The 144,179-nt window shown below is 39.0% G+C and overlaps 1 protein-coding gene across 1 annotated transcript; it reads right to left on the reverse strand.

Annotated features, from left to right (window-relative positions):
• Positions 1 to 7,630: 7,630 nt before the first annotated feature.
• LOC149154095 (DHHC-type zinc finger family protein) lies at positions 7,631 to 81,142 on the reverse strand. The gene is made up of 7 exons (XM_089438030.1): positions 80,402 to 81,142; positions 55,445 to 55,537; positions 55,078 to 55,179; positions 54,884 to 54,961; positions 54,589 to 54,687; positions 54,368 to 54,463; positions 7,631 to 8,197 (listed from the first exon to the last, which is right to left on the reverse strand). The coding sequence occupies exons 1-7, from the start codon at positions 80,669 to 80,671 to the stop codon at positions 8,087 to 8,089; spliced, it is 849 nt and encodes a 282-aa protein (XP_089294156.1). The 5' UTR covers positions 80,672 to 81,142; the 3' UTR covers positions 7,631 to 8,086.
• Between the last annotated feature and the right edge of the window lie 63,037 nt (positions 81,143 to 144,179).

Genomic DNA, 144,179 nt, shown 5'->3' on the forward strand with positions numbered 1-144,179 from the left:
AGGAATATCATAGATAAAGTGCGTACATACTCGCAGGTACACCATGTAAAAGGTGCGGACCCTAGTTCACGCACTTTCATGCAGTGAAAAAGTATTCTCACGTGGGAATCCAATGATGGACCATAGTATTTAGCCCGACGTATTTGATCCTATGGTTTGGTCAGTGGTATTGTTTTATATTATTATTATTATTATTGAGCCCCATGTTTTTGGGCCCCTTGTATTGGTTATCTATGGTATTGACTCATGGTTTTAGCAAGAGCTTGCCTATATAAAGCAAAGGAGATCATTTGGCTAGACACTTGTGAAATTAGAAGATCTTAAGAGAAGCTAGATCTGAAATTCTTGTAATCGGTTTGTGAGAAAGAGTTGAATCAATATCAAGGAGAAACATGAGAATTACAAGTCGGATCTACTAATGGGTTGATATCTCCTCGGCGCATGATCAGATCTGTAGATCTGATAGTCTAGGTTATCCTTGAAGTCTGAAAATTGTCTATACCTGCCGGACCGCAAGTGCAGTGAAAGAAAAGTGCGGAGATACGCAGGCGCAGAAGCGTTGCAGATACGCAGGCGCAGAAGCGCTGCAGGTGCGCAGGTTCGCAGGCCCAGAATTGCAGAAGATGCGGAGGGGCGCAGGCATTCCATTGGACACAGAGCGGAGGTGCGCAGGAAGTCCATGAGACACAGTGCGTGGGTGCGCAGGAAAGCAGTTGGAAACAGTGCGGATGTACGCAGGTGTTCTATGGGTGAAGCTGCGGACTTTTCATGAAATCTATTTAGCTGCCCCTGTTTATTATTGTTGTGATCTGGGTTTTGAAGTGATGTCTGGTATTATGTTCTGATAACAGCAGTGATTGATTGAATGATTATGATTAGCTTCAGTATTGATAGATGAATGGATCAGGTTCATAATGACTTATCCTTATATGATCTGGTGGACTAGATCTGGTTGATAACTCTCATTGTATATGTATTGATCTGGTGATTGGGTGATTTAGAAGGTTGTTTGATTATGAGCTTCATGTTGTTGTTGGGTCCAGTATGAAAATTGGATGAAATGTAGCCTTTCAGATTATGTGTTGTGCTTTAGTGTATCCAGTCTGAAAATTGATGAAACGTGGTACCTGGAGGAGAGAAGATTGTAGGTCAGCACCTACGTACTAGTATCTAAGCTAGTACAAGAGCTAAAGGAAATCTTTGGAGCATTGTAGCAGGTAGCAGCCTGCGTACTAGTAAATGGATCAGCTAGTACAAGAGCAAAGGGGGTTGTAGCTCCCGTACTGGTATAAGACTGCACCAGTACAAAATATTGTAAAAGGATTTTCTTATTAAGAAGAAGATTGAGATGACTTGCAACAGGTGGTTTTCTCCCGCATTGGGTTTCCACCTTATATCATGGTGTTCATGTGTGTGCCTTATGTGTGATGATCTACTCTATGTTACTGCATCTGTTAACTAATAATATGGTTGATAATGTTCTAATGCACTCATTGAAGATCAATTAACTTAATCATAAGAAGTTGTGGAAGTAGAATATATGAATCTGATTATGGAAGTGAAAAAGTTTTATTAATGTCATAATACTGATTCACCCCCCCTCTCAGTATTATTCCCAACAGTTAGAAGGTTGGATGCAATATATACAACAACATATGATTTTGGAGGGAAGATCACCTGAACTTCTAGCGCATGATGGGATCAGTCTCAACAAACTTGAGCAACGGCAACAACAGGAAGAAATCCTGTGGAAACAAAAATTCATGGTCCAATGGCTTAAGGACAAGGAGAGGAACTCCAAATTCTTCGATAATTCCATGTTGTAGAGGCGTCATAATAATAGGAACTTCTCTATTCAGGGAGCAAATGGTGATAGGAAAATATTACATTATGAAATAGGGGATGAATTGATAGGTTATTATCAAGGTATTATCACTGAGCCCTCTACTCGAAAAATTCATCCATCAATTCAGTTCTTCAATACATTCCTAAGCTTATTAGCATGGATCATAATGTAGCCCTTATGAGACCTATAACATCTCAGGAAGTGGAAATGGTGGTTTCAAATTTGCCTACGAACAAGGCCCCAGGGCCCGACGACTTTACCTTTGATTTCTTTAAGGCATGTTGGGAATTCCTTGGTTCAGAGATTCCTTGGAACCCTCAATGTTGTTTCCTTATTCATCTGTTGTTCAACAGCCTAAGTATCCTACAACTAACGCATATTCACCGCCCCCATCCTCCTTTCTTAAGCTAAGTTTTGATGGAGCTTCTAAGGGAAACCCTGGCAATGCTAGGTATGGAGGGATCTTTCGAGATGATAAATCACAAACATTGCACATCTTTGTGTGGTCTTGTGGAGTGACCACAAATGATTTAGCAGAATTCTTGACGGTCGAAAAAGGTTTAGAAATAGTAGTTAGAGAAGGTTTCTGATTGATTCATATTCACGACGATTCAAGATTAGTAATTCAATGCATTCACAAATTGTTCAGTGGGCAACCCACGCATAACACTGTTCGTCGTTGGCATTTACAGGATGTAGTCTCCAACAATAATCTTTTACCAAGGTTTCACTACATTATTCTCCAGCACACTCATCGGGAAGGAAACAGGGTGGCGAACACCTTGGCCAATTGGGGAAGTCGGGAGCAACACCTTGCAGTGGATGATACTTGGTCAGTTTTGTCCTCTAGGGATGATGTTCAAGGCATTTAACAATGTGTGGAACAAGATGGGTCCACGTGGGAAGCTGGAGTCCCCGATGGGGGTGTTATTTAACAGCGAAAGATTGACAGAAGGCAAGATTGACATGCCAAGGTTGAGAGTGGAGCGGGGTTCGGAAAACATAGACCATAGTGCCATACCTAACCCCTGGCTCCTCTGTGATATTGCGTGGCAAATGTCTCGCTCCCAAGTTGGGGGCCTATTACTTGGGTCTCATTGTTATAAATGCGAGCAAGTGGTAGAGTTTATGATGGAGTATGATATAACATTTTGCATCAGCGATTTATCACATAACAACAAATATGGTTTGGCTCTTGTTGGAATAATTGGTTGAGCTCCCAGGGGCTCCTGACATTCAAATTTGTGAGCTCATTGATGACCGCATGATTTCTAGGAGGTTTGGCATTTTTGGAAAGTGTGTCAAACATGAAAAATGTCCTTCCCTCAACCTTGCAAAACTTGGTAGTATCTTTCAAGCGCAGGACTTAGCATTGCCAACTTCCCCTTATAACAGCATGGGGGTCTTCTGTAAGTGGAGAAACTATTACGTATGTAGGGGTGGTGATGACAGCTTCACCAAGCCGTGTGGCTCTTGGTATATAACCTCACCTATACTTCATTTCAGTAGAAGGTGTGTTTCCTTATTGTTATCATCTGGTTCTTACATTTTATTTTGTTGTCACATACTTTGCCTCTTGGGCCTCTATTTCTTATTCTCAATGTTTTTGGGAGGATCAATGGTTTTCATTCTCTTGCTCCACAATACATGAATTGGTCCATCCTTTGAATTGGTGGCAGCTTTTCCCACCTCATTGCTTCAAGGCTCAGACCCAATAGGGAGATCTTGTAATTGTCTGGTCTTGGTTTGTGGGGTATGGTAACCAAGCACGTTCTCTATCTGGTTTTAATAGGGCGATCTGGCCTCCTAACCTAATACACCCAAGTCATTATGTCTTGCTTCCTGTGTGTTTTTCTCAAGTTCCAGTTTCTTTGCTCATAGAGCTTGTGGAGGTGTCGAAGTTCTCGGGTCCTCTCTTGTTTCAACCGAGGTGGACATTTGGGTGGTCAATTTTCCCCTCCACTCCTTACATCTTTGTGGATGATACCTTTGTAATTGGGTTTATTGCCTCCCTTATTAATGTCAATCCCTTGTTTGGTTAACATTGTCTTATGGCCATTTCTCTAGTTTGTATTACTATTGTCCCTTTACTCTTATGGCTCCTCACCAGAGAATGCCAAGACGCAGAGGTGGAATGACAGGCTCGTCTTCCTCACGTCAGCGACTCTTTGGGTGGGAGTTTGTGGTGAATTACTTTGACTCCATCCCTCCAAAAGTAAGGAAGGAGATTCTCCTCCTTGAGTCAAAAGAATTCGGTGAAAGGTCTTATTTTTCTGATTCATAGGTTGTTGGAGATAGCCTCAAATGGATCCCAAATCCGGGGAGATTCGGGAAGCATCGACTTCATTTTCTACATTTCATAACATCGCACTAGCAGATGGAGACCTTGCTTTGGATGGTTCTTCGGGACAAGCAGGTAGACAACTACAAATTGTTTGCAGGTCAGGAGGATATTAAAAGGATTCTTCGAAACATCTAGTTCAGCCTTGATGACATTGGGACCAGATTAGCAAGGGTGGAGAAATTTGTAGTATTTGACTCGAAGACTGAGTTAGTAGATTATTATCCGGTTATTATCTCAAATTAAAGTTTTTTTAATGGGTCTTGCAGTTGCTATTCCTGAATGGACATTGGCACAAAGGCATGACCTTTTTGGTGTTAGCTTGGTTTTCTCTCCACACCTTCGAAGGTCTTTAGTTTGTTTCAAAGCCTCACATTCACCATTGCCTTTAATTGAAAAGGCAACAATTGTATCTCACTTTTGTTCAAGGCTCAGGGGAATAGTTCCTTCGTCTGCAATCTACTTCGCTCATTTTCTTGTCATCAACACTAGCTCTGTAATGCTTCAAGGCACTGGTGGATATAGCTAACAGATAAGGCAATTTTGCTTTGTGCTTGTGTTTATGTTTAGTATCTTATTGTCTAGACAGTAATTTGATGGGTTTTGTGTAACACCTGATTGAGGCACTAGCCTCCTCAGTGAGTCTTTTGGTCAAGGGAACAGGAACTGCTATCAATGTAATACTCTTTCTTATTAATAGAAATCACTTGCAAAAGCTTACAAAAAAAAGGTAAGTTTCACCTTGGCTAAGATTCACTTTAAGACATTTGTTAGTTTGTTATTTTAGATGTTCTTTGTTTATAAGTTCAATCACTACAAAAGAAAAATATATTTAGTTATTTATTCAATTTAATGTCATGTTTACAATTTGATGGCTTTGTTAATCTATTTGTACATTGTTAGAAAAATTATGCATGGTAAGAAATTAACCAGTGTAAACATAGTAGCGCATGTTTGAGAGCTTAGTCAATGGTGGCTTGTTGGATTGGTGAAAGCGAGTATTTAATATAATCCCCACAAGGAATCAATTATACAAAGTTACATGCTACCACTAATACTCACACTCATGAATTCACACCAACCAACTCCACAACAATTGGGACTAGGTACAAACCTTGACAACTTTGATGAAAAAAATCCCCCACTCGTAGTTGCTTCTATAGAGGTACCCCAATTGAATGGTACCCATGGTTCCTCCATTATACTAATCTAAGCATGTTAGCCTCATCATCATAAGAGGAGGCCAATGCCCAAAAACAATATTTGGGAGCTTCCAACAATATAATGCCTATTAGCTATATCCTGCTATGCAACAAGTATCTTGAAGCATTAACCACATGCCCACTATTTTGTGCTAAGTTCCTAATAGGACAATTGGTTCCCTCTTTATAGTATATCCCGTGTTCTTTCTTCACCATGATCATTTTTTGGGCTTATTTACAAATCTTTGTCTGAGGGTATTCTTACCCTATTATTAGTAACTGGGATAAAACCAAAAACTAGTTTACACAATTTATACATCATCATGTCCTCAGACTGCTTTATCGTGCTAGGTTTACTAATATCTCATGTTCTTATCAAACTCCTGACAACAACAAAAATTGACTGGAACAAGATGACTTACCCATCAAACCTCACTGTCCTTGTAGGAATCTCGAACCATGCAAAATCTCCAAAGGTATTTGTCTATTTGATGTTATGAAATTCAATTCTGCCTTTAAAACTATAATTATTTTACACGATCTAGAAACTGAAGCGATGTTGTGATCTGGCTTTAATAGCGAATTTTGACATGAAACATTTTCATGATGAAAACAACTCACTTTTTCTCCAATTGATGAATAGATAATGCAGAACCTAATTTAGCCACGTACATTAAAGTGAAACTCCCATAGGAGCACACACAGTAATGACAGGAAGAGATTCTTTATTCCCACAATAACATGGTCATTTTTTCTGACCTACAATAGAGCCCATATTGCCTCCTCTGAGCTGAATATCGATAACAATAAGTAGAGTTTCTAGTTGCAAACACATGCAACTTGCTCGATACTAAAATATCTAGATGGTCAACGCATCGAAGGCTACACAAATTACAGAGACGCAGCAAAAGAAATTTGCGATAAGATACCCACTGCCATTGCGAAGTTACTTTTAAAAACAGTTATTCCTCTGAGTTCTTGGCATTAAAAACACATATTCAAGTTTCAACAGTTGCCTTGATTCTGTCGTTATGCATGGGATCCATGAATAATTTCTTTCACAATGCATAACACCATAAAACTGGACTCCTTTGCACATTGGTAGTATTAGATGTAGGCCAATAAATGACAAGGTACACTCATTATTTGGTATGCGTATTATTATAGATTTCTTCGCCACAACTAGGTAGGCAAATATTAAGCACCATGTAGTAAGCCAATCACCATGCACTAAGCCAATCATTGACTTACTGCATGGTGCTTAATATTTTCCATCTAGTTATTTGTTTTTCTGTTCCTTGAATCAGATCATTAACTCTGCTGGATCTTTATTTCTTTAACCAATAACAAGATGGGCAATAGAAGTCTAATTCTTAGAACTAATTTCATACTTATGTTGAGAAGTGAAGCTCAAATGCCAAAATCTTTAATTCATCCTAAGATACTGAATTGATGGGTTTTGAACTGTTCAACTCTTAATTCCAACTTGTTTACCAAGAACTATTGGGGAGCATTTTTCATCACGGAAGAGATATCCTGCAAAACAGAAATAGTAGCTTTAACCGAGGTGAAGAAAGGAAACACCCAGAGAAATGACAATATAGAATCTCAAGATGAAATTCCATTTGATGAAATGCTTATATGGCAATTTATAAAAATAAGAATGGTAAGATTAAGAGAATACGAATTTAAAAAAAAAATCGAAGCATAGATGAAATGTCGGAAGCACTGCACTTCAGTTAATGATATTAAACTATTGCTTTAAAGTCGAAGAAAAACAATGCATCCAAATTTCAAAATAGGAGCAGCAATTTTTCTCTAAAGATCATGCCTTTGACAAGATGGAAAAGTTCTTCAATGACTCAGACATGTCATTGCTCAACATAAATACCCCGTATTCTTCTATATGATATTTTTTATTTTATTCCTAGTTTCTTATTGTAGGTGACATCTATATATTGCTTTACACCACTCAGTAAAAGTACAGAAAATCTAGAATGGTACCAATTGGTGTAGTTACGCAAGCACCGGAGTAGCAAATCTAAGCCTGTGATATCATATTTTTTTAACATAAGTTGTAAATTTTAAGATAAAAGGGTTATTTGATGGAACACTTACATGATGATAATTAAATGGTAATTTCAAAAGAACAAACGTTAACCTCAACACCAATGACTAAATTGGAGCTCATGGATAGTTTACTTCCAATGCAGCCCTAGAATGAATCTAGATTCCATACTGTACTAGTTTAAAACTGCAAGATTTCAATTCAACCACAAAGACAGTTACATGACAAAAAGCTGTTCCTTGTAACTTTCTAAAGCCTGTTATAACAGTAATAATTTGTTTGACAATATGATGATGAATCTGCAGCAAACTACCCTCAGATCACCAACTGCTACCAACAGGAAAACATTTCCCTATTTTGTAATGTGGATGCTTTTGAGGCTTTAGAAGGCGGCTGATGCATAATATATTATCAACAAAGTCCATAGCAATGATGAGCTTTACCAGAGGCTTTTGAATGGCCATTTGATTATCTGCACACCCCACAGAACTAGATTGTGTTGAAAATGCTATCATAAGAATCCAAAATTGAAGACGAGAAGCAAGATGTCCTATTGCTCTTGAACAAATCCATCTGGAGGCAATTTAACGGCCATTTCATAAATTTTGAACTGCTGCCAGTGCCCAAGCTCAAGGTTGTTCATGAAGGAGGTTATCATAATAAGTTTGAAATCGAAGGCCAGAACCAATATGTTCTATTGCTGTTGGGCAAATCCATGTAGCCAGATTTGGTCCCAATACCTGTGAAAGAAAAAAATTATAAGAACAACTAAATTAAGTAAACATTTCAGTTCCACCCCGAGGGCAAATTTGATCTTCAGAGAAATCCTTTCAATGCATACCATTAAGATGATATAAGAAACTGTAGAAAAATAAATATATCAAACTAAATAAAAGAGAAATATTCAGGTTCTGTAAAATTACTATAAATGGGCATAAAGATCTGTTAAAAGATATGGTTTCCACACATTCTTGAGACCAAAAATGGAAAATAAACTTTCTACAATATTTTTCCTGTTATATTGAGATCTTAAAATTCAGTTCAAGATGTTGCATATGTCATATGTATTATAAAAGAAATTTGAACAATTGAAGCAGGGAAATGCAAGAGAGGGTTTTCAATGGGAGTTTTCAGCAAGTTGAATGAGAATCTATATATGCCTCACATGTCGACAGTTCAAACTTCAAACTAGTGGATGGATAACCGATGCTTTAAAGCATTCGTGTAGGAGGATTTGTAATCAAACTATGATGAAGTTTAACTCAACATGTGATTGTGAGTTATTTGCTGCACTTCTTAAGTTCTAACTGTTGGAAAATTGATAGTGGCAGCTATTAATCTTATTTTCCTTAACCTTGATATTTGCTTGTGAATTTTATTTATCTTCTTTAGTTCTTTAGTTAGATATTTTCATCAAACAATATCAAGAACAATAACAGCAACAATAGGAGACACAGATATTAAGCTCTTAGCTAGGGCAAAACCCCTCCAAGGGGAAAACCCAGAAACTCTTCTCTTCTTAGAATCTGCTTCAAATGAGATATAAAGACCCAAACCCTAGACCAAGTCCTCCTAGTACCAAGTCAGCCCTTCAAATCCTTCCTTGATTCTACACCAAACTGCTACACGCTGCAACTTCGACCTATCAGCTTCAACACTGCTACTCACCTTGCAACTTCAACCCTGCAATTTTGTTCTTGCATCTTCCTCATAAAGCATAACCTAGCCTCCTCCTGAGACCTTCTTAGAGAAATACAACTCTTCCCAAGGTCAATGAGGTCTAGACAAAGTATCCTTCCTTCCAACTACAAGATGTTGCACTTCGTCCATCTGCAACTCGGTCCTACAATTTTGGCCTCTTCCTGCAGCCCAGAAACCCTAGAATTTCGCAAGTGTGAGACACATAGAGCCCAAAAACAAGAAAATTTTGTCCTTCTGTCTCTTCCTTTGGCTTTTGCTCTCCTTTCCTACTTCTCCCAGCTACAGATTGAGCTTCTTTTGATATTGAACTTGTGTAGTGAGTGTGTCCAAATGAGGTTGAACTGCTTTTTTATATAGCCTTCTCAAGGGGTCGAATTCCCTCCTTTATGCCGACTTGTACTTTGGAGCTTCTAGTTTTTCTAGACTCAAAAATAATTATTTTTACAAATATATTTTTCTCAGAAGGATCTTATAAACGCGATATTGACTCCTTTGACTCAAGAAAATAAATCCTAAGACCTAACAAACCCTATAAGCACGAAGAACATGCTTTTACCTAGAAGACTGTCAATAATGAGCATGAAACCCATGCTTTAAAAATAGTAACTTTTCGTTTTTCTTTTTTTGTTTGTTACATAGGATACGTATTGAAATGAGTACAACAACAATTATGAACACTAAAACTAGTTACATTTTCAGCACTCCCTCTTAACTAGGAAGGTATTCATAATTGTACAACCAGGGCAACATCATATCTCAGACTGAAGAGTTCTCATAAGAGTCGGATTGATAAGCCAGATTGTAAGCATCATCATCATGACCAATACTGTCTTTGAGGCATAACTAGACAAGCTCTACTTTAATTAAGAGTGTTATGTTTGGAGGCTTTAAGTGTGATAATGGACTACCTCTACAAGGTACATACCCCATCTGGATGTTTACAAGGTATCTCCTTTTAGGACTATTCTTATCTTGGATCTCCAATCCTGAGTCCTCAAAGAATATCAGTCCTCTTCGACCACTCTTCTCTTGGATACCTGTCACATCCTCAAAGAGTGTCGGTACCTTTCCTTTCTTGGATGTTTTATCCTCAAGGAAACCACATATGCTTATCCAATCCTCTATCATTCTCTCTTCATCACCTGAAGAGGAGAATGCACATGTGATGTCCAACATCACTCCCTCTCAACCAAAGAGGACATCCATATTCTCCTTTAATCTTGAGAATAGAACCTTGCTCCTATACAAGGGACTCATTTATCCCTCAAGAACAGAGGAGATATAGACTTCCTTTCTATTTGGGAAGTCATCATCACAAGCCTTACAACTTGTCTTCATAAGAGTATCAACTACCAGTTCTTCATAGTTGCCTGGCTCCCTCTTTCCTCTGCATCATCGAGCTTTCTTTCTTTCAAAGTATCATGGAGCCACTTTTTCTCTTTAATCTTGTGACAGGTTTCAAGTCACCTTTCTTGCTCATCACTTTCATCTTCAACATGAAGGCATTGCACGAAGCCTTCCTAAACTTAAAGCTAATCATAGCTTCCTCTTGAAAGTGATCTTCCTTTGACCTTCAGGTTATCTTCTCGTACGACTACCATCCAATTCCAAGATGAACATATCTTGACTTCATAGTTGCCAAGTACCAGATATTGAGCTTCCCTCAATATTCTTCATACATTCCATCCATACAATTGAACTTGCCTCAACTGTCATCATGTATCCCTGCAACATCTTTCCAGGTAGCAAAATAATATGTTAACCAGATAACCAACAATAATGAAAATCAAACTTACCATGATGACCTCATTCCATTAACATCCTCATGGTCCATCTCCATATGAATCTTCCTTCATGCATCAGAGTGCCCAAGGATAGAACTTGATTACCAAGTTACATCTTTTCTTTTGGAGACTATACTGGAGATTATACATATATTCTACAGAAGGTCTTAACTTCTTTACACATCCTTAAGTAAGTCAAATCCTATTCCTTTCAAGCATCATATATCCATATACCTAAGTATATTTTATGACCAACTTTCTTTCCACAAGATTCTACACATATGAATCTTATCCAAAGTTTTTATATCCAACATGCATTCCTATGCTTTCATTTGATCATCTAGCCATCCATATATCTCACGAAGAGCCTGCATCCTGACCCATTGGATTCTTCCATCCCTTTACCAATATTGATTCCACATTACATGGAATGTCTACTAACCTTTCTCATAGTGCTTCTTTCAAGAACCTTTTATGGTTCTTCCAGGATCATGATGATCCACCAAAGCAAGATGACTTCTTCTAACATAATGTTAGATAGTGCTTGAATGATCAATACGCAAAATAGTCTATCTATCCATCTATCTAAATGATCTCTACAAAGCAACTTAATTGTGTAAATTCTATACATACTACTATCATATGCTTCTTTTTATGATGCTATGCAAAACATGCTATCCTAAAAGAAAGATTAGTCTTCATAAAGAACCTGACAGTCAGTGAATCTTTTTTGGTACTAAAGATCCTTCACTTCTTCCTTCTTTGCCTTCTTCTCAGGTTCTCCCACTGCTTCGGCTACATGAGCTTCACTCCTTTCCTTTCTCTTTTTATTTTGATGGTTTGCATAGTCCTTTTTAAAGTGTCCAACCACATTGTGCTTGAAGCATTGAACCTTGGACATTTATTTCTTCTTGGACTTACCAAACTTTCCTTTCTTTAGCTTCTTGACTCGGACTAGAAAGGCTTGAGATTGCTCATCTACTCCAATATCATCCTTGACCTTGATCCTTGATTCTTCCAATATGCACTGCATCCACAACTCATCAAAGGGAGTTGAATCCTTCTTGGAGTAGATGCTTGTTGCAAAGTTGCTCCATTCTGGTGGCAATGCATTTAGTACATGTATGGTTACTTCAGAATCAGTATTTGATTCCCTAAGTCCTTGCAAATGGTCTCTTAGTTGAGAGACTCTCATGAGAAAGGATGCCACATCCTCATCCTTTGATTTCTTCATTCTATACAACTTGTTCCTCAACGACATCTTTTGTCCTGTTGTACTTACCAAGTACAAATTCACTAGCTTGTCATACATAGCCTTGGAAGTCTTCAAATTTGCAATGAATGGAACAAGAGAATCTTTAATGGATTCCACTATGATCCTTTGTGCCCTTACTTCCCCTTTCTTGTATTTTTCTAGTTCTTGTGTCTTATCTTTCTCAGGTTCAGTAATTTCCCTAGTAACATATTCCATTACTTCTTGTTCTGTGAGTATCAAGTCAATTCTTTTCTTCCATGCTAGATAGTTTGATTCCCCAATGAGCTTATTGCTCTCTTTGCAGAAAGAAACCCATATGACTTGAACATTCAAACATGATGCAATAATATGATACTTACTTGATGACCAAGATTCTCCTTGATGATGTTTTCAACCTTCGTGATGCCTTCACGATCCTTGAAGAGTCTTCAACAATGTTTTTGAAAGATGTTTCATGAGATTCTTCCAACAACAGCTTCCAAGATCCTTGATGCCTTCTTCAAAGATGCTTTCCAAATAGATCTTCTTTCAAGAGAGATCAACACCCTTCTTGTACTTTTTCCTTTGATGTAGTCTTGATCTTCTTTAGTAGAAACCCTACTTCTAGGTCTTTTACTAATGAGTCTTCAATCCTTCTCGAAGTCTTCTTCTTTAATCTTTTCTTGAGAGTTTCCTTTTCCCTTCCCCTTGACAAGTAACTCCTTCTAGTGTCCTTCCAGTTGCCTTCCTTGTTCACCTTAGCTCTGATACCATGTTGGAAAATTGATAGTGGTTGTTATATGGAAAATTCATTTCTACAAACAAAAATGAACTCCCTAGATCTAGTGGTATGATCTAGAACAATAGAGGGAAAAAAGATCTAAGTTTTCCTTAGAGAGATTAGAATATGGAAAAGAGACCTACCTGGAATCTGTAGTAAGTCCTCCTCTTCTCTTCGCTTGTAAGCTCCAATCCTAGCTCCACACGCTATAAATGGAACCTGCAACAATGACTAAAACAAGAAAAGGAACTACAATATCCACATAACATAATCCAATATCTCTATTCAATGAATCAACATGGCATTGAAATACATAAGCATCAACATGACACAAGTATAGGAAAACATAGTGTTTTTTGTATTAATAAATAAAGGAGAGAGTTACAACCATATATAGAAGTTGACTTTGTAGATGTCTCCCCAATTGTCTTTTCCTTCCTTGCCACAAAGCAAACCTTCACATTCAACCCTAATGCAAATGGATGATGATTCCTTAAGCTCAAAGCAGTAGCATGAGGGCACTAGCAATCTCCAAAAGCCAACCCAGACTCCATGGGAGGCAGTAAATTTATAGGGTGAACATGGTAATTTAGGATTTACCAATCTTGGCATGAGATCCACTTACGCAGGAGGATAGGCTCAAGGGATAAGAGATAAGATCACTAGAGTAGGATCAAATAGGAACTCAAGATCTCTATCTATAGTAAATGGTTAAAACCATCTTAGAAGCTTCTGGAAGGAGAAGATTGAAAATATTTTCTAATTTTCCCGAAATTTTAGAATCAGCGCACCTGCAAAATGGAGCAACCTATGATGATCAACGTTGGTGCTCAGGTATGCAACTTGCACCTAATGCTGGCGGACAAGTATGCAGAGTGTGCTAGGCCTAAAATCATGATTTTTTAGCAGGTAGAACCAAAAACTCAAACTTTTTGGAGAATTGATGCTTAGGGGTTTGCAAAGGGATTATGACAAAGTGTTCAAGGATGTTGATTGATCCGGTTTTCAGGCCTTTTGTGTTGATGTGACAAAATGCCCTGTAATAGTGGCAATTATTAATCTTATTTTCCTTTAACCTTGATATTTGTTTGTGAAGCTTATTTATCTTCTTTAGTTCTTTAGTTGCATCTTTTCATCAAACAATATCAAGAACAATAACAACAACAATAGGAGACATAGATATTAGGATCTCAGCGAGGGAAAAACCTCTCCAAGGGGAAAACCAGGAAACTCTTCTCTTCTTAGAATCGGCTTCAAATGAGATACAAAGACCCAAACCCTAGACCAGTCCTTCTCTTAGTACCAAGTCAGCGCTTCTTCAAATCCTTCCTTGATTCTGCACCAAATTGCTACACACTGCAACTTCAACTTGTCAACTTCGACACTGCTACTCAACCTGCAACTTCGACTTGTCAGCTTCGACACTGCTACTCAACTTGCAACTTCGACCTTGCAATTTTGGTCTTGCAGCTTCCTCAAAAACCCTAATCCAGCCTCCTCCTGAGACCTTCCTAAAGAAAGAAAACTCTTCCCAAGGTCAACGAGGTCTAGACAGAGTATCCTTCCTTCCAATTACAAGATATTGCACTTCATCCTACTGCAACTCGGTCCTACAATTTCAGCCTCTTCCTGCAGCCCAAAAGCCCTATAATTTTGCACGTGTGAGATAGATAGAGCCCAAAAACAAGAAAATTTTGTCCTTCCTTCTCTTCCTTGGCTTCCGCTCCCCTTTCCTGCTTCTCCCAGCTACAGATCAAACTTCTACTTTTGATATCGAACTTGTGTAGTGAGTGTGTCCAAATGAAGTCAAACTACTTCTTTATATAGCCTTCTCAAGGAGTCGAATTCCCTCCTTTAGGCCGACTTGATGTTCCCAAGGCCAACTTATACTTTGGAACTTCCAAGACTTTCTAGTCTCAAATAATTCTTTTTACAAATATATTTTTCCCGAAAGGGTCTTATAAACATGATGTTGACTCCTTTGAATCAAGACAATAAATCATAAGACCTAACAAACCCTAGAAGCACAAAGAACATGCCTTTACCTAGAAGACCATCAATAATGAGCATGAAACCCATGCTTTAATAATAATAACTTTTTCTTTTTCTTTTCTTGTTTGTTACGTAGGATACCTATTGAAATGAGTACAACAACAATTATGAAGACCGAAACTAGTTACATTTTCAACACTAACAGCAGTCAAACAGCAAAAGAATAACATAATTTCATGCATCATATAGTCATGAAATGGGGGTTGGAACAAAAATAATATCATTCATATAATATCTATAGTCAAATTTGTATCCCAAGTAGTGACTGGCTGCATTCACCTATAACGAGTTGTGTCAGACAACTGCTACCAGCAGGATGAGCAAGTTGTCAGGTCAATAAGTTAGATGACCTGTCAACATGAATAATATGAGGTATGGATGGTTGAAACCAAATTAGCTATGCTGTCATTTGGATGGAAACCACTGAATCTATCTTGTATTAAGAGATAGTTATTACCATTGAAACTCAACAGTAGATTCAATTTTGTTGAATTTTTGTAGCTATGGCCGGTCTTCATAATTAATATTTTTAGCCCTTGATGTATTTGTAATGATAAATATAAAGCATGTTCTTCATGCTATTGTCAAAAGAGAAATTTTAAGGCATGTTCTTCATGTCCTTTTCAAAAGAGAAAATTTGAATTTTGAAATTGAATTTTTGGCTCCAAACAAGCCAAGTCAGCCCTCCTCCTAGTCAAATCAACCCCAGTAAAAGGGGACCCATTCGGCTAGCCAGAAATATATATATAAGGCACTCGACCTCCTCTCCTTGGCACAATTTGATAATCATACAAGCAAGTATTTTTCTGTTCATCAAGCGAAGGAGACAAGGAAGAAAGGAGGACAAAGTTGACCAGAAGAAGAAGCTCTCTCTCTCTCTCTCTCTCTCTCTCTCTCTCTCTTCATTAGCCTTTAGCCTTCACACTTGCGGTATTCTCTCTGCTGTTGTTCTCGCACATGTGGATCATAAGGACAGAATTTCTGAGGTATGTCAGAGCAGCAGAACCGAGATTTTTGGGTGCAGCAGCAGGCCAAATTTATGCCCTAGCAGGTCAGATCAGGCCAAGGTTATTGGGCAGCTGTTTGAATTGACTAGGAGGAAGTTGGACCAGGTTTGACCAAATCTACTTTGCTGATCAGTTTGATCTAGTGATTGACCAGGAGATCTAGGTGTGTCTCTTGTTGAACTGAAGAATTTCTCTACGGAAAAGGTTGTTGGGTTTTCCCCCATGTGGGTTTCCTTAGGGTAGATGTTTCTGTTCTTGTATGGTTGTCTCTTTATGATCCTACTGGAATTTAGTTTCCACTGTTGAGTTCTTTTGTGTAATTGCTTTATGATGAATATCAATGCAAGATAAGAAAAACTAAATAAATCACAATAAGTAATTATTAGTTTAGAAGATCCTATGAAAAAATCAACAAATTTACTCTGGCATATTCATACTACCAAGTTTCCAAATTGGCAATTTGGATTTCTATATGGCCATGCTAGTACACTATGTAGTATGGTTAGAAGGTATGCCCAATTATGGGTCATGGTGGTTAGATCCTCCATAACGTCTAATGACCTAGGCCATTGACTGAAGTAGATAAAAAGTCGAAAAATAAATTAAACACTAACACTAAAGTTTAAACATCAATCTTCTCATTTCTATTGACTCTCATGATTGTAAGCCACCAATATTTACTGCTACACAGAATTTCATAGATTTCTACCATTTCCTGTACAATTTTTCTTCTGCAAATCATCAGAAGAGCTCTTAACATACAGTTTGGCAGATTCTCCATGGCATCTTAGAGATTATGATTTGGATAATCACGGTTTTACATTGATTCATATGGCCACCAGTAGATATTCGAATTTTCTAAATTTTCAGGAATTTCGCCAAACCAGGTAGGGTTTTAACTTTTAAGCAATTTGACGAAAGGTGTTCGCCCTTGTTTGCTTACAACATTACTGCTAGACCCACCACAGAACTCTAGTGTAAGTATTTCTCTTCAAAATTTTCTTCTTTAATGGCCAGCAGATCATGCCCTTGTTTGCTTAAGTCCTCTCTCTCTCTCTCTCTCTCTCTCTGTGCTGTCTTTATTTGGAACTGATCTCTCTCTCTCGGTCTTCATTTGTACTCTCTCTCTCAGTCTTCATTTGTACTCTCTCTCTCTCTTGTGGACTAACTGGAGTTTCATGTTATTCTTAGGGCATTTTGAAGTCTAGGGTTAGGGTTTATTCCTTGGAGGTTTGAGATTAGGGTTTTGTGATAAAATCCCTAGAGTATATTTGGTGAAGAAAGAGGAGAAGAGAATATCATATATATGGTGAAGAAAGAGAAGCAAACATCTTTCCTCGGAGGACATGTCGGAGTGATACTTGCATGTTGGAGCTCCTTGATTGAGCTAGGGTTTTTCTTTGTTTTCCCTAGCTACGGTTTTCAAGAGCTAGTGGCCTTCACTAGCCTTGGGAGAAGGCTTTGGTATGTGCATGAACTTCATCTTGAGCATACTAACAATGTTTTCAGCTGTCTAAAACTTGTGCAATTTCCATAATTGATTTTCAGCCATTTATGTTCTTCATGTATTGTTATTTACAGCTATATATGTCTCATTGATTTAATATAAGTAAAAGGGCAATTTTGTTGAGTGATTTGACATCATCATTGAAGAATTTAAAGGTTGTTCTGCAGCTGTTATATCTGTTGTTTTTCTTCTGTTATATCTGCTGTAAATAATTGTCAGATATGGTTTATGCTTAATAAGTTGCCCTTGAGGGCTGAAACTTATCTACACAATTTGGTATATTTTCTCTTTGGATTACCTAGAAGGCTGGGCTGTTACATAGTGGAAATTTGTATCTTTTCCACTGATGTTTGGTAAGCTATTTCATAACAGCCCTAAGGCTAAAATTCACAGGGTTACAATCAGGGAAACCTCTTATCGAAGAGATAAAAAATTTGGATTGCATTAAGGTGTGAATTCTGAGGAAATTTCAACATGGTATCAGAGCCTGTAATCGTTGAGATCATCGATCTAAAAATTGCCAAAAAATCAGCAGCATCATGATTTTCAGCGATGCCAAAACAACAAAAATGTTGGCCTGATCAAATTGTGTTTTTTTTTTTTAAATAAAAAATAAAAATTGTCAAGTTTTGAGCCCCTCAAGATAATTTGCAGCTGTTAGGAAATGAGAGGGAAGGTGTTTACCATCAAAAACATCTAAAATCTTAGGAGGGCCAAACCATTGTTCTCATTGCCATCAAAAACAATTTTATTGGAGCAGGCAACAAGGTCATTTCATAAATAATTTTAACAATGTACTTGATTGCATTCCAAGACTTACCCTAATGTTTATATGGATTTTATTATCCAGTATCCTTTCTAAGTCATGGATTTGTTTCTTGTCAATTCGTAGACAGCTTTTGAGGCCCCTGAAGGTAACAATCCGATAGCACTGGATTTGGAGAGTAAGGGAAATGGTTATGTATGGGCTAATGGGAAGAGTTTAGGGAGGTCACCCTACCTTGCACCCAAGACTGGTTGTAATGTTTTATGTCATTATCAAGGAGGTCACAATCAAAATAAATTTGGAAGGAACCATGGAAAACCTACACAACATTGGTGAGTTCCTTACTCCTCTCCTTTTCTGTGTACATGTCAATTTTTCTAAAACTACTAAATCATTTCTGCATTTTTTTGAGAAAAGGCTACACCTATTATACAAAAAATAAATATAAACAGACAGAAAAGGCAGACACCCCGTGTGTTAGAGCTGTGAAGAAAAAGCCACACTATTGAGGGTTTACAAATTTTTATTATACCTTTACTTTGTTAACAGATATCATACATCATGATTTTCCTCGATGCCAAAACACAAACAAAAAGGTTAGCCTGAAAAATTGTGATATTTTGAAAAGAAAAAAGAAAAAAATTGGCAAGCTAATTTTGAGCCTCTTTAAGATAATTTGCAGCTGTTACGAAATGAGAAGGAAGGTGTTTACCATTAAAAACAACTAATCTTCGGGGGGGTGGGGGGGCGATAAACCATTTTTCTTGACATCAAAAACAATTTTATTGGACCATGGATCAAGGTCATTGCAGACATAATTTTAACAATGTACTTGATTGCATTCCAAGACTTACCCTACTTGTTTATATGGACTTTATTTAACAGAATCCTTTCTAAGTCATGGATTTGTTTCTTGTCAATCCGTAGACAGTTTTTGATACCCCAGAAAGTAACAATCCTATAGCACTGGATTTGGAGGGTATGGGAAAGAGTAATGTTTGGATTAATGGGAAGAGTTTAGGGAGGTACTGGCCACCCTACCTTGCACCAAAAACTGGTTGTAATATTGTCTGTGATTATCAAGGAGCTCACAATCAAAATAAATTTGTAAGCAACTGTGGAAAACCTACACAACATTGGTGAGTCCCTTACTCCTCTCTTTTGATGTGTGCAAATCAAATTTTCTAAAACTACTAAGTCATTTCTGCGTTTTTTTGAGAAAAGACCATAAATTATACAAAAAACAATGTGTACAGACAGAGAAGCAATTATCTTGTTCCAGACACCCTGCATGTTACATCTGTGAAGTAAAAGCCACAATATTGATGGTTTATAATTTTTTGTTATATCTTTACTTTGTTAACAGATATCATTTAATTTTCTTCAACAATTATTATTCACGATGTTATTCAATATGTGTATTTCAAGTCATTATGCCCTTGAAATGTCAACACTTTATTCTCAAACCTCTATATAATTTTATTTCCCTTTATTCCAAAACAGTTGGTGCACCAAGATGACACTATGAATGTCTATAAGGTGAAGTCAGTTGAATGAAAAAGTAAAATAACATTTATGTACTATCTTGTTTATTACTAGAAATCTTATAAATTCTTGAATAAACTAGGTATATAGTTTCTCAACAGCCATTCAAAAGGAAATAGGAGTCAGAAATCATATAGTCAAGGCAGGCTAACAACAAGGGTTTATAAAATAACAGGGTGTGTTGTAGCAAGATGACTAGCAAAAAGTGACATTTCTTCTATATGTATGTGTAGCATTCGGTGCAATGAGGACTCAGACTTTGATTGGAGGGTAGGATTGGAGTTATTGATCTAGGAAATGTTGAAACATGGATATATTCTAGAACACCACCTACATCAAAGAAAACCTTAGAGACAACTTCAATTATTGTCTTACACACTTTAACTAATTGCCACCTTCACCTTTTGCAACATTACTATTCAATAGTAAGACACCAAAACAATAAAATATATGTATACGTTCATCCTCATGGATCTAGGGTTTAGACTGCAACTGCTTTGTGTTTATATTCATGACATGGCTCAAATACTCCCCATGTAAGCCTTGAGAACCACAAAGGGCTTCTGAACATAGTAAGAGGGCACTCTTTTCCAATTAATCAACTATAGACTATACAACTACCTAGACTCCTCTCCTCTCAATCATCTTATACAAATACCAAGTGGTACACCATGGTTTTGACTCGTGATGATGAGACATATTTATATATTTGATGTCATTTTGTATTGGTTGTCCACTTTTGAGTCCTTGATTGGACAACTATCAAAATTCAATATTCAGTATCAACTTTAATTTATCATTTTTTATTTCGCATCCATCACATCATTTGTATCAGTATTTTCCATAGTTTTGAGCCAATGTGTTTATTTGATATTATTGTGGTTTATATTGAAACAAATGAATTTGTACTTTTTAATGCTTGTAGCAGTTTGTCAATTTTCTCCCATTTTTTCATTGATGTGGTTGAGAAGTTATAGTTCAAACCATTGTCAATTTTTCCAACAATGGCTAAGATCACTTTAGAATAGGAGGAAGGTTGTATTTTAGTCAAAGATTACTTAGTAAAGGTACTTGACGTTGTTTAAGGTTGGGTGTAAAACCCTAGATTGCTTGGGAAAAGCATTTGAACCCCATAAAGGATTTTATCTACTTCAATGTTGTTGATTTGTGCATTTTATACTTGTGGAGGATGTGTAAGGTGACTCTCTATCTTAGAGTGAGATAGGTTAGATGGAGCTTCCAACTTCGTTCCGTGGAAGCTCAAGCTTTAGATTCTTATGGAGGAGGTTGATCTTTGGGAGCATGTTGAGGAGATTCCAAAACCTACAGATCTAGGAAAATTGGTCATTTATCAAAAGAAGAAAGCCAAAGTGAAGAGAACCATTCTTGATACTGGGAAGGATCAATTCATCTCTCACATTTTAGATAAGAAGACTGTTGAGAAATCTAAGGGCATAGTGATAGGAGATTTTCTCTTTCTATGATCACTGCTTGTGATGTCCTTTTACTTATTTTAATTTGATTTTTCTTCAACTTGATTATTATTGTGTTCTTCTCATCAAATAGCTACCAAAACATAAAGAAAAATGAGACAAGAGAGCACAAGATATAGGCGATCAGCCAGGGCCAAAACCTCTCCCAACGAGAGGAAAACCCATAGAAATTCTTCTTCTTATAGAATCTTCAATTGACAAACTCCAAGACCTAGACCCTTGACCAAAAACTTCTCCAAGACCAAGTCAAACTTGCCTCAAGTCAAAGTTAACCTCTTCTTGATTCAACTACAACCTCTTCAACTTTCAACCTTCAACCTTGCAATACTTGTCTGAAATTCTCGGCCACCTTAACTGCAATTCTCGGCCTCCTGTAATCGACTGTACATGTCACACATGTGCCAAGTTTGAGGATATTAGAGACTTCTTTCCTTCACTTGGGCAGGCTTCCTTTCTTAGACTATTCGGCTTGCTTTTTCCAAACTTCTTTGATCCTTGATTCACCTTCTTGACCTGACTGTGATTTCATCCCTCTGTGGCTGAAAGTGTGCCCTATTTACAGTTCACACATGTGAGGAATGAGCCCAAAAACAAACCTGGAAGACTACGATTTTATTCCTTCTTTTATCCTCTTTTTCTTCACTTGATGTGAGACCCTTTCTTGTCTTAATGATCAAACTTCTGTGATGATAATTGATGATCCTAGAATGAGGTCGAGTCCTCCTATATATACACTCCTCATCCATGTTTTTAGGCCGACTTGAAACTGTCTCTAGGCCGACTTGATGCTTTTGAAAAGGCTGACTTGTTCTTTGCATTATGACTTGGTCTTTGAGAGTTCTTTGACTTGCCTTTGACTCAAATAAATTCTTCTTACAATATGTAACATGCCCAAATGGATCTTTTATACATGACAATGACTTTAATGACTTGTAGACTCAATGGCAAGCCCTAAGAGCTCACAATGGGAGCTTAACCTAAAAATAAATTTCCTTGAGCATGAAACCCATGCCTCAAGATCAACAATAATAATAAAAAAAATCTCATTACATAAAAACATGATTACATATGTCATTATGAAGACCGAACCTAGTTACATATTTCAACAAAGACAAGTAAGATGCTCCAATTGAGTTATTCCAAACCTCCAGTGCTTCTCAATAGATGCTCTTGTGAAACCAGCTTTAAGCCATTAACATGAGCAATATAGATATTATGGTGAGTTATTTGACCAAGATCATTGAACTAAAAGATTATTTCGTCACCATTGGAACATAGGTGGAGGATCAGGAGTTGGTGTCCATTGCCTTAAAAGAACTCGCTCCTTCATGGATGTCCTTTCTTTAGGGTGTTTGTGCTCAAGACAATATATCAAATTTTCTGAAGCTTTAGGTTCAACCTGTGGAAGAAGAAATCATATTGGAGTCTTGTTTGCAACAACATGTTGAAGTATATGTTATTAATCTCATCAAGAAGATGAAGGGTACCAAGAAAGGCTTCAAGGAGAGTACAAATAAAGGGAAGGACTTGAGTAAGGTGATGTGTTTATGAGATGGGGCATTATGTCAACCAATGTCCACTAAAGAAGAAGGGAAAGGGTGTGAAACAAGATCCCATTGGAATTGTAGCAGGTTTAGAGGAGATTAACTCATTGTTTGATACTACCTTTTCCACAACTTCTTATTTGACTTCTAAGTTCTAACACCCTATCTAGCATTGGATGGTATGGTGTATCATGTAGCATCGAGACATATAACAAATGACAGGGCTTTGTCCAACATGATTTAGAGGCAAGCAGGGCATTAGTATGGAGCTTGGTGATTATGCCACTTATCATGTGAGAGAAATTGGATCCATTTCTTTTCAGATCCCTTTAGGTGATATTCTTGAGCCAAGTGATATTTTATTTGTTCCAAGTTTGAGGAAGAACCTTTTTTCAATGTCATGTACGACATGATGTGCAACAAAGAGTTTCCTTTGAGGGGTGGAAAAACACCATCAATGATTATAGTTTACCCAGTCTAAGGACTTTGGCTAGAGGGGTGAGAGAGTGTGACCTTTACAAGTTACTTGTTAACCTAGTGGCACATGTACATTCTAGTGAGAGGCTATATGAGTTTTCTAGTTTTGAGGAGGCTCGAGAGCATATAGGAACATCCAGATCTTAAATGAGGGAGAATATACCTCCTAGGAGATATGTTTGTCATATTGCATTGGTTTCTTCCATCCATGAGCCTTCCAATAGTTCAAAGATGGAGAATGTTGTTGAGATTGATTCCAAGTTTGCGGTTGATGGGAGTATTCTAGAGTATAGGGATTGGGCTGATGGATTCACTCAAACGAAGGGAGTTTCCATGGATTCTCTCAAATAGAGGGAGTTGATGATGTTACTCTCTCTTCCAAATTCCCTCTGGATGAGGATCTTCACCTAGTTCAAGTTGACATTTCAGTGGCTACAGGATTTGAGGTACATGAGAGAGATTCCCATGTTGACAGGTGGATGATGGCCTTGCATAGGTTGTTGCCTATACCATGAGCAAAGTATTCCAGGACTAAGGAGTTCTCTTGGGCAAATTTCTATCTTTGTGACTTTGATAGATGTGATCCACTTGTCTTGGTCTTGCATAGATTTATGATTATCTTTACAAGATGTCATGGACAACTCATGTGTGGTGTTCGTTGATTTAAGTTACTTCGAAAGTGTTTACACCGTGACTGGGAATGCATCATAAGTTTTGGGCCCAAGTTGGATGTTCAACCCCTAGATGGTCCAAGGCTAAGTCACATGGTTCAGGTTCAAGCAGTGTTTTAAAATTCGGCCGAGTCGATTTGAAATCGACCAAGCCGACCGAGCCAGACCCCTGCCCGGGTTGGCTTGGTACAAAAATCGATTCAAAGACCGGTTTGTTACCGAACCGACTGAGCCTGTCACCGACTCGGTTGGTTCAGTAATAGATCAGTCGGCTGGACCGAGTCAGACTTAAATCAGCCAACCCAGTCAAACCCGGTCAACAACGAAATTTGGAGGGAAAGCGGGCTCCAAACTTGGTTATTTTTTTGTTTTAGGTTTTTTGCTTGTCCATCTAACCTTTCCCAAGCCTATTAAAGCTACCTAACCCCCTCATTGCGCCTGTTAGTGCGACTGCTACAGTGTCAGTTGGAGATCGTGATGAGGAGGAGCCATGGGTTTCCCTGTCTGACTCTGATTCAGAGTCTGAGCCAGATGATGTTGGCTTCTCTAGCAGTAGCCAGTAGTGACTAGTGATGTTTTACTTTTGTTGTAGAGGTCATTTAGAGCCTCCTTGTTTATGTGTTTTTGTTCTGATCTCTATATCATGTATGTATTGGACAGTGCATTGGGTGCCATTTTGATATAATGGATACATTCATGAGCCTAATTTCATCATATGTTGTCTTCTCTCTATATTCTAATGCTTTGTGTTTGGAAACATGAATGAAAATCTTTAAAATTATGTTTTTCATTAAAAAAAAAAGATATTTAATGTATTTTTAAAAACGACCGAGTCATTGAAATCAAACCGGCCGAGTCGATACGAAGTCGAAGCCGGAGTCGACCCTCGGCCAATTCCGAACCCAAGTCAGAGTTTTAAAACATTGGGTTCAAGTTCATGTTTGTTGACAAAGGGAGTGTTAGCTTTGAAGTTACTTTGAAAGTGTTTACACCATAATTGGGAATGCATCATGAATTTTGGGCACATGGTGTGTGTTAAACCTATGGATTGTCTGAGGCTAAGTCACATGGTTTAGGTTCAAGTTTGTGTTCATCAACGATGTGATCTAAATCAAATTCAAATTTTCAGATGTGATTTAGGTTCACCATTGAGTTTGTCCATATATATATATCTTAATAATTTATAAAATTACAAAATATGGGCAGCTTGAAATGCGGTTCGTGGACAGTATCCTATAGGGGAGTCATCTTGGGTCGTAGTGGCTCACAACAATAATCACAATTTACAACAAGTACGGAGGAGTCACTATGGTCTGTTGTGATTTGTAGTAGAAAATCACGATTCACAATTGGTATGGAGGAGTCGACATGGCTTGTCACTAGTGGCTTGCAAGTGTGGACTTGGAATTGTCATCAAGTTTGTCGCAGCACTAAGCAAAGTGAGTAGCAAGTTACTTTGAAAGTGTTTACACCATAATTGGGAATGCTTCATGAGTTTTGGGTACATGGTGTGTGTTCAACCTATGGATGGTCTGAGGCTAAGTCACATGGTTTGGGTTCAAGTTCGTGTTCATCAACGATGTAATCTAGATCAAATTCAAATTTTTACATGAGATTTAGGTTCACCATTGAGTTTCTTCATATATATATATATATATATATATATTGAAAGCTTAATAATTTATAAAACTACAAAATATGGGCAACTTGAAATGCGGTTCGTGGACAATAGCCTATAGGGGAGTCATCTTGGGTCATAGTGGCTCACAACAACAATCACAATTTACAACAAGTATGGAGGAGTCACTATGGTTTGTTGTGATTTGCAGTAGCAAATCACGATTCACAATCGCTATGGAGGAGTCGATGTGGCTCATCACTAGTGGCTTGCAAGTATGGACTTGGAATCATCATCAGGCTTGTCGTGGCACAAAGTGAGTAGCAAGTCGCAAAAAGATGAAGACACAACTATCTCTAGCAAGTAAGTTGAAGCAATGTGGATATGGCGAACAAGTGTTGAGCCTCCCAAGAAATTAGGTAAAACCATGTATATTATATATAAATATAGATATATAGATAAAATTTACTGATAGGCTTTATAATAATCTATAAAAATACAAAATATGGATGTGGTTCGTGGATGGTTGCCTGTAAGGGAGTCATCATGGGTTGTAGTGGTTCACAACAATAAATCACAATTCACGACAAGTATGGAGGAGTCGCTATGGTATGTTGTGATTTGCAGTAGCAAATCATGATTCGCAGCCAGGATAGAGGAATCGAAATGGCCCGTCGCTAGTGGCCTACAAGTATGGACTTGGAGTCGTCGTCGGGCTTGTCACAACACTCAACAAAGTGAGTAGAAAGTCACACAACCAACAATCATTGTCTTAGATGAAGTCGCAAATACCCGTAGCAAGTTGAGGTGACGTGGATATAGTGAACAAGTGTCTAACCTCCACGTGAAATTAGATTAGAACCTCCATGAACTAAGGTTGAACCTCAATGAGTCTCTAATTTTCTTTGGAATTCACCCAACAGTGAAATTTGACGAACCCTATGACTATGGTCCAAGATGGATTGACACATGGGAGATGGTCCATGATGGATTTGCACAATGGAGACAACTTGCTCATTGATTGCTTGACCTCAAGTGGGTGTTGACTTGGCAGTCTTCCTTGGAGTGTTGGAGTTCTCTAACTTGCTTGGTGGACACCCTTCATTATAGACATGTGGAGAGAGCCCCACTCACTTGTAGAACATCCTACTTAAGAGGAGGAGCATTCTGTATCATGGACGAGGGCATTAGGCCATAGATACCATGGTATGTTGAGAAATCTAGGGCAATTAGATTAGGGTGATTCTCTTACTTTGATAATTGCTTGTGATATTCTTTTACTTAACTTGATGTGCTTGCAGTTAGCTTCTTCTATTACTTGATTATTATTGTGTTATTGTCATCAAACAACTACCAAACTATGAAGATCAATGAGACAAGAGGACACAAAATATAGGCTGCTAGTCAAGGCAAAAACCTCTCCTCTTGAGAGGAAAACCCACAAGAATTCTTCTCTTCTTATAGAATTTTCTAATGATGAATTCCAAGACCTAAGGCCCTTGACAAAGACCCCTCCAAGACCAAGTCAACCTCTTCTTGATGAGCTTGTTCTTCACAGATTCAACCCAAGTCAAACTACTTCAATTCCTCAGATTTCGGCCTCACTTCAAATTCTTGACTTCTGCTTCAGGTCTACAATTTTCAGCCCTCCTACAATCTCTGTAGTTTCGCACGTGTGATTGATTTTAGTGTAGATTTGAGTCCTCTCTTCGCTAGATTTGCTCTTCTCTTCTTAGATTTTCGGCTTGCAGACTTGATTCCTTTTAAGATAAAACTTGGCTTCTTTAGGTGATTGTAATTCGATCCTTGCAGCAACAAAAATGATGCCCTAACTTTGCACGTGTGAAATGATGTAGCCCTAAAAAAAGTCCTTGGACACTTCACTCTTACTTCCTTTATTTCTCCTCTTCTTTGCCCAAGCTCCCTCTTAACTAGGGACTTGTCTACAACAGCAGCTATCTGCACTTTGGTGGAGATCATGGTACTATCAGCTGCTTGTAGAACTTCTCCTTTTTGCATCATCATGTCATGGATGAACTTCAACTTCATCATGGAGCCATCATCTTTCATGACTTCTTAGTAGGGTATCGGTCATCTTCTCCATCACTTTCCTTCATCGAAACATAATGTTGAACCAATAGTCATGTCATCCTTCTCTTCATCGAAAAGTGACCTTCTTGTCATCATCTGGCTATCCTTTATATTGCTACCTTTTCCAAGTCATGTTTCTTTCAGGATCTTCCATCCAATCTTAGTTGTAGATGAACTTCTACAACCCTCTTTCGGTAGCCCTGTTACAACCCAACCAGATGCTTTCTTTCAAAAATCAAAAATGAACATCAAATCAACATTACCTCTTTATGATGGCCCTTTGTCATGACATCTGCTTCTTGCAACATCAACATCCTTTCGCATACTATATGAATCCATCTCCAAGACATACATTACCAAGGTTCTCCTTCTCCAACATACATATTAGGGTCTTCATACCTTCTCCATGGAGATGTCATAGCTAATCCTTCTTGTTATCGGATGTTGATCACTTATCTTATGTGACTATAAATACATCTTTCACGAACTCTTATTTCATCTTCTTCTCATATTGCTTCCTCAGGGTCTTTTATACATAGTTCCTTCATCAGAGGAACCATGGTTTCCAACCACATCATCTTCTTTATGAGGTCATTTAATATTGATTTCATCTTGTCAATATATAGAAGAGTTCAAGGCACATTGTATTCATACCTTCATGTATCATTTATAAGGAAGAGTCCCTTCTTCTTCAATCATGCTCATGAGATAGAGTATTCAACCATTCTATCTGCAACTATATGATGACATGACTTTATCTATCTATTACCAAATATATACATACCTCTTCCTTCATGTGGTCATCTAAACTTCCTTTGGTAGCTTCCTTTCCTTACTTGAAGATGAAAAATGCTTCAACCAACTTGACATGTTGCACATCTTTGTCATCATACCATCATCCTTCTAAATTGTGGATCCCACACAAGGTGGAAGGTAGACTGTTTGCAAGACAATTGCTTCTTCTAAGTAGAGGTGAACCTTTTTAACAAAGATTCCAATGGAGGATCTTGATTATTCTCATTCTGCAAATGCTTCTTTCTAGTGATGATGATGTGCGACAACCTCTTATCTTCCTATCTTGCTAGATGACTTACTTCAATCATTCAAATTGTTACTTCGTTTATCCTTTTATGCTTCCAATGAAGATGCCATGAGCTACTTCCTTTCTATCATGTACTATGACTGCTTCAACCATATAGACTTCTACTTCGGTTATCCTTCCATGCCGCTATGAAGATGTCGTCTCAATCTCTACTACTTGTGATGCTTTCGATAATGATTGTTATCTTCCACAAACTGAAAAGAACTAAAAGTATGATGTTATCTTAGTCATAGTAGAGGTCTTTCACTTCCTCCTCCTTTGTCTTCTTTTCTGGTTCTTCTACTTCTTCGGTGACATGGGCTTCATTTCTTTCCTTTCTCTTCTTGTTGTCCTTCTTGAGTTTAGGACAATTCCTTTTGAAATGCCCATATTCATTACATTCATAACATTGAATCTTAGACATGTCGATTTTCTTTTGAAATCTTTTTCGAGACTTCCCTTTCTTCCTTGCCATAGTTGCATATGCTTGAGTTTGTTCACTTGATCCAACGTCGTTCTTTGCCTTCAATCTGGTTTCTTCAATTTTGCATAATGACCATAGATCATTGAATGGGGTAGTTTCCTTCTTTCCATTAGATACTTGATACAAAGTTGCCCCATTCATTTGGTAGTGCATTGAGCATAATGGTGGTCATTTCTCACTCAGACTGAGACATTACTTCTCCTAGTTCTTGTAGTTGATCTCTTATTTGAGATACCCTCATAAGGTATGAGGCTACCCCTTATTCCTTTGATACCTTCATCTTGTATAGTTCGGTTCTTAACGATATTATTTCTCCTGCAGTGCTTACAGAGAACAATTCCACCAATTTTTCATAGATCTCTTTTGTTGTCTTCAACTTTGCTACATAGGGAATGAGGGAATCCTTGATTGACACAATAAGGATTTTTTGAGTTCTTACTTCTCCTTTCACATACTTCAATATTGCTAGAGATTGCTCTTGAGAAATTTTGGTGACAGAGCCCATGACATATTCACTAACTTCATTTTCTAAGAGGATCAAATCTATTTTCTTCCATGCAAGGTAAAACGATGACCCAACAAGTTTGTTGTTCTCCTTGCAGAAAGAAGTCATTGTAGATTGAGACATAAAATATAGAATACTTAGATCCAATATATTTTCTACCATGCAAGGTAATTCGATGACCCAACAAGTTTGTTTTTCTCCTTGCAGAAAGCAGTCATTGTAGATTGAGACATAATATATAGAATACTTACTTGTCAAGTGAAGATGCTTCTTTGATGATGATATCTTCAACGAGATGCCTTCTTGATGATGTTGACTTCCACTACTTTATTGTTGACAATTGAAGATGCCTCCTTTGATGATGTTGATGTGCTTCTTCTTGCTCCCTTTGGATAGAATGAGAATGCTTCCAAGAATACTTCAAGTGTGTAGAATCTTTTGAGTGGAGGTGGGGTCCTTGAGGTCTTCTTTCTTCTTCAAAGTGTTGTTCCTTCTACATGATATGATCATTGTGATGAGATGGATGGTCCTCCTTAATGCTTCGTAGTTCTCCTTGATGATCTCCTTGTGCTTGGCCCTTACGCGTCCTTCAATTGGATGATCTTCAAGCTCCTTTCCTTGTTGTTGTCACCATAAATCTGATTCCATGTTGAGAAATCTAGGGCAGCTAGATTAGGGTGATTTCTCTTACTTTGATAACTACTTGTGATGTTCTTTTACTTAACTTGATGTACTTATAGTTAGCTTCTTCTTTTACTTGATTATTATTGTGTTCTTATCATCAAACAACTACCAAACTATGAAGATCAATGAGACAAGAGGACAAAATATAGGTTGCTAGCCAGGGCCAAAACCTCTCCTCTTGAGAGGAAAACCCACAAGAATTCTTATCCTCTTATAGAATCTTCAAATGATGAATTCCAAGACCTAAGACCCTTGACAAAGACCCCTCCAAGACCAAGTCAACCTCTTCTTGATGAGCTTGTTCTTCACAAATTCCACCTAAGTCAAACTACTTCAATTCCTCAAATTTTGGCCTCACTTCAAATTCTTGACTTTTGCTTCAAGTTTGCATTTTTAGGCTCTCTTGCAATCTCTGCAATTTCGCATGTGTGACTGATTTGAGGGTCGATTTGAGTCCTTCTCTCTTTTGTTGGATTTGCTCCTCTTCTTAGATTTTCGGCTTGCAAAATTGATTCCTTTTAAGATAAAACTCGGCTTCTTTAGGTGATTGTAATTCGGTCCTTGCAACAACAAAAATGATGCCCTAACTTCGCACGTGTGAAATGATGTAGCCCTAAAAACAGCGCTTGGAAACTTCGCTCTTCCTTCCTTTATTTCTCCTCTTCTTCTCTTGTCTTTTTGGATCTCTTTCTTGTCCTTGTACGAACTTCTTGGATGGTCTTTTAAATGAGGTCGAGCTTCTATATATATATAGGCTTCTTTGTGAGATTGAGTTGCCCTTCATGAGGCCAACTTGTCTTCTATAGGCCGACTTCCCTTTTTGCATGTTGACTTGGTCTTGGAGGAGGACATTTGAAACATTTTGACTTACATAAATTCTCTTTACATGATACAAAGTGCCCAATAGGGTCTTTACATATGACAATGACTTCTTTGACTCCTAGACTTTATGACAAAGCCTTAGAAGCACTTAATGGGTGCTTGACCTATAAATAAAATGACCTAGAGCATGAAACCCACGCTACAAAATAACAATAATAAATTTTCTTTTTCTCTTTAATAAAATCAAGACTACATAAGTCATTATGAAGACCGAATCTAGTTACATATTTCAACATGGGGTAATTTGGATTCCTAGATGGAGGCTTGGAGTTGGCTTAATGATGCCTAGGATACAATAGTATTCTTGTAGGGGCAGTTGATCTGGTGGAGTACATGGCTTAGGAGGAAGGACGAAGTTTGGTGTGGTCTTGGGGTGGATAAGTGTGGAGACACCTAAGTAGCTACACCATCTTGGAATTTGTATTATGTACGGCATTGTCTTGGAGGACGAAATATGTACCAACATAGATCTAACTTAACCCCGGATCTATCGAGCATGAAGAAGGATCAAATCTCTTGAGGTGCAAACCTCTTTTAGAGTGCAAAACTTTAAGAAATGTTTGCACCTCAAGGGATTTGATCCCTCTATATAAAGAGTTAGCAAGAGTCGAGTGAGTATAGATCCATTTTAACTGCATGCATTGAGAGGGATCAAATCTATTAAGGCTTAATGATGCTTAGGCTACAATAGTATTCTTGTAGGGGCAGCTGACCTGGTGGAGTACATGGGTTAGGAGGAGGGATGAAGTTTTGTGTGGTTTTGGGGTGCATAAGTGTGGAGACACCTAAGTAGCTACACCATCTTGGAATTTGTATTGTGTATGACATTGCCTTGGAGGATGAAATGTGTACCAACATAGATCTATCTTAACCCCAGATCTATCGAGCATGAAGAGGGATCAAATCTCGAGGTGCAAACCTCTTTTAGAGTGCAAAACTTGAAGAAATGTTTGCACCTCAAGATATTTGATCCCTCTATATAAAGAGTTAGCAAGGGTCAAGTGAGTATAGATCCATTTTAACTGAATGCATCGAGAGGGATCAAATCTCTTAAGGCTACAATAGTATTCTTGTAGGGGAAACTGACCTAGTGGAGTACATGTCTTAGGACGAGGGACAAATTTTGGTGTGGTTTTGGGGCAGATAAGTGTGGAGACACCTAAGTAGCTACACCATCTTGGAACATGTATTGTGTACGACATTGTCTTGGAGGATGAAATGTGTGCCAACATAGATCTATCTTAACCCCAGATCTATCGAGCACGGAGAGGGATCAAATCTCTTGAGATGCAAACCTCTTTTAGAGTGCAAAACTTGAAGAAATGTTTGCACCTCAAGACATTTGACCCCTCTATATAAAGAGTTAGCAAGGGTCGAGTGAGCATAGATCCATTTTAACCACATGAATGGATAGGGATCAAATCTCCTAAGGTGCAAACCTCTTTTAGAGTGCAAAACTTGAAGAAAAGTTTGCACCTCGATAGATTTGATCCCTTAAGGGGTTAAAATGGATCTATGCTCTCTCTCTCTCTCTCTCTCTCTCTCTCTCTCTCTATATATATATATATATATATATATGCCATGTGTCAATTCCATGGTGAACATGAAAGGAATTACACATCTCCTTCATTTTGAACAACATATATTTTAATCAACGTGGGCATTAAAGTATTTTATTTATGACCCACATTGTCCACATTAATATATATTTTTGTTATTAGTATATATTTAAATACATGTCCCCCTCATAAGACAACATATATCCATGGAACTTGCTCCCTCTCTCTCTTTGATATCGAAGTATTTTACTTAATGTGCATATTGAAATATTTTGTTTATGAAAAAGTAGAAAGTAGCCTTCATTTCTATCCCATGTAATCTTTCCTACAGATATCAAATTTCTAGGTGCCAATCCAGGCAAACAATAATCATATTTTCTTCTTGTGCAAAGTATTCATTAGTATGTTCCTGTTGTGTGCATCAATGTTGCATGAAGCGGGTGCATTTTTTGGAAGCAAAGCATTGGACGCATCACTTTCCAAAAATCCTCGAAAGAGAAGCTTCCCAGAAAACATCACACTATATATATATATATATATATATATATCATTGCATTTATATTCAAGAAAACATTTTGAATGCCAAATTAGTTGTAGAATAGATCAGAGCATGCATATTATATACAAATCAAGATAGAAATGACATCCATAGTACATTAATGATTAATTATTCGAGCATCAACCTTCTATAAATATTCTTCTCCTCTTGTCTAGCCTTTGCCTCTACCTCAATTCTCTAGGGATATTAGTCAACATTGCCCAATTTTTATCAAGTTGCCTAATCCAAGCCTTAAAATATGGTAGAAAAAGCTTAACATGCCTGATCAATTATTTTGACTTGAATGAAGGATACATTTTTGTTAAGGTCATGACAAAGGAGTTCAACAATCAACACCATCAACACTGGGGTACATATAGGGTTTGGTGCTCTTGATTAAATTTCAATCGCATACCCTCATACATGATATAATCTAATGAAATGCCACAATCCCATTAATCCTCAAATCCTAAAAACAGTGAAATTTGTTGAATTTTGAATGGGATATAAAATTATATTTTCTCCATATGAAGTTTAATGAGGTTGGTACCACTCTCAAACATCCTGAGTCATTTCATGTTAATGTTAAAATTTAAGTAAAAGGATGAAAATGAAAGATAAAGGAGAATGTCACTGTGGAACTGTGGTTCGAGCTTGCGAAACCGTCATGGTCTCGAAATTCCAAGAAGCATGGTTTTTCGGCAAAACCGCGCTTTGCCCATGATTCCACACGGGATGCGGTTCAAGGTTCTGATCCGTGGGGGGGGGGGGGCAGGGGGAGATGGTTCCTACAACAATGGTGTGCATTATTCATTGAATCACTGCCAATACATTGTTCTTGTTATACACACGTTGTTGATTTCTGTTTAATTCAACGCCCCTGAAAACCACTGTCTACATGCCACCACAATCAACCTACACAAAATTTATGTTTGATCTGTTGCCATCAACACTTCGATCAAAACCATATCCGTTTTTGTGTTAGTTTTCTGCGGTTTGTTCTTGTGCTTAAATTGACTCCCAAACACAGCGCAAAGTCATGTTCCAATGGTTGTCTTCTATTTTCCTCTATTGTACAAGCTTTTGGAAAGCGAGTACAAGTATCCACTATAGCTAGAAGATTCGCCCAACTTTGCAAGAAACCGTAATTTGGATGCAGCAACAATATTATTTAAAAAAATAAACAAAAAAATAGAAAGATAAGATAATTTTATTAATGTCCAACAAATGACCACAAAGGTAGGTCAATGGGACTGAAGAAGAGTACAATCAGTATGAATACAATATGGGAGTGCAAGCACAGCTCCTAGAAAATGTTGAAAATAACATTAAAAAAAGAAAGAAACACGTAATAGTGCTACCATGACACGCATATAAAACACCATGGCACAATATAGAATAATCAATAGCCTACCATGAAAGAATGAATGAGTGAGATAGGAATATTTGGCAATGGAGCTAAAGATGTCAAGGGAGCCTTAGTCTAATGACCAATGGCAAGAAAAGTGAATTAGGCACTAGGTCATTGTCGACATTTCCTAGAACCAACAGTGGGTTCGGCTATATGACCTTGGGGTGGTGTATGAGCAAGGGATACTCCTAACATCCCAATTTGAGAGAAAGAAACCCTGAATAGATCTTTGGCCACTCCTATGGAACTGGGAGGTAATCAAATAGGTCAGGGATCCCCTGCTTTGGAATTGTCAGGAGTTGGTCCCTCTAGGCTCTGGTGCTCTAAGGACATTTGAACTAATGTATAGTTTGGCATTATCGAACTCATCTCGATGATATTCGTTAATCTCCCAGAGGGGGAGGTTGAGGAGAAACTCGAGATCTCACCCTTCAATTGCCTGGTGCACCTTGAACTTCTACCCATCACTTGTGGTTCCAATGTCATGGATCCACATGAAAGCATGAGATGATTGTCGTGGTCATCCCAAGCAGAAGCATAATGGAACTAAGAGGTAATCGGACGAGCCAGCAACACCCTGCTCTAGAACTATCAAGAGCTAGTCCTCCTAGTGCTCTGAGGACATGTGAACTGATGTACAGTTTGGCATCACGAAGCTAGTCTCAACGATATTCATCGATCCCTTGAAGGGGGAGGCTAAGAAGCGACTCGAGATCTCACCATTTAATTGTGTGATGCACCATGAACATTTGCTCATCGCTTATGGTTCTAATGTGACAGACCCACGTGAAAGTATGAGTTGATCATCTTGATCATCCCAAGGTGGGGCATAGGTGATCATCTAGGTCATCCCAAGGTGGGGCATAGGTGGTCCTCCTGGTCATCCCAAGGTGAGGCATAGTTGATCATCCTAGTCATCCCAAGGTGGGGCATTGTGATCATCTTGGTCATCCCAAGGTGGGGCATGGTAATCGTCCTAGTCATCCCAAGGCGAGGCATAGATAATCATCTTTGTCATCCCAAAGAAATGCATAGATTATCAGCCTAGTGATCCCAAGGCAAGGCATAATGGAATTGGGAGGTAATTGAACAAGCTGAGGGTGCCCTATTTTGGCATTGTCTAGAGCTTATCACTCTAGTGCTTTAAGTACATGTGAACTGATGTACAATTTGGCATCGCCAAACTAGTCTCGATGATATCTATCGATCCTAGTAAATTTGATCACACTATTATGTCCTTATTCAAATATACATAGAATGGGTTTCTATGATGTTAAATCAACCCTTTACTAACTATGCATAGCTATGTATAATATATAAAGTATTGCCATGGTATGCTTTGTAAATTTAACCCACAACTTCCCATTATGCGTTGAGTTTGTTAAAGAAATTTGTATATATATTGATGTGCAAACCACTAATAGTTTCATAAACCATGAAATTCAATCTTTTTTTAATTCCTTATTGCAACTCCATGTTATGATCCAAATACATAAAAAATAGAAGTACACACAATAAGTCCTTAAATATTAGGAGAACCTCTAGGCCAACCCTATTACATATACATATACATTTAACCCCATATATGCCTCCCCTTGGGGTCACACCATATACATTTAACCCATTATAGGCCCTCTTTGAGGTCATAACATTCCAGCTCTATTATTTCTCCCAAGAGTGATTAATACTTGGGTGCCTCCACGATTTTTAGATGGTAACCATTGCTTATAGGCTATTTCTCATGTGAATGAACTGGATTGTTCAAAGTCTTTGATATTTTGAGTTCGATGTTCTTGATATTTTAAGATTGATGTTGTTTATCTTGCTAAATTGTAATGTCAATCACTAGGAATAATGTTAACTAGCTAGAGACATTTAACACATCGATTAGAGTTGTTCAATAATGTAGTACTAGTGTAGAAAGATCCATGTTATTCCACTTAAGCACATTGGTAGTGTACATTCTGAGTGAGAACAAATAGCTAGTAGGTTTGATCCCTCTTATTTCATATAAATTATAGATTCAATTGACTTTTTTAATTTTCGATGCCTTTTGACATGGGAAACAACAATGATTCAATTCATCTTTGACAATTTTTCATAAGACTTCAATGTTGTTTTTTCCACAGCACTCGAGAATCAAGTTCGAGTCTAAGATCACGATCACAAACACACTCAAATATCACAACGTATTTACTTTGCACAGTGGAATAACAAATAACAGTGAATCAACTAGTACACAAGACAAATTTTAACCCAACACTTGTTATATTACAAATCTTTAATACAACAATCTCAGGGCTCCCATACCAGGGATCATGGCCCTTACAATCAACCCTAATACAAGACAATAACTTGTTGAAAAGTGTAACTAGGACCGGTCTTCATAATGACATGTAATTGTGATTTTATGTAAAATATGCAAAGAAGAAAAATAAAATTATTGTAATGCTTGCATCATGGGTTTCATGAGCAAGAGATTTTATTTTTAGTTAAGACTCCCATTGTGAGCCCTTAGGGATTTTTTCATCCAGTCATAAAAATCTAAAGAGTCAATGTCATGAAGACATGTTACACATTGTCAAAGTCAAATTTGTTTTTGTAATTCACCCTCCAAGCCCTTGTCACTAATCCTCACTCAAGTTGGCCTACAATGAAAAGGATGATTCTAGCAAGGACATGTCGACCTAGGCAAAAGGACAAGTCAGCCTATATCACATGGACAGTCCACTATATATAGAGCAATTCGGCAACGCTTGAAGTACAATTCATTCAAGCACCATAAGCAAGAGAAGAAGCACGAAAATCACAAGGAAAGCAACCTCATAACCAGTGAGAAGAAAGAGAGGAAGAACAAAGATATTTGGTACTGTTTTTTGGGTTAGTCACCTCGCATGTGTGACAGAAACTAGGGTTTCAATAGTAGGGTTACATCAGCGCTCACCGAAGTCAAGTGAAAGGTCACCAAACCATCATTATTGCTAACCAAGATTACAAGGAGAAACCCTCAAGCCAAGCTAAGGAGAAACACATCATAAAGGTCCATCATTTAGTCCACACGTGTGATTTTTGCAGAGTTTCAAGCAGCCGAAAGTTGCAAATCTGTGGAGGAAGGTCGAAGCAGTAGAGTAGCCGAAATTTGCAGTGCTAGAAGTCAGTTTGACCAGTATTGACTTTGATAAGAAGGAAAAGCATTGAGAAAGGATCTTGTTACTTGGTCTTGTAGATGTTGTTGTGTCAAGGGTCTTGGTCTTGGTATTCGTCAATTGAAGTTCCTCTAAGAAGAATTTGTTTGGGTTTTCCTCTCAAGGAGTGAGAGGTTTTGGCCCTGGCTGACAACCTATATATTGTGTCTCTTGTCTCTTTATTGTTCATGAATTAGTAATTGTCTTGATGAAAGAACACAAGAATAACATAGGAAGAGAGATCATAATCAAAAAGTAAAAAGACTATCACAAGCAATTATCATAAGTAGAGAAATCACCTATCTATTGATGCCCTAGATTTCTCAACATGGTTTCAGAGTCAAGGTGACAAAGTGGAGGAGGGGCATCTAATCAAAGAGACACACAAGGATTGAGGTTCAAGAAAGGGATGAAAGCAAGTCGAAGAATACCAAAGCGAAAGTTCAAGAATACCAAGATCCTAGATCAAAGAACATTGTCATCATCTTCGAAAGGGTTTGTGAAGCAAGCTCTCTCTCATTAAAGCAAAGCTTTAACCTTTGAAGAACTCCATCAAAGTGATCTCTCTCCCATAAAGATCAAGGATTACTCATGTAGAAAGAATCTATCAAGAAGTAGTCTTCTACTATCTATATCGCTATCAAGTTAAAGGAGGAAGCAAGTGGAGAAAGAAGCATCTACTCAAGTAAGTATATTTATGACTTCATCTAAATCTATAAAAATATCTTTTTGCAAGGAAAGCAACAAATTAGTTGGGGCTTCAAATTTTCTTGCATGGAAGAAAAGAACAGATCTAAACCTTATTGAGAATGAATTCATGGAACACATCAAGGGGACAATAACCCAACCTCCTAAAGAAGATGCTCAAGCACTTGCTAGATACATGAAAGGGGAAGTGAGGGCCCAGAGGATTCTCATAGAATCCATCAAGGACTCCCTCATCCCATATGTATCAAAATTAAACACTTCAAAAGATATATATGACAAATTGGTAGAGTTGTTTTCCGTAAGTACTGTAGGAGAAGTTATCTCTCTAAGGCAAGAACTCTACAAATTGAATATTTCAAAGGAAGAAGGAATAGCCTCATACTTCATGAGGATTTTAGAAATAAGAGATCAACTTCAAGATCTAGGTGAAATAATGTCTAATAGAGAAATGACCACTGTAGTATTAAATGCACTACCAGAGGAATGGGGAAACTTCACTTCAAGCATTTATGGGAAGAAAGAAGCCATTCGTTTCCAAGAACTATGGTCATTATGCAAAATTGAAGAACCATGCTAAAGGCAAAAACTGATGTAGGATCAAATGAGAAAAATCAACCATATGCTACTATGACAAAGAGAAAAGGAAAGTTTGGTAAATTTGGTCCTTAGAAGAAAAACAAGAACATGGCAAAGGTTCAGTACTATGGGTGTCAAGAATATGGGCACTATAGAAGGAATTGTCCTAGACTTAAGAAGGACAATAACAAGAGAAATAAGGAAGAAGCCCATATTACCGAAGAAGTGGAAGAACCTGAGAAGAAGAAACTTAAGAAGGAGGAAGTGAGAGATCTCTACTATGACTGAGATAATCTCCTCCACTAAGTACTCTTCAATAGTTATCTAGATAGGAAGCATTGTAAATATGATAGGATGCATCATATTAGAAGGTGACATCATGGTAGAAGCATAAGAAGTAAGAGCTCGTGACATCACCATGGGAAACATGAAGGATGTCTGGAACAAAATCTATGGTAGTCAAGAATGAAGGATATAGCTCTTGAAAACCTCATTCAAAGCTCAAGTGATACTTATGGGAAAAAGGAAGAAGTCATCTAAGACAAGGCTCATCATACATCAATCAAAACGGTAACATTTGTAGGATAGGGATATGCAAGATCCTCAAGATTCTCTGATGAAATCTTCATTGAAAGGTTCACCGATCATGAAGGGAAGCAAGTGCTTTATCAAGAATTCCAAACTTGTGGACTTCATGGGATGATGGTATGATGACATAAAAGTGAAGCAGATCAAGGGATTGAATCTCTTTCATTCAAAGGAAGTTGTTGCAGGAAGTCTAGATGACCCAAAGGAATAATGAGGTATGTGTGCTTACATTTGATATTGTGGAAGTCATGTCATATGGTTGCAAATATCATAAACCAATGCTCTATCTTAAGAGCATGATCAAAAGAAAGGATCTCCTCCCTCAAAGGGATGTAGGAATGCATGGGTCACATATTCACTAGATGAAATCAGCATAACATGTCCTCATATGTAGTATGAGGTGGTTGACTACAATTAAGGAACTCTGATTGGAAGCTCTTGGGAATGAAATGTGTGAAGAAAGGAAGGAAGAGATCATGGACTATGCAACCATGGAAAAGGCAATCAACATCCAAGAACGGAAAGATTTGACTATGATATCTCCCGGCAAGATATGAAGACTTGGATGGAAGTCCGAAAAATATGAAGACCCTTGACAATGGATATCTTTGGGAAATGTGTCAATATGTATGCAGGATGCTGATGCAAACTGGAAGATGTCATGATGAAAGACCATCACAAAGGTAATTTGATTTAAATGTAATGTTCATTACTTATTTTTGAACATATATCTAGATGGGCTTATACAGGGTTGTCGAGGGAAGAACTATGGATATCTTCCAAGAGGACCATGTATAAGGATGAAAGATCCTTCAAGAAAACATGGCGTGAAGAAGGCAGCATGGCATGAAGGAAGGCCAAATATTGACTGATGGATCACTTTCTGATAAGAGGAATATTGGCATGACTGACTCATGAATAAAAGTGATGGATGGTCTGTGCCCTATGAAGAAGTCCCAAAAGGATAAAGACTCCATGACAAGGGAAATTTATGGCATCGAAGGAAGGAGCTCTTCAACCAGCTGGTTGGTTGTTCATCTCCACCTGAGGAGTTGTTGTAGGTCCCTAATTAAGAGGGATCCTGGAAACAAGTTTCTTACTTGGAAAATTCCTAAGCCAAGAGGGAGCTTAGGTACATTCCTTCTATAGGAATAAGTACATTCCTTTATTGGAATAGATATGTCCTCCCTAATTAAGAGGGAGAGATAGACACATCATTCTGGTCTTCACTTGGGAAGACAGAATGGAGGATTGTATAATCATCTAGCATTTGATGCTCTTTGAGGATGAGATAGGGGATCCAATATAAGAGTAGTCGTAAAGGACCAATATTCTTTAAGGACTGGGAATCCAAGATAAAAATAGTCCTAATGGAACACAACCTGAGAACCTAGGTGGGGTATGTTCCAAGAGAGACAATGATAAAGGTGTCTATAAATCATTGGTCTCGCCAGCATTGAGCTCAAATCTTGTGGAGAGATAGAGTTGTTAAAAAAGGCCTTGCTATGTAACAATGTTGGTTGATATGATGCTATACAGATGGGTTACCAATTTGATTATTCTTATGAGAAATTCTTCAGATTGAGAATGACCAAGTACCATTATGAATACCTCCCTAGTTAAGAGGGAGTGTTGAAAAGTGTAACTAGGATTGGTCTTCATAATGACATGTAATTGTGATTTTATGTAAAAGATGTAAAGAAGAAAAAATAAATTATTGTAATGCTTGCATCATGGGTTTCATGAGGAAGAGATTTTATTTTTAGTTAAGGCTCCCATTGTGAACCCTTAGGGATTTTGCCATCTAGTCATAAAAGTCTAAAGAGTCATTGTCATGAAGACATGTTACACATTGTAAAAGTCAAATTTGTTTTTGTAATTCACCCTCCAAGACCTTGTCACTAATCCTCACTCAAGTCGGCCTACAATGAAAAGGATGATTCTAGCAAGGGCATGTTAGCCTAGGCACAAGGACAAGTAGGCCTATATCACATGGACAATCCACTATATATAGAGCAATTCAGCATCATTTGAAGTACAGTTCGGTCAAGCATCATGAGCAAGAGAAGAAGCACAAAAATCACAAGGAAGCATCCTCATAACCAACGAGAAGAAAGAGAGGAAGAACGAAGATATTTGGCACTGTTTTTTGGGTTAGTCTCCTCGCACGTGTGACAGAAACTAGGGTTTCTGTAGTAGGGTTACATCAACCCTCACCGAAGTCAAGTGAAAGGTCACCAAACCATCATTATTGCTAGTCGAGATTACAAGGAGAAGCCCTCAAGCCAAGTGAAGGAGAAACACATCATAAAGGTCCATCATTTAGTCCACGCGTGTGATTTTTGCAGAGTTTTAGGCAGCCGAAAGTTGTAGATCTGTGGAGGAAGGTCGAAGCAGTAGAGTAGCCAAAATTTACAGTGCTAGAAGTCAGTTTGACCAGTATTGACTTTGACAAGAAGGAAAAGCATTGAGAAAGAATCTTGTGACTTGGTCTTGGAGAGGTCTTTGTGTCAAGGGTTTTGGTCTTGGTATTCGTCAATTGAAGTTCCTCTAAGAAGAATTTGTTTGGGTTTTCCTCTCAAGGAGTGAGAGGTTTTGGCCCTGGCTGACAGACTATATACTGTGTCTCTTGTCTCTGTTAGGGTCCTATAATTTTCATAGGATTGCTTGATTATAGCTGATCATTATTATGTTTGAGATGTTGGAAATAATATTTCCTCCTGCAAATTAATTCCAAAGCAACACCAAGTACTAAGAGTTAGGGAGATTTTTTCATATAAATGTTTGGATCAGATCAAATTGCAGGTATTTTCATCGGAAAGAGCTCAAAAGTAGCTTTCCAACGGTATATTATTCACTCAAATCCAATTCCTGGATCAAAAGCAAGAGCAAGTTGAAGTCTGCACCACAAAACAAAGAAGAAGGCATAAGTGAGAAATAATTTATTTTGAAGTATTAAAATAAATTCAAAAATAAATGAATAATCAAAACTTTAAAAATACATGAAAATTTTGTTTATTCCAAAGTCCAAAAGTCAAAGCAGTCAAAGGGCCCACCCTGCACTCATGCATTATTTACCCCCAAAGTTAAAAGCGTCGAGATGTGTGCATATTATAATCTATGGTTGTGCACATGTTTCGGATCCACCCAACCCCTCCGACATTTAACCAAGGGGGGGGAGGGGGGGTCTGAAAAGTGGTTTTCACTTTTACTGTCATTTACAGATGTCACCCTCACGTAATTTCGGACCGCCCAAACCCCCCCCCCCCCCCCAAACCTCTTATTGCCTACTCCCCCCCGAATCCATTCACTATTTTGGTTTGAATTTTATAAATATGGCAAGAATGGATTTCATGCGATTATGAAACAAATACTATGTGGATGGGAGGTTGAATGGAGTTCAATGCGATTATGAAATAAATGCTTTGTGGATGGGAGGCTAAGTTAAAGAGATCAGGTGAGACAGGTTCAGGAATGAAAGACAAAGTGGGTAAAATGAGATGACGGGCAAAGGAGTAAATTAAATTTACAGTTACAGGAAAATAAATACATGAGAGAAAATAAGAGGGAGATTTTGCAATAATATGTTCATGAAAGTAATGCACAGGTAAGAAAATAGGGAGCTTCATGTAAACGAGTTTTACACATAAGAGGACAAGTAAAAATGAGTTTTTACAGAGAAGCAAGATATTTTTGTTTTTACAGGGATAAAAGTCAAAACAAATGTTTTACCAACCATGGATTTACAAAAAACAACACATGGTTTTGCAAATCCATCCAAAGATTTACAGGAGTAAAAGGAAATTTATAGGGGAAGGTAAAAGGAGAAACAATACATGGATTTAGAAAACAACCCAAGGAATTTTGAAACAATATATGAATTCGTAAATCATTCTAATAAATAATTTGAATTATGAATTTCATTTAAATATTTGGAAATATTAATTTAAATATATTATTTAAATCCCAATATTTTGTGACAAAACAAAGTATTTAAAAGATAGTGAATAAGACAATGCACATGACAGCAGCAAGATAAAGAGAGACAGCAGTGCATATTCAGCCCAACATTTCATAACAAAATGCAATAGAAAGATGGACAACACAGACATCTGCCAGCAAGACAAACAACATTGCTCATTCAAAGGCCTGGTCACCACCAAAATGCCCAGAAACAGTGGATTTCAAGCAGTCAGTAAACCAATTCCAGATTTGAATGCACAATACTTGCAGGCAGTTCAGAGTTTCTAGCAGGCAAATTAGAGATATTATCTTATCTTTAGTTTATTATGCAGGTTGAATTACCCTTCTTAAGGCCGACTTGATCTTCTTGAGGCTGACTTGGTGTGGAGAAGACTAAATTCATTTTTGACTCAAAAATAATTCTTTTGACATGATTTGGAAACCCAAGAAGGGTCTCTTTTAATTGACAATGACTCTAATGACTCAGAATAAATCCTAGAAGTCCTCAATGTGGATTTGACATAAAACAAGATGACCCAAGCATGAAACCCATGCTTTAATAAGTCATAATAATAATAATATTTTCATCATTCTTTTGATAAGTACATTTCATTGTGTCTCAAATACATTTATGAAGACCGAACCTAGTTACATATTTCAACAAACCCTTCCCATGTATAGAGTCAAAGTTTCCTTTAGTAAAAATTAACCAATCACATTAACCAATACCTAATGTGATTGGTTAATTTCAACTAAAGGAAACTTTGACTCTATACATGGGAAGGGTTTGTTGAAATATGTAACTAGGTTTGGTCTTCATAAATGTATTTGAGTCACAATGAAATGTACTTATCAAAATAATGATGAATATATTATTATTATTATTATGACTTATTAAAGCATGGGTTTCATGCTTGGGTCATCTTGTTTTATGTCAAAATCCACATTGAGGACTTCTAGGATTTATTCTGAGTCATTAGAGTCATTGTCCATTAAAAGAGACCCTTCTTGGGCTTTCAAATCATGTCAAAATTATTATTTTTGAGTCAAAAATGAATTTACTCTTCTCCGCACCAAGACAGCCTCAAGAAGATCAAGTCGGCCTTAAGAAGGGTAATTTGACCTGCATAATAAACTAAAGATAAGATAATATCTATAATTTGCCTGCTAGAAACTCTGAACTGCCTGCAAATGTGTATTCAAATATGGAATTGGTTTACTGACTGCTTGAAATCTGTTGTTTCTGGGCATTTTGGTGGTGACTGGGCCTTTGAATGAGCAATGTTGTTTGTCTCGCTGGTAGAAATAGCCACAGTCAGCAACAGTGCACTTTAAAGGCTGAACATAAGATCAAAAATAGCATAGACTTCCTATTACTTAGTTGTATTTTGGGAAATATCTACATGTTTTTGGTAGATATTGTTTGTAATAATTTTTATTTAGATTTTCCTGAGATTATTATAGAATATTTTGTAAATCAATTCCTTTTTGGGATTTGATATTAGTTTAGCAGAAGATCTCATGATATTTTGTAATTATTATTATAAATATTTCACTGTTTGAAGTATTAAGGGTTGATTTCCGAATGTAATTTCCTTCTGCATATTGTAATTTTCAAGCACTGGAGCATCAATAATACAGGGACCTTTTACAAGATTCATGTGATGTACTAAATGGTGATGTGTCTCTTATGTCTAATTGTTTAAACATTGTTTCTCTTTTCTCTGTTATCCTAAAATTTTTAATTAATCAACAGAAACTGTGATAAATAGGATTCGTTATTTAGAGCACCCTATTTTTGTTATTGTTAATTTTAATGTTTTCCACTGAAGTCAATCCAAGGAATTCTTAATCGCTCCTTGGTTTCTATTGAAACCTTACACTTATGATATTCCACAATTCATTTAATTTCTGAAAAGATCCAGTTAGTGCAACCTAGCTTGCCCTGTGAAAACTCCTCTAAAAATTGATGCAAAACTCCAGTTTAGTTTATAGACTCCATAGCCCAATGGAATTATAACACTCAAATCAACCAAACCAATCAAACAAAACAAACAAGTGCATTCATAGCTAGCCTAAAATTTATATAAAAACAAAGCTATATTAAATAGAGAGATCCCTCTTTGAATCTGGCAAGGCTAGATCCTAGCGTCCAAAGTGGTTTTGATGTTGTCCAATGTGTTTACTCCCTCAACCTCAAAAATACAGAACAACAAGATAGTGGCAACCATACTGGGGATCTTAAAGTTTCAGGTTCCTAATAAAAGTATATCAAGTTCTAGATCTGATTACTGATGGTGGACAGTGATCAGACACAAGAAGGTTGAACCATCCACCTGGCGAATCCACACAAAGAATACCAAAAGGACACCGCTGACAACCAGATCACAGATCAATACACCAGTATTTTTGACGTGGTTAAAACCCTCAAAGAGGGAAACAGTCCACGGCCTGTCCCAACGTGGGTACTACAGGCAATTTATTAATCAAAGAATGAAAATTTACATAAGCTTCTCTCATGCACGGATTAAGTGTCGGTAATACCGAGGAGAGAATGAACCGTCGGATCACTACATATCGTGACCGTCGGATTGTAAGTTACAAAATGTACAACAGTAAAGAAACACACTTTACCTAACTCTATACCTAACACTACACTAGACCAAGTTGAACTTAACTATATCCTATGTGTCAGAATATCCTAACAGTTTCAGCTCAATCGGAATACTCCACTGGCAAAAGAATCCAGAAATCAGGACATTCATGGCGACTCCACTGCTTACTGATCAGGTTGTTTCCTAAAAACAAGATGACAAGGTATGTGGTAAACCCTATATCTTGTGAAGTTATAAAAGAAATCAGGGATCAGTTAGTGGATTTTCAAATAGATGAAGTCTTTTCAACAGTCGTGCTTCATTGTTTGAGATCTCTCAAGTCTTCTCCTGAAGGTAAAACCTGTTTTTTCGAATTAGTTGTTGAAAGGTTTGAAAAGGAGATTGAGCTTTTAGATGTTCAAATCCAATCATATAACTTCCAAGATCCTAAACAGTTCTTGGAAATTCTCCCTCCTCTCAAACGAGAAATAGTAGTGTTGCATGTTGATGTTGAAATTGAGCATTGTTTTGAGAGTAAATATGATAACTCATATCAGAAACTGTATAATAATATAAAAATCATATGTGGAATACCCAATCATGACAATAAATTTGCAAAATACTTTGATCATCAAGTAATAGGTCATGTCTTTCATGATCCCATAGCTATCTATATGGAGAAGTTTTTCACTGCAGAGTCCCAATCAATTTCTAGTGCCTCCCCTATTTTTCATGATTCCAGAGCTCTTTGTCATGAAGATCAAGCTGACAATCAATTTCTAGTGCCCTTACAAGCTCTAGTTCTGATTCTTCTTAAAGACAGTGAAGGAGCCAAGGTATTGGATCAAATTTTTGATTGGCTATATTGGATATTTTACATTGTGTAAAGTCAAGCATTTGGTGTTAGAATAGGATTGTATATACATAAATAAGCTTACCGGGTAAGCATCTTTTCAGCATTCAGATTTTCAGTGTGTAGCAGTGATTTCAGTTGTTAGTTTGCAGTACAGAGTTCAGTTTGTAGTTTCAGTTCAAATTTCAGTACACAGATCAGATTTCTGTTTAAAGTTTAGAACAAATGACTAAGGTTTTTAGTTGTAGAGGTTTTTATTGACAGAGCAAGTTGCAGATTTGGGATCGGCCCAATGGATCAAGCTACTAATCTACAATGTTCTTGACACTTCACCAGGAAGTGCCATCCCTAGATGGAGCCACTGTTAGGGTCCTATAATTTTTATAGGATTGCTTGATTATAGCTGATCATTATTATGTTTGAGATGTTGGAAATAATATTTCCTCCTGCAAATTTTTTCCAAAGCAACACCAAGTATTAAGAGTTAGGGAGGCTTTTTCATATAAATGTTTGGATTAGATCAGACTGCAGGTATTTTCATCGGAAAGAGCTCAGAAGCAGCTTTCCAACGATATATTATTCACTCAAATCCAATTCCTGGATAAAAACAAGAGCAAGTTGAAGTCTGCACCACAAAACAAAGAAGAAGCATAAATGAGAAATAATTTATTTTGAAGTATTAAAATAAACCCAAAAATAAATGAATAATAAAAACTTTAAAAATACATAAAAAATTCGTTTATTCCAAAGTCCAAAAGTCAAAGCAGTCAAAGGGACCACCCCGCACTCATGCATTATTTACCCCCAAAGTTAAAAGCATTGAGATGTGTACATATTATAATCTATGGTTGTGCATATGTTTCAGATCCCCCTAGCCCCTCTGACATTTAACCAAAAGGGGGGGTCCGGAAAGTGGTTTTCACTTTTACTGTCATTTACAGATGTCACCCTCACGTAATTTCGGACACCCCCCCCCCTCCGAAACCCATTAACTGTTTTGGTTTGAATTTTATAAATATGACGGTAATGGATTTCATGCGATTATAAAACAAATACTATATGGATGGGAGGTTTAATAGAATTCAATGCGATTATGAAATAAATGCTTTGTGGATGGGAAACTAAGTTAAAGAGATCAAGGGAGACAGGTTCAGGAATGAAAGACAGAGTGGGTAAAATGAGATGACGGGCAAAGGAGTAAATTAAATTTACAATTACAAGAAAATAAATACATGAGAGAAAATAAGAGGGAGATTTTGCAATAATATGTTCATGAAAGTAATGCACAGGTGAGAAAAATAGGGAGCTTCATGTAAACAAGTTTTACACATAAGAGGACAAGTAAAAATGAGTTTTTACACAGAAGCGAGATATTTTTGTTTTTACAGGGATAGAAGTCAAAACAAATGTTTTACCAGCCATGGATTTACAAAAAACAACAGATGGTTTTGCAAAGATTTACAGGAGTAAAAGGAAATTTACAGGGGAAGGTAAAAGGAGAAACAATACATGGATTTAGAAAACAACGCAAGGATTTTTGAAACAATATATGAATTAATAAATCATCTGAATTATGAATTTCATTTAAATATTTGGAAATATTAATTTAAATATATTATTTAAATCCAAATATTTTGTGACAAAACAAAGTATTTAGAAGATGGTGGATAAGACAATGCACATGACAGCAACAAGATAAAGAGGGACAGCAGTGCATATTCAGCCCAACATTTCATAACAGAGTGCAGCAAAAAGAAGGACAACACAGACATCTGCCAGCAAGACAAACAACATTGCTCATTCAAAGGCCCAGTCACCACCAAAATGCCCAAAAACAACAGATTTCCAGCAGTCAGTAAACCAATTCCAGATTTGAATGCACAATACTTGCAGGCAATTCAGAGTTTCTAGCAGGAAAATTAGAGATATTATCTTATCTTTAGTTTATTATGCAGGATTTCTCCAGAAATAGCCACAGTCAGCAACAATTCACTTTAAAGGCTGAACATAAGATCAGAAATAGTATAGACTTCCTATTACTTAGTTGTATTTTGGGAAATATCTACATGTTTTTGGTAGATATTGTTTGTAAGATTTTCCTAAGATTATTAGAGAATATTTTGTAAATCAATTCCTTTTTGGGATTTGATATTAGTTTAGCAGAAGATCTCAGGATATTTTGTAATTATTATTATAAATACTTCATTGTTTGAAGTATTAAGGGTTGATTTCCGAATGTAATATCCTTCTGCATATTGTAATTTTCAAGCACTGGAGCATCAATAATATAGGGACCTTTCACAGGATTCATGTGGTGTACTAAATGGTGATGTGTCTCTTCTGTCTAATTGTTTAAACATTGTTTCTCTTTTCTCTGTTATTCTAAATTTCTGAATTAATCAACAGAAACTGTGATAAATAGGATTCATTATTTAGAGCGCCCTACTTTGGCTGTTGTTAATTTTAATGTTTTCCACTGAAGTCAAGCCAAGGAATTCTTAATCGCTCATTGATTTCTACTGAAACCTTACACTTCTGCTATTCCACAATTCATTTAATTTCAGAAAAGATCCAGTTAGTGCAACATAGCTTGCCCTGTGAGAACTCCTCTAAAAATTGATGCAAAACTCTAGTTTAGTTTATATACTCCATAGCCCAATGGAATTATAACACTCAAATCAACCAAACCAATCAAACAAAACAAACAAGTACATTCATAGCTAGCCTAAAACTTACATAAAAACCAAGCTAAATTAAATGGAGAGATCCCTCTCTGAAGCTGGCAGGGCTAAATCCCAGCTTCCAAAGTGGTTTTGATGTTGTCCAATGTGTTTACTCCCTCAACCTCAAAAATACAAAACGACAACTGTCTCTTTATTGTTCATGAATTGGTAATTGTCTTGATGAAAAGAACACAATAATAACATAAGAAGAGAAGATCATAATCAAGAAGTAAAAAGACTATCACGAGCAATTATCATAAGTAGAGAAATCACATATCTATTGATGCCCTAGATTTCTCAGCACAACTAAGGCTCAGTTTCAACAACTATGATGACCAATCTTTCCCTGAACAAAAGACACTTGACTTACTTGCTAATGGAGTGCATCCACAATGCTTTCAGTGCACGTACCTTGAACACATCTAGCAGGTGCTTTTCCTTCCCTTCTGCTGATCACGCAACTTCTGCCACTTTAGAAAGCTTGCTTCTCCAGCTCAGCAATCTGCCACTATCAACCCTCCTGTTGGTCCAAGAGTGACTGAACTTTGGCCCAAACAAGTCTGCCCACTAGCTGCTCTCCTGCTCCTCCACTACTTAGGGTCTTCACAACTGCCCACTACTTGCCTCTCTGCTGCTCCAAAGATGACCAGACGTAGGGCTTGGCGGCTGCCCTCTTATCTCTGATTTGACCCACTGTAAATCACAGAACTAGGGCACAATAACCAGCCCACTTGTTAGTCCTTTTGCTCCTCCAAAAGTCAATCCTTAGGGCATACAATGTACAGCCCTCTGCTGCTTCTCAACTGTCCAAAACCAGACCTACCATTCCTAGCTAATTTGGAAAGACAAACAACATACCTTTCTTGGACGTTTCTTCTACCCTATACTCCATGGTTCTGTGCACACAATACTTCTGAAGTTTTGGCCCTCTTTTAGGGCTCCACAAGATTGCCCTAAACTCAGTCTGTACAGTCCTTCAGGACCCACGCCAAATTCGCAAATCCTCACTCCAAGGCTCTGAAATCCCTGCGTTGTACCCTCAAAAGGTGCAGCCAAGCTCCAGCTCCTATCCAGGCCTCTCAGCCCTCCAATCTGACTGTCACAGGAACTCGGCCCTCCTTCTCACAAAGAATGATGTGATTGAATGAGCTCACTTGCCTTTTATTTATAGAGGTCTTGGTGGGTTCCCCTTAGCCACCAAGGGTCATTACTTAATTCCAATCCGACCTAAACAATTCTTTTAACCTCCATAAAACGTAAGACATAAAATTATTTTCATCCAACCAACGCCATGTCATCGACGCGTTAGATGCCCCTTACCTCCTTAAGGGCGCCCCTCACGCCCTCAATGATCAAACCATGGAATACCACACTTGATTTCGCACCCACAACTTTGGGTGCAAAACCCACTGCTTCGGTACTTCGCCCACAAAACCCATGTGGGTCGAACTTCTCCCAAACCCTGTACCCTAGGGTGTGGGAGTACCTCCCAAGCTACATAAATCAACATTCAGGCCGCACATGGCTGGGAGATTGCAGAAGCTCCCTGATAATCAACGAGCTTCTACAAGTTTCTACACAGACTGGGAGATTCTACAAGCTCCTAATAAAAGGGACTGCCCAAATCAAGCTCCCAAAAAGCTCTTGAAAAGCTAGTTCCTGAAGAAGCTCTTGAAAATCTCTCAAGTAAGAAGCTCCCAACCAAAAGGAGCATTTCCAACAAGCTCCAAAGCTCCCAGGAGCAGCAATATGGCGGGCGTATAGGATGCCAATCCTCAGGAGTGGTACTCTTGCTACTATGTTGTTTTCCCACCAGGAAGATCATTCATCATCTACAAACATTGCCTGGCCAACAGTGCGACCCCACGAGCCATAGATGGATATCTCACACCCAACCAATCTACAGTCACACTTATTTTCTGACCAGTAGGAGCTATTTATCAGCCCTCCCACATTGTCCTAGAGTGCACTTAGACTCTTGTTGTCAGCCTTCTAGACCCATGCAAGCCTTGTGCGTGCAGTCATCTAAATACACAACCACCAAATCCAGTTGTTGACGGTCATGAGGAACTGTTGTCTATTTCCTGTAATAGGCAAATTTCCAGTTGATCTATGTGCCCAGGCCGTCACATACTTCCTTTCATTATACTGCTTTTCCTGTCAATCGTCAAATTTTCCAAGATCAAGTCTTCCCCTTTAATTTTTAATATTTATCTTTTTCTTCCTAACTTTTAAAACATTAGGAAAATTAATATGTTAAACCCCTTTATAATATAATGTCTATCATAAATTAAAAGGAGTGCAAATTTATATTCTTCATGCACATCCACTTTGCTCCTGATGTGATTTTCCACCCCACACCCTTGCTCCCCCTGTGCCAATATTCTTGGCCACACTTGTGTTGATCTGGCCATGATGATTTACATCCTCCACATGACTCCCCAAATACCATGTTGTCACACTTTGAAGTTTGACCTCCAAGATGGAAATTAACCATGGCTTTGATATATATTATATTATTAAATTATGCGCATACACAGTAAAGTTGCACAGAAAGAAAGAGAGATGATACTATTCAATGTGATAACAAAATATACAAACAATGATATGTCTCATGAGTGAGACAATCACCAATGACGCATACAACCACCTACCATCATGTAAAGACAACTTGATTCTAATTAAGTTATTAACCTTTACAACCTCATTTATTAATATGACATGACATAATTAACCACTTAAGTCACTTTATTTAACTCCCACCATAAAAATACCATGCCGCGTATATCACATTAAGATATGACAATTATTAAAAAAAGCTCTATCAGAAGCAGCAGCAATTGCTGCTTCACTACTGGCCAGGTGGACAAGTTACATGAACTGTTACATGATTGATATTGATTAAGGATTAACTGTTGAGAAAATCATGACGGTACGGTTGCAACCAAATAGGTTGTGACTATTTGGAAAGCAACCAGTCAATCTATCTTGCATCCAAAGCAATGTTATTGGCATATTGGAACCCAATAGCATTGATTCATTCATTATTTTTTAAGCATCTTATCACACTTCCAAATTGGCAATTATATGTTTATATCCATGTAATGCACATGTCTGCATTTGCGTGATGTATGCAAATAACAACACCAGATATAATATATAAAGTTAAAACACTGCTTGCTATGGCATATCAGTTGCAACAGGGGCAATGGCATTTGCGTCATAACTACACTTAGTTGCTTCTCCAGTGGTGAGTATCTGGACTCTGCATTGACATAAGACTAGTTGCATCAGCGAGTCACTTTTGAGAGCAGCATCAATAGAATTTGCCAGGTCAATGAGTTAGATGGAACTATAAACATGATTAGTAATGATTTATGAGTAAAGGTCAGGTGCAAACAATTGCAACTAAATGGACTAAGTGGCTTCCATTGTTAGCCATCCAAACTATCATTTTAGTTAGATGGTAATGCCATATTGACATTCAACCTTGCTGATATTATTCAACTATTGCATATTTATCCTATTTGTAAGGAATCTAACTTAGGTGCTCTTATATATTCTACCATTATCTAAGCGTGACTTCTATGTTGATTCTCGCCTCTTTACCTCATGCAAGAATGCCCTGGAAGTCAGTTTTAATACATTTAAGTCATCTTAGTAAAATATATTAAAAGTAGCCCGCAGGGGTTTGGTCTCGTGGCCAGCGGACGGTCTGCTAAGTTGTTCGTGCTGCTGTGCAGGTCACGAGTCAAGTCTCGTCTTAACCTGAGGGCCGTTCTTGCAGGTTGGACAGTTCCTCCTAGCGGTTATAGTGGCAGCCGGTGGGATTCGACCCCGTGTAACGCGAGTACGATACCATCACCGTTGCCGATTCCACTAGATATCAAAAAAATATATACATATATATATTAAAAGTAGCATACATGAATTATAAACACCATTAAACAACGTTAGTTATAGAACATAATATTCATAATAATTGAAATAATATGCTTTTAAATTATTAAAAAGTCCTAACAACAGAATCGGTGCCACAGTATTCCTTGTCCAACATGATTGGAAAACACAACACCTATTAGATGAACAAAACACATACACTTTTTAGGCTTGCAGTGATAAGTACTAGCTAAATAATAAATAGCAATATATCATTAAAATATAAACGATTGAATCTACCCTTGGAAGATATTTTCCTGAGATGTACTCATGTTTGTTTTGTATCTATGTATTTCAGATTTATCTTCATTTTTTCATGCCCGTGTAGCAGGAGGTAGAGACAGGAGAAGCTGAAACTTCTCTTACCAAAACAAGATTTCGAAAAAGTCCAAGATCATATGGATGGCGATACACTCGTCCTGCTTTCTCATCTAACCACATAGCTCGCACACCTTCATGATACTGCAACAACAATAAAACAGACAAGCAGTTCGTGGGAAGACAACCTCTTAAAGCTTTATGATCAAAACTGAATCTTGAGATGCAACCATTTCTAGTAGCTAGATGAGAAACAGCAGTTAACTCACCTCTATGGTGGTCTTGTTATGTGAAAGGAGATACATATGCCAAACAAGGAGAACTATTAACGCCACACTTAAGGGAATAAGAATTATTCCACAGAGAATCTGAGACAACCAAAAATATAAGTTTATTATGGTATACATTGTACAACTGTTACACATGTATGAACTCTCTGGCTTAGATTTCATTCATATTAATGTCCTCATAAGAATGTACATATTGAAAGGGCTTAGTTCCTTCGAATTAATTTCTGACTCGGAACGTAACACATTAGGATATAGTTCAAGTCAAGCAGCTCACATAAGAAGTCTTGAAAATATTTCCAGATCGTCTCTCTTCATCATGGAGTTCCTGGATTGCACTGCCTAAAAGTAGTACCTATAACCAACCGACTTCAACATTTCAATCTAGAATTCTCCACCACCTTCTACTGTCAAAATTTTTAAACAAATTTTATTTAAGACAATGCTTGTAAGGGAAATTTTGCAAATTACCAGCGCATAGATGCATGCTAGAACAATATATAGTACAAATAGGAAGAAAGCCTTGTAATTTTCATGCCCAACACAATTATTTATCCACACACAATGATGATCCTGTCACAAAAATCCATCATCAAGCTAGTTAGCCAGCCTTGATATGAAAACCTACTGCATAAAACTTTATCAAAATAAGAGTGAGCTTTGCTCTTACAGTTATCAACCTGTATGTTCCGATAACCTCACAAAACCATGGCCTCAGTAAGTAAAAATAGAATAGAACTATTCTAAATGTATTATCATAGCTATGACAAAAACCAATGAGCACCAACATCTCCAAAGTAATTGAAAAATCAAAGATAAAAGAATTTCATGTACCTACCATCCTTAGTACACACCTTTTGCAGACTCGACAATGATGTGCACGTGGAGGCTTGTAATGGCCACACTTTTGGCAGTATCTCAAATCTCCACCCTGGAAAACAATTTAAAGAAAAAATCATGTCTAGCAGCACATCATTTGTACACTTTTCTGGAGAAAGGATGCTCCTAATGAAAATGCCCAAGATGAGATAATATCATAATTGTTCAAATATGCCAAGAATGTTGTGATTTCATGCTTATGGGGAAACAGATGGATACATGCCAACTATCATGAAAGGAGTCATGCATGAGATGTCCCATGGGAAAAACATGCCACGTGCCCACTTCACATGCAGTCAATGGAAATAAAATTATCTTGTAGGAAGATAGGCTGTGTGTTTCATTCCTATCTACAGCTTGATTTTACAACTAATAGGAGGAAACCTGATCAAAAAGTTCCATATCCTTGGTCAAACAACCTAACATGCAATTTTTTGACAGAAGACTCTCTACTTCAATGTCCATTTAGAATTCATTGTCAATTTGAATGACCATTACTCACCCTCTCACTCATACAATGCATACCAACTAATCAGGGTACAAGACAGAAATTCATGTTGACTCTGTTAAATTTCAGTACATGGTAGGCAGATCTGCACTTTAAAACCTAAATCCTAACAACTAGAGAAACCTAACTCTATAAACAGTCGAATCTGAATGCTAGATCCACATACATGAACAAGCTAAAATATGAATAGCAAACTGAAGGCTCTAGCTATCAATCACATCTGTCTAATATTTTTTTTGTAAATTAAAAAACTTTATTGCATTAGAATGTCTTCAAAGCCAGAGTACAGTGCTGTTACATCTAGTCATATATGGAGATTCTCACTGCCTCCAGGGAAATCAGGAGAATCCACCAACTATTATTTTCAAAGAAACCCAGAAAACAAAACCAGACATTCTGGATAGACATTACAAAACATGGGTAGAGTCCAGATATACTAGCAGATTACAAAACAAGGGTAGAGTCCAGATATACGAGCAGATTACAAAACAAGGGCAGAGTCCAGATATACTAGCAGACTTAACAGCCATTAAGAGTCAGAAGAAGAAATGGGAGCTAGGTCCCTTGCACTCGAACTGGGAGGTGCAGCAATATTAGAGTCACATTGAAGATGCCTTTCTACGTGGGCCAGCCTTGCATCAAGCCTATCCATGGAAAAGCGTTGGTTCCTCAACATACTTTTAGTTTTAATATCTTCCAGTGAAGCAAACATACTGTACCTCTCCACTTCTTTATCTTTTAATACCAAACCAAATAGAGTCTTCATCTGTCATTGTAGTGCAACTGAGTTGAGGTATTGCTTTCTCCATCCCCTGGTGTGACCAGGGACAAGAACCCAGCAAGAGACCTTCCTTAATATCTCAGAGTCAGAGTAAGATTGCTTCTGGCACCCGCCTTGGTCTCCAATTTTCTAATTTCTTGTCGGGTCTCGGGAGGCACCTCATTGAAATATGTCGCAACCGAGTCCTGGGCAAATAGTTCGGCCCTGCATTGTCCCTACGGACTGCTGCTACCACTGCCCCTCCTACATCACATGCGTTGCCTGGGAGGTGGCGAGTAGAAGGGGTTCAAATCTCTTATTACCATGTGCACAGTAGCACTCGCAACCAAAAGACTAGCAAGAATGCCCACCTATTACAATAACACTTACAGGACACAAACTGATAGTATAACCAGTGCCCAGACCACCCAATTAACACCAAATTAAGCCAAGAGATGAACCACTACTACCATTCACCCAAGGGCAATAATCTTCGCCATCCTTGAAACCCACTGAAATCTAAGAATTCAGATAGAGCCACAAACAGACCCAAAGACATGACATGCCACAATTAAACCTTTCTAAATTGAACCAGGAGGTCAGAGCTACAAAAACCAACTTAAGCAGACCAAGCATGAGATTCAGCACCCTCCGACCAAGTAACAACACTACCGCCTCAAGCCAAGAAAAGCCAAACCAAAGACCAAAATTCCCAAACCAACCCCAGACCCCATTGCACCAGAATTACCTAATAGATTGATTGAACCACGACATGCATTACGAGGAAGAGTGACAAACACACAAAGAAAAGCTAAGAAGGACAAAGCCTAAGTTGTCAAGCTAAAGTTGCTACAAAAGAACGATGGCCAAGTTCCACAACCAGCCATCAGCTCCTACTGCAAATTCACCCCTCCACGACAGATTCCCCCCACCCTCCTCTACTTGACCAACTCCGCACAAAGCACCAACCTCTCAACAAAAGAGCCACACACAAACACCAACGACACTCTCTCAACACAGGAGCCAAGCATAGACACCAACGGCACTCTCTCAATGACAGGAGCCATGCACAGACACCTCGACCTCGCACCTGCCCCAACCACCCTCGCAGACCACCCTCACCCTCTGCGTTTATTAATAGCCAATTATTTTAGAGTCGTGTGTGTCCTCATATTTCTCGTGCCCATGGTGGATGGTGTGGCGAATTTCAGCTACTCTTCAGATATTCAAGTAAGTTACTGAGTCCATCATCTTAATTGGTATCAGAGCCTACTTCTGGTCCTAAGTTATAAACTACAGACAGAGTCTAAAGCCAACCAGGAAGCCTTCGAAAAGCTCTTGTTCTACAACTGCTGAGTAGATAAACGTTGCTTTAGTCAATCTCTGGTATAGTGTGTAAACATGGCAAACCTGTTACGCTCTTTCTCTTCTTTTGATCGTAAAATCATAACTGAAGTCTCTTCTAGAGCTATTGAATCTGACTTAGAATCTACTGAGCCTCATGAAGCTATTGAAAATCCCAAGAGTTGGAATCCTCCTGCTCTGCGTGCTACTGATGTTTATAAAGTACCTTTGTCTTATGCTTTTAAACGAAAATCTTTTCTGAAAGAAGTTGAAGTCACTATAAAAATTTCTAGTCCATCGGTCCAAATAGTCGCTTTAAATCTATTTTCTGATGATGAGATCAAGAAATTTAGACAATATGTTAAAGATCAGAAGTATTCCTATCTTCATTTTGGTGGTATTAGAATTGGTCTTGCTCCTCTTTTCCGACATGGACTAAATACTCCCTGCATTGCTGAAGTCTTTGATACCCATCACCAAACTTATGACCATGCAAGGATAGGAACCACTATGGGAAATCTATCTACAGGCTATCAATATGGTACAATATTTCCTGATTATTTTATCAGCCTGGCTAATGTCCATCTTAAGGATTGTTGGAAACTCCTAGTTGGAGTTCGAGGTCTTCAAATGATTGAAGATAGTGATTATCTTTCTAAATTGGTTCAAACTTCATTTCAGTTAACAAACACAGCGCATCTTAAGCTTAAACAACCTATCTTAAAAGACTGTGTTAATGTTGGTCTTTCTAATGCTCAAGTTGAAGGTGTTCTATATGATCAAACTGAATTGCCTAGTGATTGGTATTTTCAATATAAGTCAATTGCAGATGATAGAAAGCCTGAGTCAAAACTCAAAAGAATCTCTATCAATAATGGTCAAGTCAAGCTTATTCCTAAAAAACTAGAGATTCCTCGACCCATTGTCAGGCCTCGTCGTTATGTAATCCCTGTACCTTCTACTAAAGCTTCTTCTTCTAGAAGCGTTGATCTTCCTCCAGTTGAAGAAATCCGTCTCTCTAAACTGCAGTTATCTTCAAATGAACTGTATATACCTGAATCTAAACCTTTTCTTTCTGTAAATAAGATGCATCATATTTCTTCTCCCGTATCCTCCTTTTCTTGCTGTAAATAAGATGCATCGTATTTCTTCTCCCGTATCCGTGCTACTGATGTTTATAAAGTACCTTTGTCTTATGCTTTTAAACGAAAATCTTTTCTGAAAGAACTTGAAGTCACTATAAAAATTTCTGGTCCATCAGTCCAAATAGTCGCTTTAAATCTATTTTCTGATGATGAGATCAAGAAATTTAGACAATATGTTAAAGAACAGAAGTATTCCTATCTTCATTTTGGTGGCATTAGAATTGGTCTTGCTCCTCTTTTCCGACATGGACTAAATACTCCCTGCATTGCTGAAGTCTTTGATACCCGTCACCAGACTTATGACCATGCAAGGATAGGAACCACTATGGGAAATCTATCTACAGGCTGTCAATATGGTACAATATTTCCTGATTATTTTGTCAACCTTGCTGATGTCCATCTTAAGGATTGTTGGAAACTCCTGGTTGGAGTTCAAGGTCTTCAAATGATTGAAGATAGTGATTATCTTTCTACATTGGTTCAAACTTCTTTTCAGTTAACAAACACAGCCCATCCTAAACTTAAACAACCTGTCCTAAAAGACTGTGTTACTGTTGGTCTTTCTAATGCTCAAGTTGAAGGTGTTCTATGATCAGACTAAATTGCCTAGCGATTGGTATTTTCAATATAAGTCAATTGCAGATGATAGAAATCCTGAGTCGAAACTCAAAAGAATCTCTATCAATAATGGTCAAGTCAAGCTTATTCCTAAAAAAGTAGAGATTCCTCGACCCATTGTCAGGCCTCGTCGTTATGTAATTCCAGTACCTTCTACTGAAGCTTCTTCTTCCAGAAGCGTTGATCTTCCTCCAGTTGAAGAAATCTGTCTCTCTGAACCGTAGTTATCTTCAAATGACCTGTATATACCTAAATCTAAACCTTTTCTTGTTGTAAATAAGATGCATCGTATTTCTTCTCCCGTATCCTCCTTTTCTTGCTGTAAATAAGATGCATCATATTTCTTCTCCCGTATTCGTGCTACTAATGTTTATAAAGTAACTCTGTCTTATGCTTTTAAAAGAAAATCTTTTCTGAAAGAAGTTGAAGTCACTATAAAAATTTCTGGTCCATCGGTCCAAATAGTCGCTTCTAAATAATTGATAATCCTTGTGCCTTTGTCCTTTCTTTATAGGCCTAATTCGATCATGCAAGGAGACCCTCTTCCAAATTTAGAACTCGAGCTCTAATAGCAAGTTAACAGAGAGTGTTACTCGCTCTCCTTCCAATCATCACTGGAGTTGTTAACTCGTGCTCTCTCCAATCAACACTAGAGACTAACTCGCTCTAACTAAACTTCTAACTGTCACCTCGTTCTGTAGTCAAATTGATGAATACTCCATTCAACTGAAGCTTCAACTCTATGCATGCTAACTTGATGATTATTCCAGTAAACTAGAAATAACTCATCCTAACTTCAATCTAACTCATGAGAACAATTTGAGGTCTTCAATGGCTAAGGCACAAGCCAGAAGACCTTGCTCATTGCATTTTCAGCATGATGGCTATTAGAGAGGTCTTAGATATGCCAATGTCGCAAAGCCTTTAGAGTAATGCCTCCCTCGAGACTGTGTCAAAAACTTTCCGAAAGTCTACAAAACAACTATAAACCTTCGAAGAGCAATGACAAGCCTCCTCAATAATTGCTCATAGTGTGAAGATGTGATCAATTGTCTAGTGGTTGGGGTGAAAACTTGTTTTTCCTCAAACCTTGAGATGATAGCCCTCCAACTCCTCAAAAGGCCACCAGTGTAAGAATGTGACGTAAAGCTTGGAGACTGTATGACCCACCATGACAATCCAATGGTTATTTGGGTCAGAAATGCTCCCTGATTTATAGATCAGATGAATAATGTGTTTGGCCTAGGAGAAAGGAAGCGTAAACAAATCACATTATTAAATAAATAAATCAGCAATATGGGAATCAAGGGACTAGATGCCATGCTAAAGGAATTCGACCTGAAGTCCTTCCTCATCAAATACTCTGGTGCACCTACCTCGACTGCTCTCCTAATGTCTTGCTAAAAGAAAAGGTAGCAAGCAGGGGGGGGAGGAGATGCAAGTGGAGGTTGTCCAAGAATATCGTAAAGGGAGGTGGAGTGGGAGAACATGATCTAGGGGTTAAGGTCAAGAGAAATGGTATTGGATCGAGAAAAAATGGCATGCTAAAAGGCTTTTCAGGAGTGGCAAAAGGCATCACAAAGTTCTCGTCACCTCTAGGAGATAAATGCTCATTTTTACAGCGAAGGAGATTGCAATGTGTTTAGCAGAGATGAGGGTGAGATGGGGTTGTTTGTTGAGGAATTTGCATTCATCATCAAACGAATGGTAGGTTTGTGGGTGTGACAACATGTAGAGTGGGGGTAGGAGTTAACGCTTGCTTCCACAAGGATCAAGGAAAGTATCTTATATTTGGCTATGGTTGTGTCCAATGACTTGAAGTGGGAAATGGGAGGGAGCAACTCCTTATGGCAGGTCATGTAAGATGAGATGTAATCTCTATCAAAAAGGAAGGTGGTGTGAGGGGTGGTTGGGTGGGCTAGGGGTTGGGAAAAGGGGGAGGGAAGGTAGAGAGGGAGAAGGTGAAGAGGGCGTAGTATACAAAGGGTAGGTGGGAAATTGAGAAGTGTTGAATATGAGGGAGAAGGTCTTGGTTGGCCATGACATAGCCAACCACACTAGCTCCCCCACTGTGGGGAAAGCAAGTAAAACTTCTAAGCTCAAAAAACAAAGGAGCCCATTTACGATTAATAAACCATGGGATTCACCCAACTAAAAAAGGTGTCTCCCATAACTTCTGAGAGTTCCATTCATGTCTTGCGAACTTCTTTGAAGACCTACAAACTCTAGCTCTAGCTCCTATAGGCAAAGTGTGTCCTCGACTCTATCATGGAGGAGTACCTGTAGATCTCTGGTGTGAACATTGAAATCACCGAGAAAAATGATATCCCCAAGAGTGTAGTGGGAGATGTTTGCATAGAGATCGAGCAAAGGGTCTTCCTCAGTCTCACTATGTAGTGCAAAGCACGATGAGGCTAGGGAGAAGTAGCAAACTACAATATAGTTGTCCTGGAGAAGCAGGTTGTTCTTATGGAAACGAACCCACAAAAATCTGCCATCCTCATCTAATGACACAATAGTAACCCTACTTTGAAGGGAGTTGTTGACGATGCTGGACCCACCAACAAAGAGGACCTCCCCGATGTGAAGTCCCAACTAGACCTCACACCGTTTGGTGTAGGAGTCCCATCCAATATGAAGGCCCAATTGTCATATACTTAGAGATCTACCTTGGCTCTAGCTGTCAGCACATGAGAGTGTTACGCGGGTATTTTCAAACAGCAAGGTATGTGTGCCTGGTGAGTGTGTAATGTAATTGTGTCAAGGTTCTCTTACTACAAAGGGGGAGTAAACTAAGCCTCTAAATGAGAGGTAGCAGTACCACCCAGGAAGAGACACACGCGAACCAGAAAGGGTTTGTCCAGCATCCAGCGAAATAGTCCACAGTAGATGTGACAATCGTTAAAACCAAGGTGAAGGGGACAACACGTACACCACCTAGCGGAGTAGTCCACATGGATGTGATGGTCGTTATAACCAGAAAACAAAGATGGTTTGTCGAGTATCCCACAGAGTAGTCCACAAGGATGTGACAACGGTGATAGCCAATACACAAAGGTGGTCTGTCTAGTATCCCGTGGAGTAGTCCACAGGGATGAGACAGCGGTGATAAGAAATACAACACATCTTCAACAATGTAAGTACTAAAATAACCAAAGTAGTTCAACTATCTTAGTACAGGTTAAGCAAACATGCATTACAAATGTTTAAAGAGTAGTCTTACAAACATCTACAAAACATGTGTGAAAACATGTTGGCCTTAACAGGCTTCTGAATTAAGCAAAAGTCCCAAGACACATTTGTACACCATACATCACTAGTCCCAGTAGTGGGACATTGGAGCCACTCCTTGCTCCTCAAAGAACTGACTGTCTACTCTCAAGGCTATGTGGGAGGAGCCAAGGTGAAAAGTCCTTGCTCATACAATGGGAGGGGTATATATAGGGTGATGCTTGACCCTTATGACTCTTGGACTACCCTCATGACCGTTCAACTTCCAATGACTTTTCAACTGACATGACTCTTCAACTTCTTGTGTGCGTCCATTGGACTTCACTTTACATTACATTGAGTTACAACGGATATGGCCCATAGTGGTGATGTGGCCAAGACAGCTCATGACACTATTAACATGTACTGGTTGACTATGGTGTCTATGTCAAGCTATCGCGCTACTAAGTGATGGATGTACTCTTGGTGTGCTTCGTCTTCTCCTCTGCATGGCATAGTGCTGCAGGGTCTTCAATGGTCTTACATGATGGTTCAATGCATATGTTCATTTCGTTTGTTCCTTGATGTGCTTAGTACGTTCGTCCGGCGGCAAGCAAGTCGTCTAGCATGTGTGCTCCTTCTTCATCTCGTTCGTCGTCTCGCCATGATCTAACAGTGTACCTATTCCTGCAATTCACTCATGATGGGAAGACATCAAATTCAAAACCTCCTAGTCTAGCATGATGCATTGTTCTCGTGTTTCGGGTGATAGAGAGGGAGGACAACTCACTAAGACAGCGCAGAGCACAGTTAAGGCTAGAATGAGGAACTCTGGGAGGACATCCTGCACTATCGGGAAAAACTGCGTAGTGACCACTGGGAGGCAAAATTGCACAGTAAAGAACACCAGTGGCAGCTGCAATGTGGGACCTTGAGGGGCACTTCTATGCAGTTCCTGGAGAGAAGGCAAGACAGGCCTGCAGGGGACCTGCTAGGCAATTTTGTGCAGTTTTCAAGAGCAAGGCATGACAAAGCTGCAAGGGACCTGCTGAGCATGACTGTGCAGTTTTGGAGAACAGTGTAGGACAGGCAGCGGAGGGCCTGCTAGACATGACTACTCAATTTTGGAGAATGGTGCAGGACAGGCAGCAAAGGGCCTACTAGACATGACTGCGCAGTTTTGGAGAACAGTGCAGGACAGGGAGCAGGGGGGATCAGTTGAGCATGTCTGCGTAGTTTTGGAGAGCAGTGCAGACCCAAGTCTCGATGCAGTGCAAGGTTCCAATAGACCAGAGGGAGGCTTGATGATTGTGCTTGAGAAATGCACAGTTCAGTTTGGACATGAAGGCAATTTTTGCGCAGTTCTTGGAGGCAGACAGACTGCCAACCTCCGAGATTGCACAGTGCAACTGACCTGGAGGACAGCCTCAAGCCCTGTGCAGTTCTGGGCAGCAGAGCAAGGTCACTGAGGGCTGACACTGCGCAGTGCAACACAGTTGAGGTCCGGTGGAAGAGGGTTGTCCGGTCGGACAGATTTTCTGGAAAATGACTAAGTGTTGAAAGCAAGTGAACTTGTGCAGACTTGACATTGTGATCATACACTTAGTATACTTCGACAATGAGACAACACAAACCACCAGTACAACAAGACAAAACATGCCCTCGATGAGACTGTCTTAGAGCTGAAAGCGACAAGCACGACACTTGAGATAGACCTTTGGATGACCGTGACGACACTTGTGCGACAGCACTTACAACTTTGTGTTTGAGTACTTTACATAGTGGAGACAACCCAAACACACAAAGACAAACCTTCAAACTCACCAGAAGAAGATCACAAACATGACAAAGCAATCAATATGCCAAAAGACGACCACTGGTCAAACAAGCAAAAGGGTGAAAAGACTTCACGAGAGCTCACGGGTTGAGCTCGAGTGTTTGCAACCATCAAAGGAAAAACCAAGGAAGGCTCCAAATTTTGGATGCATGCCAAAATTTTGGAGGGTGTTGCAGCCGTTATAACAGGAGTCTTGTATAAGACATGCAACTCCCCCAAAGCCTCTAACACTATGAGATCTAGTCACCTATCTATGGGACTAGGCCCAATGGTACCCATGGATTGGGGGTGGAATCCAAATGGGAATGGCATCCAACTTTTTTGGGAAAAGGAGGTTATGGGACCCAACTGCATCACAAAGTGTACCTAGTGAAGAACAATGTACACTTGAAATCCCTCTAACCAATTACACTTTCTAAAACCAAGATTAGCCATACCTACAACTCTTGGAACACACCTCAAAGCTCAAACAAACAGATCATCCATAGAAAAGATATCAACAACCTATCACAAGTACAAATCAACAATCTAATCTCAAAAGATACACAAGCATCTCACTCACAACCTTTGATAGGTCCATGTACCTAACTCAACCACAGACCACTCCAAACTCTGAGGTTTTTGGGGTCCAGGTTGAGTTCTTTTGAGTTGTAATTAATTAATTCAGTCTAACTGAGTTAAAGTCAATTAAACTAGTTCCAACTATTGGAGGGACTAGTAGGAGATCTAGCAGTGGGGAGCAGCTTCAGTGCTCAACCAGTTAACTGATAATTCACTCATAAGTAACTCATGCATGTCAATTCTGAGAAAGACCCAGTTGAGATTGGAGTTCAAGGACAGTGTACTATCAGTTGTATAATTTTTCGAGTTGTACAGATGGTGCATGCAATCAGTAGAAGGCCTATGATGGATTGCGCAGTTGTGGTGAGGGATTTTCCCAATTAAATATGGGCTAATTCCTTTGGAGATTGTGCAAGGAAGTAGGAGCTTGGCAGGCAGTAGATTTGGCTAAGTATTGGCTTGAGTTGGATTGTGAAGCAGTGAGATAGTTTGTACTTGTGCAAAGATTGTTCGGGTGCAGAAATTGGGAAGAAATTCCTAATTTAATTTTTCCTTGAATTAAGTTGGGAATTAAATCGAAATTCTATTCTCATAGCAACTTGTAACAGTTAACTAAGTTAAGTTGACTTAGTTGGCTCAGTAAATTCGAGTTGGAAGTCTATCTAGAGTCATGTAGAGTGATTCCTAAATTTTAGGGGTCTGGGTTGAGTTCTTTTGAGTTGTAATTAACTAATTCAGTCTAACTGAGTTAAAGTCAGTTAAACTAGTTCCAACTATTGGAAGAACTAGTAGGAGGTCTAGCAGTGGGAAGAAGCTTCAGTGCTCAACCAGTTAACTGATAATTCACTCATAAATAACTCATGCAGGTCAGTTCAGAGAAAGACCCAATTGAGATTACAGTTCAAGGACAGTGTACTATCAGTTGTATAATTTTTCGAGTTGTACAGATAGTGCATGCAATCAGTAGAAGGCCTATGATGGATTGCGCAGTTGTGGTGAGGAATTTTCCCAATTAAACATGGGCTAATTCCCTTGGATATTGCGTAAGGAAGTAGGAGCTTGGCAGGCAACAGATTTGGCTAAGTATTGGCTTGAGCTGGTTTGTGAAGCAGTGAGATAGTTTGTACTTGTGCAAAGATTGTTCGAGTTGAACAAGCATTGTATTTTCTTCTCAGATCTTCTGGTTAATGAAATATACAAATAGTGGGGTTTTTAGCTATTGCTTTCCCGTGAAAAAATATTGTGTTATGTGTGATTGAAATTCTTCCTTTTCTACTTCGTGATTTCATCAATCAATTTTTGTTTCCGCTGATGAGTAGAGTAGATTCAAGTCTTTTGTTTTTAGCATATTACATAAGCAGTTTGAATCTACAATAAAAATCTACATGGTATCAGAGTTGAATTCACTTTAGAAGAGGAGAATACGAGTTTGTGGTTGTAGGAGAATTCGAATCTACAGTTCATACTTCAAGCCATCAGTATGTCTTCCTACAGTTTGAGACTTGAGTATGCCCTGGAGGGCAGCTCGAATTACATAGCTTGGAAGGACAGGATGGAGGCAGTGTTGGAAGACAACGAGCTTAAAGAATTCATAGATAATGATATTCCTAAGCCTCCAACAGCTGATGCACAAGATCTGGCAAAATGGAGAAAGTGTGTGGCAAAGGCGAGAATAATTATCCTAGAAGGAGTTCGAGATCATATTGTCTCAAATCTCCATGGCAAGGAAACTCCATATGCTATGTGGAAGGCCTTGATGGACCTGTTTCAAAACAGCAGTGACCACAAGAAGCTAGCACTAAAAAACAAACTCAAAAAGATCAAGATGGAGAAGGGCGACTCAATTCCAAAGTACTTGACCAAGTTCACCCAATGTCGAGATGAGCTTGGAAGTGTCAGGGTTACTATTGCAGAAGACGATTTGGTGAGCCTAGCACTTCTAGGACTTCCTAAGAGTTGGCACAGCTACCAGGACTCAGTTAATGGGAGGGAGAAGCTACCAGAGTGGGAGCGATTGTGATCCGACTTGGTACAAGAAGAGATTCGGCGGAACACCAGAGATGGCTCCTCATCTAAGCATGATGATGAGGAGAATTGTGCCTTAGCTGATAAGGCAAAGAAAGGGAAGGGGAAGTCATCCCACTCCAAATCAAATTCTTGTCAGGGCAGCAAGAAGAAGGACATGTCGAAAGTCAAATGCTTTCACTATCACGAGCTTGGACACTATGCCACAAAGTGTCTGCACCAAGTAGTTTACCTTATCATCAGTGATGGGTAGTGTGTGGTACCTGGATAGTGAAGCTTCATTCTATATGACCGACAACAAAGAGCTCTTCAGTAACTTGGAGGAAAAGGATCTCCAGATGCACATCGAGATGGGAGATGATGGGAGGTATAGCGTGACCAGCGTCGCTACTGTTACCTTTCAGAGGGACTCTGATTCTCCCCTCCCCTCACATTGAAAGATGTGATGTATGTTCCGGGTTTGAAGAAGAACTTGGTTTTTGTTGCCATGTTGGAGGATCAAGGCTATGATGTGATATTTAGTAAGGGAAAGGCTTTCCTTCATCACATAGCCTCAAGACAGGTGAAGTGGATTGGGGTTCAGGTGAAGAACCTCTACAAGTTGGATGTAGAAGACTGTGTTGCTTTGAGCACTAAAGCAGAGAAGGTGCAAAGCCAAGACATCAGTGAGTTGTGGCATAGGAGATTGGGTCACTTTCACCATGGAGATTGAAGATCATGCAACAAATTTCTACAGGACTTCCCAAGGGTACACTAGAGCAGAGAGACACATGCAAAGGGTGTACATTGGGGAAGTACACCAAAGCTTCCTTTCATGACAAAGACAATCGAGCACAAGCGATCCTTGATCGAGTTCACTCAGATGTGTGTGAACTGTTCTCAACAACATCCACGACCAAGCACAGGTATTATGTAATATTTGTTGATGATTTTCTCGTAAGTGTTGGATTTTCTTCATGCAGAAGAAAGATCAGACGTTCGCTAGGTTTTGTGAATTTAAAGCACTTGTCGAGATAGATACTGGCAGGAAAGTAAAGGATTATGATTTCATTTGGGAAAAACTAGGAACTAAACTTGGCTAACTGCAGTGTTTTACAACCAGGACCAGGACTCCGACCAGGCCGAGGATCGACTCCGACTCCGACCAGGATTCGGTAATGACCAGGCCTAGTCGATTTCAATGACTCGGTCATCGTAAAAAATACATTAAATATTTATTTTTTTTATAAAAAAACATAATTTTAAATATTTTAAACATAATTTTAAAGATTTTCATTCATGTTTCCAAACACATAGCATTATAATATAGATGGAAGACAACATATGATCAAAGTAGGTTCATGAACCAATCCATTATATCAAAATGGTACCCAATGGCAATACATAGTCAACTGTCATACATGATCAAAGACTCAAAACAAAATACAAATAACCAAGGAGGCTAGAAATGGCCTCTACAACAAAAGTAAACTGTGATGCTGACCAGACTCCAATACTAGTACTACTGGCTACTGCCAGAGGAGCCAAGATCATATCGACCAATCTCTGGATCAGACTCATCATCATCATCAGAGTCAGACAAGGTGCCCCATGCCTCCTCATCATCATCGTCTCCAACTGCAACTGTAGAAGTGGTGCCAGTACCACTAGCAGATGCACGCTGAGATAGAGTAGATATGCGGCTGCGCTTCTGTTGTGGCTGAGCAGAGGAAGCACCTACAACTGGAGTCCTACTCCTCGGAGTCCTTGTTGGCTGTGAGACTGAGGCTGGTGGATCGGGATCTGCATTCAACTGAACAGGCTGAAGTTGATGTTCCAGACCCAGGCCAACTTGGCCAAGTTCATCAAGATCCTCATCAGGATCAAACTCTGGTGCACGACTCTCCACTACCCAATCTGATGTTGGATCAATGTCTTCCAACACAATGGGATCTGAATCAGGTCTTTTGTTCAGCAATTGGTTCCGTCTGAGCCGAAGGTTGTATTGGACAAAAACTAGATCATTCAACCGTTTTTGCTCCAAACGGTTTCTCTTCTTTGTGTGAATCCTCTCAAAGACAGACCAATTGCGCTCACACCTAGATGCACTGCAAGTTTGACTCAAAATACGAATTGCAAACTTTTGCAATTGAGGGCACTGGCCACCAAAGGCCTCCCACCATTGTGCTGCAAAAAACATAGGAGTGTAATGAATTATGAGTTAGATGAAGGCTGAAGCTCAACAAAATTACAAATTATATCTAACTTTCAAATTATAAATGATTTAACAAACTTTAGTCTTTAATAAAAAAAGTAAAACTGTAAAACCGTCAAGAAATTGAAAATTGAAATTTTTGTTTACCTGGCTCATCTGCTTCTCTTGCAATCTTTGCTAGGTTCTTCCCAAAGGTACCTGTTGCATTGCTGAAGGATGTGACCTGTTGATGTATCTGCAGCTGATCAGACTCCGATGGGATCATGCGTTCAATGCAATCAACCAGTCCATCTCTTACCTCCCCGCTCAAAGCTCCTGACTCCTTAGCTCTATAATGATACCGTGGGTTCAAAAAATACCCAGCTGCATGTATAGGGCGATGGAGTTGATTGTTCCATCTTTCATCAATGATTGCCCAAATGGGCCCATACTTTGCCACTCTATCCTTGTATGATGTCTTTATTTGCTCCTTTGCTTGATCCATAGCCTCATAAATGAAGCCCATAGCCAACCTTTCCCCATCCACCAACCGCAACACCTTAACCAGTGGCTCAGCAAGCTTCACAATCTCTGTTGCCTTTCTCCAAAAAGTTTCATCATGGACTTTCCTTTTCAATTCTCTGCCTTCTGGTTTGTTAGACCAATTGGTTTGATTCCATTCATCACTGGAAAACATCTTTTGCAAGTTTCTATGTTGGGAAAGCATAGATTGCAATGTCAAAAAATGTGTAGCAAATCTAGTGATGGCAGGCCTAATAATATCCTTGCCTCCAGTGTGTTTCCTCATGAGACTCAAAACCAGTGTATGATTGTAGATAAATTTTGTTATGCTTTTGGCATTATCTACAGCGTTTCTGACCCAATCTAATTTTCCAATATCCTCAAGCATGAGGTCTATGCAATGTGCAGCGCATGGGGTCCAAAAGATGGTCTTGTGTTTTTCCTCTAACAGTTTACCAGCAAGAACATAGTTAGAGGCATTGTCAGTGATGATTTGAACAACATTAGCCACCCCCACATCCTCAATAACCTCATCCAATAGCTGAAACAACAAGTGGCCATCTTTTACCTTATCAGATGCATCAACTGATTTTAAAAACATGGTTCCCTGTGGGCAGAAGACAAGAAAGTTTATGATGGTACGGTTTCTTTGATCAGTCCATCCATCTGACATGATGGTACACCCTGTTCTTGCCCATGAGTCTCTGAACTCTTGCAAATACTCATTAATGGATTGAATTTCTTTCTGCAAACAAACCCCCCTTAGCTCTTGCATAGTAGGGCCTTTGAAGCCTTTTCCAGCAGCATGTATGGCATCAAACATAGGCTCATAATATGGTGAACGAGCAGCATTAAAGGGGATATCAGCATCATACCACCATCTAGCTATGTAGTCACAAGCAGTCTCCCTCAATTCTTTCTTCCAATGGTCATCTAAAGTGGGCTGAATTTGACCTTTACTAACTTCAGGACCATGTGCATCTGATGGAGAGGAGGGAGTGAAATAACTTTTGATAGTCACATTACCCTTCATTCTACCCTTTCCCTTATCTTGAACTGAACCAAAAGAGGGAGGAACATAACGGAAAGGGTTGGATGCCTCAGTTTGAGGGATAGAGGAAGAACCCTCAAAATCATATTGGGGGTTGGTAGCCATCATTCTTTGTATCTCCCTCTTCCTCCCAATCTCAGCCTGTATCTCTTGTTGCCTAGCCTTATCTTCTTTAAATTTTTCAAAGTTGGCCAACAAATTCTTTCTAATCTCCTCAATTTCATCAGAGGGACATGGGGTAATTTGGCCTTTAATCCCTGCCAAGTGTAGTTTCAGCCTATTAATCCCCCCAGGACCTGCCTTAATTTTCTTATGGCAAAATTTGCATTGCATTTGACTATCAACCATTTCAACATATGCCCAAGCAGGATCTTTTGCTCTAGGTGCCATTTTTTGACTAGGAAAACAATCTGAAAATGAAAAAAAAAAAAAAAAAAAATTGATTCAATGTTCATTTATTTGACAAAAAACACTCTCTAAGCTTTCTTGATATGCACCTAAATTTTACTAAGCAAAAACAGATTTGTAAGGGTGGAAAAAAATACCTCCAGGCACAAACTGCCTCCTCAAGCTTGCTCCAAGAATCAGCTCCTCAATGCTGCTCCAAATGGCTGCCCAAGAAGCTCCTCACTCCAGCTACAATGCTCCTCCAAGACTCCTCACTGCTGCTCCAAAACAAGCTCAAGAACTGCTCACTAACTCTCAAAGAAGACTCTCACTCAAATGCATAAGACTGCTGTGAGTGAAATGAGAGCATTTGGCTGTCTTAAATAGAGTTTGGGAGGGGGAAATGGACCCCAAAAGCATTTAACAATTTACCATTACCCTTTTGGAATCCACAAACCCTATTAACTTTACCAAAAAACAGCAAAAAAGTGAAAAAAAAAACATGTTTAACGCTGCCCACGCGGTTTTTATTGACCCGGCCTGGTCAATGCGGACTCGGCCTGGTTGACCGAGTCAGCTATGACTCGGCCTGGTCATTAGATGACCAGGCCGAGTCATAGCTGACTCGGCCAAACTGGCCGGTTACTTGGCCTGGTCGAATTTTTTTTTTATGACCCGGTATGACCAGGCCGTTTCCGTTTCAACCCGGCCTGGTTGTAAAACACTGGCTAACTGTTAAAATTGGCAATTAGGGCCAAACTCCATGTGAGTCATCTTATTAATAGAAGCTGATATTTTTCTTGGATCCCTCTCATTGAGAAGTGTAGGATTGATCTAAAGATCATCTAATTCCAATAAGTATTCATGGAGATATGAATTTATTTGTGTTATGGGACAATTCGTCAAGGTCAACCAACAACCAAATAAACCCCACTTGTGCTCAACGTTTTAGTATAAATAGAAGTGGCCTTCAAGTCATTTCAACACACTTGGGATCTCTTCCTCTCTACTTGTCTTTGGGTTTTAGTAGGAGGAGAGATCCTAAGCGATAACGGTGCCCTAATCCAGAGGGTAGAAGCCGGAACTGCTGGGAACTGCCAGAACAGCCGAGAAAGCTGACGCAGAGGGCAGAAGTCGGAACAGCTGGGAAAGCTGACGCAAAGGGCAGCCGCTGGAACTGCCAGGAACAGTCGGAACTGCCGGGAACTGTCGAGATTGTCGGGAATTGTCGAAACTGCCGGAACTGCCCAAACTGCCGAAACTGCCAAAACTGTCGAAACTGCCAAGAACTGTCGGAATTGCCGGAACTGTCGGGAACTGCCGGGAACTGCCGAGAACTGCTGGGAACTGTAGGAACTACCAAGACTGCCGGGAACAGCCGGCACTGCCAGAACTGTTGGAACTACAACCGGAATTGCCGAAACTGTCGGGAACTGCAGGAGCATCTGTCTCCAAAGGAGAGCAGTATGCAAGGGACAACTAACTAACCTTGGAACAGTTGTATGGTACTTAGCAGCAAATACACCAAGCATGCAAGGGACAGCTAGCATGCAACAGCAAGCATGCTAAGGACAACAAGCATGCTAGGGACAATAAGCAAGCAAGCGACAACAAGCAAGCAAGGTGCAGCCAACACATAGGTCAGCATGGCAACATCGTGCAGCAATGGCACATAATGCAGTACAGTGATGGGTACAGTCATGATTAATGAAGCGTGGTGAGATGCAGCATAGTGATGATGGGTGCAACATGATGCAGCACGGTGAGGTGCAGCATGATGACGAAATGCAGCACAACGATAGGTGAAGGAGTCACCTTGGAGAATCAGTTGAAGTAGCATGTCTTCAACTGATCTCATGTATCATCTTCTTAGAGATGATCTATGCTCTTATCTAGATAAGTCAAAGTGTTGACTTCTGTTGTAAACGTACTATCTCTCTCTCTCTGCTGAACTATTGAAGAACATATAAGAAGAATTGATCAAGGGTTTCCCCACATTGGGGTTTGTCCCTGGCTAGCGCCACATCTTGTGTCCTCTTGTCTTGGCTTGTCTTCTGCGATTTATATTTATGTTCTATCTGTAGTTTACTTTAATGATGATGTGATTGCTAATCTGGAAAAGATATTGAGCTAATTGTGAAAATTGAAATAAATTGCTCTAGCATAGAACATACCTAAATTAACATGGTATCGGTGCTGAGGTGAAGACAATGCCCAAGAAAGAGTGAAAGAGCAATCACCGAAGACAATTGGGAAATGACAAAAGGATCAATGGATTCCTCATCCCTCTTCAAATTCACCGAAGGTGAAGTCAAAGCAGAGAATATTGTAAGAATGGCGCAGCGGAAGTTTCTGATGGCCTACCTAAAGATCACTTCATTGGGAAGTCCGGATCTAAGGGTGGAAGGAAACGCAGATGCCTTGGTTGCAATAAGTTCGGGCATTATGCGAAGGAGTGTCCGAATGGCAGAGACACATCTCTTGATGAAGATAACAATCATTCCAAGGACATCTTCAATGATCAAAGGAATGACAGGTAATGTAGGTCATCAAGGAAATGAGTGACTCTTCAAAGAAAGCAAGGAACCCCGGGCACTTCATCGGATAGAAGGGTGCACTCTCTAATTTGGTAGAGATGGAAACAATCGCGGGATTATACTTGGAGCCGATGCCACCTATCCCGGAAAGGGTGTAGGGAATGTTACCCCTCAATTGAATGAGGGTAACTCGATTCATTTACAAAATCTCTTTTATGCACCTGATCGCAAGAAGAACATGGTGTCCATTTCGACAATGGAAGTCAAAGGTTACAGGGTGGCACTCATCGATGGAAAGGTATGTGTTAAAAAATAGAATTTTCAAAGATGCTTTTTCTCATGGGTTAAGGGTTGGCAATTTGTATCAAGTTGCAGGATGGTCCATTGGGGATCATGTCCACTGACATATCGCATCTATAACACCGAAGGTCTACTTATGGGGCCCTACCCGATGTGAGTCAGATGGTGATAGGGATGCCTGAATTCAAGAAGAGCATGAAGGTACATGTCTGAGATGTACCGAAGGAAAATCTTATAAGGGGACCATTCCCCTCATGCAGCAGGTCCACAAGTTTGGAACAACCCGAGGAGTTTGAGATTCATGATCGGGAATCTCATGTATACAGGTGGAAGAAAGCCCTCTATGGCTTGAAGCAAAACACCCCGGGCATAGTATGAGAGGATTGATAGTTGTCTGATGAAGCTGAGATTCACTAGGAGTGAAACCGATCTAGACCAATACCTGAAGGTTGTGGATGATAGACCTCTCATACCGACACCTTATGAGGATGACCTATTTCTGACAGGTGCAGACCCTCTCATTTGCAGAAGTAAGAGGGAGTTGGATTCCGAATGTGGAATGATAAACTGCAAGCCTGTGACTACCTCAAGGATCTTAACTTTCAAAAGTTATATGGTAGTGATGTCAGACCAGATTTGGGAAATGCCTCTGAGTTTCATAAACTCATTCGCGTTGATGTTCTTGGTGAACTTTCGTCCGGACATATGTTTTGCAGTTAGCATGGTGAGCTCATATTTGGTTGAGCCTCACTGGATTGGTGCCAAGAATCTTCTAAGATATCTTCGAGGCACAATCTCTCGTGGATTGAGATACACTGCCGAAAATATGAAACTGCATGATTATTTGAATGTTGACTGGGTGGGCAATGTGGAGGATCACTAGAGCACTTCTCAGTGTTGGTTCTCTTTGGATTCTGCTTCGATATCATGGATGAGTAGGAAGCAGAAGTCGGTTGATATAAGCACCGCCGAAACCGAATACATAGCTACGAGTATGATCACGTGTGAAGCTGCATGGTTGCAGAAGCTCTTAAGTGAGCTGTTTGTACACATGATGAATACCACTGTGATTCTCTATGACAACCAGAGGGGGGATTCGATTATTGAGGAATCCCGTATTCGATGATTGCTCCAGCAAATAGACATCAGATACTGCATTATCTAAGATATGGTAAGTCGATGAGCGAGGAGGCTCCATCGCATTGAGACTGATGTACAGGTCGTAGACATTTTGTCAAAGCCTCGAGAAAGGTCAAATCTGTGACTTTCCTGAACGACTTGGAGTCGTTGGGAAACCTTCTTATAAGGGTCCTGCATGTTGCATGCATTGAGCTCTAGGAGCTCTGGGGGCTTGGGGTACTTACTGGAGCAACATACGACCACAGGGTGACTCACCCTCCCCTGGTGGTGCGCTATGTACAGGATGATAGGTTCAACCTTCCCCTGCAATACCCCGTGGCGACTGTGAAACATGATGATTAGTTCTCCTATGGGCTGGGATGATTAGTTCACTCGTGGCAACTATGGAGCAGGATGATTAGTTCTCTTGTGGACAGGGATGATTAGTTCTATGAAAGATTTTTCGGCATAAATCACAAGATCTATCATTTGTCGACGCATTTCGAACCAGCCAATGTGGTTCATCGTCAGGACAAGTTGAAGAACCAGATCCAGCTTTGCATGTTAAATAGCATGAGCAGAGTCTCCAACGGCTAGAATGGACTAGGGTCCTAACCTCGAAAATAAATATATAAATAATATAATTTAATATGAAGTTAGTTGAAATATGGGACTAAATAAATATATAAATAATCTAATTTAATTGGTTGTTAAAAAGGATTAACAATTAAATAAATATAAGAATAGAATGAATAACTATAAATAGAGTCATTAATAAAAATAAATAAGGAATAAAACCCATGAATAACTATTTAAAGAGTTTAAAATTGGTTTAAAAAAATAAATAAATAAAATAAAATAAAAATAAATAAATAAATAAAAATAAACATTAAAATAAAATGAAATACATTAGAATAAAAATATATAAATGCAAAAAAAAAAATCAAAGAAACAAAAATAAAATATATAAATGCAAAAAATAATAATAATAATAATAATAAATAAATAAAAACCTAACTTAAAAAAAAAATATATATATATATATATATATTTTATAAATAACTCAATATTAGGTTAAAAATAATAATAATAATAATAATAAATAAATAAATATTAGGTAAATATATATATATATATATATATATATATATATATTAACAGATTATAAACAGAAGAGACCAGAAACGAGGGGAGGGGAGGAGGAGGGGCGGAAAAGAAGGAAGCGACTAGGAAGAGAGAGTTGGGACCCAACATCTACTGATTTTCCAACCAACCTCTCTATTGAGATTGCTCGGCCTCTTTTCAATTTCCAGAGCTTCCCTAAATTTCTGATGATGGCACTGAGAAACCCTAGCAATGACACTAGCCTCTTCAATACAAACATGATGATTGTTTTTTTTCCGCATGCTCAACTAAAGCCGAAGACTTTGATCTCCTATGCTTAAGGTCAGCTGCGTGTTCACTAATCCTTTGATTGATGGAGCGGCCCGTCTCACCAATGATTAGTTCTCCCTTGGCAACTGCGAAACAGGATGATTAGTTCTCCTGTGGGCCAGGATGATTAGTTCTCTCGTGGCCACTATGGGGCAGGATGATTCGTTCTCTTGTGGACAAGATGATTAGTTCTCCTATCGAGGCATCCTACCCATGCAGTCTGGAACTCATGGAAAGTACCTCTCATCTGATCAATGAGCAGGGAAATGGGGTTAGGGACCATAGTAGTACTATCGATGGACGCATCGTTGTATCTACAGTACTCCCTATGCTAGGATGAACTCCATTGATCTGGGATCAGTATGAGTGGTTTGAGACACTCTCTTGTGATATTGATCTAGGATCAATAAAACTGACTTCGGGTCAGTAAGAGTGATGTGACACACTCTCTTCAGATGAAACTAACTTCAGGTCAACAGAGAATGGTATGAGACATTCTCGATCAATTCTTCTTCTTCATGGTTCAACAAAGCAGAGCTCAGCAGAGTAGAGCAGTGCAGGGCACTGATGGCAGAGATAGTACAGTCAAACATATGGATCAGTGGATGGAGTTCTCCCTAGTTGAGAGGGAGTGTTAAAATTGGCAACTAGGGCCAAACTCCATGTGGGTCATCTTATTAATGGAAGCTGATATTTTTCTTGGATCCCTCTCATTGAGCGGTGTAGGATTGATCTAAAAATCATCCGATTCCGATAAGTATTCACGGAGATATGAATTTATTTGTGTTATGGGACAATTCGTCAAGGTCGGCCAACAACCAAATAAACCCCACTTGTGCTCAACGTTTTAGTATAAATAGAGGTGGCCTTCAAGTCATTTCAACACACTTGGGATCTCTTCCTCTCTACTTGTCTTTGGGTTTTAGTAGGAAGAGAGATCCTAAGCGATAACGCTGCCCTAATCCAGAGGGCGGAAACCGGAACTGCAGGAACAACCGGGAAAGCTGACGCAAAGGGCAGAAGCCGGAACAGCTGGGAATGCTGACACAAAGGGCAGAAGCTGGAACTATTTGGAACAACTGAAACTGCCAAAACTGTCGGGAACTGCGGGAACTGTAGGGACTGTCGGGAACTGTCGGGACTGCCGGGAACTGTCGGAACTGCCGGGAACTATCGGGACTGCCGAGAATTGTCGGAACTGCCGGAACTGTCGGGAACTGCCGGAACTGTAGAGAACTGTCGAGAACTACCGGAACTGTCAGGAACTACCGGAACTGTCGAGAACAGCCAGAACTGTTGAAACTATCGGGAACTGCGGAAACTACCGGAACAGCCAGAACTGCCGGAATTGTCGGGAACTGCCGGAGCATCTGTCTCCGAAGGAGAGCAGCATGCAAGGGACAGCTAACTAACCTTGGGACAGTTGTATGGTACTTAGCAGCAAATATACCAAGCATGCAATGTTACAGGCTACAGCTAGCATGCAAGGGACAGCTAGCATGCAACAGCAAGCATGCTAAGGACAACAAGCGTGCTAGGGACAATAAGCAAGCAAGGGACAACAAGCAAGCAAGGTGCAACCAACACATAGGTCAATATGGCAACATGGTGCAGCAATGGCACATAATGCAGTACAGTGATGAGTACAGTCATGATTAACGAAGCGTGGTGAGATGCAGCGTAGTGATGATGGGTGCAGCATGGTGCAGTGCGGTGAGGTGCAGCGTGATGATGAAATGCAGCACAACGATAGGTGAAGGAGTCACCTTGGAGAATTAGTTGAAGCAGCATGTCTTCAACTGATCTCATGTCTCATCTTCTTAGAGATGATCTATGCTCTTATCTAGATAAGTCAAAGTGTTGACTTCTGTTGTAAACGTACTATCTCTCTCTATCTGCTGAACTATTGAAGAACATATAAGAAGAATTGATCAAGGGTTTCCCCACATTGGGGTTTGTCCCTGGCTAGCGCCAATCTTGTGTCCTCTTGTCTTGGCTTGTCTTCTGCGATTTATATTTATGTTCTATCTGTAGTTTACTTTAATGCTAATGTGATTGCTAATCTGAAAAAGATATTGAGCTAATTGTGAAAATCGAAATAAATTGCTCTAGCATAGAACATACCTAAATTAACACTAACCCACAGGTACTTGTGAGTCAAACTCGCCACCTGCAAGGGCAGTGAGTCTGACTCATTGCCAAATTAACTGGTCCCGTTTTATGAGTAGATACAGGGTTGGCCCATGAATCTGGGTCGCGTATTTTGTAACACTCGTTAGAACCATCCCAAAAGAAGGCCTCAATACACCAAAAATGTTTGTAATTAAAGTTTTCAACCAATGCACCAAGTAGTTTAGCCAGAAAGTGCAGATAAGGTAATGATGCCAAATGCATCTCTCGTAGACTGACTCCGTCAGTGTTTAGATTACTCTTGCATACACCAGATTTTAACTCTTGTTTTGACACCAAGATTTTTACTAGTGAGTTCAACTCATTGCCAAATTAACCAGTCCCTTTTTATGGGCAGAGACATGTTTGACCCATGAGTCCCGGTCGCATATTTTGTAACACTCATCAGAACCATTCCAAAAGAAGGCTTCAATACACCAAAAATGTTTGTAATTAAAGTTTTCAACCAGCGCACCAAGTAGTTTAACCAGAAAGTGCAGAGAAGGTAATGATGCCATCAGCATCTCTCCTAGACTGACTCCGTCGGTGTTTACACCAGATTTTATCTCTTGTTTTGACACCAAGAATTTTACTAGTAAATCCCATTCAACAAAAAGATGCGGTATGTGTTTCTTCTAAAATGACCCAAGTCTCTCTGTGTCTAATCTTTAAAACACTGAACTCTCACTCCTATGTTAAAAACTTAAATGATCACAAGAATCTGCCTGAAATTTTATTAAAGCTAAATGCCTCTAATGCCTGCCAAATATTTTATTCTTAATAAAGGTAATTGATTTCCAATGGCAGGCGATCTCAATTGCAATTTGTCAACCTAAAGGTTCAAAATGAATGGACAAAACATAATTTTGAACCGCCCGAGATCCGTGAACAGGCTTTAAGAATTCGCAAATTACAACCTAAGCATTTGATAACCTAGACTATATACATAATTAAAAACAAAACAAAAAAACAAGACGGTATCTTGCAGAGCCCAAAATTGGGGGATTATCCCATTGTGAGTTGGGAAAGGCTTTGGTCTCGGGAAGATGAGGAAAAAGGCTCAAATCTGTTTCCCCTGATGTTAAAGTAGGTATTGTACTGTGTTGATACAGAGTTTTGGCTTTGTAGCTTCCCAATCGATCAAAAGCGTACTTATCGAAAAAAAAATACCACAAAGCCCACAAATGGGTATGAATAAAGAAGAAGAAAGACATACCTTTCGCTTGACCTCATGCATGGAAGTGTCCGAGTCTTCAAGATCCGCCTCATAGGAGGAAGGGACCTGACCGGGATCCTTGATAATTGCAAGGGTATAGCACAAAACTGACATCGCTGTTAATCCTGTGAATATAATGGCGTTCAGCAGACCGGGCGCTGTCCCTAAACTCAGCCATTGGTCGGTGACAACGAATACAGTTGTATAGTAAACGAAAGCTGTTGCTGACAAGACAACAAAAACTGGCAGTGACACACACCTGTTCTTCATTTCCCAATATCAGATTACTATTTATCTGTTAAGTAGATCATAGTATAGCTACAATCGTTCTCTCGATCCCATTCTCCAGCCGAGGCCCAAGCCCAATCCTGGCATTTAATACGCTTGATACGGATCCTCTGTGGCCTGAATATGGCTCGACAACGAAAACCCAATGGGTAGATCCAATTACATGGGTATCAAACACATACCCACATCGTGTAATGGCGAACATCCAAGAATTCTGGCGAGAATCTCACGTCCAGGCTCGAATCCGGACATGTATGTTATCTAGCGGTCGCTTACGTGTATTGTGAGTAATGCTCCTCTGCGAATCTACTTTCCCCTGATTTGATACGCCCAGAAGCTCGATACAACATTTGTAATTACATGCTAATCTATTTTCTAAATTTATTTTCCATGTCTCAACCAGCAATTCTGAGAGATGAATACCATATCCAACTGACATGTGCATCCCTTGTCTTCTAAGGCAAGTAATATATTAGTTATTAGGTGAGATGAGAATGAAAGATGTTTTAAAGTCCACGAAAATAGTTTATGGAATTATTAGTTTTTTTTATGTTTTGTTTTCTGCGATTCAATTTTTTTTTTTACGTTAAGTTGATAATGATGTGTTTATCCAATTTTCTAATTAAGAGATATATTTAATTCTACAATATTATGTAGAGTTTAAATATTTTTTATTTAATTAATTAGAATTTATATATATATATAATTGATGGATAATATGATTTAAAGAAATAATTGTTGGAAGCTTCTTATTTTAACTTAAGGTGGATGAGGATTTGTTGTTTTTTTCTTTTTTTTTAATTGAGAGTTTAGATTGATTCTCAAGGGAATATACTTAGTCTTAATGTTTATCAATTGTTATAGTGTGTTACAGAGTGTTTTTAGGTTGCATTGACTTTTAATAAATTTAAAAAATTATATTCATGCCACGATATTGCCCACCAGTTTCCTAAGGATATGAGATTATTCCAATTCTAATCAGTTTATATTCTAATTAGATGGGGAAATTAATATACAAGCAAATTTTATTTAGCAAAATAGTCCATTTTACAATAAGATGTATAATTCTTTTTTTTCAAATTAAATTAGATTCGTGCTACATGGCTCCCCGTCCACCAAATTCCTAGGGATTTGAGATTATTCCAATTCTAATAAGTTCATATTTTAATTAGAAGGGGAAATTAATATATAAACAAATTTAATTAGTAAAATGGTTCATTTTACAATAAGCTGTGTAATTCCTTTTTTTTCTAAAGTTAAAGTTGACACAACATTTTTATACATGGTTAATCAAGTAAATGTGTACAGTGGTAAAGCATTCTTCGTGTTGCAATAGTTGATAGGAGGAGTGGTTGAATGTGGAAGGCAATATTGAAGCAAAATATATGGACAATGAAATACAACCAAAATCTGCATTTTTATATATCTTCTAAGGAATGTAGCAAGAGGTTAAATTTAAGAAGAAAGTTACACTAACATAAATGTCCCAGAACAATGGCAATCCTTGCAGGCACAAGGTACATAGCAATGAGATTACAAGAGATTACAAAATTCAAAATACAAATGTAATTTTGGTCTAAGATACATTGCCTAGAAGTATTTATATTATAAGATGCTTAGAACATCAACATGAGTTAACTATGCTAAGGAATTTGAATCTGAGACTACAATCTGTATGTGTTCCTTTGAGCCTTCAAGAGTTGTTCTTGCCATAGGGGGTATGCCAAGGTGTTGCTCTATTATGTCAAATCTGCGGTCCAAGTCTCTCAAATGGTGATGAAGGTGCTCTAAAGAAAGGACACCCTCTGGGTGTTGTTGCCGATCCATTAGTGTGGGTCCCAATAAGAATTTCATCTGCCAATAAAGGTCGATAGTTTGCATGTATTGGTTGAAACGACCCCTGGTCTGCCTTGTGTCTGGGATTCAATCACTCATTCTACCAATACCTTTGTATTTGAGAGAGGAGTTCTATGCATGGAAGCTTCTCCCTTAGCTCATGTAGTATCTTCTTGGACAAGGCCTAGCATCAGGTCCCAATATCGTCCAACAAAAACCTTCAAATGATAATGCATGCATGTGTGCCCTTTTTGGGCTCGTTCTTGATAATAAGTTGCCCCCCTCCAAACCTACATCTGCTTGCAAGATAATATTATTTTAACACGAAATTACATATCCCCTTTATCTTAAAAATATATACATATATTACTTTTAATTATTCTATGTCTCAATGTAAATTTAATGTAAAATTAAAAATATAATTACAAAATCTTTAATATAGAAATCATTACTAAAAAAAAAACAAAAAACAAAAAACAAAAAAATAGCTTTAAATAATAGATCTAATAATGACTCTAAATAATAGATTTAATAAGGATAGTGTCCAAGCATATGCTCTCTATGGTTTATCTTTATGTGATGTATTTATCTTTTTCTTTTTTGTCAGTCAAAGAAATTTCATTATATTATCATAACATCAAATTCAACAAAATACATCATCGCCACAACATCAAAATACATCACTACTGCCTCACAAGGCTATGTTGCAGGCTTAAGAGTTGGTGCGGGCCTTTCTTTGAACAATATGAAGCCTAAAAAGAAGCCAAGACAACCCGTGTCATTGGTTATTGCCGATACAAAAGGAGCAAAAAAACATTTCTCATGAATACACATTAAGGAGGGGGGTTGGGGGGAAACGTAGGAGGAGCAGCAAAGAATGTAGCCCGCTCGTGCGTATGATAGTCTATGTGTTCCACCCGAGTCTCCAAGGCACGAAGATGGTCATTTGTGCACCGGAGCTACCGCCAAAGGCCTTCTATGGAGTCCAGGATCTCATTTTGCATATGTTGGAGGTCATTAATATAAGCCACCAATTCATTCCTGTCATCATACCTCTGCTCCCTCAGAGTTTCCATGTTGAGCTGGATGTTATTCAGCTGGGCTGCAATGGACTCCAGGGTGGTCGGAGCCTCAATGTGGCTTGGGGAGCAGCCTGGGGACATGGCAACCTCTGCATCGGAATGGCAGCCCCCAGTCGACTTTGAGTCCAAGCTAGGCTCTCCATGGTGCGGATGTTCGTCCATACGATGGCCGACACCCCCTCTTCGGGCGTGTCCTCTCTATCTAGGCATGCAACCAGCACCACCACCATCGGTCGCACCGCCACAAGGAGGATACTTCCTGTCCTGTGAAGCTGGCCACACAAGTCAAATTTGAACTAAACAAAATAAAACTTCACTTACCGTTCCTGAGCTAGGGAGCCCTAAGTAGCAAATTCCAACACTATGACCATAACTTGCCAGGGAATAGGGAGGCACGTCGTTCTTCCCAAAACTGGGCAAGCCGCTCTAGCGAAGGTACCAAAACCCGTGCTCCCCACCATGCTGACTCTCCAGAGGAGTTGCCGCAAACTAGAGATATATCCAGACTGAGAATGGTGTGACGTTTGCTCCCCACCCACACTCTCCAACCCTGGAATGGTACCACCTATCACACCAGCTAGAGAATTCCTCCCCCGGATCCCATGGCCAAATTGTCTGCAAGTTCTAGTTCTTCGCACGCCTGCATGCGACGAACTCGCCCTAAACTATCGCCCCAAGCCACAGCCTAAGCCAGGACACCAACAACCCACAACTTTGTCTCGCCCAACACTCTCTCCTCATCACCCAACATTTACAACTAGCCACCCTCCTGCCTTTGCACTATATTATGTAATACTCGCAGGGAGCGAGGTCCGGGTCCCAACGGCCCATAAATTCATTCGTGCGGCGCGTGGAGGCCCATCTCGCTCCACTGTCCAAAACATTGTTATCTGCCCCTCACCATGATCACCCCCATTAGGGACTTCAAGATCTTTCTATAATAATGACGGCAGGGCTTGTAGTTCCCCGGGGTCCAAATCAGCCTTTGATCTAATGTCTGCCCATGCAGTCATGAAATCTCTCTGCAGAGTAGTCGCACCATGGTTGGCCAGTCACTCTGCTACTTTGTTACCTTCTCGAAGTATGTGGCTAGTGTTGACATATCCAAAATGTGTCAAAGCGCGCTGGATGCAGGAAAGTTAAGATTCTAAGCCCTAGCTTTTGGCCACTTTCTGGGGGGGAGAGTCGTTGATAATTCTCTGGACCATGTCTATAATTAGGCATGAGTCTCCCACTATCCTGACCCTCCTACAATGAAGGTGAAAGGCCAAGCTCATGCCCACCTGAAGTCTAGTCATCTCAGCCACATTGTTCTTTGTGACAAGAATCTGAATATACTTCCCATGGGGAGCCAGAGGAGTCTCGAATGGTGGCTCTGAAACTCGCGGGGCCAGGATTCCCCTTAGATTCCCCATCGAAATTAATTTGAAAGCGTCCATCCGGGGGATGGAAGAATTTGGAGGGGGATCGGGCAAGGGAAGGTCTCAGGGTAGGCGTCTTGGGATATATCATGTCAAGCGAGAGATTCAGTTGGGATAGGATCCGAGAGTCAGGGAGGCATGATTCCCAGTCTTTTGGGGACCATTTGTCTGCAAGGATGGTTTCCCTGATGTTGGAGGTCATCTAGCTCCAAATGTATGCGCTGGAAGGCGTTTGTCCTTCAAACAGGGCTCGGTTCCTCTCTTTCCAAGTATTCCAGAGAAGCAGCCCTAGTGTGAGCCACCACACTTAATTCACCACCAGATTGGAGAACTAATTAATTGGCCAACTGTCAAGAAGTTCTCAGATGTCTTCAGGGTGGCGAGCTATTGGACCAAAGAGAGTGGAGGCTTGGTCCCAGACTTCACACATAATTGGGCATCCCTCAAAGAGATTAATTAGAGATTCTCCCGCCTGCTTGCATAGAGGACACATCGACGGTCCGAAAAATCCACATTTCTGAAGTCTATCCCAGGTTAATACCCGCTTGTGGCCAACTCGCTAGAGGAAGTGTGCTACCTTGGGCCACAAGTCGTTACTCCAAATGTGCTTCCAGAAAGGATTATCTAATCATGCCTTGACATTAGCCCTGATGAGATAGGCTTCCTTGATAGAAAAGGTGCTCGAAGTAGAAAGGCCCCATCTTAGCTTATCCGACTCCTATGAAACATGGACCCGCCGTTGTGAAAGATGAGCATCCAGGTGATCATAGATTTCCTGATAGATAGCCACCAACCACTTTGCATCGGACTTCCATCTTCGCCATTTGTGATCAACGACTCCTTCGATCCAGTAGTCTCTCACCCGAAGGGCCGAAATTGAGTGGAAAAGGGGCATCAGGTCTGAGAGAGATTGATCCTGATCGAGTTGAGGGAGTTATTGTCAGGAGTCCTGCCAATAGGGACGACTGCCCATTCCTAAATTCCCAAAAGAAATTATCTTGGATTAGATCACTATTATTATTTGCCCGGTTCTAGATTGCGGATCCTGTGCTTGATAGAGGTTCGCAAAGGAAGGCTTCCTAAGATTTCCCTTATCCATATTTTTGGGTCCAGATTGACTTCCAAATCTCATTTCCCCCTTGAATCCACCTCCACCAAAATTTTGCCCCAAGGGTGTCACTTAACACTGTCGGGTCCTATAGACTAATCCCCCGGGGCCTTGGGGAGACAAATTTTATGCCATGCAACAAGTGATCATTTCCGGTCCATGGAGGCTCCACTCCACAGGAATCTTCTAAATGTTGTTGTTAACTATGAGTAGATGCATTTGGGGGCAGGGAGGGTGAACAGTTGATACAACGACATGGCTTGCAATATCGATTTCACAAGGGTAATTCCTTCTAGCTGGGTTGAGTACACGGAAGGTCCAATTTGATAGCTTCTTAGATAGCTTGGTACATACGTATTTTCAGGGGGAAATACAGATGGTATTGAAGATGAGGGGTACCCCTAGAGATTTTGAAGGGAGAGATATGATTTTGAAACCCAGAGCTCTAGCCAGACAAGCTTGAACTGGGAGGGGAGTATGAAAGAAATAAATACTCGATTTATCCTTATTTAGGAGCATACCTAAAGCATCTTGGAATTCCACCAAAATTTTGTTTAGCTGAGCCACTTCCCTTATAGTTGCCTTACCGAATAAAAGGTTATCATCCACGAACTGCTGGTGTGTCATACGGACATTAGTGCCATGCAGGTGGATGTCGTTCAACAAGTTTCGTTGCTTGGTTGCCTTGATCATTCTTCCCAGACCCTCTTCTACAATGATAAATAAAAAAAGGGATATGGGGTCTCCTTGACGAATTCCTTGAGAATATTTGAAGGTTGCCGAGGGGGATCTATTAATTAGGATTGAGAAGAATGGGATGGAGATGAAAGATCTTATCTATTGGATCCAATCATCAGCAAATCCAAAATCTCGGAGAATTGCCAGCAGATAGTCCCAATTCAGTCGATCATTGGCTTTTGATAGATCCAGCTTGAGCAACATGCCTCTCGTTTTGTGGGATTGCATAGAGTGAATGGTCTCATGTGCTGAGACAATGCCATCACTGATTTGGTGACCTTCGACAAAACTCGATTGTTCTTGACTGGTAATGTGACAGAGAATAGGTTTTAGACGCTTGACCAGAATTGTGGAGAGGATTATATATATGACATTACAGAGGGCTATTGGTTTGAAATCACTGGGTGATAGGGCATCTTGGGCTTCAGGAACGAGAGTGAGGAAGGTAGCATTCAATCCCAACCAGATTTGGCGAAGGTGGCGAGATTCCTCCACCAGATCCTAGATCTTTTGACTCCGGGAGGACCATCCCACTTTGAAGAAATCAACAGTGAATGCATCCGAACCAAGAGCTTTATTGGATGGAAGGCCTTAACCGCCTCTTCAACCTCAACGAGTGTGATGGGGCTAATGAGGGCTTCATTCTGAGTCGAGGTTACCAAGGATGGGATATGTTGCATGACGATCTTGATGGATTCAGTCATGTCATAGCCTTCATCTTGCAATAAGGCAGAGAAGTAGGCTCTTAGTTCCTTTTCAATATCTTCTTGACGTTCATAGTGTGTGCCTAAAGAACCTTGAAGTTGTGTTATACATTTATGAAAAAATTTAGTGTTGCGCTCTCCCTCGCGCAACCACTGGATTCGCGACTTTTGGTGCCATAGGATCTCTTCTTGGGCTCTTCTCTCTTCTAGCTCATGGATTAGAATCCCCTCTTCCTCTGCCATCTCTGGAGAGTGAACATCCCGTATGATCGTCTTCTCAACTTCTTCCAAGCGAGCTTCGAGTTTATGTTTCTCCTTGAAAATGTTGCCAAACTCCTTAGGGTTCCAGGTTTTTATTTGAGCTTCAACGCCTAAAGTTTCTTTTGGAAGGATTGCATCTTATTGCCCGAGGGGTTTTCCATAGTGGTCCACCAGGTTCCAAGATTCTCCAGAATGTCGGGGTGTCATAACTAGAAACTTTCAAATCAGAAGGGCTTCCTCTAAGGGGAGGTCGTGGAAGTCATAGCCAGATTGATCGGTCGGTGGTCTGAGCCAAGGGATGGCAGGATCTACGTTTCTAAATTTGGGTATTGTAGGATAAAATTCTCAGATAAGAGGAAGCGATCCAATCGACTAGCCACCTGGTCCTACCCTCATCGTCGATTGTTCCAGGTATGAAGGTCGTGCTTTGGGAGAATATCCACCAAGTGTAGATCTTCGATGGCATCGTTAAACTCCAAGGAGGAAGGATCCAATCTCCGAACTCCTCCTCTCTTTTTGTCTAGATTCCTAATCATATTGAAGTCCCCTCCAATAACCCAATCCTTCATTGCCCATGAGCTACTCAATCTGTGCAGCAAGGAGAGAAAGAGAGATTTATCACGTGGGTTGGAGGGACCACAAACTGTTGTAAGACTCTTCCATCCCTCCGTACCTAGCGGTCTGAAGGCCATAGAGAGGGAAAACCAGGAACTGACCTAATCTGTGAGCACGACCTTGTCAGGGTCCCAGAGAATAGCCAAACCCCCCACGGCCCCGATCACGTCTATGGACATGAATTTACTATTCTTCCAGCATTTGTGACTATTCTCAATAATTTTGCTTTCATTCATTTTGTTTTCTTGTAAAATAACTATTGTGGGCTTATGCTTATCAATCTTTTCCTTTAGGGATCAAATCTTACATGGGTTGTTAAAGCCCCTAATATTCTAGGAGATGATCTTCATGGGAAAGGCGGGACGGATCTGGGAAAGTAATTCGTCAATTGTCCCATCTACCCTGAATTCAACAATAACTCCCCAGCTTCACGGATCAGGTATTTAATCGATTTTATTCATTTCTTGCCCCTCTTTGAACCTTGTAGATCTACAATGGTGAGGCCCAATGGGTTATTGAATTTCCATATACCCCGCAAATATGGATCCGATTTGCCTGATTTAGCCGCCCATTGAGAGTAAAGATGGAAAAAGTGCAACAATTGACTTCCTGGAATGTCTTTGACATCTGATTTGAGCAAAACTTTGAAGATCTCTAGCAGTTTCTTCTCTTCTACTCCTAATATGTTGTTCTTCTCTTCCACTTCTAAGATCTTTCTTGTATGGGTAAGGGCGTCTTTTAACCGTTGATCATCCTTAGGGTGTTCTAGTATATTTTGCTTGGTTATCGATGGGTTGCTTATCTACTTCCATAGATTGGATGATCTCTTTGGAGGAGGAGGGGACCTCCTCCCTCGTATGCTCCTGGTCTAGATCTAGGGTTGTTGAGGCGGCAAAAGGGTTGGGGGTGTTATGCTCCTATTCCAATAGGTTTCATATTTCATGATTGACTGGTTGAAATCCCTGATATGTTCATCCTTTCCCTGCAGTAAAGGTTCTCTATATTCTCAATAAATCAAGAAAATTAGAAATGTAAAGAGGGTATACCCTAAAAGAAAAATCAAAGGGTGAAAAGATAAGTGGTCAAAAAGAAAAATGAAAAAAATGAACCCCAAATAAAAGGACCAGGAAAGTGTGCAAGTCCAAATGCCACTACTATTTCATGTTCTGTAAATAAGGTTTCATCTGCAGCTGGTTGATTTATGCCACTAATGATGGATGGCCAAACAACTTAATCTTGGCTAGTTCATGTTTCAATTTCCTATTTTAGAAATAGAGAGTAAAACTCTGTCTGAACTGTTTAAACTTGGCGGATAACTAGATAGGTAGAGAAGCAAAGGAGCTCAATTGTTCAATTTGAGCCCTTGGAAGAAATAAGTGCAGATTTAGATAGGTTTATCATGTAAAGAAAAGGAAAATTGAAAAAGGGGTTGCTAGTTCAAATGCACCCAAAGAAAAAGGAAGAAAAAATGTTAGGCAAAGTAAGCAGGGTAGGTAGATGGTATTGCAGAAGCGCTCTTGTGATTGATTTTGTTTTCAAAAGGTGTTAATCTTATCTCTATCTCAATTGCATGATAGACATTTTGAAGCAGCTCAAGCAAGGCATAGAGGCATGACTAACTTCCCTTCACACTTCTCCCAAAATCACTCACTAATCTCCCCTAGGGTGTTCAGATCTGCTCAATATCCCCAAATCATTCCATCTCATTTCATAAAACCCTAAGTAAAACCCTTTTGCTTGGGACATTGTACAAAAGCATATATAAACTCTTTTCTTTCCTAAGCCTAAGTCATTAAACTTTATTAACTTAGCGCTTGTGTTCATATCGTTTCTCATATTGACTATTAGTTTTATTATATAAATCCCTATCCTTAATACCCCTCCCATATTATGTATATAAAATAAAAACCACATGTATTAATATTCTCCGCCCCGATTTAAATATAAACCATATCGCTGTTTAAAATTGGGAATTTATAAGTTCACCTGGAACTTATTAAACAACCCTCCTCGCGCAATTTTAAAAGTTAATTAACATCTAGTTAATCAACAGCCTAATCACCCCGCGACCAATCAAACTGCGCCCGATATCATTAACCTAACGTTAATTTGATGGGCCCCCATTTCGTAATCCGCCGCTAGCTCCATTGACTGACAGTCGTCAAATCTTGGCCCTCACATCCGACGGCTAAGATCTATATCGCGACCCCATCCGCCACCGAAGTTTACCGCCCGGGGAGCCGGCGGTATTGCGCCTGTACTGGGGACGCGTGTCAACCACCCGCCATGCTCGCTGCTTCCCTGCCCGAAACTGCTTGAACCGATAAGCGGTGCAGGCCCAAACGACTTACCGCCCTCAGTTGACGTCACCACCACGTCACCCTCCCGTACCCTCCTACGCGACAAAATGTCCCGTCACGATGACATCATTGGACTAAAAAGCGCCAAAAAGCCCCGCGAAAGCAAAATTTTGTTAAATAGTCAAGGAAATGTCATTTTCGCCCATTTCTCTCTGTGAACTACTTTCATACAAATTACGTCCAGTTCATTACTTGAGCATACAGTTCGCCACCCGGCCAAACAAAGTCCAGCGTCCTGCTCCGCAGCTCGTTGGTCAATCTGCAATTGCCCTGTTCGCCTCTAAAAAACAGGTATTTACCCCAATTCACTTCTCGAACCTGTAATTCTATTTTTCCTCTGTAAATTTTACCCAAGAAAGCCAAATTCGAGCAAAATCAGTTTGTAGCTCTCATAAAAATACACCCAGAACTGTTGTTTAGACCATTGTCTCACCAAAAGCCCGAATTCCAATTTGAAAACACAAGAACCACACATGGAAGCTCCCGTAGCCCTCAATGCACCTCATAAAAGACCTGGATTGGTTACCCTTGGCTGACAGAGATTTTCAAATAAAAGAGTTATCTAGTGATATGAACCATCTCCAGGCATTTTGTCGAATTAGGAATAGTCATCTGAGTAACTCTGATATCTATGGAATCTGGGAATCTAATCTTCCTAGGTATTGCCTTCCCTCAGTCAATGTGTTCCCAGATATTATTCACCAATGCTGTGCCAACTATGACCCTATCAGTAAAGCAGTTATGACCCCATCCCAAATTGTTCTCTTTTACATAACTGCTGAATTTATCAATGAGATGTTACACTTCCATCCCACTTAGCCCCTTGCTCCTCTTTCCATGGGATTTTTGCTTGAGCAAGGCTCTCAATTGCCCAGTTCAGAAATAACCCGAATTGCTAAATTATTCATGAAACCAAATTGCCAGCCCCAAGGCCCACCTCCCTATGTGCATTCCTGGTTCAATGAAATAGACAAGCTTATTCTTGACATGATATCCTTTATATTGGGATTCAAAACCAGTGAATTTGTTGATGAGACCATCTTAGTTATGTTGTCAATGTTTACTCCAGGACAGCCCCTGCTGTCAAATATGATTATGCCTCTTTCATTGCCAATAAAATCAATGAGCAATTCATAAATCTGGAAAGTGAAGGAGTCTTCAAGTACACCTCATTCATATACCACCTTCTGCTATATTATCAATCAGACAACTTTTCATTTCCCATCAAGAAATTGGATTCCAAAGGAGAGAGGAGGTCAGTGATCTTTTGGACCTCGGTCTTCCACAATGTTTGTGAATCCCCTTATACCTACTGTGAATTCATTGATTTGTTTGTACATCCAACCTCTACCCTGTTGATAGGAGCTCCTCCTCCTAACATTTTTGGTGATATGAGGAAAATTTTACAGCTATCCAAACAGTACAGAATAGGCGACTGGTACCTCTACCAGAATCACACTGAAATCAGAATATATGGCTGTGAACTATGCCCTTACAAGTTGCCTAGGTATGTGCCTATGAGGCTGTTTGCACTGGAGTATTTCAGGCAGCTTATCAATGCAGATTTAACCCACTTTTGCAATGTAAAGAAAAAGGCTCAGCTGAGAATAAATACCCAGCTAGGCGCTTTTATCATTAACAAGGGGGAGGCATGGGAAGATGCTGATAAGATGTTAGGGGAAGACCTTAAATTGAAGAAAAGTTTCTGGTGGGTGCCATATGACCCAAATAGCTTTATAAGTGACAGAAAAGTAAGAAATAGGCTGTCGGCTTATATACATCATAGGATCCCGAAATTGAACAATTTGCTAATCAGGATGAGTGGGTAGAGGGTACATTAGTAGAAGAAATTACTGAACAAGACAAGATGGAAAAAGCTATGAAAGATTTAGAAAAAACCCTTGACCTGGACTCTTTTGGACAGGTATCTTTCAAGCTGCCTCAGCAAACCGGAGTGGGTACATCCTCTGCTGGAACTTCACAGCAACCTGTACAAGAAACCAGCACACCAGTTACAGGGTCTTCTAAGGGCAAGGAAGTGGCAGACACGGAGCAGCAAGCAATGACTGATCAGCAGGAGCAAATTCCTCTGGTCCAAACCAAAGCAGCAGAGATTCCTGCATTACAAACTCCTCTAAATGAGGAAAAACACAAGAAAAGAGACAGAGAAGAGGCCACACTTATCAGTGGACCTACTGAACAACCAAGCGCAAAGAGGCAAAGATTGGATCCTCTTTTAGAAGAGGAAATCATTGAAGAAACAACTGAAAGTTTAAGAGGTGAGAAGGTTATCCAGCAGACTTCCCCAGTGGTGGACACATCAACTAGCTCACACAGGCAGGAGCTAGAAAGGCAGCATAGTGTGGAAGTTTCATCCACTAGGCCACCAAGTAAGCAGACCTCTGACATCAAAAGAACATTCACAGAGATAAAGGCTAGAAACGACCCACTAAGGCTGCAGATTTACAATCAATATCTTAAGATGGCCCCCACAAAACAGCAAAGATTAATGTCTGCCTATGACATTAAGGAGGGCAAAATGATCATGAGCTATTTCAAGCCCAAGGTGCAGCAACCACAATCAGCAATTGATTACATCAGGACAAATTTGGAGGTCTTGGCTAAGGATATTCATCCAATCAACCGGATTGAGCTGCATAAATAGACTGGAGAGATGGTCTACTCCACACTAGCTGATAAAGCTATGTTGGCTCATAAATTACAAAACTCCTTGAATAATACCTCTGCTCAGTTAGATTTGGAGAAAGACTCTTCTTTTTCTAAGGACAACAAGATAAAGTCTTTGGAGGAAATCACCATTGAACTGGGACATGATCCCAAAGATGCCAAAGGCATAAAGGTACTAATGAGGAAGAAAGAAGAGGACATCGCTGCATTGAGAAAACAGCTCAAAATGCCTCCTTCCATGCATCCACAGACTGCAGATGTTGTATAGCAGAAATCTGAAGAGGACATGATGGACCTGCTCATGAGACTGAATGAGAGATTGAGTGAGACAGAGCAGGCATTGGAGAAAGCTCTACAAGAAAAGCAGGGAGAGTCGACCTCCTAGCCACCTGAAGTAGTCCCAACAGTCACTACTGCCCCCTCCACACTTATAACAACAGTACCTCCCACTGTCCTGGCATCAACAACAAAGATTACCACAGGTACCTCAGCAACAACAACAGCACCAGGCAGCAGTACAGGTATGAGCACAGAACAATTAATAAAAGCCATGGAGGAATTGAAACTCCAAGTGTCAGAGCTAAAGCAAGTCAAAGAAAAATTGGCAAAAGTTGAACAGAGTTATGATAAATCCAAGATGAATGTGGCAGAGAAAACAAGGGAGATCAAAACATTGGAGAACAAGGTGAGAGCATTAGAAAAGGACCTCTCTCTACATAAACCTCTAGCAGAAATCAGGGGAATTTTGTGGACCAACATCACTCAATCACTTAGTGATGTGTGGAGGTCTATCCAAACTATTTATGAGCAGATTGACTTGATAAGAGTGGCCCAAGTGGAGATTCAAAAAACAAGAGCCTTATTGGGACAGATGCCTGAGCAAGCTAACCGGCTAATACATTTTTTGAACACCAAGACCAGTGAAGAACTGGAAGCACTGGAAATTAGAGACAGAACAGGCACCATTCTAGACATCAAGAGAGTTCTAACCATGAGAACTCTAATGCAAAATTTAGACAGAAGATGCCAGGACATGCAGGTAGAGATTAATTCTTTCACAGAAAAGTTTACAGTCCTGCATCAAAAAGGTTTGCCAAGTCCTTTGGGAAGTAATGATCATCTGATGAAACACAAAGACTATGTACATAAATTGAATACATATGTTGTTTATCAAATTAATACATCATCAAATACTTCAGGAGACAAGGCACTTCCCTCTGGCCAGGCCCTCTACGACAACCTGGAAAATTTGTTCTACATTGAGCACGAGGTGAAGCATCTGTTCACCATCCCACCTAATTTCTTCAGATACACAGAGACTGACGAAACTTTAAGGAAGCTTCAAAGACATAAATTACCAGGACCGGAGTGGTGGCAAAGTATGTTAGAGATCCTGTAAACTTATCTTTGGTCAATTGAAAATTTTGGACCATCTACTATAATGCGGAAAACATAAATGAATCAGAGTCATGCAGGTCAAAGCGCATCACATCAGGGACAAAAAAGTTTGGCCAAGGCAGAATAACCAGCACAGAGTATCAGTAGAAGACGGTCGTGAACCGACTTGCAACACCTACCTCTAGTGCATCTCATAAAGACGGAACAGCCAGCACAACATCAATTTATTGCATCAATTTATTGTTCCTCTGTTTTCGAGAATGTCTGTCTCTGTCTTTGTAAAATGCATTAATCATCATCAGATATTATCTTCTTCAGATATTTTGTAAGATATTTGATATTTTTGTACAAATACCCCCCCAGACGAGGTATTTGGGGTTGGTTGATAGGGAAGGATTCTCAGGCTTTGCTGTAATACAAAATTTTGGAATAAAAAGGCTGTTGGACCATTTTTGTCTGGTTTACTGAATGAGGAATTGATGCTGAGGACCATTTTACAGAATTCTTGAATCATCTTATGGATCAATAAGTCCCTTCTAACTTGTGTTTTATAGTTTCTGTGTTTACTATATCATCTATGTTTCATGATCTAACTAATAGAGAAAAAGAATAACTCAGAATTTGCTTGATTACACTCTGTGTTTAGTCTTTGTTATTATCAATGTTTTCTTCAGAATTAGAATAAACAATGAATTCTTAATTGCTCCTGTTTCCCATGATTCTTTCATTTTGAATATTTGCTAAGGAATTCTTAATTGCTCCTTAACAGTAATCATCCATTTCCCCCCTGCCAAATATGATGAAGGATTCTTAATTGCCCTTCACACAATTGACTCCATTCCATCTGATTCCAGCCTATAAATTGTTCCATATTTGAGTACCTTGCTCTGTGATACCTCCTCTGTTAAAAAACCTAATCTAGGAAGCTATCCTCCTTTGACTCCATCATGCCCAATGGACTGAAACTCTTCAGTTTTACCTCACTGTTCTATTGAATCTCCATTCCTCCAACCAAACTCAAAACAAAACCCTTGCACTTCATAACTAGCCTAATATACCTCAAACAAAGCTAAATCATAAAGAGAGAGCCCTCTCTGGATGCAGATTGGCTAGAATTTGTATCTAAAAGATTGGTCTGTGGTTACCTCGGCCGTATTCCCTTCCTTTCAACTTTAGGGAACGACCTGAGTGATAACAGGGGGGACTAGGAGTCGTCGAGGGTGGCGAGACCTTGAGGATCATTTTCGGCTATGGCTAATGAGCTTCCTCAGGCGATGGGTGCAGCTGTGATGGGTCCTGAGGGGGTTGTTTTGGGTGTGGATGACATCCTCCAACTTGTCGGAACCCTTCTTCATCTCAGTGTTGTGCAACAAACCTAGCTTCCTCCGCAATGGTCAGAGAGCAATCTCTGAATAAATGTCCATATTCATGACATCGTCGACACTTGAAAGGGACATGGTCATAATCAAGAGGTTGGATCCAGGTAGAATCATGGTAAACCAGTTCGATTGACTCTAAAAATGGTTGTGAGATGTTCATATGCACACATATCCGGGCGAAAGCTGCATGGCGATGTCGTTTTGTGACCTCAGAGGTTTTGACAAACTGGCTAGTGGAGTTGCCTATGCCTTCTAGGATGTCATGCTCCCAGAAATCATCCAGTAGTGAGTACATTCGCACCCAGACCAAAGCTACTATGAATTCTTCCTTATTAGGGTTATAACATTCCTCCCAATACCTAATGAACAACCCCGCACTACCCATGAAATATGGCCCATTTTCGAAGATGTGTTGTCTATCCTCCAGATATGCGAAAATGACAGTGAAAAATCCTTTTTTCTCGAAGTCAGAGCTCGATTTGCCCTCGAGGTTCCCATTGATGTTGGATCCACATTAGGATGTCTTGTTCCATGGGCCATATGTCCATAAATTTACAGATCTTTGCATGATCTTTCATATACTGGAGGGCTTGCTCCAGCCAATTGTTAGGGATTACAAACTTGGGATTGGTTGTTGCTCTTGGCAAACAATGATTTCTCCCTTCTCTCACTTGCCACTGTGCCCCCATGGCAGGGGTTTCCTCTTCACCTGATGAAGTGGTAACATTTGCTTGATTCTTCCACCCTTGAATGAACGGGGTGCGATTCACTGCGTCGCTGAAGGACTGCGACCCCTCACCCCGAGGTGGGGAACCATTCATTATCGTGCCTCTCAGCTATCAGCACGATCTGGCGGAACTAATAGGTAGCAATTGATTCAGAGAGCAGATCAAACCTGTCAGGGGGTTCTGATCTGTCAGGAGGATGCTCTGTCAGTGATGTGTAGAAACCCTAGCAGACCTCTGGAACTGTTTCTATGATATATTTATCAATTGCATGTGATACTAAACTAAAAGAGAGATCGAGACATCATGTTTAATCTAAAATTATTATTTATTTATACATAAAAATATTCATCTCTAAAATTATTGTTTATTTATTTTTACATAATAAAAAATTCTTCAATTATTAAATTTAAATTAATAGTGTAGATAACCATTACTCATTACGACCCGGATGCGGGTGCCACGCAGAGGAAGGAAGGTACGCCACATGGTCAGCATGGGCGGGCTCAAGCTCAAGCAAGTCATTAAATGCTCTACGCCGCCCTGGTTGGCAAGCGTGAGAGCAAGAGAGCGAGGGGACGGCCATTCATTGCCGCGGCTGCGCTCCATTTACTGTGGCAGAGACGAGTTATGGCTTACCAGAACCGAGGCAAACCAATGCAGCATAAGTATGGCGAGAATTGGGAATGTTTTGTGTCGGATCAAGTCTGAATTGTGGAGGTGGGTTTCTGGGCGTCAAGGCTCAGAGCACAAGCACGAGAACTCCCTCTGGCTTCCGGAAGTGGTGAAAGGGCATCAAAAGGGATTGAAGGCAGTCTTGCGCCCTCATCGAACCTCAAGGAAATCATGCCGCCGAGACAGAGGCCCTTCAGTCGTCGCGGTACAGGACGAGGCGGAACTTCACGCCCCCCGGTTGCCAATCCGTCTTCAAATTGTTGCCGCTGTCTGTGCCACAGGGTGGAGGAAGCAAATCCCATCCAGTCGCAGCAATTTATGGATGCCAGGACGCAGGATTCAAGAGCTGCCCCGCTACCTGCGTTTGGCACAGCGGTTTTCTCCTTCAGCAATGCCCAAGGCAATTCCAGCATTCAAGCTCACGTCTCAGTCTTATTCATGGAAGAAGCGAAAGAAGAAGTTGGGGAGCAACCCAGTGCCCAAACTCATCCTGCAGAGAGCTCCAGAGCTGCTGAGGAAAAGGCAGGGGCACAATCCGAGCCAGGGGCCGCTCCACCAGCATCTCAACCAGCATCCGCGAAAGGCAAAGCCAAGTATGACTGGGGACCCCCACCAGAAGGCGAATACTGGATTTATCCGGAAGATTCGGATGAATAGATGCTGGCTCGACCAAGCTTCAGTCCTCAGCCCGAGCTCAGGTTTTTTTGTGAACTGTTTCCCTTATCACCAATGTTTAATGTATGTCGTGAATAGTTATGTTTGGCTTGACAATTATGTAGTTCAGTGCATGTCCATTCCCCTGCGAGGGATTCTGATGAAAATTTTCCTTTTCTCTCTTTTGCCCCTGCGTGGGATAGACATTTTTGCTTTTTCTGGTCTCCAAAGCTCCACAGCCTCTGCGTGGGCTTCCAGTTTCAGTCTTGGTCTCAATGATATCACCCCTGCGTGGGTTTTCAGTCACAAGGAGAATGCCCCTGCGCGGGTAGTTGTTTTAGTGAATCTCTATCATCCAGAGTGCCACCCCAGGCCTCTGGCGACTTGTAATCCTGGATGTAATTGTTCGCTGTTGTTACTGTAAATAATAGAATTAGTATAGTTTCAACGATAAAAAAAAAAAAAAAAAACCATTACTCATTACGAATTATTTTTTTATTATTGATTAAAACTACATCATTAGGTACACTCTAATAATCCATAATGAGTAGCGTACAAAGACACACAAAAAGAATTGAAGATTAGGAAAAATAATCTTGAAAACCTAAATCTCTAAATATAAAAACTTTGGTTTCTAATAGAATAAAAATTATATAAAGATTATTTGAAAAAAAAAATGAGATCTATAAAATGTATGACTCCAAACTTGGGGTAGTATCTATTACATTGAGATAAAGTGGATTTAATGAATGGTGCTTCTAGCCTTATTGCAAAGTGGAAACTAAAGAATCAACAATGTGTCATAGATGTGTAGCGACAAAAATTTAGTGAGGATGACGACTTTCATTTCCACCCATGCCATGGATTTTCTTGTATATTTAAAAGTGGATCGACTTAATCATGGATTTAGTATGCTCCACTACTCCCACAAACCAGGGCAAAAACATTGGATGTTCCACACCTAACAACTACAGTATCTCATTGCATTGGCGAATACCTCTTCCATGATAGCAATGACTCTTATCTAATCTATTTTTTTACACCAGCTAATGTCTAGTTGTTTCAAAATTCAAGTAAAAAAACAAAAACGATGGCATTTCCAACAAAGGAAGTCGAATTAAGACAACGTTGAAATTGCCAACAACATCTCTGGAATTAACCTTATATTAATAAATAAATATTTAATTAACCTGTAAGTAATAACCATTATGTCATTGTGTCATGAATTAACATCAAATTAAGTATGATTTATCAAAAGTATTAAAAATCCATAAGTAATCATTTAAATTAATTAATATAAGAATTAATCAATATTTAAACATTTAAAATTGTATTTACATCATTATTTTAAACATAAACTATAGTTTAATAAAATAAATAATTAATGAACAATAATTAAGTAAAAATAAAATAAGAATATATTAAGTTAAATTAATGTAACATAGAATTTAAATTACCTATTGTCACCTTCTGAAAAGGGAGTTCTAGTTGCACAAAGGGGACAAAAGCACAGAGAGGAGGTTGTTGTGCTTTGCAAATTAGGGATCAAAGGGGGAAGAACAGGTCCAAATTAAATTGTTTTGGAGAAATTTCCATATTCTCTAAAAACCATTTCTTTCACAAACCCCATTTTTCCTTTGTTTATTAAACTCTAGCCGAAATCCCTTGTATATCCAACTCTAGTCGTGTTTTCCATTCCCTTTGAGATGTTTTAAAACATTTTGAGATCACGCCGAAATCCTTTTTTAAGCGTCGGGACCCACAAACTGTAATCGTTATCGACCCTTTCCCTTTTTGTGATACATATCCACCCGAACACACTCCTTCTCGCTGATTGCGATAATTCTCCCCCCCCCCACCCTCGATTATGATATCGCAATCGACGATCGTACACTTCAATGGCCCTCCTCCGCTAATGTCCCTTCCAGCTTGTGATTGCGATGTACGAGAACCCTCCTCCGTCGATATCGCATATCACAATGTTTCCCCCACCTGATTTCCATATCCGCCCGTCACCATTCCTTCTCGCCAATTGTGGTAATTCCCCCCCACCCAATTGCGATATCACAATCAAGGATCGCACACTTCAAAGTCCCTCCTCCACCGATGTCCCTTCCAGCTTGTGATTGCAATGTACGAGAACCCTGTCAGATGAGATATTTTATGTATCATGCCTTATTGAAGTTTCACATCTGGACAATCGGCAAGCACTATGAAATGTGGTAAAAGGGCCCTCTCCTATAGTGTGATTGTGATATCCCGGGTGGGCCCAATCCCGCATATTGGTGATCACAATTGTTAAGGGGAGGCACTCCCATCCTGTAAGGACCTTTAATGGAAAACCTCGATGCGATAGCTCTGTGATGAAGTAATGCAAAGCTTTAAAGGCATGGTGAGTAGGTAGCTGAGGCATTTAAGAAAGGAGGTGCAACATTCAAAATCGGCATGGATTGACCCAGAAAGGCCCCGTGTGACACGAAATCAGGGTCGACGAATAAGGTCAGCAGGACTTGATGATCCAGCATGGTGCTCCACGTAGAGGGGAGACGAAGTACTGCACAAGCGACCTATGATTCTGTACCTTGGAATTAAACTGATAGTTGACTGCTCCCAGTGTTGAAGAACGAATGATCCAAGCAGTAAAGGCAAAAGCGATGGGAGCCGACTGAGTGACACAAGTGACCAGACCATGGGAAAACAACAACCTAAAGCAAAGGCGATCACAGGGATGGGCATGGAGGTATTTTGTTGGCATGTTCGTCTGATTGATTGACTTGTTTTGTTTTCCTGTGATGTGTAGCCATTTGTTGAAGCAATTAATTTTTGTAGTAATTTTTGGGCCACAGAGTCATCATGGGCTGAGACAGCTAGTCGATCTGATAGCTGAGGTTCGGCTAAGATATTTTGTTGTAATCACTGTCCAATGCTCCCCTCTCCAGATAAATAAGGGGAAGTAGCACTTCACAAAGGTTCACAATTCTAAAGAAATAACTACATGTTATTTACAAGACTGTATGATTTTATGATCTGCGTCTTTCAAAATATTAAGAAAATCATGGTGATTACTCCTTTGAGTACTACAGTATGTTATCCTTCTGTTAAATTCCATTATATTCATGTTTCCTCCCTAAATTCATGTAATCGTAGCTTTTAGAATGGTTTCATATGTTCTTACAGATTCATTTGTATTGATTCTTTAATGCATGTGCATGTATGGATATTTGATATTATATCTTTAAAATTGCGCTCCATGAATCATCGCTCCCATCCTCTTTCATTCATTATGTCTACCTTTAGCTCAAAAGTGTAGAATTCTGGAGGCTTCAATCTCTATGCGATAAGTGTAGAATTCCTGACACTTCAAGCTCTATGTGATGAGTTTACACTATCCCCGTATCCTCTCTTAGTGCTTTGCCAGAGCTTATTAAACTTTAGGTCCTTGAACTACTCAGCCTCCACTAGTTTATCATATATTTATGTGAGTCATATATGTGAAGAAGTACCAAAAATGCATGTCTGACGCTTTTAGATGAATGGACCAACCTAAGCTGTTTATATATATATATATGATGTCTCCAGTTTCCAGAGAATCATATGAGACATACAAAATCTAGATGTGTCCAAGCACCGGTCTTGTAAGCAATCTGAGGCTATCTCTAGCAGCGACAACATCTTTTGGCATCATTGTTGGGGAACGTATTGAAGGAATTTTCCCATGGGATACGAAAAGTTAAGCACTCTTTATGTAGGTGAGCAAAGACATCCTGCTTGCATCCTCATCACCTTGGCGACTCCACGAATCCCATTATCATTTATCATCCTGGATTTTAAAAAGCCTCACACTCGCTCAGATACCTCTCAGCAGAAAACCCCATTTGTATCTGACCCAGAGAAATTAATTTTCAAGAGAGTCTGAAAGGAGAAAACCCCTACTACCTATATTATTATCTCATCATTCTCTAAAGCTTCCTCATCTAGCTCCTAACCCGCTGTCATTCACTGCTCAGAATTTACTCCTAAGATCCTTACATACCCTGCTCTCAGTCTAGCCACTCCAACCACTGTGGTTTTGGCCCAAGTTCCTCCAACAAATCTCAACCCCCCTCCATTAATTCAGATGGTTGTTCCAGGTTTCTTACTGAATAAATATGCCCCTCTTGATTTACCTCAACCTCTAAGTGCTATGCCCCAGGACTACCTAAAGCTTTTGCCTAGGTTCAATGGGGAGGATGAAAACACTGCACAGAGACACATTGAAACCTTTTGTGCTTTTGCTGAGAATCTAAATGTAGAACAACTGGATGTGGTCCTGAGACTCTTTGTACAATCCCTTGATGGAGAAGCCAGAAAATGGTTTAAATCTCTACCCGATGCCTCCATCACTACCTAGGAGGAACTCAAAAACTCTTTCACATAAAAGTGGGGTGAAAAGAGAAATCATGAGTATGTCCTTACAGAGTTCAATGTTATAAGGAAGAAGCCAGAAGAGGATATTTTAGAGTTCATAAAAAGTTTCAATAAGTAATATAATAACCTGCCTGGTGAGATAAATCCTCCTCAAGCTGTTGCTCGCATAGTATTCGTGGGAGCCTTTGAATCTGACTTTGGTTTTACCCTAAGAGAAAGGAAGTCTCGCACTTTGGATCAACTCCAAGTCGATGATCTTGAGGTAGAAGCCAATTTCACCTCGGCAGGGAAGTCAAGAGGTAAGGATGAGCCTACTGAGAAAAAAAGGGGGGAAGAAGAAACATCCTCCTTTGGTCAAGCTAAAGAATCAACAGATCTAAAGTGGGAAGAAATGGATAGACTTATCAAGAGTTTATTGCAAGAGGTGGTGAAGCTTGAGTTGGGGAACAAGAGTCTCTTGAAACCAAATTGTCAAGGTAACAACCGAGGTTATAACCCACAGTAAAAAATGCCACCATTGCAGATACTTCCAAGGGAAAGAAAGGACCAACTTGGTCAGATCCCTCATCCTCTTTATTTAGAAGATGATCCCATGAACAATCATCAAATACAAATGATATGTAGGGAAACTTGTATTCCTCTTTCTCTGAAGAAGAACATGAAAATATGGCTCACTAGGAGAGAAGTGATGATAGAGAAGCATCAACAAATGAGGAGGACATAGGTGATTATTGTAAACATTTTGCAGATTTCACGCAAGCACAACTACACCGAAGGTATGATCTACGATCTTTAAGAAAGAGGTCGAGGGAACCGGAACAACAAGAGGAAACCGCCCCCCAAGATATTGCCCCAATGCCAGATAAAGGGAAAGGTAAGCTGAACCCGGACTCATCCATGGTAAAAGTCTCCTCAAATAAGGAATGCAATAGCTCCGAGGAACACATAGAAGATAAGGCACTTGTTTTGCAAAAAACTGTTAGTGATAAGGAAAGAGCAACAAAGCCATGAGGTGTAGAAAAAGCCCAAACTGCATTCAAAATTCAAAAGGAACTTGAAAAGGTAAACATGCATGTTCCTCTTATTGAACTTCTAAAGCATACCACTTATAAAGCTCAAGCCTCTTGTTTCATGCTTCCATCCACCTCAACACCGACCCATGATTGTTTAAACCTTCAAGAAGAAAGACCAATGGTTGTTTTTGGGACTCATGTTGAAGAACTTGATCCTTTCACTGCACCCTTTCATGTGACCCTCCTGATTCATGATGTATTATTGCATAACTGTATGTTGGACTTCAAAGCCTCGCATAACCTCATGCCCTTGGTCGTGATGAACAACTTGGCTTGCAGATCACCAGGCCCTACAAGGACCTATACTCATTTGACTCTAAGAGGGTCAAATGCTTGGGAATGATAAAAGATCTGGTGGTAAACCTGGCTCAGATCCCTGTGAAGAGCATGGTGATGGAAATCGTGGCAGATATTCCCCCTCGATTAAACATGCTCTTATCTAGATCTTGGGGTTCCAAAGTGAGGGGCTCTATCAAACTAGATCTAACTTATGCCACTATTCCCACTTTTGGAGGCAAAGAAAGGAGGTTGTACAGAGAGTCCAGATTTGTAAAAACTGTGACCCCAACTAAAGGTTCTAAAAATTCTCCAGTATATGGAAAAGAAAGCGACCTCTCCTGCTTGTTCCTAGAGGAAGATGAGACCATCTTAGAAGAAACGCAAGTACATATAATGATGTCGTTAGACGACCAACACATAAATAAAAACAAAGTATGGAAATTATACTTTGATGGAGCGAATTCCAAAGAGGGAAATGGAGCAGGAGTATTGTTGGTAAGTCTTGAGGGCAGCTTGATACCCCTCTCATTCAAGTTGGAGTTTGAGGCAACCAACAATGTGGCAGAGTATGAAGCATTGCTCCTTGGGCTACAAACAACAAGGAATATGAATATTGAATGCTTAACTGTGCATGGAGACTCTGAGCTGATTGTAAAGTAGATATGAAATCAGTGCCAGGCTAAACACCCCAGATTGAGGACTTACCGAAATGAAGTGTGGGATTTGATTGATAACTTCTTCCTGGCCTTTAATATCCAATTTTTGCGCAGAGAAGGAAACATAATGGTTGATTCCATTGCTATAGAAGCAAGCAATTTCAAATCCCCTCAAAATCCACTTCTCAGGTACAAGGTGGAGATCAGATACAAACCCTCTATACCTGATAATGTCAAGCACTGGCAGGTATTTGAGGATGATGAGCAGGTCAAATGATTTATAGAATTCATTGAGGAATTTGCTAACTCAACCATTGATCAAGGAGAGGAAAAAGAGGCAGATCAAGAACCCACTTCATGGGAAGACACCGTGGCTGGACATAAAATTCTACAACTGAAAGGGAATACCATTCCTCGTGGGCTAGTCCCACTGGAAAGGTTATTTAACAAGGATGACATAGCCTCCAAACCATTGGCTCTGGAGATGGACGAACAAGTAGAAGATTTCAATATCGACTCAAAGGATGAACCCCAGATGGTTCGACTATCAAAAGGAATCCCCTCACAATATAAACAGAGGTATTTAAATCTCTTCAAAATCTATAAGAATGTTTTTGCTTGGTCTTATGAGGATTTAAAAGCATTTGATACCAACATCATACATCATAAGATTCCTTTAAAGAGTGGTATAAAACCATGAAAGTAGAAGCTCAGGCAGATTAATCCACTCTTACTCCCATACATTGAAAAAGTAGTGAGGAAAATTTATAGGCTAAAATCATAGTGCCTTTAAGGTACTAGGAGTGGATGGCCAACTTAGTCCCAATCCGGAAAAAGAATGGAGAAATAAGGCTATGTGTAGATTTTCGGAACCTTAAAACGACATCGTTGAAAGACAAATACCCGCTGCCTAAGATGGATTACATATTGAAAAAGGTGGTTGGATCAATCAGAATGTCCATGATGGATGGGTTCTCTGGTTACAACCAAGTGGCAGTCCACCCTGATGATCAGAAGAAGACTGCTTTCACCACCCCGTGGGGAACATTCATGTACGCTCGCGTGCCTTTCAGTATTATTAATGCAGGGGCCACGTTTCAGCGAGCTACGGATATAGATTTTGTAGGGGAGCGGGACAAGTTCGTAGTGGTATATTTGGACGATATCACAATTTTCTCTAAGACTGATGAAGAACACATCCTCCACTTGAAGCTCACCTTTGAGAAATGCAGGAGGTATGGTATTTCTTTGAATCCCAGGAAATATCAATTCACCTTGAGTGAGGGGAAGCTACTAGGACACATAGTAGCGCAAGGAGTGAAAATTGATCCTAAGCAAGTCAAAGCTATCAGTCACATCCCTCTACCAAGAAATAAGAAAGAGGTCGAAGCCTTTTTGGGGAGAATCAATTTCTTAAGGAGGTCCATACCCAACTGTGTAGAAATATTAAAGGGTATTATAGATATGCTAAAAAAGTAAAAAGAAGTCAAGTGGAGCCCTGCCCCCCAGAGTCCTTCACTAGAATTGAAGAAGCTTTGGCTGAAGCCCCAGTACTAGTCAGCCCTGACTACTCATCACCTTTCTATACCTTTTATTTTGCTTCTTCGCATACTATTGCCACATTTATGTTACAAAAGAATAAAGATGGTTATGAACTACCCATCACCTTCTTCAGCCAAGTTCTGAGGGATGTTGAGCTGGAGTATACCATATTGGGGAAACAAGCCTATGCACTAGTTAAGGCTTCGAAGGCATTTCGAATGTATGTGCTACAATCAGAAATCATAACATTTATCCCAATGATAACAGTCAAGGACATCCTTGTGCAAGGAGACAGTGAAGGAAAAAGGGGTAGGTGGATAGCAAAGATACATGAATATGAGTTAGACATAAAGCCTACTAAGCTCATAAAAGGCCAGGGGTTGGCCAAGGTTTTATCAGAATCTAATTGCCAAGATTTAGGGATAAACCTGATAATAGAGGAAGGCAGACTAGAGGTTCAACAGAACGGGATTAAAACATCAAAGCAAAAGATCTATGCTAAATATGAGGGATCACCCTGGTATAAGAATATCATCCATTATCTCTTATTCCTGAGGTGCCCACTAGGGCTGGATAAATCCAAATACAGAACTCTGAGACTGCAAGCTCAAAAGTATATCATATCCAATGGTCAACTCTACTAGAAGGACCCGGTGGGAGTTTTGTTGTTATGTTTGGTAGAAGGCGAAACTCATAAAGTGATTGAGGAATTTCATGGAGGATTTTGTGGAGGTCATTATAGTTGGAAGACCACAACTCACAAAATCCTCAAGGCAGGATTCTACTGGCCTACACTATTTGGAAATGTTCATTCCCAGGTCAGGTCATGTCAGAAGTGCCAAGTGTTTGCTGAGAGACAAAAAATTTCTCCTCTCCCCCTGATTCCAGTGCATGTGGAAGAACCTTTCAGACAGTGGGGACTAGACTTCATAGGAGAAATAAACCCACCTTCCAATGGCCAACACAAGTGGATATTAATGGCCACGGATTATTTCACCAAGTAGGTAGAGGTCATCCCAGCCAGAAATGCTACAGACTCAGTGGTAATCAAGTTTATGGAGGAGAACATATTATCTCGCTTTGGTTGTCCTATCAAAATTATCACTGACAATGCTCAAGTCTTCAAATCTGCAAAATTCACCAGCTTCTGCCAGAAATTCAATATCATCATTGGACACTCCACTACTTACTATCCTCAAGGTAACGGCTTGGCTGAGTCCTAAAACAAAATTGTGGCGAGAGTGCTGAAAAAGACCATCACTGAGAATCAGAGGAACTGGGACTCCCAATTGAGTTTTTCCCTCTAGGCTAACCGAGTAACTCCTAAATGGTCCAATGGAAAATCACCTTTTGATCTAGTGTATGGTAAGGCTACAGTCTTCCCAATCAAATTAGCAATGCCAGTGGCGAAGTTACTACAAGAGGCCGAGGAAGAGCCAAGTGCCTTGACACGAAGGATAAACCAGCTAGTCGAACTTCACGAAAATAGAGAACACGTGGGGGCTAAGTTGTCAAATTACCAACATAAGATGAAATCCCTGTTTGACAAGAAGGCTAAGGATCTACCTCTTCAACTAGGAGATTTAGTTCTGTGATGGAACATCTGATGGGAAGAAAAGGGTAAACACGAAAAATTTGATCCACTCTGGTTCGACCCTTTCAAAATTTTAGAAGAGAGAGGAAATAACATGTACCTACTTGAAAATCTCGATAGTGAATCATTGGAACTGCTAGTAAATGGTCAGTTCCTCAAACTCTATTTCCAAAATTAGAGGTACCTATCTTGCCCTCAGTGTAAATACTGGTGTGTCTATTGCAATTATTATATGAAATTTCCAGTTTCTGTTGAAAATTCCACTTTGATAATTAAATTAAAACCAAATATTATAAAACAATTATGACAGGGTCGGCTTCCATTCCCTTTACATCTCTTAACTCTATTGATTCATACAAATGAGATCTGTCTTACACAATTACTGATCTATCCTGATGATGAGCCACCGTGGATGGCTCGAAATGTCGATTCAAACAATTATGGATGCGAGAACTCCGGAAGAAAACTACACACAAAGCACTAATCGCAGAAGCCTCAAAACAATAACCATTTATTTCACAAACCTCATTTTTCCTTTGTTTTTTAAACTCTAGCCGAAATCCCTTGTATATCCAACTCTAGTCATGTTTTCCATTCCCCTTTGAAATATTTTAAAACATTCGAAGATCATGCAAAAACCCTTTCTTAAGCGTCGGGACCCACAAATTGTAATCGCTATCGGCCCTTTCCCTTTTTGTGATACATATCCGCCCGACACCACTCCTTCTTACCGATTGCGATAACCCCCCCCGATTGCAACATCGCAATAAGGGATAGCAATCTTCAAAGTCCCTCCTCCACTGATGTCCCTTCTAGCCTGCGATTGTGATGTACGAGAACCCTCCTCCACAGATATCACATATCACAATGTTTCCCCCGTTGATTTCCATATCCTCCTGTCACCATTCCTTCTCGCTGATTGTGGTAATTCTCCCCCTCCGATTGCGATATTGCAATTGGGGATCGCACATTTCAAAGTACATCCCCCACTGATGTCCCTTCCAGTTTGCGATTGTGGTGTGAGAGAACCCTCCCGGATGCGATATTTTATGTATCATGCCGTATTGAAGTTTCACATTCGGGCAATTGGCGAGCACTATGAAATGTGGTAAAGGGGCCTCCACTAGTTTATCATATATTTCTGAGTCATATATGTGAACAAGTACCAAAAATGCATGGCTTACGCCTTTAGATGAGTGAACCAACCCAATTTGTTTATATATGTGTGTGTGTGTGTGTGATGTCTCCAGTTTCCAGAGAATCATATGAGACACACAAAATATGGATGTGTCCAGGCACTGGTCTTGTAAACAATTCGAGGCTGTCTCTAGAAGCGACAACATTACCCAAGGTGTATATGTTGTAAAAGGAAAGTAGAGTGCCTTTTTTGGATAGTGAGTTGTTGGGTCCCTATAATACTAGTGATTACCCCATTACTATTGTAGTTATACCCCTTATTTATATTGTTGTGCCCCTATTACCCCCATATTGTTATTTCTGTGCCCCATAGAATCCCTCTATTGTTATTTTTGTGGCTTTATATTATTATTGTTAGGTCGGCTAGATTATATTGTGACTCCTTAGACTCCTATATATAGAAAGGAGGTTTTATCATTTGTATCATCCAAGAATTGTTCATTTATGTAATGTAAAGGAGGTTGCCCCCTCGAAGAGGCTGAATTCTAAGGCGTTGATCTTTCTTTTTTCTATCTTTTCTTGAGCTGGTTTCATAACATTTGGTATCAGAGCTTTGGATTCTAGGGTTTCGCTGCTCCAAACAGGTCATCGTGGCATTTTCACTATAACTTTTTTTTCTGTGACGTTTAAAAAGTCGCAAAAAAAACCCATTTGAGAAGAAATCGCGCTGAACCTTGGGTGCGAATTTCAGAGCTTTTCGCGTGATATTTTCGGAGATATGATCTGAGGAAGTTGGTCTTTTTGCAGACTCCTGAATTACACTCAAAACAGGTGACCTGGGGAAAATCGTCATAACTTTCTTTCTGAGCATCGGATTGAAATTTCGTAAGAAGGTGCAGAAAGAGGACGGACTATACTTTTCTTTTATATATTTTTCAGAGTCTAAGGTTTAAACAGTGACACGTGGCACTTCATACAAGTTCGCTCTACTGAACTAGTCTATAATCAGGTCACTGCGGGAGATTGTGCATAACTCTTTCTTGGAGAATCCAATTTGGATCAGACTAGTGGCATTGGAAAGAGGACATAGAAGGCTACTACAGGTCACAATTTCAGAACTGGATGATTCGAAATTACAAAGATACATCAGATTCAATATCAGGCTTCTACAAAGTAAAAAAAAGGTGTGTTTTTTTTTTTTAAATTTTTGCATAAGCTTGGTTTGAAGGAATTCAAAGGGCATAGTAAAGCATTATTATCGGTAACTAATGCCCCGAGGAAAGAAAATGCAAACACCTAGTAAGGAACCTGAAAGCTCTAGCATGACTCATGAAGAAGAGGAAGAAATGCTACATGATATATCAAAATTACAAGAACAAGTGCAACAAATGTCACGCTCACAAAAGCTAACAGATGCTAAGATAAATGGCGTGGAATCTAAGATAAAGGGCATGGAAGCTAAGATGGATGATCTGAAGACAGATTTGAGGATAGATTTGAAGACAGACATGGCAGATTTGAAGACAGATTTGACAAATTTTCTACAAGAAATACTTACTAATGGTGAAAAGGTTGTAAAGGAAACTCATGATGTGAACAAAAGAAATGTTAATCATGATTCCATAGACTCTAATGTTGGATCGAAGACCCACCATATTCCAAAAATCGATATGAGGAAGTTTGATGGCAAGGATCCTGCCACATGAATATTATAGATGGAGCAGTTCTTCGATCTCAATAATGTGCAAAACACACAAAAGGTACGTATGGCAACTTTATATTTGGAACCAAATCAGTTTGTATGGTATCAATGGCTTTGCTCTCGTAAACAATTTATCACTTGGGCAATTTTTACGGAAGAATTGATAGCACATTATGAGGATACAAAAAGCAACACTTTTTTTAGCCAATTGATAAGTCTCAAACAAAAGGGTTCAATAATGGAGCACATTGAGGAGTTCCAAAAATTGAACATAAGGGTAAAAGATATTCCAGAGCAGCATAGGATTGATGTGTTCATAGGGTCTTTAAAGGATAATATCCAACATGATGTTCGCCTTTGGGAACTTGATTCATTAGAGAAGGCATTCAGGTTAGCAAGAAAAATGGAAAGCAAAATTATGGCAACTAGGAAGCATACCATTCACAACTATAAAGACGAAAGTGTTGTTGCCCATAGTCTTCCACAACCTACAAGGTTGACACCACAACAATTGGAAGAGAAAAGAGCAAAAGGGCTTTGTTACAATTGTGATAGCAAATACACAAAAGGTCATAAGTGTGTTGAGAAGAAATTATTCTACATAGATTGTGAAGAGGAAGAAGAAAAGGAGCAAGAAAGGTCAAAAGAAGAGGATATATTCCAGGAACAAAGCCTAGATGAAGAACAAATAAATCCGACCATATCTTGTAATGCATTGGCGGGAATTACCACTCCTCAAACCATCAAGATAGAAGGACAAATCAAAAAGAAAAAGGTAATAGAGTTTATTGATTCAGGAAGCACCCACAATTTTATTCATTGTAGGGTAGCAAAAGAATTGAATTGCTTCCTATATCCAGCACCAGAGTGTCAAGTGATGATTGCAAATGGAGGAACAATAAATTGTTCTGGAAAGTGCCAGAATATGTATTGACTAGCCCAATGCTTTCCATTCCAATGGGAGGTGCTGATGTTGTACTAAGAGTCCAATGGCTACAATCCTTGGGTACAATAGCTTTTAATTTTCAAGAACTTTTCATGAAATTTTCTGTGGAAGGAAAGGAAGTTGAATTAAGGGGTATTGCAGGGAAACCAGGAAAGATAATCAGCTCTAATGGCATGACAAAGCTTCTAAAAAAGGAGCAAAGAGGTGTAATTGCACAATTATGTTCGCTAGATGTTTCCACATTGGAATCATCTATTTCTCCAGATCTCCAAAAAGTCCTGGAAAATCATTCCAAGGTATTTGAGACTCCCAAAGGTCTCCCACCTATGCGTGATCATGATCATGCTATTCATCTGATTCCAGGAAGTGTTCCTCCAAACATCAGGCCGTACAGATATCCCTATGTCCAAAAAAGTGAAATTGAACGTATGGTTGCAGAAATGCTAGAGGCTGGTATAATTCAACCGAGTCAAAGTTCTTTCTCAGCTCCAGTAGTATTGGTGCACAAGAAGGATGGATCATGGCGCATGTGTCCAGATTATAGGGAGCTCAACAAGATCACTATTAAAGATAAGTTCCCCATTCCTGTCATTTATGAATTACTGGATGAATTGCATGGATCAATTTACTTCACCAAGTTGGATCTTCGTCAGGATATCATCAAATCAGAATGAAGATTGAAGACATTCCGAAAACAGCATTTAGAACTCATGAGGGTCATTATGAATTTTTGGTCATGCCTTTTGGCCTTACCAATGCACCTTCAACATTTCAAGATTTGATGAATTCAATTTTCAAACCATTCCTTAGAAAATTTGTGTTAGTATTTTTTGATGATATACTAATCTACAGCAAGTCTTGGAAGGATCATGTTGAACATGTTGACAGGGTGCTACAACTATTGGAGGAGAAACAATTATATGCAAAAAGATCCAAATGTTTCTTTGGAGTCCAGGAGGTGGAATATTTGGGTCATATTGTATCTCATGAAGGAGTTAAGGTAGACCCTAACAAAATTAAAGCCATTAAGGAATGGAAAATCCCCACATCCATAAAGCATCTGCGAGGATTTCTTGGGTTGACAGGGTATTATCGCAAGTTCGTTAAGAATTATGGGAGAATAGCAGCACCTCTAACAACATTATTGAAGAAAGATTCATTTTCATGGACTCCGGAAGCAACAAAGGCCTTTAAACATCTTAAAGAGGCAATGTGCCAAGCACCGGTCTTAGCTACACCGGACTTCACAAAAACCTTTATTGTGGAATGTGATGCTTCAGGAAATGGAATTGGTGCTGTTCTAATGCAAGATGAAAGACCCATTGCTTTTGAAAGTCGTCCAATCAAGGGAAAGTTTTTAAGCAAAGCTATTTATGAGAAGGAAATGTTGGCAATACTCCATGCACTTAAGAAACATGAGTTATGGCCTATTATGTTATAATAACGCGTGGTTGCTTGTAATAGACTATCAACAAAGCTAGACTAATAATAATATGTGATTGTTTGTAATATACTTCCAAAAATAGGTGGTTGCTTGTAATATATAATTGTCCTTCAGTTTGTTGGTGGCCATGATGTTATCTTTTGAAAGATTTGTAAACAAAATGTTCATGTACAATCTTTTTTATTAATAGAAATCTTCAACATCAGTTCACAAAAATAAACATACAGTTGTGTGAAAGAAGTTCTTAATCATCTCTTTTAAAAAAATCATAAAAACTAATAAAATTATAACTTTATTTGAAATTCTAGTATTATTAATAATTTTAAAAAATAATTAATATATAAGTTAAATGTATATACATTTAAAAAATATATGGAAGACATTCTTAACCATGGAGAGTTTCTCTCGGTGATTCTTAATCTGTAAATAAGTGTTTTTACAATATATGGAGCAATACCATGACTTATCAATACCACATGCCCAAAGTTTTCATTAATGTTATTTTTAAGAAATTATATTGTGTTTTTAGTTTTTTTTTAATAAATATATGTATTTGTAAATCAAATTTATATGGTTTATTATTATAATTGAAAATGTACTGAGTGAGTATGTATAATCGTGCGTGCCGCTGCTTCCTCTACGAGCATCCCCTTGCAAACCCTCCTCTCAACCATGGCTCTAGAGGGAGGCTTTGAGCCTCCTTCCTCCCTCCCCCTGAGATCCTGGCCTTCAAGTAGCTGGTAGGCGAATGCAGCGAGTGCCCAATTTCAGCCTCCTAGCAGAAGTTTGTTAAGAAGATGGAAATAATCCCGACCATCGCTCTCCCAGCTGAAGAGCCCTGTCGTGCTGCCTTGAATATTGCAGAAAGAGGACTCATCGGCCAGTTCACTGGGTTATGGCCATCACCAAGAGCCATCGAATCGTGGGTGCAACGCAACTGGAGACCGCTGGTCTCAAAAGGAATAAAATGTCATTTCGTCGATAAGGGTTACTTCGCTTTCATTTTTTACTGCATTGAAGATAGGAACCTCATTTTTAGAAACGGGCCATACTTCATGGGACCCCAGGGCCTATACCTGAACAAATGGACTCCGGAATTTGATCCAGCCCAAGATGTGCCCTTGGTTGTTCCTGTCTGGGTGCGCCTCCCCCATTTTCCCTTGCACTGTTGGAGCCCGAAGACTTTAGAAACCATTGGAAACACACTTGGAAAATATATTGACAGAGAAAATAGGAAGGGACAATACTCTTGCGCCAGAATCTGTGTCGAGGTAGATCTGGAAGTTGGGCTTCCAGAAGCTATAAAACTAATGGTGGAAGAATGGTCACATGTACAAGAACTAGATTACAAACAACTGCCCTTCAAGTGCAGACACTACCATGGATACGGGCACTTTCCAAGAAACTGTAAAAAGGAAACTGAAGAAGAAGTAGAGAAAATGAAAGGAGACCAATGGACAACGGTGCAAAAAACAACCTCATCAAAGCAACAAAACAAACAGAGAGGGAAAGGGGCACAAGCGGGAACCAGTGTGCCATCCACAGAACTATAGCTGGAAGGGGCAGCACCCCCAAGAACAGACCTTCCCTCAAATTCCTTCATAGCTCTCAGCACACAGGAAGAAACCCCTGTTACGGAAAGTGATGCAAAACAGCAGGCAAACCCCTCATTAATTGAGGAAGGAAACGTAGGGACCTCCCCGGCCCAAAATGACTCCCTAGAAAGAGGATCCCCGCCATCCTCTTATGCAGACATGATAAGAAAGAAGCCTCTGGAACTAACAAGCTCATCGGAAGAGGAGACAATTGAAAGACCCTCAAAGCGGGCAGGGAGAAAATCCCTCAAGGAAGCAAGAGAAGAAGAAGCAGAGAGGCAAAAAATGCAATGAAGTCAATCCACTCTAGAAATGTCCATAAGTCGAAACACCATAGCACGACCACCAAAGGGAGGCCTCTCCTCCATCACCCCAAATAAATAATGTGTATAGTCTCTTAGAACTGTAGAGGCTTGGGGAACCACATGAAGGCTGCAGCTATTAAAGATCTCATGAAAATAGAAACCCCAGAGATCCTCATGCTCCAAGAGACAAAAATATAAGGGGAAGCCCTTCTTGAGTTAAGTAGAATGACCTGGAAGACCAAAGCTGGGATGGCAGTAAGCGCAAGGGGAACCTTAGGAGGACTAGCCACAGTCTGGATGGAGGATCTGTTCCATCTAGAGAATTCCTTCGAGACTCAACATTGGATATACATAGAACTCAAACATAAGCAAGTAAGCTCATTCTCGCCCTGTTTAATATTTATGTTCCTGTGCTTTACCTTGAGAAAAAAGAGTGTTGGCAAAAACTTATCGATTTTGTAGAATGTTATTCTCCCATTAACATTGTAATAGTAGGAGATCTAAACATCGTTCTTGACCCAAAAGAAAAAAGAGGGGGTAACCATAGCAGAGATCCATTTCTACTCCTTGTGGAGAACATAATTCAGTAATGGGATCTTCTTGATCTTAAACCCAAAAAGGGGAGATACACTTGGACCAACAACAGAACAGGGGCAACTCACATCTCAGCCAGGCTTGATAGATTCCTAGTGCAGAGCACTCTTTTGATGGACAAGAGAATAATATCAACGAGAATCCTACCAAAGCTCACCTCGGACCATAAACCCATCCTCTTACAACTGGACGAGGAAGAAAACCTGGGGCCCATACCGTTTCGCTTCAGCCCCTTGTGGATAGAGCAGGAAGGGTTCATGGAAGTCGTTGACAAGGCTTGGTCTACCATGGTCACCAGGTCACCCAATTATGTTTGGGAGCAAAAAATAAAAGCAACCAAAGTAGCTCTAAAAGAGTGGGTCAAAACACCTCCCAACACCTTCACCACACATAGAAAAGAAACTGTCCAACAGTTAGCAGATTTACAATTGGAGATGGAGGATAAAGATGTAACCACACATGAATTGGAGAAAGAACAAGTAGCCCAACTTGCCTCTTTCAACTCTTTCAGAAAAGAAGAAGAATTCTGGAGGCTTAATTCTAGAAGCCTATGGTTGAAAGCAGGTGACCGAAACACAACCTTCTTCCACAGGCAGTTCAGAGCACGCCTCCCAGAATCACATCTCAGAAATCACCATAGCAGATGGGACAGTTGCCAAAGGTTTTGCCCAAGTTAAAGAAGCTGCTGAAACTCACTTTCAGCGGTTATACTCAGAGGATGGAACATGAGATGAGGTGATTTCCAATGACTTCCTCTCCCAGATCCCTTCCTTGGTCAACGAGGAGAATAATTCAAATCTTATGAAGCCCTTCACTGAGGAAGAAATCAACAATGTAATCTGGGACATGGAACCTGACAAAGCCCCAGGCCCAGATGGTTTCTTGGCACACTTCTACAGAGCTTGTTGGACAATCATCAAATCTAACCTACTAAGAATGGAAAAGGCTTTCCAAAAAAATGCTAAAGTGGGAGGCAATACCAAATCCACCTTTCTCGCCCTAATACCCAAAGAAGTGAATCCAGCTACCTTTGACAGATTTAGACCCATTTCTCTATGTAATGTCTCTTACAAAATTCTTGCTAAATTGCTTGCAAATAGAAAAAAACCTCTGCTATCTAAGCTCATTTCTCCCAGCCAAAGGAGGGTTTGTAGCAGGAAGACATATTTTAGATAATGTGATACTTTTTCAAGAAACCATACATTGCAGTCATCAAATGAAGGAGCAAGGGATGTTGATCAAGTTGGATATGGCCAATGCCTTTGATCGGGTAAAACTTTATTTCCTTTACAAAGTTCTACTTACCTTTGGATTCAACCCAGCTTTTGTGAATCTGATCAAGGCTTGCACTGACAAACCATGGATAGCCCCACTAGTTAATGGCAGACCTACCTCTTATTTCCAAGCTTCAAGGGGGATAACGCAAGCATGCCCACTATTTCCCTTTTTGTACGTAATAATGGCAGACACACTGAGTAGGAAACTGAAAGCGGAAAGAAATAAAGGTACTCTCCCAGGCATTCGACCGACGACTGGATTAGAACCACTCAACCATGCCTTGTTTGCAGATGATTCCCTTCTGTTGGGAGGAGCTTCCACTAGAATAGCAAAGGAATTCAATGGGACCCTACAGAGCTTCTGTACCATTTCAGGAGTGCTCATTAATAAAAGAAAGAGTGCAGTGTGCAACTGGAACACAGAGGAGCAAACCACACTTCGAAATGCTAGAATCCTGGACTTTCCGAGCTATGCCTCCTGGGACAAAATTCAATACCTGGGACTGCCTTTAACTCTGGGGGCAAATCGAGCCTCTCTCTGGAATGAAGCCATCAACAAGATTAAAACTAAGATAGTTGCTTAGGGTGGGCAGTGGCTTAACTACGATGGCAAGCTAATCCTCATAAATTCTGTCCTTTCCTCTCTCCCTATCTATCAGGCCTCCTTCCTCCTGGCACCAGAGACAATCACGGATCAGATTTCACAGTTGCTTAGAAACTTCCTATGGCAAGGAGGCAAAGGAAACAAAAAGAAATTTCACTTAGTAAGTTGGGACAAGGTGAAAATGCCAAAGTTGGAAGGTGGTCTCTAGATTAGAGACCCTAGACTGGCAAACATCACCTTAGGTGGCAAAATCCTTTGGCAACTCTACTCCAATAAACACCACCCAGTCAGCCAACTCCTCTAGAATAAATACCTCAAAGGAGTCTCATTGAGAAATCTCCAAGCAGATAGAGTTCTCAAAGGCACGCCACTCTCGAATCTCTGCAGAAAAGGGCTTGCCACCTTCCAAAACCAGCTCTATAGGGTGCCTGGAAATGGAGCAAATATCATGATGTGGCAAGATAAAATCATGGGAAATTCCCCCCTTGAACACACAGTGGAGTTAGCTAATCTCCGTAACTGGCTCTCTCAACACGAATTGCACAGTCTAGTCGACATTTTTGTCTGGGACAGCCAAGGGAACTGGGAAGATTGGGTCTTCCACAACTTGACAACACATCTATTACATCAAAAGCACCTTCTCTTGGATAAGCTGAAGGGCTCAGCACCAGTTAACCTACATAGACCGGATCTTTGGAGATGGGGGAAGACAGGGGTCTACACCCCTGCGTTTAGCTTTGCAGCCTTGCAACGCACGCAAAATCAAGTCCTCAACCCTTCCATCTGGCAACACACATGGGACACTTATGGTATTCCCAAGGTGAATTTCTTCACTTGGTTACTTATCCACAGGAAAGTGCTGACAGACGAAAATCTTGCCCACAGAGGCATTATAGGGCCGCACTGATGCATTTTGTGTAGATCGGCATTTGAAAACATAGATCACCTCTTTGTAAGCTGCGCCTTTGCACAATCGGTATGGGCCCTCGTCCTTCATGGTCTCAATGCACCGCCCCTATCCAGTGCACAGTAGTGGAAATTTTCTCCACTTGGACTGAAAGGTACCCTAGGGCCCTTCGAGAAAATTCTCTATGGAACCGGATCTGGCACTCCATTCCCAAGTTCATTTGCTGGAAACTCTGGCTTGCCCAAAATAATTGGATATTCAACAATGTACCATCCTCTCCCTTGTCTGTGGTAGCCAAAACTAAGGCAACCCTAATGGAGGCTCTAGGGAACTACCCCACTAAGTTAGATGACACTCTCATAACTGAAGAATGAAGCTGGCAGGGTACCCTTCTCATTAGGGTCAGCAAAGAAGTACCTGCTTGCCCCATATTTAATCATACTTGGAGCATCAGAACACCAGATGTAGAGTTCCAAACCTGGTGGAGAAAGCAGGGAAAGGTAACTGTTTTCTTCGATGGCGCCTCCAAAGGATCTCTGGTGCTGGTGGAGTGGTCTACTCTCAGGATGGCTCCCATATAGATAACTACAGCTGGTGTCTAGGACAAAGTACCAACAACCAGGTCAAAATTCTAGGGCTTCTTAAAGGCTGCCAGATTGCCTAGGAGCATGGTCACACAGCTCTCTAGGTCTTTGGAGACTCAGAACTCTTGATAGAGACAATAAACTCAGATGAGCACGTAAGCAATCTGGCTCTCAACAACACTCTCCAGAGGTTGCGGGGCTTGCTGAGTTTCTTTACCTCTTCCTCCTTCTTTCACATTCTCCGCACCTCAAATAAGGAGGCAGATATCAAAGCCAACGAGGGATGTTGTTTGACTCAAGGGTTTCTAAAAAAAACTCAGATGAACCTGTATGGACTGCCATTCCATAGCTTAACAACGATGCACCAAGAAAAACATGCCCTGAGCAACCGCTGGATCTCAGTAATCAACAGTCCAGATCCAACATCAGATGAACCAATTAGAACTACTGGAACCGATCATTGGAGCAGATCAAGGGTCATCGCTTGTGAAAGAGCGCAAAAGTTAACGCAACAGAAGGGCGGTTTTCTAGCCACGAGTGGTTTTTCGGGCGGCATTAGCAGTGGTAAGTGGTATCGTGAGCTTGGCTCCGATTCCACTAAGAGGAGGACACGTAGCAGCGGCGGAGGGTGGGGAAACTGCTTTATCGGGTGGTTAACCCACGGGTGTGTTATCAACCTGAAACATATGGGAATCTTTGGATCTAATCAAAGTAGATCAATGGTGGAGATTCAACATGCAGGTTGGCAGATTAGGGATTGGGGTTTGGTAGAGACACGAGCTTCTACGTTGGACCGATGGGTGTGGACCCGATGTGGTAATGTGCCCGAGCCTAAAAAATGTCTGAAGTCTGAAACGAGAGAGAACCGTTGGATCTAACCAAAGTAGATCAATGGCGGAAGTTCATTTTACAAGTTGGTTGATCGGGATCAGGGTTTGGAAGAGCTAAGAGCGTTGCGAAGGGCCGATGGGCGCAGACCCAAAGTGGTTATATGCAGAAACCCAAAAAGTTTGAAGTCCGACAACTTAAATCGCATATCGGTCGTGGAGGAGAGTTGAGGATGTGCTGATTCCCGATACAAATAAAGGAGGAACCTCGAATTGTGTGCCAAGATCATACTAAGGCGGAAAAGATTGCTTTGCGGAAATTCTCTTCATAATGGTTTATAAGAATTCAACACTAACGGAAGGCTTTATGGGTTATTCATATACATTCAATTTTAAAAGGCCTGACAAGTATCTGGGGGCCTTAACTTTCGGGGGCCGATCGCATCGCCAAAAGTCTGGGTCTTTGTCCCGATACCGCCAACAGCTTTTCTCCGATGCGATTGCTCGGGGCTCGCTAATCACTCCTTTTTGTGTCATAAGGCGTCTCTTTGTAACCTTCAATTGCCAATGCGATGCACCTTTAAGTCTCAAAACTTTAAAGGAAAAATGTTAGGAGTAGAAAGGCACAATGATCTTAAAAATTCCTTGTAATGTCGGTTGATTAGGCCACGGCCCAACTATTGATCTATAATATATTAACCGTTCTAGTTAAATATATATATATATATATATATATAAAATAAAAATAAAATGTACTAAGTTATTTAAAAAAAATTAACGTTTTAATTTTAATTATATATTTGCAAAGTATTAAACATTTTAAGATTATTATAGTTTTGCTAACTTAAAAAGTTAAAATTTATCATGTGAAATATCTTTTAAAATTATATTAATAATTTTCTCTCAGAAATACACTAATTTATCCTATAATATTTTGAGAATTAATTAAAAACTAATTACATTATAAAATTAAACTAAAATGTAGTAAATTGAAACTTATATAATAAATATTTATATAATAAAGCAATGTATATTTAATATAATTAAAAACAAAAATTCAAAATATTGGTTTTTTCATTGGTGAGGATTCAATAAATTGTTAATTTCATAATAAAAGTTTGAAAGGTAAAATTGAATACAAACCATACTTTTAAGTGTTTTCTAATTTTAAATATATGTATATATATATTTAATTTTAATATGTGGGTGTTGATTTTAATAAACAAGTATCCATTGAGTCTTACACTCCTTTTTCATTACATTCATTCCACTCACCAAAATAAGAGCCTCTCAAATTTGTGTTTATTTATTGTGTCTCTGTTTTGATTTTGATTTTAACTATCTTGATTGTAGTTTTCAATCACGCAAGTAGGACTTTGGTTAAAATGTTACCTTCATCCTTATTCATTATAATTTAGAACAATTTTGAAATCTGTAATAGAATTAAGTTTAGTTGTTTATTGCATGATTTTTATGGTGAATTTATTTTAGACTTTATTTTAAAACTGCCTTATTTCATATGCATATTTAATGTGATTATTTACTTAGTAAATTTCCCTCAATTAGGTGGATAAGAGGTAAAAAAAAAAGTGACTTCATTTCTCTCATTCCAATACTATAATATTTCCAAAATCAACCATCAAATTTAACATTATTTCACATACAAATTAAAAAATCATTTAAAACTCACAATAAATAAACCAGCCTCCCTAATTCTCTTATAAATGTTCGACGGTCATCAACATCGCAAATTATCCCTATAAATAACAATAACCATCACTCTGGTTGATTACTCTGTGCACCATTTGCCCTCCTACATGTAGATAGATGTTATTGCTTTTATATATATTCTGTGTTTTATGTTTTTTTTTTTCAAATTGTTTATATATAAATAATATGATCAGGTTGTTAATATTTAGAAAATTCTCAACACATACTTTGATGCATATATTGTGTAGAGCATCCCTTTAGTAACGGGGATTTCATGAGCCAAAGTCTAAAAGAATTGAGTTCTTTTACATTTCTAATGGCTTTGGAGATGGTTCTGAGCAATTGATGTATGTTTCTAGAATTATATAAGTGTGCTTCCCGGAGAACAATTTTTCTTGATATAAGAAGGATGATAGAAGGAACACAAAGTTTTCTTGGTTTACATACATAAAAATAAAAATAAAAAATAAAGTCGCATAGTCTCATTCAATGAAAGTAAAGAAATGACTATGGTTGTTGTCATTTGCAATAAAAATCAAATTATTAACGCATCTGTATAAATCTGTAAAGGCAAATCATTGCAAGAATTTGGTTGAAAACCTGCAATGTTCAATCCACTACTTTCAAGGTGAGTTGCAACCATAAAATTTGGTGGATGGAATACAAAAATCTAGAAGTAATGAAAAGGCAAAAGACCATAGCTATATGTGCATTCAATCGTCTCACATATATTACTTTAATAATTAAAATAAATCTTCATTCTTTAATGACCATATAAAATCACAAAATGTACAAATTAATGTGTAGAATCTAAACTACTCATGCAATTTTCTAAATCACAAGACTAGAAGCTACTCTATTGATTTGTGGAAGTAAATTCACAATCAAGAACACAAATTATTAACATGCATCAAGATTCAACACATATACAAAAAGATTTATCTAGGGGAAAGAAACTACTCAAAACTCCTTACTATCTGTATTGCATTAATAAGAGAATAGAGAAGAAATACAATGCTTGCTCAAGCTTGAGCACACCTTTTAAGTGTATAGTCTATCCCTTTGCGTGACCGACTGACTCTAGCCAACACTTAGCCAATTTTCTAGCCCTCCAAGCTCTTAATTCCTTGCGTTGTTCCTTGAGGAATTAGGCCCCTATTTAATAGGAATTTTCCTCCATAGGATTGCGCAATTCTTTTAGGTCAATTCTCTGACTGCATGCACCACCTGTACAACTTGGAATAGTTTACAACTGATAGTACACTGCCCTTGAACTCCAATCTCAACTAGGTAACTCGAATTCTTTGCATGCATGAGTTAATTTAGGTTGATTGATTAGTTATCTGGATGATCACTAAAGTCACACCCCACTACTTGACCTTCCACTAGTTCCTCCAATAGTTAGAACTAGTTTAATTAACCATAACTCAATTTAATTGAATTAAATTGTTACAACTGAAATTAACTCAACCTAGGATCCTAAAATTTAGGAGCCCACTACACACAACTGAACTTCATGCCCCTAACTCGAATTAACTAAGCTAGACTTCTATTTTTTAGGAATCAACACAAGTAAATTGAACCTCAACTCATTAACTTGAATTGAGTGTTCTTAACTGAGTGACAAGTGCCATGTCACCTCAGTTAACTCCTCAAGTTGTCTGCTAATATGTAATTTCTAATTTCCCCAATTTTAATTGAGGTAAAAATTAAAATTGAGACTTTTCTTGTTGCATTTTCAACACTCCCTCTCAGCAAGAAAGGGATTATCAACTAATCCAATCCTGCACCTGTGGAATGTATTGCATGCAATACCTCTCACTATTGTTGCTCTAACTACAACATCTGCAACTGAGAAGCATCCAATTTTTTTTTTGAATCAACTATGTCTGCAACTGTCTACTAGGAAAATTGTGTTTTGATAACTCTGCTACTGAGCCTCTTGCTCTGTTGTTAACACTCCTCAGTATCTGATTGACATTGATCCTCCTACTATTGAATATTGTGGGACCCTATAGTAAGGTAATGATCCATAAGGAGAACACCTCAATGGACCCTACTCAAATTTTTGTAACTCTTGGACTAGGGCTTCACATTGCCCCACCTCACACCTGGAGGTATGGCTGCATGTGCTCTCTCTACCCACTTGGCTCGAACTCTCCCCCTGCTAGAGGTATTTGCTTGAGTGTATGTCTCCACTCTCCCTCCTGTCTACTTGTCCATTTGTGGCTTCTCCACAACTTCTTGAGGCTTCTTCTGAGGTTGCATGTTGAGAGGTCTAACATGTTCCCTCTCAATCATCAAATCTCTAGTCTTTGCCTTGCTCCTCAAGGATTTGAATGCATCTTCTACCTCAAGTGCATACAGGTTCTTAAATCGAACCCCGATCTACTTCACCTGTCCCATGGCTATGTGTCTTAGGAATGTCTTTCCTTTGCTAAATATCACATCATAACCACAATCTTTCAAAACTACATTGGAGACAAGATTCTTCTTTAAACCCAGAACAAACATCACATCCTTAAGTCTGAGAGGGGAACCCGAATCCCTCTAAAATGTGATTGTACCAATCCTGGTAGCAATGTACCTTCCTTCGTCTCCAAACTCAATGTTCATCAAGATATTTTACTTCTCCAAGTCACTGAAAAATTATCTATTCCCCGTCATATGGAACGAGGCACCACTGCCCAGGTACCACATTCTCCCCATCATTGTGCTCTCCATGCATGCGATAAGAGTGAAGTCAAGATCAAAATGGCTTCACATGTTACTGCTACTGTAGGCTCCTTCTTGCTTGCCTTCTTCTATGGACACTTCATGGCATAATGCTTGAATGCATGATAGTGAAAGCACTTGATTTTGGACAAGTCTTTTTGCTTGTCCTGTTTGTTGGAATGAGCCTCACCTTGGTACTTCTTCCCCTTTTCATTCTTTTCCTTACTGACTAATGGAAATTCCTCTTCCTCTTATTTAGAAGAGGTCTCATCTCTGGTATTTCGCCTTATTTTATAAAAGACCATAATCGCTCCCAACTCTGTAATTTTTCTCTACCATTTACCGAATCTTGATAGCTATGCTAGCTCTTGGGAAGGCCCAAAAGGGCTAGAGCTACCAAGTCTTCTTTAGGGATAATCACATCGAACCTGCCAAGTTCATCATGACACTGTGTCAACCTTCTCAGGTACCGTGAAATTGTGTCATTTTTTGCATCTTGATACTTTGAAGCTTATCCTTGATTTCCAGCTTCTCATGGTCACTATTGTTCTCAAACAATTATGTCAGTTCTTTCCACATCGCGAATATAGTCTCTTTTCCATGGAGATTCAAGACAATATGATCCTGAAATCCCTCCAATATGATTCTCCTCGCTTTGGCCACATCCTTCTTCCACTAAGCAAGATTCTGGGCATCAGATGCTTGGGGTTTTGCTACATCTGTCTTGATGTATTCTAGCAACCCATTATCATCCAATACTGCGTCCATGCGAATCTTCCATGTAACAAATTTTGAGGTGCCTTCCAAGGTTCACTCAAGTTCTAGTCCATTGAAAGCCTTGAGTCCATTGAAAGCCATCTTCTGAGTTCTGAAGAAAACCTGCAACACTGATATTCAAATTTGAATCTTTGCAATGAAAACTTAGAAATCTCTTCTCTACAATGATTCCAGCTCTGATACCATGTAGAAATTAATGTGTAGATTCTAAATTTCTCATGAAATTTTCTAAATCACAAGACTAGAAGCTACTCTACTGATCTGCAGAAGTAAATTCACGATCGAGAACACAAATCATTAACATGCATCAAGATTCAACACACATACACAAATATTTATCTAGGGGAAAGCAACTGCTCAAAACCCCTTACTATCTGTATTGTATTAATCAAAGAATAGAGAAGAAATATAATGCTTGCTCAAGCCTGAGCACACCCTGCAAGTGTATAGTCTATCCCTCTGCCTGACAGACTAAATCTAGCCAACACTTAGCCAATTTTCTAGCCCTCCAAGCCCCTGATTCCTTGCCTGAATTAGGCCCCTATTTAATAGGATTTTTTCTCCATAGAATTGCACAATTCCTTTAGGTCAATTCTCTGACTGCATGCACCACCTATATAACTTAGAATAGTTTACAACTAATAGTACACTTCCCTTGAACTCCAATCTCAACTGGGTAACTCGAATTCTTTGCATGCATGAGTTAATTTAGGCTAATTGATTAATTATTTGGATGATCACTAAATTCACACCCCATTACTTGACCTTCCACTAGTTCCTACAACAACTAGAACTAGGCTAACTAACCATGATTCAATTTAACTGAATTAAATTGTTACAACTGAAATGAACTCAACCTAGGCTCCTAAAATTTAGGAACGCACTGCACACAATTGAACTTCATGTCCCTAACTCCAATTAACTGAGTTAGACTCCTATTTATTGAGGAATCAACACAAGTAAATTGAACCTCAACTCATTAACTTGAATTGAGTGTTCTTAACTAAGTGACGGGTGCCATGTCACCTCAGTTAACTCCTCAAGTTGTTTGTTGATATGGAATTTCAAATTTCCCCAATTTTAATTAAGGAAAAAATCAAAATTGAGACTTTTCTTGCTACATTTTCAACACAAAATACCCTCTAAATATTTAATAACCATGTAAATTAAAAAATCAAATTATATAAGATAAAAACTTTATACATTAAAGTAAAACTCACATTTTACGAAACTTTACAAAATTTAAAGGGCTAATCCCCATCCTATACTCCATTATAAATTGGTCAAGGGAATGATATTGGGACTCGCCACGTAAAAAAAAATGCTTACTAACTTGACACGTTAACAGAAAATTCCTAATTACATATGTTGTCCCCAATCTCGGCGCCAGCCGATGTCATCACTCCCATGCTTTCTTTGCATTCTTCAGAGGATCAATGGTAGGGATTGAGTGATCCTGCAGTGGCTCTATAATTAAAGAGGGTAGGTATATCACTTGTTGACAGTGGAGTTTGACACGATCAAGAGTGCGAAATTATATGATCCCGACAACAACCATGTGGGCTTGGACATCAACAACCTCATCTCCATTAACCTAAACCAATTATTGGAAAGGGTAGGATTTTTAAGCATTCATCCTCAAGAGCTCAATTATGACAATTTTGAAAGCCAGTTCAATGTTAGCATAGTGTTGGCCAGCTTGCATAGACTACAAAAGGCCTTGAAATTTGAGAAAATTAATATGTGTCTTCATATATGAGAAAATCAATACGTGCCTTCATATATGAGAAAATCAATTTGTATTTTGAGCGACTGCAAGGAACAATTACTTCAAAGGCCATTACATTCTTACGTTACACTTCACCAGTGAAGGTACGACACCTCACCTCAATATCTCACATCTTCCTTCATTTTCTAACATGAATTATGCTAGTATAAACTTCAAGTTCAACTTCAAAGAAACAAACGAATCCATATCTTGGAACTCCATTGCTTAAGGGCCAACTATCTTCAGTAAGAAATCCAAGGGTTTCATGCGGCATTCTGTAATTTGTATATTTTTTGCTATGGAATTTTTTGGTTATTCTCTAGCTGAATATCTCTATATATTCTTTACACGGAATGTTATGGCACAATATGGCCTCTTGGTATTCTTCAACAAGTATGGTTGATAAAAACCTTAGTCTTCTTTCAATGACAACAAATATATCTCATGTATGATTTGTCTGAATTTTTCTAATATCCTAATCAAATTTAGGTTGTCAACACCATGGCTTCTTTTGGTAGCTTGTGAGTCAGAAGTCAGAGTAGAACACGATGTATAGATATTTTATCATCGAAGGGATCATACCACTGAACGAACATAATCACTGCCCTCTTAAAGTATAGGTCCATTTGTCAGTGCCCACGCTGGACTCCTTTTCTAGTGTGAATGTGATTTAGATATGAAGCCCTAGACATCCCCATTATAAGAAGCTGACACATTGAGTGGGGATTATAGCTTGACTACCCCTTTGCAATCTCTCTGCAGTAATTTGAGTCCCTTTCAAAGTGATGGAGGGAGGAAAACATCCAGTGTAGTGCCTGCAACTTTCCTGGTTCTCGTGGGGATCATAATATGTGGTGGCCTATGACTTCCCTTGATTGAGGTTGAAGATTTATCCACTATTGAATTGTCATTTGTGAAATCCATTTGTAACAAAACTCTCTATCCAAAGCTTTGTTATTTTGGACTCTTTGCCCATTTAGGATTGTCCCCTTCACAACCTATAAAGATCCTTTACCTTGCTCTAATGGTGGTCCTCGATGAGGCAAGCGAGGCTTTCCCCCATGTTTTGAGAGTCGTTAAGCAAACCTCTGATAACACTATCTCTCTTTTAAAGCACTTCGATATTAAAACATTAACTTGTGAACAGTCGGTGGAGCGGCGATGGCGGTATAGAGGCGTCAGGCAAAGGCCATGGAGTAAATGGCATGAACTCGGTGGCGGCAGGGAAAGGTCGTGGGGTAAATGGCACAACTCGGTAGTGGCACAAACATTTTTGGTCAGTCAACAAGTACACGAAGTGAAACCTCCACTCAACTTTCTCCACATATCTGATTTCGATTTGACTGAACAACAAAAATAAAGGCTTTAGATTAGTTGGGGTGAACAATGTTTGCTAACCCCAAGCCCGCAAAAAAACGCTTATGAGAATAATTATTAATTATTTTATTTATTTGACTAATTTCATATTTTAAATAAAAATATAACATATATAAAAAATCAAGCTTTTTATCTTTCTTATTTATATATTAATTAAATTATTAAATATAAATATAATTTTTTTAAATAAAAAAATTATTTTTATTTTAACTATACTAAAATGATGATTGGAAATCAAATTTATATTAACACTGAATTATTTTTCATACACAATTTTAAATAAACTTAACAAATAATATAGATTTCTATAAATTTGCCATTCAATTCTTTTAACTTTTTTAGATTTCTACATTTCAACTTCATTAGTTTTTTTAAAAGCTTAATTCTTAATTTTCATATCATTTTTAAATAAAGTTGAACTAATAATATTGGATTTTTACCAATTTATCTTTCAAGTCTATTAAAATTTTAAAAGTTTCGATCAACTATAAGTAAACAAGCATTATATATTAGCTATTCGTGTTGCTTAGTTTAAATATAGCAAAATTAAAGTAAAAACACTGAATTCAAATTAGTGTTAAGGTTTAGAATTTCATCAATTTGAGTTTTACTAATTGGTAAAGTCTTGATATGTGCATTTAAATAGCAAGGCCTTGATTTTACTACATATGCAAACATAACTTGAAAAACTATAATATTTTCTACTTACATTTACATTTGAAATACATTAGTCCTCTAAATCAAATTTCTATGTCCAAGTCAAGAATTATATATTTTATTTCTTAAAATTTGAAGTAAAATATTCAATAAGAAATTCATATTTTATTTCGTAAAATTTGAAGTAAAATATTCAATAAAAAATTCTTTTAATATAATTATTAGTTTATAAACATACACACACACATATATATATATATAATTTTTAAATTTTGAATTTATATTTGAAAATAGTAATAATTATTTTGATTTATTATTTAGTTTATGAAAATGTGTATGTTTTATTTTATTTTATTGAAATTTGAATTTAGATTTTATATATATATATATATATATATATATATATATATATATATATATCTAAGTTGTTTTTAGTGCGACTTTTTGGAGTTTCTGGTGTGAGGAAAAAATTGAGGTGAAATATTTATTTGTGTTATTTAAACCAGTTTTTTTCATTGTATATATGGATTCAACAGCCTGAAAAACCCTTAGCGCACTTCCATCAAGCTTGTGGTTTCAATGAATTCGTGGCGAATTTTAGAGAAATTAGACTGGAAAAGCTTCCAAAAAGTCACAATAAAGACAACTATATATATATATATATATATATATATATATATATATATATATATATTATTTTTCTGATATAATTATTAGGGAGTTGTCTTTAGTGCGACTTTTTGGAAGCTTTTACGATGGGTTTTTCTTGTCTAATTTCTCTAAAATCTGGCACTAATTTATTGAAATCACAAGCTTGATGGGTAATCCTGTGCAATCGAAGTGCCCAAGGAGTTTTCCACGTTGCCGAATCCATATATACAATAAAAAAACTAGTTTAAATAACACATCAAGATTTCACCTCAAATTTTTCCACCGTGGAAAGTCCAAAAAATTGCACTAAAGACAACTCCAATTATTAGTTTAAAGAAAGTATTGATATGACAAAAATGAGTTGAATTTTGTTAAATTAAAACAAATTTTATATATTTGACCTACCTAATTGGTAGTTAAATATAGCTATATTAAAATAAAATAAGGAATTCAAGTTAGTGTTAAGGTTTAGAATCTAGTCAATTTTGGTTTTACTTAATTGTAATTTTGCATTGTGGCGGTGGAGAATCTAATCCTACCCAACTACAATAATAATGTCTTATTGTAGTAATAATGTTTTTGTTGAGAAGGTTGTCTATAAAGTTTTACATTTTCTTAGGTACATTTTAAAGGGTACTTGTTCTTGCCAGATATATCTAAAAAAGAATGGAAGAATATATTCCTTAAAAAATTATAAATATTAAAAATGAAGTTACTTTATTTACTTAGTTATTTGTGTTTAACCATTTTAATTTATATTAATAAAAAATTTACTAATTTTTTTATTGGTATTAAGTAAAATTATATATATATATACATACTATAATTTAATTTATTTGTTAAAATTCATTTCATTTTCATGTACTTAAAACAAATTTTGTAATAAATAATAAAATAAATAACCCGCTAATATAATTATTTAATATAATATAAATCTACATTATTTAATTTCTATATTATATATATCCGGCTAATTGTAAAACGGCAAACCTCGTAATGTGGGATAGAAAGAAGTTCCTCTTTGAAACTTTAATCACTCTGGTTATCTTATATGGATGTGAGGTTTGGGGTTCTAACATCTCTAGAGAATCCTCGAGAAAGATTGAGCAAATCCATAAGCGTTTTATAACGTATAACCTCAAAATTGAAAGCAACACACCCTATCCTATTCTCCTTATAGAAGTGGGTCTTTCCCCTATCGAGAGCCTAGTTGTGACTAGGCTTCTGTTGTACAAGCACAAACTCAATAACATAGGAGACCATAGACTTCCTAAACTAGCTTTAAATTCCAGCCAAAACCACCTAAGGCTCAAGCGAGGCTGGTATAATGACATGAGGGTTTGGTTAAACCATTGGGAGATCGACGAGAATGTTGCAATGCAAAACATTAATAACATTAAAAATATTGTTACTTCTAAGTTCAAAGAAAAATATGGTGTGGGAAAGATTTAGCAGCTAAAAGAAAATTAAGATATTATAAGGAGGTCATCAACCCCACCCTAGAAGATCAAAAGTATCTCTCTGTTTTAACTAACTCAAAGAAGAAAATTAATATAGCCAAGATTAGAACGAACTCTCATGAGCTCCATAGTGAAACGGGTCATTGGGCAGTTCCTAAAACACCATGGATGGAAAGGTTCTGCCATCTCTGTGAGAATACGAACAACAGTTCCTAAAACACCATGGATGTAAAGGTTCTGCCATCTCTGTGAGAATACGAACATCGAGGATGAAAATCACTTCCTCTTAGAGTGTCCCGCGTACAACCACATTAGATCTCAGTTTCAAAATCTCTGTTGCAATACTGGCCTTCCTAGCCTTTTACGATGTCAAAATTATAGTGAGCTCAGAAGGCTTCTCTCCAAGCTTTTTGAGCATAGGAATAAAATCTTAAATCAAACTAAATAATTCATTTCTTTAGGTCCCATATACCAAAGTTTGGTCTCAGTGGACGTTAACCACCACCACCATCATCATCATCATATATATATTTAGAGTTCAAATTTTGCATGGATGTGGTTCTATTTAGAAGTTATTTGAAAACATTTTCGGAACAAATCACATTGGTATAATTTGGCCGACGCTTTTCGAACCAACCATTGTGGTTCATCTTCAGGACAAGATAAAAACCAGATCATAGCGGTGAGTGGTTCATCTCCAGGACAAGATGAAAACCAGATCATAGCGGTGAGTGGTTCATCTTCAGGACAAGATGAAAACCAGATCATAGCGGTGAGTTAAATAGGGAGTGAGGACCTTCTAACGGTTATGGGGAATAACCGCTAAAAAACGGCTATTTTTTTTAACTGTAACGGTTATGGATTTTATTTATATGCGAAAAGGAGAATGGGTCTTTGCCATAGCGACCCCTATTACATGGCTATTATCCTTCTTATGCTGCCTTTGAGATATTACAATTTCACGGATTTTGGAAGGAACTTTCCCCATTTACAATTAAAATCCCTTTCATGAGAGTGCAACCATTGTTCGCCATCTGATCTGCTTCACTGTTGGAGTTTCTGAGGATATGGTAGAACTTGCACGAGTCGAAGTCTAGTAAGACTCTCTTCAATCTGCCCATGATTTTGTTGAGACCAGCGTTGCTGAAGAGATCCTCCTTGATTAATTTTTTGATTAAAATTTCTGAGTCTCCGAAGACTTGGAGATCTTTAGCACCTTTCTCTCTAGCAATAAGACAAGCTTTGAGCAGCCCAAGGATCTCAACTCTATTGTTAGTTTTTAGTCCAAGGCCCCAGGCGAAAGAATCTCTAGAAGACCCATTCGTGGAGCAGATGACCCCACTAGCACCTGCGGCTCCGGGGTTCCCTTTGGACGGCCCATCAAATAATATAGTAGTTAATTTTTGAGCCCTCCACCAATTTTGGAAGATGTCATCTGGCTCTCTTTTTCGCCAGTCCAGATTGGCTTTCTGGGGTGGAAGGAGGTACTTTCAGGGATGAGGCTCTAGGGCCAGCCACCTCTTTTCTTCAGGTGTGAGCAGAGGATCCTCTATGAAATACTGCTGATGAGCCGCTTCCAAGAGGAGGGACTTAGCTTTTACAGCAACTTGAGTTGGAGAATGCTGCATATCTTTGAAGATCTGCTGGTTACGTGCCAGCCAAAGCTGCCAACAAACAAATTTGGGGAGCGCTATCCATACTTTGTGCTATAAAGACTTGGGAGGGATACGTTGAGGGTAGCAGGTACTCCATGAAGCAAAGAGGTCCGGGACAGAGATCTGTGAAGGGAAAGAGATCTGAAAATCTTGAAGAATAAGACCCCACACCTCTTTGGCGAAGAGGCATTCCAAAAAAAGGTGTTGGGCAGTTTCTAGATTACATCTGCAAAGCACGCATCTATGAGGCCCTTCGATCTTCCTTTTTACAAGATTGTCTCCCGTTAAAAGTTTATTGTGAGCCAGAGTCCAGAAGAAAAAATTTACTTTTGGAAGAGCTAGCGGCTCCCAGACCTGTTTCCAAAAGGTAGGAGATTGATTGCTGTTCTTAGAGCCCTGTAGAGCTCTATAACCCTCTGCTGGAGTATAAACTCCTGTCTGGCCCCATCCCCAACTGTCCTTCATGTATCTGTTGACCGGAGCGGCGTCTTCAAGAAGATCCTCGAGCAAGTTCTGTTGATCGCTTAAACGCGCAGGGACTCCGTGTAGATCCCAGCCTGCCCAATCACCACGATTGTCCCAGATTGACAGTTCGTAAATGCTGTTTACTCCCGCTCTTTCTAGCCAGTTTCTGAGTTCAGCAATTTCTTCGTTTTCTGCCAGAGGGTCACACCCCATTATGCGATCTTTCCACAGGTGGGTGCGCTTACCGTTACCAGGGATTCTGTACATGAGATTTTTGAAAAATTTTCTACTTTTGTAGCAGAGCCTCCAAACCTGTGTGCAAGAAACTGAGCTGTCCAATTGCATTTTCCTGAGGGCGTCATTGTCTGCGTATTTTGACCGTAAAATAACACTGACAGGATGAGAGGGATCGTGGATCATTTTCCACAGGAGCTTACCTCCCAGCGCTGTATTAACAAGGGAGGGATCACGTATTTGCAATCCGCCCTCAGCAATCGGCCTCTTAACCATGTCCCAGTTAACTAAATGCATTTTTTTGTCATTGCCTTTCCCTCCTTGCCATAAGAAATCCCTAAGGAGAGTAGAGATCTGTTCCATTACATTTTTGGGAGCCAAAAGAAAAGCTGCTTGATAAATAGGAAGGGCTGACAGCTGAGATTTGATTAGGATGGTTTTGCCGCCTTTTGTTAACCAGTGGCCTCCCCAAGCAGTGATTTTAGATTTGATTTTGCTGATGATGTCATTCCAGAGGGACCTCTTATTCACACCTGAGGATATAGGAAGACCAAGATACCTGAACCTATCCCATTGAGCATGTCCTTTGAACCCGAGAATCTTAGAGATGTTAGTGATCTCTTGCTGATCAGTATTCCAACTGAAGATTTCACTTTTACTCTCATTAACAAGCGTGCCAGACACCCTGCAATAACTTCTTAGAACAGAGTTGAAGGCTTTCGCAATTATGGAGGAAGCACCTCCAAGGAGCAAGGAATCATCCGCAAAGAGAACGTGATTCAGGGGGGCTGATCCATTAGAAGGTTTGAGGCACGGGAGGGAACCAGCGATTCTTTCAGGTGATAGTTTTCTACTGAGGGAATCTGCCATGAGGATGTACAGGAAGGGTGAGAGAGGGCATCCCTGCCGGATACCTCTCCTCGCTTGGAAGAAATTGGTTGGGCGACCATTGATAAGGGGAGCAATCCACGAGGAATCAATACATGCTTTTATGAGCTGAACAAAATGCTGAGAGAAGCCAAAAGAGAGCAGGACTTTGCAAAGGAACAAGCGGTTAACTCTATCAAAAGCGTTCGCCATATCAAGTTTAATCAACATACCTTTCTCCCCTCGCTGTTTGCTTGAATGAATGGTCTCCTGAACTTGAATAACGTTATCCATAATGTACCTGCCTTCCACAAATCCGCCTTGAGAACTGGAGATCAATCTTTTGAGCAGGGGCTTGATTCGATTTGCTAAGAGTTTGGCTATAATTTTGTAAGATGCATTACACAGCGAAATAGGCCTAAATCTTACAAATGAGTCAGGGTTGGTTTCCTTGGGAATTAAAGCTAGATAGGTGGAGTTGGTTCCTCCTCCTATCTTAGCTTTTTTCATGAAGCCTCTTATCATTTTAAGGAGATCAGCTTTGATGACTTCCCAACAAGATTTGTAAAAATGGATTGTAAATCCGTCAGGCCCAGGGGCCTTGTCGGCTTCCATGGACCAGATTACATTGATAATTTCCTCCTCAGAAATGGGACTACAAAGAGCTGTATTTTCTTCGGGGTTAACGAGAAGAGGGATATTAGAGAGGAAGTCAGCAGCTTCCTCAACATTGCCTTGGGTGCCATCATTGTATAAATTCCTGAAATGAGTTTCAGCAGCGCCTTTAACCTGGTTGAAACCTTTGCAGACTTGGCCCTCCGAAGTTTTGATTTCAGCTATATGATTCCGGGACAGTCTAGCTCTGTATTGTCGGTGGAAAAAAGAGGTGTTCCGATCACCAACCTTTAACCATAGACTTCTGGATTTTAGCCTCCAGTATTCTTCTTCAGCTCGGAAGGATTGATAAGTGGATCGTTGAGCTTTTACTTCCTTGTCCAGGAGCTCTGCTGTAATGTCTTTATTTTCCATTTCTGTTTGTAGGGAGTGCAACATCTGAACTGCCTCTTTTCTTTGATTGGTTGGAGTGGGATCTGGCTTTTTTATCCATTCCTTCAACGCATGTTTTGTGGCCTTCAACTTTTGTTCCCAGATATAGCTAGAGGAGCCTGAGAAGGATTTAGCCCAAGCAGCTTTCACAGTCTCCATGAAGCCCACTTTCTCGATCCAAAGAGGACTGAAACGAAAAGGAATGGGACCCATATCTTCTTCATCTTCCAGTAGAAGTTGTATTGGCTTGTGATCTGAAGTCAATTTGGGCAGTATTTTTGTGATGATGATCTTTTTGTTCATCATAAGGGCGCTTTGAACCAGGAACCTGTCTAGGCAGGCAGAGATGTGATCCAACCCAAGACGATTATTTGACCATGTGAAAAGCCCGCGGACTGGAATGAAGTCTAAGAGGTCCCAGCTCTAGGAGAGCTCCTCCACAGTGGCCAGCATGGAGTCTCTGGTACATGAGCCTCCCCTCTTCTCTTTTGGTTTCAACACTATATTAAGGTCTCCCGCTATGATAATGTTACTTGGGGAGTGCTATTCTAGAAAAAATGAAAGTGAGTTCCAACATTTTTATTTTATTTTATTTTTTATTTTTATTTTTATTTTTTAATTATTATTATTATTTATTTATTTTTATTATTTTTATTTATTTATTATTTATTATTATTATTATTATTTTTTAATTATTTATTTTATTTTATTTTAATTTTTTTTATGCATCAGTTCTGTGAAGATCCAGTGCTGAGATTCTTGAAAATTGTGGAGCTGGAAGGTGCAGTCTGACCAAAGAGTAGCCAGTCCTCCGGAGGTGCCCCTGGCGCTGACTGCCTTGCCTGTATTTTTATTCCACTTTGACTTACTGATATCTAGGAGGGCTTGCCCTTCAATCTTGGTCTCTTGGAGCATGAGAATGTCTGAGGGCTCTGTTTTAAGTAGATCCTTGACTGCTTCTAGTTTAGAGGGATTCCCCAGTCCTCTGCAGTTCCAAGAGACAAGCTTCATTATTTACTTAGAGGGGGGTTGGGACCTCCCTTGGAAGGTCTCGATCTGGTATTTCTTCCAATGGACATTTCTATTGTGGCCTGACTTCCTTGAGTTTTGAGTCTTTCGACCTCTTCTTCTTTCATTTCTCTGCGGGATTTCCTTCTAACTCTTTTAGAGGGGCACTCATAGGTTTCATCCTCCGATGATCCTGAGCTTTCTATTGCTTTTTTCCTTGTGACTTCTGCATATGAGGGATTAGATGGGCTGCCCTGGGTGACTTCGATCTGCATTGCTTTCTCTCCTTCTTTGCTTGGGGGGGTGCTTTCTACCTACACCAGGTTTTCCTGCTCTGAGGCTGCAGGGTTGATCTGAGTGCTTGCTGTCCCTTTTGCGTTTGCTTCGTCTTCCTGAATGGGCTTAGAACTTCTTGGGATCCCTGTCGTATTTCCTTTGCCGGCACCTTTTTTTGGGTGTGTTGTTTTCTAAACTAGAGTCCATTGATCCCCATTTTGTTTGTCTGGTTGCTCTTCGGCCTTTTTCTTGCAGTGCTTGGCGAAGTGTCCGTGCCCATGACAGTGTCTACATTTGAAGGGGAGTTGTTCGTAGTCCAGTTCCTGAACATGCGTCCATCCAGCGACAGTGAGCTTGATTGCTTCCGGTAACCCCTCCTCTAGGTCAACTTCAATGCATATGCGAGCACATGAGTACTGGTCTTTTCTTGCAGCTTTGTCTATGTATTTACCCAACGCATTTCCAATGTTCTCAAGGGATTTTTGGTTCTAGCAGTGGAGAGGCAGATGGGGGAGCCTCACCCAAACCGGAACAGTAGAAGGGACATCCTGGGAAAGGTCAAAGTCTGGGGACCATTTGTTCAGATACAATCCCTGCGGTCCCATGAAGTATGGGCCATTTTTGAATATTAAGCTTCTGTCTTCCGAGCTTTTGAACACAAAAACAAAGAATCCTTTGCCTACAAAGTAGCTTTTGATGCCCTCTTTGATCAGAGGGTTCCAATTTCTTTGTGTCCAGTCTTCTACTGATTTAGGAGAGGGCCAGAGGCCCGTGAACTGGCCAATGAGGCCTCTCTCTGCCAGATTCAAAGCTGCTTTGCACGTCTCTTCTTCAGGAAGGGCCACTGAGGGGATCGTTTCCATCTTCTTAATGAACTTCTGTTGAGCTGCCGATGGAGCTCGCTTCGGACCTGCATCGACCATTACACGGAACGCTAACACCTCAGGAGGCGTATTGGAAGAGCCCCCGCTAGTATCCATCACAGAAGGGCGCCACAGGGCTGAGCGCAGGGGCACAACAGCCACAAGGGTGCACGAAGAGGCACCCTGCAACCCGAAGACAATCAACGTTGCCCTCCGGAGCAGCCAGAGGGCCGAGACGGTCTGCGGCCTCAAGCGCAGGAGAACCAGAAGCAATGCCGGCTAGGTCAAACCCTCGAAGCGCGTCTGCAATTTTTTTCTTCTTCTAAAAACGATTATTTTTGACTCGGTAAGAAAAGAAGCAAATTATTTTTATTTCATTATTAATTAATACTAAATTAATAAATCAAATATAATATATAATTATATATATAATTAAAAATAACTATAATGACCCCCAATATATAAAAGTAATAAGTCAAATAAACTCCAAACTAAGAATCAATTAAAAACGGGAATTAAGTCAAAAAGAATTTAAAATAATATTAAAAATATAAATATATTAATTAGTTATAAACTAAAAAAGAAAAAATTAACTATCTTGGTTAAATGTAATTGTTTAATTAAATTTTAATAAAAAGAATAAAGAATAAAATAAAATAAAATATTTAATATTATTTTAAATTCCCCTTTGACTTAATTATTGTTTTTATTTGATTATTAGTTTGGAGTTTATTTGACTTATTATTTTTATATATTGGGATCATGATATATATATGATTTATTAATTTATTAATTTATTATTAATTAATAATAAAATAAAAATAATTTGCCCTTTTTCCTATCCCGTCAAAAATAGCAGTTTTTTAGCCGTTATTCAGCGGTCAAAAAATAACCTTTTTTAGCCGTTATCAGCGGTCAAAAAATAACCTTTTTTAGCCGTTAGAAGGTCCTCGCTCCCTATTTAACTTGCCTCTATGATCTGATTTTCATCTTGTCCCAAAGATGAATCACAATGGTTGGTTTGAAAGGCGTCGGCCAAATTATACCAATGTGATTTTTTCCGAAAATGGTGTTGAACCACAATGGTTGGTTCTAAATGCCTCGGCCAAATTATACCAATGTGATTTTTTCCGAAAATGTTTTCAAATAATCAAATGGACTCCGCAGTAAAAAATAGCCATTTTTTAGCATTTATTCCCCATAGCCGTTAGAAGGTCCTCGCTCCCTATTTAACTTCCGCTATGATCTGATTTTTATCTTGTCCCAAAGATAAATCACAATGGTTGGTTTTCAAATAATCAAATGAATCACAGAAATTTGAATTTGAATAATTATAAGTTGTTAACCAATCATTTAAATATTTGAATAAAATATTACTTAATTCATTCACTTACAATTTTTTAGAATTAAATAACTTCGGCAGATTTAGACCACGCTTATCTGGAATATTTAAACAATATTTTTCATGAGCAATGACCTAGGTAGGGTCCAATGGATGAAACTAATTCAGCAGACATAATAAAGAAGAGCATTCCTCTAATGCGAATCAAGATTCAAACACATTTAAACTATTCAATATATTTCAAAAAAATCCTTACACATACTATGCACACGTAAACCGCGATTAAAAATATTTGCAGAAGTCAATGCATTGTATGAAGCCTTCCTAGGCAAATGCATACATTGAGGGAAATGATGAAATTCATATAAAACGACTAGTTCAAGAAGAAATTAAAATAAAATGACAAAAATTAAGCAGCGCACAGAAATCGTGGACAGTTTGGAACCAATCTGCCTAATCAGGTGCGTCATTGTTCCAGATTGTATCTGCCGGTAAATTTTAATGAAAGCTAAATTTGGGGGTGTCATCAATCAGATATATCAATCAGATATCTGATTGATGACACCCCCAAATCCGGATTGGGAAGGTTAATCTGTTATTTTTCAGGCGGAGACAACGGGGCCTTGAACGCAACAATTTGAAAGAGAAACCAATAAATGAAATGCGTGAATAGAATGGAGAAAGCCAAGTCAATTAATGACATGCGTGAACGGGAAGGAAGGCATGAACACTCGCAGACGTTGACAAAGCCCATAAAATTTACCTCTCAGATCTTAACCAGAGATCTTTGCACAGAACTTGGTAAATTTGGAAGATTTATTATTTATTATAGGCGAGGAACGAAGTGGAGGAGTTGTTCATAAAGTTATGGAAATTTTGGTTATATCTAGAGAAAATTCGATAAAGATTTTTGTAAATCCAAGTTATAGTTGTGAAACTTCAAAATTTTAGGTGTTTTAGACGTTTTTGATGGTGCTGAATCCATTTCAAACACGGCCTCTACAAGATTTTTTGAATTTTTTTTGCCCCATTCCAGCCACTTTTGGCCGTCCGGTCAATTCCTCCGCCTCGTTAGACGACTCCTTATTTATGTATAGATGTAATAATTACAGAATAACACCCCAGTCACTAATTAAGAGGCATGGAGCAATAAGATGTTCAAACTTATAACCAATAGCATTACAAATAAATGTTAATAAACAAAATTTTAATAAATAAAATATTTTGGAAAATTGAAAATAATTTAATATGTTTAATCAAAATAATAAATAGTCAAGCCAAAACCTAATGTATAATACCTACTTACATAAAACATAATAATCTAAAATGAATATAATAAATTAAAAATAAAATTCTGCAATAAAATGTTCAAATTTTCAGTGAATAGTAGCAGAAATAAATATTAATAAAAAAATGGTAGAAAATATATATATAATTGAACTTTGTGAAATTAAAACAAATTTTGTGTATTTGATCTAACTAATTGGTGGTCAGCACAATGTAGCGCCGGCAAGATAATAATTAGTATGGGCAAATAAATAATTATTTAGAAATAAATATTGATGGCAAAAAAAATCATTCATGGTCATACTTTGTGGGTGAAGATGGATAAGGTTTTTGTTTATTATTATATTTGGTATTGAAGTTATTTATATGTATGAGGGTAGTGATTTTACTCATGTATGCTTTTTTGGGATATATTGTGTGTATGTGTGAATAAGTAATAAATTAAGATATTAAAATAATATAACTTGACATGTTTAGCATAATCTTTATAACTTTAAAATATTTTCTATTCTTACGCTATATTGTATATTGGCTATGAGATCTAATTTACGAGATCATATGCATCAATATACCGTAATTGTTATATCAATGGGATTGTCCAAAAAGATAATGGTCCTCCTACTAATATAATGGTCGATTGGTTGCACATGGATGTGTGCGAAGGCGAACTAAGAGTGGGGTGTGCTATAGAGGTGGAGGATGAATGACTACCCACAAGAATATTTGAAGGAGTGTAATGGAATTAATGACTATCCAACAGAGTGTCATTGTAATGGTAGTTTTATAACACTTTAATTTGTTAGATGGAGTGGTAATAATGAATGGTATGGATCTTCATCAAATATCATGACAAGGAATAACAATGGGGAGGATCAAATTAAAAGCATATGCCCATGATTAATGTTGGGGAAGAAAGCCACTAATTGTGTCCCTAAAGGCACCGATGGTAAGATCTACAAATGGACATCCCTTATATGTCTAGATAAATATTCTAACATAAATTGCATTGGTAGAGAATTTTAACAAAATTCATATTCATATTCTAATTCAAGCAAGGTTGTAAGTATTTGTCAATTTGATGTAGATCGAATGGTTGGGAGAAATGTCGTCATGCTCCCCATCTAGGTTTAATTCTTGTATGTGACATGTTTGAGCTCCATGAGTATGTCCTTGTAATGGCTTCAAACCTTGAGTCCCTCAAGGACCGAAACATGTATATTTCTAAAATATTTCTTCGAGGAGGGGAAAAAATGCAAGTATTTGAACATGTTGTTACATTTAGATAAATATTCCAACATAAATTGTATTGGTAGAGAATTTTATTATGTCGATAAGCATGTCTATTTTGGAATAGGGCTTTTAGAATTTTAATTTAGTTATTAATAATTATTAAGTGGATGCTCAAAAAATATGAAGGATACTAAAGTGGAGGATGGAGCTTGCGCAGGAAATTATGGTTTTGGGCTTCCCGCTTCACCCAAGCACCAGATATGGCACGGTCCATGTGTTGCATTTTCACCATGGATAGGAGGCTCAACTCTTGGCGACAGGTTGAATGTATACAAAAGGACCCATTGGGATCGGCTTGCGGTGGAAAGAATGATTAGTTACAACCTTTCAGTTGTGGTCTTAGTTGATAGAGCTAGTCTCTGTAATGTTGCTTTCAAACATGTCTAGGTCAGTGCCATGGTCAACTCTTAGATGCACAGACTCATTGTGGGACTCAAAACTAATCACTTAGAATTTTCTTGGTCTTCCATGTGTCGGATATGGAGAGGGACAATATTAGGGCCAAGTTATCTTTATTCTTATTTTTGTTTCTCTATTTGGTTGTTTACTGTGTGCACCTTTTTGGGTGTGATAAGGTTGATTTTGAATTGTTTTTCTAAATCTAGAAAGGATTTCATCTCACAAAAAGAGGTCGCATGCCCTTCCTGCCTAGTGCATTTCGATCCTTAGGCAGGGGAGGATATTTTTCTTTCCATATTTTTGTAACGAATGGACTCGGGAAGTCTTCCCTTTTCTAGACAAATGCCTCAAACTCTGTTATTCTTTTGAAACAAAATATTGAGTATAAGTGGGGTATTCGTGTAGAGCTTCAAAGCCTAATTTATGAAGGGAAGCTACTCCAAGACTATTCACTCATCAAAGGAAATGGCATCATTAGAAATTCATCCATAATTCTGAATTTGAGATTGTGTGGAGGTGCTCCTAGATCAAGGTCACACAATGAATCAATTTCACACAAGGATGCAACAAAAGGAAAGGCTCCCCTTGCTCATGAACAACCCCAAAACATTCATGGACAATAGATCCAAAACAATCTTGGTCCCTACATTATTGCTAAGAAAGTTCCTTCCATGGAAGTAAATCTTGCTGAGGTAAGCTCCCTCTTTTCTACCCTCAAATCAAAGGTTATAATCTGTAGGTTTAATGGTTTTTGGACCAAACCTGAAGCATTACACCAATGGATTTTTTTCTCCTTGGATGCCAAATTGAGATATTATTTATGCTCCTAAGGTTTTTTCATTTTTCAATTTGACATCTAAAAAGAACTGGATTTTGTCCTGAATGAAGGGCCATGGTTTTGGGGTAATGTTGGGCTTTTCATCACACCATGGTTCCCAAAATTTGATGCTACAACTATGGTGATTTATATTATGTCGGTATGGGTGAGACTTCCAAATCTCCCACTACCTTTTTAGCACCAGAGGGTCCTAGAAGACATTGGGAATACTATTGGAAAATTCAAGAAGATGGGTCGTGAAAGGATAGAGAGAAGTCTTTTACTTTTTCCACAATATGTGTAGAGATAGACCTTAGTAAAGGGATACTTGGCCATATTAAAATGAAACACAAAAACTTGAATTGTACCCAAGTATTAGATTATGAGAATACAACTTTCAGGTGCCAAACATGCTTCCAATTTGACACTTGCAGAACACATGACCTTTGATAAAAATGACCCTGAAAAAGAGAAAGAAGCAAGCCTATAAACAAAAAGGATGGCACTTTACAGAGCCACATATTTTACATGAAGAGGAAGAAGAAAATATGGAGAGTCAACCATCCAAAGCAAGTGTGAATGCATAGTTTCATTATGGAAACTACACAATTGGGGAAGATGTGGCATGCATTGTTGCTTCCCTTAATCAACACAGGGAAGATACATAATCAATCTTAGGTTTAGATCGCTAGACAAAAAAGACACTCATGAAGGATGGATTGGTGGGAAAAAAGTGTGTCCATGTTTCAAAAATCTTAGATTTAGACCAAGAACATCATCCAGAGATATCAATGAGTGAGTTGGCTTTGGTTCTAATTGGCCCCAATCCAGGGGAATGACAACAAGTCCAAAAAAGGAAAGGAAAGAAGGGGAAGATAAGTGATTTCTATATTACTTGATCTTCCCCATTATATTATATTTTTGTATTTTTTTCTCTTTGTTTGATGCTTCTCTTCAGGGTTGTTTTGGTTGTCTTCTCTAATTTTTTTTTAGCATATGTTCTTTTTACTATGTACGCCACTCAAGGATCTTGGCATATCCATGGTGAATTCACACGTCTAGTGTGTATATACAAAATGTATTTTCTTTCAATATGAATAGAAGTACGGTTTCCTTTTTGCAAGGTGGATGGAAGATATTTAACCTCTATGGAATATTCTATAATATTCATAATAGTATACATAAATTATTGGTTGAGAGTTGTCTCCAAAGTAGTTGTGTTACTTTTACTTTTTTTGTTTTATTTATAATTTTAAAAATGTCATATGAACAAGTGTCATATGGAATGAATTATGGTGTTTTGGGCATGTGCTATTGATAAGCCATGGTATTGGCCCATGTTATTGTAACAATGCTTATTTATAGAGTAAGAATCTCTATGGTAAAGTGGAAGTAAATCTTCATGATTAAGAATCTTGTTCCATATTTTTTTTAAATTTATGTATGTTTAACTTTATATATAATAATAATAATTTAAAATAAAGTTATAATTTGGTTAATTTTATGATTTTTTAAAATTTTAGCAATGTGAGATGTATCATGAAGTAAGTGTTTTGATGTTTATTATGGATTGATGCCCTTCAACGTATACCAGCCATTTAATTTATATGGTTGTGGTAGTATAATTGATATTCATATTCTAGTTCACGTAAGTTTGCAAGTATTTGTCAATTTGATGTAGCTTAGATGGGTGGAAGAAATGTTGTTA

This window comes from Pinus tabuliformis, chromosome 9 (assembly GCF_031772625.1).
Source record: "Pinus tabuliformis cultivar Carrire ecotype Pingquan chromosome 9, CPIR1, whole genome shotgun sequence".
Lineage (NCBI taxonomy): Eukaryota > Viridiplantae > Streptophyta > Pinopsida > Pinales > Pinaceae > Pinus > Pinus tabuliformis.

What these genes read in the sequence shown, in the direction of transcription:
- LOC149154095 (XM_089438030.1), bottom strand. Translation starts at nt 80,671, where the DNA reads ATGAAGAACAGGTGTGTGTCACTGCCAGTTTTTGTTGTCTTGTCAGCA. An exon ending in TAGCATGCATCTATGCGCTG is followed by an intron (nt 54,962 to 55,077) that starts GTAATTTGCAAA and finishes GGTTGGTTATAG; the next exon opens with GTACTACTTTTAGGCAGTGC. An exon ending in ATAACAAGACCACCATAGAG is followed by an intron (nt 54,464 to 54,588) that starts GTGAGTTAACTG and finishes TTGTTGTTGCAG; the next exon opens with TATCATGAAGGTGTGCGAGC.